The 116403-nt window shown below is 48.1% G+C and overlaps 13 protein-coding genes, 2 long non-coding RNA genes and 1 pseudogene across 20 annotated transcripts; 8 read left to right on the top strand and 8 right to left on the bottom strand.

Moving 5' to 3' along the window:
• The first annotated feature begins 15603 nt into the window (after positions 1 to 15603).
• LOC112899412 (deoxymugineic acid synthase 1-D-like) lies at positions 15604 to 17651 on the top strand. The gene is made up of 3 exons (XM_025967867.1): positions 15604 to 15991; positions 16116 to 16542; positions 17225 to 17651. Exons 1-3 carry the CDS (start codon positions 15669 to 15671, stop codon positions 17453 to 17455), a joined length of 981 nt encoding a protein of 326 aa, XP_025823652.1. The 5' UTR covers positions 15604 to 15668; the 3' UTR covers positions 17456 to 17651.
• A 960-nt stretch (positions 17652 to 18611) lies between these two features.
• Positions 18612 to 21014, bottom strand: LOC112899413. Of its 2 annotated transcripts, none has more exons than XR_003230049.1 (2): positions 20710 to 21014; positions 18612 to 19855 (listed from the first exon to the last, which is right to left on the bottom strand). It is a non-coding gene; the product is annotated as an uncharacterized LOC112899413 (long non-coding RNA). The 2 variants fall into 2 exon arrangements; XR_003230050.1 differs by having other exon boundaries at positions 18612 to 20582.
• A 4156-nt stretch (positions 21015 to 25170) lies between these two features.
• On the top strand, positions 25171 to 27242 carry LOC112898917 (glutamate decarboxylase 2-like). Its single transcript, XM_025967229.1, has 5 exons — positions 25171 to 25301; positions 25414 to 25618; positions 25726 to 26395; positions 26490 to 26542; positions 26628 to 27242. Exons 1-5 carry the CDS (start codon positions 25210 to 25212, stop codon positions 27117 to 27119), a joined length of 1512 nt encoding a protein of 503 aa, XP_025823014.1. The 5' UTR covers positions 25171 to 25209; the 3' UTR covers positions 27120 to 27242.
• Positions 27243 to 32528: 5286 nt separating this feature from the next.
• Positions 32529 to 33589, bottom strand: LOC112901539 (probable transcription repressor OFP9). Its single transcript, XM_025970470.1, has one exon. It carries the CDS (start codon positions 33513 to 33515, stop codon positions 32832 to 32834), a length of 684 nt encoding a protein of 227 aa, XP_025826255.1. The 5' UTR covers positions 33516 to 33589; the 3' UTR covers positions 32529 to 32831.
• A 7876-nt stretch (positions 33590 to 41465) lies between these two features.
• LOC112901238 lies at positions 41466 to 43381 on the top strand. Its single transcript, XM_025970104.1, has 3 exons — positions 41466 to 42647; positions 42733 to 43066; positions 43153 to 43381. Exons 1-3 carry the CDS (start codon positions 41655 to 41657, stop codon positions 43287 to 43289), a joined length of 1464 nt encoding a protein of 487 aa, XP_025825889.1. The 5' UTR covers positions 41466 to 41654; the 3' UTR covers positions 43290 to 43381.
• A 73-nt stretch (positions 43382 to 43454) lies between these two features.
• Positions 43455 to 46970, bottom strand: LOC112900271. 3 transcript variants are annotated; one of them, XR_003230168.1, is made up of 5 exons: positions 46785 to 46970; positions 45614 to 45698; positions 43883 to 44970; positions 43715 to 43802; positions 43455 to 43591 (listed from the first exon to the last, which is right to left on the bottom strand). XR_003230168.1 is itself a non-coding variant. In XM_025969073.1 (3 exons), exons 1-3 carry the CDS (start codon positions 46907 to 46909, stop codon positions 44146 to 44148), a joined length of 1035 nt encoding a protein of 344 aa, XP_025824858.1. In that variant the 5' UTR covers positions 46910 to 46970; the 3' UTR covers positions 43640 to 44145. The 3 variants fall into 3 exon arrangements, 1 of the variants encoding a protein (XP_025824858.1); XR_003230167.1 differs by having other exon boundaries at positions 43715 to 44970; XM_025969073.1 differs by lacking the exon at positions 43455 to 43591 and having other exon boundaries at positions 43640 to 44970.
• Positions 46971 to 49013: 2043 nt separating this feature from the next.
• Positions 49014 to 55798, top strand: LOC112899874. The gene is made up of 6 exons (XM_025968521.1): positions 49014 to 49618; positions 49743 to 49999; positions 51728 to 52422; positions 52516 to 52602; positions 54167 to 55174; positions 55304 to 55798. The coding sequence occupies exons 2-6, from the start codon at positions 49903 to 49905 to the stop codon at positions 55352 to 55354; spliced, it is 1938 nt and encodes a 645-aa protein (XP_025824306.1). The 5' UTR covers positions 49014 to 49618; positions 49743 to 49902; the 3' UTR covers positions 55355 to 55798.
• A 1365-nt stretch (positions 55799 to 57163) lies between these two features.
• On the top strand, positions 57164 to 59161 carry LOC112899876 (aspartic proteinase nepenthesin-1-like). Its single transcript, XM_025968523.1, has one exon. The coding sequence runs from the start codon at positions 57426 to 57428 to the stop codon at positions 58761 to 58763; it is 1338 nt and encodes a 445-aa protein (XP_025824308.1). The 5' UTR covers positions 57164 to 57425; the 3' UTR covers positions 58764 to 59161.
• A 787-nt stretch (positions 59162 to 59948) lies between these two features.
• On the top strand, positions 59949 to 61665 carry LOC112899875 (aspartyl protease 37-like). The gene is made up of 2 exons (XM_025968522.1): positions 59949 to 60512; positions 60606 to 61665. The coding sequence occupies exons 1-2, from the start codon at positions 60043 to 60045 to the stop codon at positions 61483 to 61485; spliced, it is 1350 nt and encodes a 449-aa protein (XP_025824307.1). The 5' UTR covers positions 59949 to 60042; the 3' UTR covers positions 61486 to 61665.
• A 242-nt stretch (positions 61666 to 61907) lies between these two features.
• LOC112899877 (gamma-glutamylcyclotransferase 2-3) lies at positions 61908 to 63846 on the bottom strand. Its single transcript, XM_025968524.1, has 8 exons — positions 63632 to 63846; positions 63459 to 63535; positions 63137 to 63187; positions 62735 to 62791; positions 62614 to 62654; positions 62462 to 62533; positions 62274 to 62353; positions 61908 to 62187 (listed from the first exon to the last, which is right to left on the bottom strand). Exons 1-8 carry the CDS (start codon positions 63750 to 63752, stop codon positions 62114 to 62116), a joined length of 573 nt encoding a protein of 190 aa, XP_025824309.1. The 5' UTR covers positions 63753 to 63846; the 3' UTR covers positions 61908 to 62113.
• Positions 63847 to 66375: 2529 nt separating this feature from the next.
• On the bottom strand, positions 66376 to 72327 carry LOC112900718. The gene is made up of 4 exons (XM_025969537.1): positions 72291 to 72327; positions 71888 to 72180; positions 71546 to 71597; positions 66376 to 66956 (listed from the first exon to the last, which is right to left on the bottom strand). The coding sequence occupies exons 1-4, from the start codon at positions 72325 to 72327 to the stop codon at positions 66376 to 66378; spliced, it is 963 nt and encodes a 320-aa protein (XP_025825322.1).
• Positions 72328 to 73794: 1467 nt separating this feature from the next.
• Positions 73795 to 87404, top strand: LOC112900191 (putative endo-1,3(4)-beta-glucanase 2). The gene is given in 9 exon segments (XM_025968968.1): positions 73795 to 75982; positions 75985 to 76121; positions 77161 to 77210; positions 78921 to 79011; positions 79127 to 79176; positions 79438 to 79921; positions 80221 to 80771; positions 86812 to 86919; positions 87105 to 87404. Coding segments are annotated over 2 exon segments (2142 nt in total). The 5' UTR covers positions 73795 to 73915; the 3' UTR covers positions 76060 to 76121; positions 77161 to 77210; positions 78921 to 79011; positions 79127 to 79176; positions 79438 to 79921; positions 80221 to 80771; positions 86812 to 86919; positions 87105 to 87404.
• LOC112900192 lies at positions 81382 to 84333 on the bottom strand. 3 transcript variants are annotated; one of them, XR_003230162.1, is made up of 4 exons: positions 83620 to 84333; positions 82584 to 82702; positions 82230 to 82497; positions 81382 to 82158 (listed from the first exon to the last, which is right to left on the bottom strand). It is a non-coding gene; the product is annotated as an uncharacterized LOC112900192 (long non-coding RNA). The 3 variants fall into 3 exon arrangements; XR_003230161.1 differs by lacking the exon at positions 83620 to 84333 and having other exon boundaries at positions 82327 to 82497; positions 82584 to 83611; XR_003230160.1 differs by lacking the exon at positions 83620 to 84333 and having other exon boundaries at positions 82584 to 83611.
• Positions 87405 to 91199: 3795 nt separating the features above from the next.
• LOC112901385 (aspartyl protease family protein 1-like) lies at positions 91200 to 95118 on the bottom strand. The gene is made up of 7 exons (XM_025970294.1): positions 94754 to 95118; positions 94036 to 94641; positions 93819 to 93957; positions 92285 to 92361; positions 91952 to 92142; positions 91725 to 91796; positions 91200 to 91568 (listed from the first exon to the last, which is right to left on the bottom strand). The coding sequence occupies exons 1-7, from the start codon at positions 95077 to 95079 to the stop codon at positions 91285 to 91287; spliced, it is 1695 nt and encodes a 564-aa protein (XP_025826079.1). The 5' UTR covers positions 95080 to 95118; the 3' UTR covers positions 91200 to 91284.
• A 5166-nt stretch (positions 95119 to 100284) lies between these two features.
• LOC112898884 (F-box protein FBW2-like) lies at positions 100285 to 102935 on the bottom strand. The gene is made up of 2 exons (XM_025967188.1): positions 102162 to 102935; positions 100285 to 101309 (listed from the first exon to the last, which is right to left on the bottom strand). Exons 1-2 carry the CDS (start codon positions 102554 to 102556, stop codon positions 100793 to 100795), a joined length of 912 nt encoding a protein of 303 aa, XP_025822973.1. The 5' UTR covers positions 102557 to 102935; the 3' UTR covers positions 100285 to 100792.
• A 5403-nt stretch (positions 102936 to 108338) lies between these two features.
• LOC112899249 lies at positions 108339 to 109286 on the top strand (annotated as a pseudogene).
• Positions 109287 to 116403: the final 7117 nt, after the last annotated feature.

Below are 116403 nucleotides of genomic sequence, written 5' to 3' on the forward strand. Positions count from 1 at the left end.
CTAAAGAAGGAGTTTCCCCATCTATTTAGGAGCCAGCCGAATCTCGAGGACGAGATTCATTTAAGTGGGGTAGGTTTGTGACGCCCTGAAAATTCACTTAATAAAATCGTGCGCTAGAGTGATTCGTAAAAACGGTTCAACATCAAAACCCTAAACCGAACCGAAGTACTGATCCGTTCCGCATCGCCCACCCACGCGCGACCGTCCGCCGAGATTTACGCAGACGCGACTCCCCTCTTTTTCTTCCTCTCCTCGCGCGAATACCGCGCGCATGGCCGACGGCCGCGACCGCTACCGCAATTAGCGCCGGCGCTTCTCGTGTCGCGCACGAATCCCCGCACGCGCGTGGCCGCGGTCGCCGCCGCGGCCCGGCGCCGACGCATCTCTCCCCTCTCTCTCTCCTTTCTTTTCCCCCTTCCATTTCTTTTCTCCCTTTTCTCTTTCTTTTCTCCCTTTTTCTTTTCTTTTTTTCCTTTTTCTCCCTTTCTTCCCTTCTCTCTTTTCCCTCTCCCTCTTCCCTTCCCGGTCTCCTCTGCCGCTCGCCCGCGCACCGCCCAGGCCGAGCGCCGCGCTGGCCCGGGCCGTGCTGCCGCGTGCCCACCCCGCGTGCTCCGCGTGCCCGCGTACCGCGCTGACCGCCTCACCGCGCCACCCGTCGCCGCACGCCCGCCCGGGCCCGCGCTCGCCGCGCCGCCCGCGCGCGCAAGGGCGCGTGCCGCGCCGCCCGTCGCTGGCGCCCTGCCCGACCGCGCGCACGCCGTCCCCTCCTGGCCGCTGTGGCCGCACAGCGCCCCGCCCTCGGTGCCCTCGCCGTTCGACGACGAACACAAGCCGCCGGGGCACCATTAATGGCGCCCCGTGCAGCCGCCGGCCGCCACCCTCCCCCGGGGGCCCCCTTCTCCGCCGCCTCTCCCTATAAAACCCCCACCACCGCGCAGCCGCCTCCCACGGCCTCCACCGCCACCTGCAGCTCCTCCCCAAGCCCACAGAGCCGCCGCCACCATAGCCTCCCCTGCCGCCCGCCGCCCACCGTGGGGGCATCCCCTCGCTCCACCTCGGCCCGAGGTAAGGCCGGGGATGGGTTCCCCGCGCCCCCTCCCGCTTTTCCCTCACTCCCGGGCCGCCGCCGTGCCCCGGCCGGCCGGGTCAGGCCACCGCCGGCCCCCTATCCATCCTCTGTTTCTGTCACGGGGGAGGAGAGGAGGAAGAAACCATTTTGCCCAAAACCCCCTGCTGTTTTCTGTTTTCCAAAGAAACCCCTCCTCTAAGAGTACCCTTATCCGTTCCCGTTTTACAAATGAAACCTCGTCTGTCTTGTATTCCAATTCAAACCCTCCAATGCATACATCTAGATATACTTGACAACCTTTTAGCATGCCTAGAATATTTTTAAGATTCGCAGATAGATCCCTACTCTTTTCCGATATTTACGAACAAGCCCTCGAACCCCCGTTTGAGCCCGGAAACCACCGTTAGCGCGTCATTTTATGTGCGAAACGACCTCCGATTGACCCGAAACTTTACCACACCCTTTCTAGTATAGTTTTAGCCATGCCATTAAGATACCACCTAGAGATACCACCCCTAACTCCGTAACTAAATTATTTCCGATTCAAGCCTATCGGTAAAAGCTTTTAATTCTTTCGCTTGATTGGGTGTCTGTTTGTTTGCGTCATAGGACACGGAGTGAACGACGAGGTTCCCGACGCGACCAAGCAACTGAGGACCAGTACTGCGACCCCGAACCCGAAGGACAGTACGTCGATCAGGACTTCCCGCAAGGGTTTGACGATGGCAAGTTCAATTCCGCCCTTTGATGCATATTTTGTCCTAGTTTTTATAAACACAACCCAATGGCCTGTTTTATAAAATTGCATTGTTTTGTGTGCTGGAAACCCGGTAGGATAGCCACCCTTGCTTGAAATAACCATACCTTGGCTGCCTGATTTATAAAGGAAATGCGTGTGTGTGGGAAGGGATACAATGTGGTTTTGAAAAGCGAGTTAGATGAGATGGATGGCATTTCTGTGTGAATTGCCGCTGGTGTGCTCGTACCTGTGTGGTTGAGCGTGGATGGGAGATATCCATCTTGTCACCCCTAAGGACCGAGTTGATGTGACATCTCACCTAGCTTCTCGTAGTGCGAACCACTTGACCGTTGTATGGGCAACGGCTTGGCCTAACCCCACTAGTTAGTCTGATAGCCATCAGGAGAGCTGGGAGCAACGGGTGATCAAGGAGACGGGATAAGCTCTGTGTGACTTATGCCCCGGTTAAACCTCAGTGTTAGGTCGAATGACCCCTTGATAGATCCCGTGGTGGCTAATCAGGTCTAGTTAAGGGGTAATGGCTTTGATGGGATCTGCACCGGCACTAAGGTGTTCGTGCTGTGGTACCCCACCTGTGGGTAAAGTTGCACACCTCTGCAGAGTTAAAAATCTATTCGAATAGCCGTGCCCACGGTACTGGGCAAGTTACGGTGTGGTCACATAACTAGTGTTTATCTTGGGAATGGATGGCTAGTGTGAGTTGTTTGGAAAAGTGTCCGGCAGTTGTGCCGTGTGCTACGGCGGACGGGGAGTCCGGTAGCAGTTTAAAACTGGGATCCTGTGTGGATCAACATCGTGTGCTTCTTGGTATTGGAAAAACTTGTTTTGAAAAGTGTTTTCAAAATGAACCCTTGCATATAACTGAGTTTTCCGCAAATAAACCCTAACCGTATCCTTGGATTGCCCTTTGCATTAATTCCTGTATTACCCCCCCTCCGTGGGTGTGATTGGACTTGCTGAGTACGTTTGTACTCACTCCATTCCTATTTTTACAGTGGAAGACCCAGACTACGTCCCCGAAGACAACGAGTAGGGTTTCGTCCTGCACCCAGTCTTGCCTATGGTTGAGGCCACCGTTGGATTCCGCATGGCGCAAGACTCTGATGATCCTTTGTTCGTAGCTAGTGTAGTTGTGTGGGTTCTGGTTGTAATCCTCGCGATAGTGGCGCTTCACTGCCCATTACCGCGTAGAGTTGTACGGTGATGTACCATCTGATGTAATAAAAGTGTTATCAGCCTCCTGGGACTGATAAAGTGACACTTTTAAGTCTTCCCTGATGGGGGGGGACGCTTCACTTCATCTCCCATTTCACCAAGGTACGAGGAACCATTCCACGTATCTCCGATGCATCTATTATCATGGCTTTCCATCAGGGGGTCCGTGACGAGAAGATGCTGGAGAAGCTGGCGACACACCAGGTTGAGACCGTCACCACCCTGTTCGCCTTGGCGGACAAATGCGCTAGGGCTGCAGAGGGCCATGCATGGCACTCTGCCCCTCATGGAGGGCCTGCTTAGACGAGCGGGCACAATGTCGCTGCCCCTGGCAGCGGTAAGAAAAAGAATAAGAAGAACTGTGGCTTCGACAAGTCACGAGTCGGGGGTCCGGTCGCCGCCGCGGCAGCGGCCGGGGGGTCAGAACTCCCATGGCAAGCGCCCACGTCAACAGCGCACCGACCCCGGGTCGTGCCCTGGGGCTCGCCACAGCGCCACCGAGTGCCGCGAGATCCAGAAGCTCGCGGAGCGCCTTAGCAAGAGGCGCGACCAAGCCTCCAGGGAAGGCTCCTCCCCACCGCGGCGGTCCGGCAAGGAGAAGGCCTCCGATGCCGATGCAGCTGCGATGGAGAGGGAGTTGGGGTACCAGACCACAAACAAGGACCTCAAGGGCCTCTTCCACCAGTCTGACTCCGAGTCCGGGGGTGACGAGCGCTGCAAAAAGCTGTATGTCATGTACGGCGGCAGTTCGAAGCTCGTCTCCTGGGGGGATGTAAAAGCACTTCGCCGAGAGGTTCTCTCGGTGAAGCCGGGGACGCGAAAGGCGGCGCCCCACCAGAGGTGGAAGAGCACCACCATCACTTTTGGGCCATCCGACTGCCCTGAGAATATGGCGGGGGCTGAGGTGCTACCGTTCGTCACCGCCCCCACCATTGCCAACGTTCGGCTCCACCATGTGCTAATCGATGGAGGCGCTGGCCTCAGCGTCATCAGCTATGCAGCGTTCAAACACCTGCAGATCCCGGAGTCCAAGTTGGCCCCGTCACACCCATTCTCCGGAGTGGGCCCAAATCCCGTTTACCCGGTGGGGACCATCTCCCTGCCGGTCACGTTCGGGACGGAGGTGAACTTCCGCACGGAGAATGTGCAATTTGAAGTCGCGGAAGCGAACCTCCCCTTCAATGCCATCATTGGCAGACCGGTTCATTGCCGTTGCCCATTACGGGTACTTGGTCCTGAAGTTGCCGTCCCTGGCAGGCGTCCTCACCGTGCAGAGCGACCGGACCGCTGTCGTGGTGGCGGTTGAAAAGCTCCATGCGCTGGCATCAGGTCTTGCCCCGACAGCTGGCGCCGAGGGGTCTAGGGGTCTGACCCCTCATCCTCTAGAGCCAAGGCGCTGACTAAGGTGCCCAGGGTCCGCCCGTCTGATACGGACGACGTTCCCGTGAAGACCATCCAGGTCGGAGCGGAGGCCACCCAGACCACTCGCATCGGCGGGAACCTGGGAGAGAATTAGGAAAACGCGCTCATCACCTTCCACCGGGCAAATGTGGACGTATTCGCCTAGGAACCGTCACAGATGCCCGGGATCTCCAGGGAGGTGATTGAGCACCATCTGAAGATCCACCCCGATGCTAGGCCGGTGCGACAAAAGCCACGGAAACAGTCCATTGAGCGGCAGAACCTCATCCGTGAAGAGGTCCGCAAGCTGCTGTAGGCTGGCTTCATCGAAGAGGTTTACCATCCAGTGTGGTTGGCCAGTCCGGTCGTCGTCCTGAAGACTAATGGAAAGCTTCGGATGTGTATCGACTACACCAATCTTAATAAGGCATGTCCAAAAGACCCCTATCCACTTCCGCCAATAGATCAGATTGTAGACTCCACCTCGGGGTGTGACTTGCTCTCCTTCATAGATGCCTATTCTGGTTCTCATCAGATCAAAATGGTTAAAGATGATAGGAAGTATACTGCTTTTGTAACAGTAGATGGTCTTTATTGTTATATAGTAATACCATATGGACTGCTTAATGCTCTACCCACCTTTGCTCGTGCAATGAACGTCACTTTAGGTGATTTGGTTAGAGACATAGTCGAGGTATATGTCGATGACATCGTTGTCAAGACTAGAGAGTCGCATTCCTTTTTAGAAAATTTAGCTCAAGTCTTCGATAAGCTACGTGCGACCTCTACAAAGCTTAACCCCGAGAAATGCGTCTTTGGCGTTTCGACGGGAAAGCTCCTCGGATTCCTGGTGTCACACTGGGGGATCGAGGCGAACCCGGATAAAATATGGACGATCGAGGCAATGAGATCCCCGGCGCGTCTCAAGGACGTGCAGAGGTTGACGGGGTCTCTTGCAGCCCTCAGCCGCTTCATCTCGAGGCTGGTGGAGAGGGTCATTCCCTTCTTCAAGCTGATGAGGGGGTCCAGTCCATTCACATGGACTGGAGAGGCAGAACAAGCCTTCCAGGAGATGAAGCAGTATCTCACCTCCCTGCCGGTTCTGGTCGCACCGAACCAAGGTGAGACGCTGTTTCTTTACCTCGCAGTGACGACTGAAGTGATCAGCATGGTGCTGGTCGCTGAGAGGTCCGATTAACTCCTGCAGGGGGCCTCCGTGGAACCTGTTGATGTTTAACCGGCTGCCCACCGAGGGATATACCCAAGGTGGTAAGTTTTGGTTGAGGAGACGCCGAGATCAGGAACTTGAAGGTGCAAGGAACACAAAATATAGACAGGTTTGGGCCGCAAGATGCGTAATACCCTACGTGCTGTATGGTGGTTTGTATTGCCTTTGGTGTAGAATGATCTGGAGATCGTGTTTTTAGAGGGGTCCCTGTCCTCCCTTATATATCCGAGAGGCCAGAGTTACAAAGATACTAACCAACACCGGCTAAGGAATCATACCAGAACATATCTCGAGTAGATTCCCCCTGTATCGGTTAGCCTTATCTCCTATTTAAATGGAATAAATAAGAGATAAACGAGGTGAGTAAGAGATAAGACGGACTTAATCTCTTAAACCTCTTTAAACTACGTTATGTACCCAGTCCCGTGGCCCGTTGGTAAACTTGGTAAACTTGTCGATAGCCACCAGAACATGGGTGAAACCGTCTGGCGCCGTTGTGAAGGGCCCAATCATGTCGAGGCTCCAACAAGCAAAAGGCCAGGATGGCGGTATGGTGATGAGGCTGTGGGCTAGAACATGAGTCTGTTTGCCGAAGAATTGACAATTTTGTCACCTGCGCACAAGATCCTCCGCGTCGGATACTGCAGTGGGCCACTAGAAACCGGCCGTGTATGCCTTCCCCACCAGCGTTCTTGAAGCTGCGTGGTTACCGCAGACACCCTCGTGGATCTCCCGCAGTATGTCGTAACCTTCTTCCTTTGTGACGCACTTCATGAGAACACCTGACCGAGCGCCGCGCCGATAGAGCTTGCTGTTGACCAGGACAAAACACTTGCTTCTGCGCATGACGCGTGCCGCCTCTGCGCTCCTGGCATCGATTCCTGCTGGTCACTTTTGATCTCGGATGAAGTCGATAAAAGCCTCTCGCCAGTCCTCTCGCAACACCATAACCTCTCGATCGGGTTGTTGGGGACCCGCATCAATGGTTACCTGCGAACAAGACTTGATTGATGGCTATTTGAGTTCCTGGACGAAAACTCCTAGTGGGACCTGAGCACGTGTCGACCCCAGTTTGGACAAAGTATCTGCGCCAACATTGTGCTCTCGTAGCACGTGATGAACCTCCAAGCCGAAAAATTTATTTTCCAGCTTGCGCACTTCCTGCACATAGGCGTTCATCGTCTCCTTGCTGCAGTCCGACTCTTTGTTGACTTGCTGCACAACAAGAAGAGAATCGCCATGCACAAGTAGTCGCTTGATCCCTAGTGATATTGCCAAACAAAGCCCCTGAAGCAAGGCTTCATACTCGGCTTCATTGTTGGATACTGCCCACAGGATCTGAAGGATATACTTCAATTGTTCTCCTCGTGGAGAAATAAGCAGAACTCCAGCACCGCCGCCATCGAGCTTGAGGGACCCATCAAAGTACATGATCCAGTGCTCTGGCTTATTGACCGGAGTTGGGACTTGATTCTCCCTCCATTCAGCCATGAAATCGACTAGAGCGTGAGACTTGATCGCAGTGCGTGGCTTGAAGTCGATTGACAAAGCCCCCAGTTCCACTGCCCACTTTGATATACGCCCCGTGGCATCTTGATTATGAAGAATATCAGCCAGCGGGAATATCAGCCAGCGGGAAATCCGTAACCACCGTGATCTTGTACTCGTCGAAATAATGGCGCAGCTTTCTTGATGCGATTAGAATTGCATATAAAAGCTTTTGAACGGCGGGGTATCGTACCTTGGATTCGGAGAGTACCTCGCTGACGAAGTAGACAGGCCTCTGCACTCCAAATGCATGGCCTTCCTCGCCTCGCTCGACTATAATAGCACTGCTGACAACATGAGTTGTTGCCGCGATATAGAGTAGTAGATACTCCCCCGGCAATGGTGCTGTAAGGATCGGAGGTGACTAAAGGTGATGTTTCAGATCCTGCAGGGCCCGCTCGGCCTCCTCCATCCATTGGAACATATTTTGGCGTCTCAGGAGCATGAAGAAGGTTAGTCCTACCTCCCCGAGTCGGGAGATGAACCTGTTCAGGACCGCCATACAACCTGTTAACTTCTGCTCATCCTTGATTGTGGCCGGAGCCCCCATATCAGTGATGGCCGTGATCTTTACAGGGTTGGCTTCGATGCCCCGGTTGCTAACGATGGACCCGAGCAATTTTCCTGAAGGTACTCCAAAAACGCACTTGGTAGGATTGAGTTTCCACCGAAATCTGCGCAGATTGCTAAATATTTCCTCCAAATCTGCAATCAAGTCGTCGGAATCCCTGGTCTTGATGACCACCTCATCCACATAGGCCTCGACATTCCGGTGCAGCTGATCCGCGAAGCACATCTAGATCGCGCGCTGATAGGTTGCTCCTGCATTCTTCAACCTGAAGGATATGGTTTTGTAGGCATATGTCCCGTACGGGGTGATGAATGCTGTCTTGATTGGGTCCTCCTCCTTGAGCGCAATCTGATGATATCCTGAATAACAATCAAGAAAATAAAGAAGGACACAACCAGCCGTCGAATCAACAACTTAGTCAATGCGCGGGAGCCCGAAGTGATCCTTTGGTTAGTGCCTGTTAAGATCAGTGTAGTCGACACACATTCTTCATTCATTGTTCTTTTTCCTTACAAGAACGGGATTAGCTACCCACTCTGGATGGATTACTTCTTTAATGAATCCAGCCGCGAGAAGTTTAGCTATCTCCCGTTTGATGGCCTCACGCTTATCGTGAGAAAACCTTCGCAGGCGTTGCTTCTTAGGCACAGCCTTTGGGTGTACATTCAAAGCATGCTCGATCAACTCCCTGGGCACCCTTGGCATATCCACTGGTTTCCACGCGAATATATCTCGGTTAGCCCGAAGGAAGCTGACGAGCGCGAGTTCCTATTTATCACCTAAGCCCGCGCCGATGACAGCGGTTTTAGATGAATCTCCCTCCTGGAGCTGGATCGTCTTAAGGGCCACGTCGTCAGTCGATTGGATGCTCGACTTGCAGGCCTTCTTGGAGGGAATCTCCAGCCCGGACTGGGATAGCTGCTGCGCGGCCGCGAGTACTTCTCCAGAAGCATCTGGCACACGAGTAGTCGAGGCGTACTGAATTGCCTCCTGATTGCAGTCATACGACTTCTTCAGGTCGCCCCGAAGAGTAAGAACTCCACTTAACCCTGTCATCTTGAGAAGTAGATAAATGTAATGTGGCACTGCCATAAACTTGGCAAGTGCCGGATGGCCCAAATTTGCATGGTAAGAAGATTCGAAGTTTGCTACTTTGAACTTGATAAACTCAGTGCGGTAGTTCTCCCTAGTGCCGAAGGTGACTGGGAGGACGATCGTACCAAGTGGGTGTGCCACATTACCTGGGATGATGCCGTAAAAAGGGGACTTGCTGGGAACCAGCATATCCTTGAAATCCAGACCCATCTTCCTCAAAGTGCTGACGAAGATGAGGTTGAGCCTACTTCCGCCATCGATGAGGACCTTGGTGAGCTTGACCTCCGCCACCACAGTATCGAGGACCAAGGGGAACTTTTCAAGTTTCGAAAAGCTCGTCCATTGGTCATCGCGGGAGAACGAGATGGGGACCTCCGACCAACGGAGTGGTTGTGGTACCGCCGGCTCGACGGACATGATCTCCGGGAGAAGCAGCTTCTGGTCCCGCCTGGAGCTAAAATGCTCATCTCCCCCGAAGATAACGTTGACGACCTTCGAAGCGTCCTGGAACTTCGGGTTGCGCCCTTGGTCGTCGTGGTCGTCATCCTCGGGTTCTTTGTCCGCAGGCTTCTTGTTCTTCTTACCACCACCGGAGTTGCTGAACGTCCTCCGAAGATGGTAACAGTCAATGGTAGCGTGGTTGGCACCTGGGTGCCATGGGCACTTTTTCTGTAGGAGCTTCTCGAACTCCTCCTGCGTTGTCGACTTCTTGCCCCGTGAAGGACGATCCATAGCCGCGATGATATCATCTGGCTTTCGTTTCCGGGGTGGACCCAAAAAGTCCTGCTGGCCTTTGTCATTGCGGTTGTCGTTTGGGCATCTCAGGTTGCTATCATGACGCCGTGGGAACCGCTCCCGCATCTTCTCCTCCTGTTCGGACCAATCGTGCGTCATATCACGAAGGCCCGCAATGGTCTTCGGCCTGTTCCGCCCAAAATCTCTGTAGATGCCTGGGTTGGTGATGCCGTTGTAGAAGCAGTCGATGATATCGTCCTTCGAAATGTTCGCGATGGTGGCGTGGACGTCGAAGAAGCGACGTGTGTAGGACCGCAGAAGCTCGTTACGTTCCTGTTTACACTGGGCAAGATCGTGATGAGTACCTGCACGAGCGATCGCTCCCTGGAAGTTGTCGATGAAGACCTTCTTGAGTCGCACTCAGGAGTCGATGCAGTTGCTGCTAAGGCTCTCCAGCCAGGTGAGCGGCATAGGGTCCAAAGCCATCGGAAAGTAGATGACTTTGGTGATGTTTGAGCCCCCTACGACCTCAATGGCCGTGGAGTAACAATGGAGCCACTGCTGAGGGGCCTGCTTGCCGTCGTACTTGGTGATGCCGATCGGCTTGAAGCCCTCAGGGTACTTATAGCTGCTGAATCGCGCAGAGAAAGCTGGAAAACGATCACTGCAATCAGTCCCTTCAGTCTCGACTTCTTCACGTACCTTACGCCTGGCGAAGATCACAGTCTGCGCATCGCGGCCTTGATTAATGTGCTGGCGCAAGTCTTCTGTAGGAGGCCGATGATTGGCCTGTCACGGGTTACCCCCTGAAGGTGGCTGTTGCCTCCCGCCAGGGGCCTGGCTCCAGCGAGCGTTGTTGTTGTTGTGGCTGGGCTGAAGTCGAGGGCGACCGCCTGCCGTTCGGCTGTGAGCCTGGCTCCGACTCTCACCCACGTGCTCCTCCCTGATGGTGGAAGCTGGATTTTGTTGATCCAACTGGATCCAGGCCCTCTGCGCATAACGGAGTGCTTGGCACACGTTCGGATCGTGGCTGCGCTCGAGGATGGCCGTAACCTTGGCAATGTTGGCCACCGGGGTCCTAAAACCCTGTTTGCTTACGGCGACAAACTCAGGGTCAAGCTCGCGATACATAGATCGCATGCGCTCGTTGGCCCTCCTTCGCCGGATTGCGCGAGCCCTATTCCTGGCCCTCTGTGCCTCGCGATCGGCGTCGTTCTCTTCGCCGGCGATGGCAGTGGCCTCATCTTCAGGGACCGCTTTGAAGTCGACGATGGGAAAACCACCATCATCCTCGCCTCCTTCCGCCATTAGCGCCTGGCAGGAGGTGAGCTCATCAGAGCTCGCGTCGGCTAGTTGAGTCGACCTCTCCGCTATGGTAGCCAACGGCCTGCCTTCTTGAAAGGGCAGGGGCTCGAGGTGAGCCACAAGTCGACCCTCTGCCTCGAGTAGATCGGAGGGCGCCATGCCCCTCCAATGCACAATGCCCCCCCCCCCCCCGGGCATGGGGGTGATCATCAGATCACCGGCGCCAAAACAACCCGAAGCCCCCGACACGCGGTGGCTTCAGGCCTTCCGCCCTGGAGCAGAAAGTCCAGGTCCTTCTCTAGCATGGAGAGGGACCCAGAGACGTTGGCCTCTTGGAGATCAGTGGCCGGTTTGCATGAACTGAGTTGGGATCGGTTGTGCGGGTTCCTAGATTGGAACGAGTCCAACCCAGGAGAAGTTGCTGCAGCGCTGGAAGAAGTCGAGCTTGGAACAGACTCCATCTCGATCTTTGTTACAGAAGCACAGGTCGACAAGTTGTCGAGATCGTCGACGAACTTATCGAGGTTGCTACGGAGATCCACAACGGAAGTCTTTGGCTTCATGTCGACGAGGAATCGCCAAAAATCGCCCACACCATCTGCGATGCAGACCCACGAGCCAAAAACAAATATCGTGCCCTGAGAGAGAACTGACCTGGTGAATTTGAAAGACGCCATCGAGCTCGCCGATGGATCTTCGACGCGTCCCCCTACCTGGCGCGCCAGCTGTCGGTGTTTAACCGGCTGCCCACCGAGGGATATACCCAAGGTGGTAAGTTTTGGGTGAGGAGACGCCGAGATCAGAAACTCGAAGGTGCAAGGAACACAAAACTTAGACAGGTTCGGGCCGCAAGATGCGTAATACCCTACGTCCTATATGGTGGTTTGTATTGCCTTTGGTGTAGAATGATCTGGAGATCGAGTTTTTAGAGGGGTCCCTGTCCTCCCTTATATATCCGAGAGGCCAGAGTTACAAAGATACTAACCAACACTGGCTAAGGAATCGTACCAGAATATATCTCGAGTAGATTCCCCCTGTATCGGTTAGCCTTATCTCCTATTTAAACGGAATAAATAAGAGATAAACGAGATGAGTAAGAGATAAGACGGACTTAATCTCTTAAACCTTTTTAAACTATGTTATGTACCCAGTCCTGTGGCCCCGGGTCTGACGGTCCCCCTGTAGGAGGTGGAGATCCGGCCTCCACCAGTGTTACAACCGACCCTGCTTCGGAGGGCTCGGCCGGGTCCCGACCCGGAGAAGAATCACGTGACCTGGGGTCCGGTGTGTCCCCAGCTCAAACTGAAGGATCCAGTCTAGCTGGTAAAGTTAAGACTGTCCACAAGCTGGTCTACTACATCAGCGAGGTCCTTCATGAAGCAAAGGCCAGATATCCTGAGACGCACAGGCTCCTTTATGCTATACTCGTTGCGTCCCGGAAGCTCCGTCATTATTTCCAGGCACACAAGATTGTGGTGGTGACCTCCTATCCTTTGAGGGCCATACTCCACAATTTCAACGCCACAGGCAATATCGCCAAGTGGGCAGCAGAGCTTGCTGGATTTCAACTCGACTTCCAGCCACGCCACGCCATCAAGAGCCAGGTCCTTACCGACTTCGTTGCAGAGTGGACATCAGTACCAAGCGTCCTAGGGGGTCTGGGCCATGGGTCAGAGCCCCCACCTCCAGAAGCCAGGGCTCCGGTGCTCACTGGACCCACTGGACGCTCTTCTTCGACAGGTCTGCTCTCAACAAGAAGGCAAGGGCTGGTGTGGTCCTCATCGACCCACATGGCGAGCAAGTGAAGTACATGGTGCACCTCGACTTTGAGACCACCAAAAACATGGCGGAGTACGAGGTCTTAATCTTCGGACTCACGGTGGCCCTATCCCTGGGGTCCGAGAGCTCCTGTTCAAAGGGGACTCCCAACTCGTCATCAGGCAGGTCTGGGCGGAGTGTTGCTACCACAATCCCCAGCTCGCAGCTTACCTCATCCATGTGAGGAAGCTGGAGAAGGACTTTGATGTGCTGGAACTGCAACACGTTCCACGCGAGGGCAACTCAACGGCGGATGCACTTTCCGTGAAGGCATCGACTTAGGCACCTGTGCCGGAGGGCGTCTTCAAAAGACAGCTGCTGAAACCTTCCGCCCAGCCTGCCGGACTGGGCGAAGAGGGTCGGACTAGCACCTCGAAGCTAGCGGTCCCGGTGGCGCTCCATCCGTGGAGCTCGCCAAGGGTTATGTGCACCCTCGACGGTCCCGAAGACCTCGGGGAGCCACACCCAGTTTCTCAGGAAGGTCCCGATGCATGGATCTCTAAGGTTCGGGACTACCTGAAAGATAATTTTCTTCCTGAAGACCAAGCATCTGCTGAGCGCATAGTACTGTTGACTAATCGATACACGGTGGTAAAAGGGGATCTCTACCGCCGGGGCGCCAACGGCATCCTCATGCGGTGCGTCACCCGGGAAGAGGGCTGCGACTTGCTCGTAGAGATCCATGGAGGCGAGTGCGGAAGTCATTCGTCATCCCGCACGCTGGTCGGTAAGGCCTTCCGGCATGGTTTTTACTGGCCGACAGCGCTCCAGAATGCAGCTGAACTGGTAAGGTCCTGCAAAGCATGCCAGTTCCATGCAAGGCAGATACACGCTCCAGCTCAGGCACTGTAGATGATTCCACCCTCTTGGCCCTTCGCTGTATGGAGGTTGGATATCTTGGGATCTTTCCGTAGGGCCGTCGGCGGGTATCGGTACCTCTACGTCGCCATCGACAAGTCAATTGTGTGTCCGGCTCCGGCGTGTGCGCCAAGCGCATCGTGGTGAACGCGCGCCACCACATGCTCGGCCGCCTTTCCTCGATCATCGCCAAGGAGCTGCTCAACGACCAGAAGGTCGTGGTAGTCCGCTGTGAGGAGATCTGCCTCTCCGCGGGCCTCGTCTGTCAGTAAGTCATCTAACAGAGTGCCTAACCTAATGGCGTAAGGTTATCCGTGACCACGTCCTTGCCCTTTGGGAGACGAGGCGTACGGTCCGGGCCTGACAGCTGGGATCATATTTTCCGGACCTCTCCCCGTGCTCTTATAGGTCCGGCGTCTCCACGTACCCACAAGGGCATGGTGCTCGGGTCTGACCTCCACTGGCCCGGACCACCCCCCTTGCGGGGTCCGGCGCCGCCACACGTGGGAGCTAGACCCCCATAGGCCTGTCCATCCGGACTGGCCTCGGGGGCCTGGACTTCCCTTTCCCCCGAGAAAAGGGTCCGGTGCCGCCACGTGCCGCCTCGAGCCGCTAAGGAGGCGATTGTGGGGCCAACCCTGCCACGTGCCTATGGCAGAAGGCCCTCCGTGGGACACCAGCCAAGCTACCGCATTAAATACGGGTAGGTGGGCTGCGCGCGCCCAAGACAGGGCATGGCCTGTCCACTGCCACATTGGACAGGTGTGCTGATACCACGGTAAGCCCGTCTGTTTCCAAGGCGACGCGTACAGTCAACTCACGGCGTCGCGCGCGTGAGCAAGGAGTGATGATCATCTGCTACAGAAGAGCCGAGGCGTGCGCTGCCACAATGTGCGCGAGCCGACGGCACGGCGGGTCAGCGCAGCCCCTTCACCTGTCAAAGGGTACTGACCCAACAGTGACAGCACGTCTCCCACTGTGCGTACACTTGCAGCAGGTACTGTGCCGGTAAGGCGGCACATGACCATATCCTAGCTGTAGATACGCACGTCAACTTCCCTATTGAGAGGACTACGGGAAGGAGCTGGAGAAGAAGATCACATATCTCTCATATTACAGGCTCCAGTCGCCGGACCCACCTGTCGGGATCCCGCTCAGTGTATGCACCTCCATTAGTCTATAAAAGGGAGAGTGCGCTCGTTAGAACACAAGTCAACAACAAGTCCATAGGTTCACAAGGCCCAACAATTTCACAAGTTTTCTAAAGCAATACAACACTCAAGTAGACGTAGGGTATTACGCTCCGGCGGCCCGAACCACTTAAAATCCTAGTGCCTTTTCCGTATTCATCCACTCTTTGATCAAGCATTTATAGATCTCCTCCAAACTCATCCTAAACTAGGATTAGACGGGTGCACTCCGCCATCCGGCTAGAGATTTCCTCCGATAATAATATGCAAATTTTTCTTCATTCCTACGTGTCGATGATATCTAACGCCCAGAGAGGGCCTGAGCTCCCAAACAGCTGGTGCGCCATCGCCATCGTCGTCAAATGATGTCATTGTCAGAGTCACTTATTGTGGAGTAGTGGTTGATTGTTTCTTCTCCTCTTTCTTCAAGTAGCCTCAGGAGACCGGTCCTAACAAAACTTTTCCTAGGCACTACTAAACAAAACACTAAACAACCCTGCCCTAATCAACGCCCGCGGTTGTTCGTGAGCGGTTGACGTCACCTGTACGCATCCACCTGTAATAAGGCTGCAAAAGTTTTAATTTCTTTGTAACGGGAAAACGAAAGTTTTACCACGTGCAGGCGCAACGCGCAACGCGTGACGCCAAACGCTCGAGACTCCGGTGGAGTCAGGCATGCGTCATCGCACCCGCAAGAACTCTCCCGTGCCAACACGACATGTCCCGACGCGAACGCCCACGTCACCCGCCCACCGCCCTCAATTCGCAGCGTGATTGCTACATAAAGCGGCCGGCACGGGGTCGATCGCTACGCGCGCGCTCCTGTTCCCTCTGCACCTAGAGGCATCTCACCTGCACCAGGCGCATCGATCAGGATGGCGTCCACGGCGGCGGTGCCGGAGGTGGCCCTGCGGTCGGGCAGCGCGCGGCCGATGCCGGCGGTCGGCATGGGCACGGCGTCGTTCCCGCCGGCGCCCGGGGCCACCAAGGACGCCGTGCTGGCGGCCATCGAGGTGGGCTACCGCCACTTCGACACGGCCGCCATGTACCGCACGGAGCGGCCGCTCGGCGACGCCGTGGCCGAGGCGGCGCGGTGCGGGCTCCTCCGGTCCCGGGAGGAGCTGTTCGTCACGTCCAAGCTGTGGTGCACGCAGTGCCACCCGGACCTCGTCCTCCCCTCCCTCCGGGAGACCCTCAAGTAAGAGCCCCGCCCGGATCGACCACGCCGCCCGTTCTTCCTCTTCCGATCCAGCTAGTCGTCATGAATAAAATCTCTCAAAAAAATAATCTTTTTTTTTCTCGCGCGTGGCGTGTGGGAGCAGGAACCTGCAGATGGAGTACCTGGACCTGTACCTGATCCACTGGCCGGTGGCCCTCAAGCCCGGGCCGCTAACCTTCCCCAAGAGGAAGGAGGACGCCGTGCCGTTCGACTTCGAGGGCGTGTGGCGCGCGATGGAGGAGTGCCAGCGCCTGGGGCTCGCCAGGGCAATCGGCGTCAGCAACTTCACCACCAGGCACCTCGACAGGGTCCTCGCCGCTGCCACCATCCCCCCCGCGGTGAACCAGGTGGAGCTCAACCCGGCGTGGCAGCAGCGGACGCTGCGGGCGTACTGCGCCGACAGGGGCGTCCACGTCGCGGCGTACTCGCCGCTGGGGGGGCAGAACTGGGACGGCACGGGCAGCAACGCCGTGCTGGAGTCGGAGGTGCTCACCGGGATCGCCAAGGCGAGGGGGAAATCCGTCGCGCAGGTACGCCGCTGGTGGCCGGCTGGGTTTTTCTTCTGACGCGTAGCTTGCGCTTCTGTCATTTTCTGACGTGCGGAGTGCGGTAGTGGCTTGGACAATTGCCCGTGCGTAGATGAGAATTCTATGGCGCGCCACTGTGTGCTTTGGTCGATCACGTATTCGGTCATACGTGTTTGACTTTTGGTTTCAGTTGCTGTTGCTGTTGCTGTCGAGGAGTTAGGAAGAACTCTGCAGAAGCGTGTTCGAGCCACCGCTAGAGTCTCTTTTTCAGGGGATATTTCACTCGTCGGCTCGATTGTTTTGATCTCGGTTTAGGTTTATTAAAGTATATATACGGATGATGTCTAGTGTCTGCGACTGAAAACTAAAACAGTTTTTAATAATAGTAAAACGAAAAATATTCTACCTAGCCTGCATTAGTACAAGTACTCCTCCGTTCCAAATTATAGTTTCAATTGTTTTGAATTTTTCTAGATTCATGCTATTTGCTATCCATCTAAATATGGAACATACAAAACACTGTCTATGTAGAAAAATTAAAACAACTACAATTTGGATGGAATGGGAGTAGCAGTAATCTGTTGCTCTCCATGTCTGTTCGTACGTTTAGCCTACCTTAACAAAAGCTCTGTTCTAGCTCCAAACTCCTTTTGATGCTTACGCATCCATTCTTCCCTTTCTTCAGGTGGCGTTGAGATGGATATACGAGCAGGGCGTGACGTCCATCGTCAAGAGCTACAACAAGGAGAGGCTCAGGCAGAACCTCGACATCTTCGGCTGGGAGCTGACCGACGAAGACCGGCTCAAGATCAGCCAGATCCCACAGAAGAAGACGGTCACAGCTGGGGGTTTGTTCTCGCAAGAGGGTGAATTCACGTCCGTTGATCCGGCGGACCTGGACATCGTAGAGCGGTAGAGGAATAGGGAGGGAATAACGCGGAATATGCCCGCGCGGCTCCGTAGGCATGATGAACATTTGAATAAGCAGGCTTTTCCGATCTTGCTCGCGTTGATGCAGTAATTTTCTTTTTTTTTATCTTATTGTAATGTTGCGATACGAACGTTTCGTCTCAGTAAAGATTGCATTTGGTAACCTTTCACAGAGGTTGTGATGCAGAAAATTTGATTGGTTCTCTTTTTGTCCCCCCACTTCTACTTGCAGCAGAATCGTTGGTGTTGGAGAACAACACAGAAAGTGGATGGTCGTAATGGATCGATGGACAATAATAATTTCTCAAATTTCGTTCTCATTTCTTTACATGGTTTTTGCTGTACTGGTTCTTATTTTCCATCGTATAAATCATGTATAAGAGGCCCTCGGACGTATTTTTTTCGAGGAAACTAAATATATTCATGTTTGTTGCTCTCTGATAACCTCTTTTCACATTTTTGGCTCAACATTTTAGGAACGGACTGAGATCAAAGTAACAACCCATCCACGTCAAACAAAGAGGTACACAATGACAGAAGCTATTACAGAATATGAGAACTATAACCAGAAAGCAATACTGAAGCACCAAGTAAAACTACATTGGGAATATTTACCAAGATAAGTAACCTGAACTGCAAACAATTACCTGTCAAACTCATTCTTTTTCCAATAAGGTTGTCAAACCCAGCTATTCTCACGGCAAGCGATTTCTGCATATAAGTATTAGGGGTTTTGTGTTGGTGCCCCTGTTTGGACGGCTAACGGTGATTTTGCCCTTATTTTTCTAACTTGACGAATTTGCCCATGTTTTTTCAAAACGAAGAAACAGCTTGCCCTGTTCTGTCAAGAGCACTTAACGGTGGCAAAATTGCTATGAAAAGACAAGATTGTCCGTGCAGTTTTGCCCCTACTATTCAAAGTACTTTTGTGACTTTACCCCTGTTTCAGCCAAAAACTGGGCAGCACTTTGAAATGTTTAAAAAGAATTTTGTCAGTCAAACTTGACCAATTTTTTGCACTTTCCAAATCTGAAACGAAAATTAACAAAATTTGTCAAAATGTTGACAGCAACATGGTGCTTTTTGCATTCATATTCAAGCATGAAGCATATGTAAGTCAAAATGTCACCATATCACGTATATATCCAACAAAACCACCAGGTCATATATATATTGGAAAGCAACAGCACACACACGTATGTCCAATAAAAGCACCATATCATATCCTATCATGTCCAGATATCATCACATCTTGTCCAGATCACATATTAGCATACATATCCAACAAAAGCACCAAATAGTACAGCCGAGCACCAACAAAATGACAGACATCAGTTTCAATCATCTATGCCCAACAATGCAGCCAAGCTCCTTGAGCTTCCTCTTCCTCTAGCTCCCCCGCCCCCCCCCCCCCCCCCCCCCCCCCCTTCCCCGTCCTCTTCTCCCCCTGTTCCACTTGCCCTTCCTCCTCCCCTTCCCCTTCCCCTTCCTGTTCCACTTGCACTTGCACTTCTCCTTCATATGATAGGAATAGAAGTGTGTCTCAACTTGGGCTTCATGTCTTCATACCTTGATCCTAGATTTTCTTGGTCTCCCAGATTTCCTTCTCAACTTGGGCTTCTTAATTTTGTAGCCTAAATCAGCACGTGGCCAGCTATCCTTAGATGTCATTGGATTGAAAATAGAGGCATAAGCCTTTCTAAACCTGTGAACAGAAAAGTATTCATGGACAAAGTCATCCATTTGTACATCCCTACTTAGCTTTGCAATGAAAGCTAAAGCATGGCTGCAGGGCTTTCCAGTCACTTGCCAAACCTACAACTACATATCTTTTGCTGCAAGTTGACTGCATGCCTAAATCCGTTCACGGTTACTTCAGCTGTTCCAGCCTCACATATTAGCACATCATGATCTTTGATAGTCTTGGATTTAGCATTTAGAGCCTTGATAATAAAAGGGATGAGTACTCCAGACATTTTACTACCAATCTTGGCTCTCAAAATAAATTTCTCAATGATCATTTGTCTTATCCTATCATGCATATCTACAATTTGATAATCCTTGCATTTCGACACCCAACTATTAAAGCATTCAGAGAGGTTGTTGTTGATGTAATCTACCTTGCAATCTTCATTGAATTTGCTTCTACTCTACACATATGGATGAGTGTCATCCAACTAGGCAAGTGCACCAGGATCCTTTTCCTCTATCTTTCCCATAAAATAGTTGAACTTGTCAGTTGTAAAGCTCTTAGCAGCACACCACGTATTCTTACCATAAAGCTCACCACATATTCTTCTTCATGTTCTTCCACAAGTGCCTCATGCACTCTCTGTGTTGCACTCCAGGGCATGATGGGTAATCGCTGATTTGCATTGATCCACATCTAGGAACACCACATTGACATTAATACATGGATCATCAACATTATATGAAAAGGGGAGGATCAAACTCATCAACGTCATCAACTATTTCACTATCAGGATCAAACTCTGGGTTAGAGCAATCATCACCAGAGTTCAGAGTCTGAAGATGCAGCCAAATCAGTGTCATAGCTGCTATCTCTTGGTGCCATAAGTGAATCTTTGTCAGAGTAAATGCCCTCCTCATCAACTCCCTACACTCACGTATGTGGTTCTCTTCTTGTTAGATGTGGATTTGGCTCTCACATTTGTGGCTGACTCACTGTGGCTCTCACATTTACGGTTCTCTCACTTGTGGCTCCCTCATTTGTGGGTCCTCTATTCCTTAAAGAAGGGTGACACCTACGTTTCGTTGGTGAAAACTGTAATAGGCCCTCGAAATCATTTATCTGGCAATGATTTGGACTACTCCCTTCTCTAGATTTACTTGAAACCACTCAAGCCGCTGCTCATCAGATGTTATCTCAGTAGACTCAATGTCCAAATCATGCCACAATATTATACGCTGCTTTGAACCCCACATGTAATGTTCAGCAATGAAATCAACTAATTGCATCAGTTCATAGTTATGTGCGTGAACAATTTGAGTTCGCAATGTTCTACCCTGCAGCCATGTCTTCGGCCCCCCATCAGGCAAGCTGAAAAAATAACCTCACTCTAACAATAAGTTGCAAATCTCTGTGGTTTGGTCTACAAATCACAGTATCACAAAATAAAAAGTTAGCTAAATCGCCCTAAAGACAAAGGCTAACTCGTGCTTCAGACCAATTTCTATCCCAATCTATGGCACACAAGAGCAGTCCAGATAAGTAATTACCTAGCCTCTTCCATGTTGAGCTCAGTACTGTAGTGACCGGAGTTGGCCGCGCAGGGGGTGCTGCCGCCTGGCCACGCAGGCCGCAGGGGGCGCCTCACGCCGGCCGCTGCCTGGCTGCGCGCTGGGGCGCCTCGCGCCGGCGCCAATGCCCGCGCGAGCCCGCGCCTAGGTCGCCCTTTACCCTGCCGCTGGTGCTGTTCCGCCCCTAGCCCGATCTAGGTTTTGCGAGAGTAGAGCAAATGGATAAGGCGTGTGCGGCAGGAACCAGGAAGGAGGAGGAAGGAAGAAGTGAGGGTAGTTCGGTCTTTTCCAAGGAGGTTTACCTCTCCCAGGGGCAACGGAGACTTCATTTTAAAAAAGGAAGGCTAAAATCGCAAAGTCTAATGGGCTGTGTTTGGAGGGCTGTCTTGGACGCTGCGCCACACGCGCTGGCGCGGTGTGGCGACGTCGGCGGGCTAAGCAAACAACTGAGGGCAAAATCACCAGTAGCATTCACAATAAGGGTAAGATCACTAATCTCGCTAAGTATTATATTTGAAACTCTCAGAGGATACAAGATCTCCTTGTACATTAAATAAATACTAATGCTAACATGTAGTTATATAAGTGTCTGAAATTCTCAAAGGATACAAAATCTCCTCCGCAAACAATTGAACGGAAGCCCGCCCAACAATCAGCCAAACAAGTATAAAATTTATCCCAGTGAGGTCAATTTCCCACTGAGCTCCTTATTCGGTATGAGTTATTATTCTAGTCAAAGTCTCAAAGGGCCCTCACACAAGAAGACTCCAAACTGAAAATATATATAGGCACAATTATACAGATAAAAAAGTGTTGCCGCCAAAAAATCAGCCGGATGATTGATTCCTCGCTCACAAAATTTGGCCTAGAAGATCTGCTTAGCTCCAGTGCAGGTCCTAGATGTGAAGTTTGTGGTATGTCAGTCGGTTCAATTCTACAACCGACAAGATAAATAATCTGATGATCAAAGAGCCGATAAGTCAAAAGACCGTGTAACGATACCAGCTGATGTCAATATGATTTTAAACGAGCGGCTATATGTTTGATATAGATCTTGACAGATAAATAATTATATAAACCAATCAGATCATATTAATACAAAATATTAAACCTAGGCTCGATATTTACAGCAGCTGAGAATCCGATGTAAAAATAACTTATCGGCTGATTCTCGATAAAAGCCATCGCCTAGCAATCCGATGAGGATGGAGTGATTACTGAACATCTACCTTATCGCAAAAGAACCACCAAACCAATAACAATTAATCTACCGTCACCACCAATCGGATCGGACCTAACCGAGACAACGTTGGCAGCAGGACGATAAACTAAACGCTACGAACCGATGAATCTAATTACGACAAGATATATGCACAATAAAAGTTTAAATAAGACCAAGGCAAGGAATTATCAGCTAATGAGAACTAATATGATGCTTTTATTAATGAAATCAATCTTTTGCTAGCAGCTAAGCAACGTATTTAATAGATATAAGCTGATATATCTAAATAAGGCCAAGATAACTATGATTCTATCGGAGAGGTCGAACGATGCATCTTTACAAGACTTTATAGAAATCGATAACCGGTAGGCAAATATACCAACCGAACCAAAGAAATCCAAGAGATTGAGGCGATGCAGCCTTGAATAACACCAATAACATCACGATTACTTCTTTAACTTGATCTCTTTTGAATAAACTTCCATTGGCCGGTTGATTTCTTTCCTTAACCGAATTCTGTAAGAATCTTACCAAATTTTGATGTTAATAGAAAGCAATCCTACTGAAACAGATGCTGATGTACGGCCAGATGCTAATGTACAGCTACTGAACTCAACCAACAAGGACATCTGATGTACAGCTACTGAACTCACCCAACAAGGAAATTGGTAAGACCTGTCTAACATTCATCCTATGGACCGGTTGGGCCACGGTTGGAGTACCACGCATGAGGCATGTTAGCTCAAGAATAGTCCTAGATGGAAAGTTGAGAGTGTGGCGAAATAACTTAAATAGCTAACTCTAGGAAGCATTGCAATATTGGGTTAACCCTTTTACGTGAAACGAGGATGAAAGTGTAAGCAGGTTGCAGTGTAGGTGTGGTCCACTCAGCGTGCATAGTGGCCATGAGCTGTTTTTTTGGATTGGATCATTATATTTGTATTCAGAGCCAACTCTCGCTGTGTCACGGGCGTGTTACAGGTTAGTTGCGCGGGTATGGTGTGAATGGCGCATGGGCCCTAGGAGGACATAGCATGGCACATATGGCGTCATTGGATGTACCAAGATGATCAGGAGAGCAGGTCCTGGGCATTTGTCCCATGTGGTGAGTTAGGTCAGCTCTCGACAAGGACATCGAGTCCTTAAGGGTGGGCAGATGTAACACCCAGCCCATGGGCCGGTTGAGTTACAATTGGAGTCACATGCATGAAGCATGGTAGATCAAGAATAGTCCTAAATGGGAAGTTAAGAATGAGATCATCTTAATTAAATAGCCAACTCTAGAAAGCATTGCAACCTTGGGTCAACCATTTTACACGAAGCGAGGATGAAAGCATGAGCAGATTGCAGCGTAGGTGTGGTCCGCTCAGCGTATAGAGTAGGCTCTGAGTTGGGTCATTACAACCTGCGAGATGAAATGCTTCAAAGTTCTCCCGGATGCCCGAAACTAAACTTGCCTCTAGAAGAATTTTGAGTCGAAACAGAGAAATGCAGTTGGAGATGGGAAGAGGAACTTTGCAGCTTTGCCTCCGCCCAAACAAGGAAATATGCTACATACTAGATTTCTTTTTTTTATGAAAGGATGGGGATTTCATTAATTTTGGATAACAGTACATCCCCCACTTACATCAACACCCTGGAAATAAAAGAGAAAAGCAAAAAGTAGATGGTGGACTTCTTTGCAAAACTACATTGCTTCTAAGATATTCTCCAGTTGCCGCGACGACACACCTAAGCCGAAGCCACCGCTCACCGCCGGCCACCGCTTTTTCCCGCCGCCATCGCCGAAGAGGACCACCGGCCACCCTTTTTCCTGCCACCATCGCCGAAGAGGACCAACGCATGTTGAGCCCCAAAAGCCAGCGGCATGAAACCACCACCGGGCCGCATCTATCCCGCTGAATGACCATCGGCATCCTCTTCAGTAAGAACAGCCAGACTTTTTTCCGCCGCCACCAGCACAGCAACTTACGGTCGAAATTTTTCCCACAGATGGGAAGGCTAGAAGCTCCCACCCGTTCATAGAGATGAAGCAAAGCAAAAGCCGCATCCGATTTGTTGTCTCCCTCTTTAGTCGACAAAAATTGAACGAAGAAGCCAACATACAAACCATCGGCAGTTCCATAAAAGAGGCAAACTAACCTCCCAAACTCCGTCCCGGGGAAGACAAGAGGAGCATCTTCAAAGCCAGAAGCAGTGCTTATTCGCCGCTAGAGCCGCTCCACAGCCGCCACTCCCGGCAGCACAAGCTCCATCATCTAAGCGATGGCGAGCACCCTAACTACCCTAGATCTACAAGCTACCTAGAAAAGTATAAACAGCCGGCAGTCAATCCCCCACCCCCCCCCCCACCTCTCCTCCGGCAATGGAAAGGACACCGGAGAAGAAGGGGGGCTACCGGAATCGGCTGCGCCCTTCCTGTCGCCTCTCTCTATTGTAGCGCTCTTCTCTAGTTCCTATTGAGACTAGATTCTACACATGCTTTTCAGATTTTGTTCAGTTTTGCTTCCTGAAAAAGACCGGGCAGAAATGCTCAGTGTTCATCCACACACATGTTGTAAAGCTTCAGTTTTTCTGGTGTTGCAGCTAGGAATGGTTAGCTCATAAGAACAACTAGTATTAGTACTACTAACATTTTCCAGTAATTTTCGCTGGATGAACAAGCTGGTTTACGTTTGGTTTGCTACGAAATTTTTATGGAAGCAACATCTTACTCTGTGACTCTGTCCACAAATATAAGCACTTGTTTGTTATAACTCAAATTTCTAATTTTGACCAATAATATATATAAATATGTTTTAAATAAAAAAGTTTGTTGGTTTCATGGTTAAGCTGGTAACATCATTTCTACGTTGTCTAATCTTCATGGTTTTCTACTGCATTTAAAGTTAAAACAAATGGTTTAGAACGAGCCTAAAAACACTTAAATCTGTGGGAACGCTTGAGATCCTAGGATTGGTCCATGGGTGATGCACTGGTGCAATAATCGAATGGTTAAGCAGCTCCGGGAAGCAATTGAAGCTAGCAAGTAAAGCAGCAGCAGCAAGCAAGGCAAGGGTTCGAGTTCGACGTGGGAGCGAAGCAGAGTTGCGTGGCGGCAACAGCATGGGACAAGCAACGCACAGTGGATACGGCATCGCTCAAGTCTCCCTCCTCCCCCCTTCCAGTATATATGGACAGTTGGGCATAGATCACAGGACTAATTTAATCGAACAGCAGCAGCAATCTCTTGTAACCGGGAAGACAACCGGAGAGAGATGGTTCTGACACATGTTCAGGAGCTCGACGACGCCGCCGCCGCCTCGGCCGTCGTCTTCGCCTCGAGATACGTCCAGGAGCCGCTCCCGAGGTCGAACGCCGCCGTCTTCTGAATTCTGATCGATCTGTCACTTGTTGCGAGCAACAGGGATTTTCTTCGTGTGTTGATGGCATGCGTGCGTGCATGGTGGCGTTGCGTGCAGGTACGAGCTGGGGGAGAAGTCCATCTCCAAGGACGCGGCGTACCAGATCATCCACGACGAGCTGCTGCTGGACAGCAGCCCGCGGCTGAACCTGGCGTCGTTCGTCACCACGTGGATGGAGCCCGAGTGCGACAGGCTCATCCTCGAGGGCATCAACAAGAACTACGCCGACATGGACGAGTACCCCGTCACCACCGAGCTCCAGGCACGCATCCATGCATCTCTTCTCTTGCAAGTTCAATTAGTTTCCTTGTAACGAATTGAAGCGTGATCGAAGCTAGCCTGCTATGTCGTGCACTCGTGCGTACGCAGAACCGGTGCGTGAACATCATCGCGCGGCTGTTCAACGCGCCGGTGGGCGCCGGCGAGAAGGCCGTCGGGGTCGGCACGGTGGGGTCGTCGGAGGCGATCATGCTCGCCGGGCTGGCGTTCAAGCGGCGCTGGCAGCACCGGCGGAAGGCGGCGGGGAAGACCTACGACAGGCCCAACATCGTCACCGGCGCCAACGTGCAGGTGTGCTGGGAGAAGTTCGCGCGCTACTTCGAGGTGGAGCTCAAGGAGGTGAAGCTGCGGGAAGGGTGCTACGTGATGGACCCCGACGAGGCCGTGGCGATGGTCGACGAGAACACCATCTGCGTCGCCGCCATCCTCGGCTCCACGCTCACCGGCGAGTTCGAGGACGTCAAGCGCCTCAACGACCTGCTCGCCGCCAGGAACAGGCGCACCGGGTGGGACACCCCGATCCACGTGGACGCGGCCAGCGGCGGCTTCATCGCGCCGTTCCTGTACCCGGAGCTGGAGTGGGACTTCCGGCTGCCGCTGGTGAAGAGCATCAACGTTAGCGGCCACAAGTACGGCCTCGTCTACGCCGGCGTCGGGTGGGTGATCTGGCGCAACAAGGAGGACCTGCCCGAGGACCTCATCTTCCACATCAACTACCTCGGCGCCGATCAGCCCACCTTCACGCTCAACTTCTCCAAAGGCACGACACAAGATCATCGCGATGCCAGCCACAGTACATTAGCATCTCGTTGCCGATTAAGATGCTCAACTCTGACATGTCCAACTTTGTGCAGGGTCTAGCCAGATCATCGCGCAGTATTACCAGTTCCTCCGATTAGGCTTCGAGGTAACCTCTGCACGAACATTAACAATTTGGTAGCACAAATTTGCATCTGACCCTGTTGTTTGCATTCTTGTTGTGTTCATCGCAGGGGTACCGAAACGTGATGGAGAACTGCATGGAGAGCGCGCGGATACTGCGTGAGGGTCTGGAGCGCACGGGCCGGTTCACCATCATCTCCAAGGAGCGGGGCGTGCCGCTGGTGGCCTTCACGCTCAAGGGCGAGGACACCTCGCTGGCGTTCAGGCTGTCGTCGGAGCTGCGGCGGTTCGGGTGGATCGTGCCGGCGTACACGATGCCGGCGGACCTGGAGCACATGGCGGTGCTCCGCGTCGTGGTGCGGGAGGACTTCGGCCGCCCGCTGGCGGAGCGGTTCCTGTCCCACGTGCGGATGGCGCTGGTCGCGCTGGACGACGAGGCCAGGGGCGGGCCCGTGCCGAGGATGCGGGTCACCATCGAGCTCGGCCCCGCCGCCAAGGGCTCCGGCGAGGAGGCGTCCGCCAGGGTCGTGAAGCGGGAGTCCGTCGTGGCGGTGCAGCGGAGCGTGTCGCTCGCCGGCGGGAAGACCAAGGGCGTCTGCTAGAGCGCGCGCGCGGCCGCGAGATCTCGGCAGCCCGGAACTCCCAGGAGTTGTACGCGTGCTGAATAAAAACACCTGTGTCGACGAAGGCTACTGCAACTTCGATGGATGGAAATGGGATCGTCACCCGTGGCGTCGTGACACGATTGGGATGAATTGTGCACGCGCACATGCCGAGACCACCAGGCCGAACGCCGAGGGGGAATCCCTGGCCCATTTACGTAGATGGGCCGACGATTCGGGCCACCCGAGCAAGGAAAACGCCACCGATCCATCCGGTGGCCAATTGTGGATTTTTTTTGAAAAGGGATTAAAAAATTAAATTCGAAAAAAAAGGTGCCGTTTAGAAAATTTTTGAAAATTTTTGAAAATTGAGTACCTCCCGCCCGATCAACGGGCGGGAGGCGTGGGGCCGGGCACCTCCCGCCCATCCAAAGGGCGGGAGGTGCCAAATCTTTTCCCGAGGCCCTCGGGAGGGCCTCTTCGCGAATAAGAAACTTTTCTTATTCGCGAAGAGGCCCCTAATGCGGGCGCGGGGGCATCCCGCCCGCCCAACGAGCGGGAGGTCCGGGGCCCATAGACTACGGAGGGGCATCCCGCCCGTTGGGCGGGCGGGAGGTTCCGCAACCCCTATATAATCCCCCACCTGCCTCCAAATTGCCATTTTATTCAGCAAAAATCAGCAAAAAAAAGAAAGGGAGGAGAGGAAGCGGCGAAGCCCTGTTCACACGTCGGTTTGGAGGTATATTCTGTTCTAGTCGTATAATTACTTGAAAATAACTATAATCTAGGAAATATTTTTTAGATAGTTATATTTTGAATAGTTTGTAGTATTTTCAATTGTTTTTAGAAATATTTCTTAGATTAGTTATATTTTGAATAGTTTTTATTATTTTTAATTATTTTTAGAAATATTTCTTAGGGTAGTTATATTTTAAATAGTTTTTAGTATTTTCAATTATTTTTAGAAATATTTCTTAGGATAGTTATATTTTGAATAATTTTTAGTATTTTCAATTGTTTTTAGAAATATTTCTTAAGGCAGTTATATTTTGAATAGTTTTTACTATTTTCAATTATTTTTAGTATAATTTATATTCTGAATAGTTTAGAATTTGGAAAATATAATCTGGAAATCGCTGAAACTTAGGGTCGTTGTGTATTAATATATAGTATAACTAGTTTATTAATGATTGACAGATATGTCTTCCGAGAAGGATACTTTCAGTATATATTACGGAGAAGGAAATGTGATTTATGGTCCGAACAGGGTAGATTTAAGTGAATTCAACTGTGCGATCAGAGGAATTACCAGACCGCACGAGAGGACATTTGAATCCCTATGCAACTGGTTAATGAGTGGATTAAGGATTAATCATGAAACACACACTGTGAGTGTTTAGTGCGCCATAAATCGTACCACTCACGCTTTGATCTGGGAGCTGATGCCACTTGCAAGCAACGAAGACTGATTAACTTATCTGCAAAATGCAAGCCATTGACAATGGCAACTGGTACTCCTTGTCAATGTGCACCAAAAGCCTTTGATAAACATTGAAGCTGCTCCGGGGGATGAAAATGTTGATGAAGAAGTTGAGGAGCCAAACATTGAGGCAGGTGGCACCGCAGCACCTCAATGTTTGGCTGATGAGGGGAAGAACATACCCCGTATTGTTGAACAGCTGCGAGACGAAGAACGTGAATTGGATGAAGCAATGAATGCTAATTCGTCTGATGATGACGAGGATGTGCCTGAAGAATGGGTAAGCAGCGATTTCAGTCATCTTGTCGTAGATGAGGGACCCAGCGTGCCTTGAAATTGCAGAGAGAACGAAGTTGTCCAGGGTGCGAGGTACCACTCAATTGATGAGGTGAAGAAAGCTGTTAAGTGTTGGTCTCTCTCTTTTATGCGAGAGTTCAAAACAGTCGAGTGCAAGTCTCGTAAGTACGATATGGTATGCGTGAAGGAGGGCTGTCCGTGGCGGGTGCATACCTATAAAGGCAAATGGAAAGATTATTGGGAATGCTCAATTGTCACTCGGCACACTTGTCATTTGCCGGACGTGCAGAAGTCCCATCGCAATCTTACATCGCAATACATTGTAAATGAGATGTACTGGATGATAGTAGACAACTTGTAATTTGAACCAAAGTCTATTATCAGGCATATTCAGGAGAAGTACAAGTATACCATCTCGTACGGGAAGACGTGGAGTGCAAAACAGAAGGTGTTAGAGATGAGGTTTGGGACGTTCGAGGCTGCATATGATAATATTTCTCAATTGTTGGCCGTCATTTGTCAGAGAAATCCTAGAAGATATTATGATCTGAAAAGTCTAGACAGAGCACAAGTTCCGCCCTTCATATTGCAGTGGGCCTTTTTCAGCTTGGGTCTATGCATTAATGCATTCCAACACTGCCCCTATCCTATGCATCGATGGCACTTTTCTCACACGAAAGTATAGATTGCAAATGCTGACAGCTATTGCAGTGGATGGAAATATTCAATTGCTTCCGGTTGCTTTTGCTTTTGTTGAGAGCGAGAACACATACAGTTGGTACCCGTTCCTGCAACGGTTTAAGCTTGCAGTCGTTCGGGATAGGGAAGATGCGTGCCTGCTACATGATCGTCACGCCGGCATACTAAGGGCAATACTAGATTTACAGGAGGGGTGTGTGGAGACCGAAGAGCCGTTGAAGTGGCGTGATGTTCGCAGTAGGTGGTGCATGAGATATATCGGTGCAAACTTTTTCGGGCAATTCAAGAACAAGCACCTTATGGATATGTTCAAGATGCTATGCAAGAAAACAAATCAACGAAAATCTAACAAGCAGTGACAGAAACTTGATGAACTGACCGGGAAGAAAAGAAGCGAGGATGCAACAAAAACCAGAACTGCACAGGACGAAACAGAGTCTTTGTGTCCTTTGCCAACAGATACTGCACGTACTCGAAGAAGGTCTGGGTCAGCGGTGAAAACCTTTTCTGAATGGATTGAGAATGAACCGAAGAAGAAGTGGGCGTTGCTTTACGATACCGATGGTGCACGGTACGGCACAATGACCACCAACTTCACCGAGGTTTACAATTAGGTGATGCGAGGTGTTCGTGGGCTTCCATTGTTTGCAATTGTGGAATTCATCGTCCATAAGTGTACCGATTACTTTAGGGATCAGTTCACTAAAAATCAGGCATACATGCAAGATCCTGACAGACATTTTGGAAGCATGATGACATATTATATGATCAAGAAGGCTGCTAGCGCCCAGCTACTCCACGTACGGCAATGTGGTACACAGGAGCTCAAGTTTGAGGTAGCTCACAGAGACATAGCACGACGTGGCATGAGACGTCAGACTCCTGAAAAGGAGTGCATCTTCAAGGTTGATGGTACTTGTTGTTGCTCATGCATGAGGCTAAAGTTGCTGCACATATCTTGTTCTCATATAATGGCTGCTTGTGCGAATATTGGACATCCTGTCGATATATATATTTCCCATTACTTCAAAAAAGAGACAATTGTCAGCACCTGGCAGTATGAGATCTATGGGTTCCGTATGGTTGGAGCATTCACTGAGACAGCGAATCCTGTGATCTATATTCCAGACCCGAGAACAACTCGGGTTAAGAGAGGGCGTCGTCAGACACGGCGTATTCGTAATAACATGGATGAGTCAGAGCTCCGTACGAGGATACAGCGCTGCAGTGCATGTAACCAGAGTGGATACACGTATAAATATTGTCCGAACAATGATGCTGGGCTTAGTTCTGCTGAAGCTGGCCCTACAGGTGATGCTACGGATGGAAGACCTCCGGTTGCATCAAGGAGTGGGAGACGTCGCCGATCGAGTGCTACTACGATATCAGGCATCATTTAGTGTAATTTTATTTAAACATTGTTTGCTCATGTGTAATATTTGCTGCGTTGAGTTTGTATCAGATCTGAATGTGTATTTGTAATATTTACCGCAATGACTTTTAACAGATCATTATGTGTGTTTATAATTGTAACTGTGACTTGGTATTTGTATATTTAAACTGTTTTGTATCATACTATTTTATTTTTAATGGCTTGATGTATCGTTTCTATCGTAATATTTGGATTCTACGTTGCAAAACGTTATCGCTTAACCATCTTCATACGAGTTTTAGATACCGTAATTTTCTTCGTAAAATTGAACTAAAATGTATACAAAAGAGTATGACGAATAAATCTTGTATTTGAAAAAGTATGAATTTTAAATAGTTTGTAAAATATAAATTCCAACAAAAAATAGTTTGTAAAATATAAATTCTAATAAAAAATAAGAAAGGGCACCTCGTGCCTGTCAGGCGGGCGGGATGCCTCAGGAGCCTCTTCGCGAATAAAAAAAATTCCTTATTCGCGAAGAGGCCCTGGGGGGGGGCCTGGAAAAAGTTTTGGGACCTCCCGCCCGTTGGATGAGAGGGAGGTCCCCGACCCCACGCCTCCTGCCCGTTGATCGGGCGGGAGGTACCCATTTTTCAAAAATTTGCGAATCGGCACCCTTTTCGAATTTAATTTTTTATCTCTTTTTCAAAAACACTCGCCAATTGCGTGCGCGGGGAGAGGGAAATGAGGAGTGGGTGGTGCTCGAGCTTGATCCAAAGGTGGGGATCAGTGACAGCACAGCTGTGAGTTTAATTACGGTATGATGGCCGCAAAGCACCCCTAGATAGCTTCACGAGGCCGACAACCTTGAGCGCGCAGCAAACTGTCCTTTGTACACAGCAACTAGCTGAACAAAAGCAAGGATTAAAGCTTGTCGCAATGACGAGCACTCTGGTCCTTCGTCTTCCAATACGATCAGAAAATGTGCGTCTTAGACATAAAAATATATCATGAAAACGATGTGTGTCAAGCTCTAGTGAGCTCCTTCCCTAACTGTAAGTGTTCAAAAGTTTTTTCCTTCTCCAAAGTGATTCTGTGCTTAATATGTGATCTGTTTGCCGGACCAGTTTATCCTTCGAAAGGAAACTAGTTCGTGAATTAAAGAAAGGTATAAATGGTTTTTTTCTTTCCCCGCAATAACATACTTCCTCCGTTCCAAAATATAGATCGTTTTACCAAATCTAGATATATAATTTTTACTATGCATCTAGATAATTATTGTATCTAGATATATAGAAAAAATTATGCATCTAGATTTGCCAAAATAACCTATAATTTAGAACGGCAGGAGTAACGATTTGCGCGGTAGATTTAGGGAGTTTCTCCTAGGTGTTGTATTGCGTTCTAGTAGCACGGTTGGTGCGCTAGCTAATATTGGTTCAAATATATCCTGATTTCTTAAATTACCAAATGAAACTAACTATGCTCAACCATGTAAGAATAACACTGATGTAGAATCTCATATGATTGTATGATCAATAAAGATCAATACTGAACCCGCATTTTATTATGAGCTACTGGATTCTACATTCGAACCCAGAGAATGATCCTGACGAACACAATTACACAACCCAATATGTACTAGCAAATCGCCCGAGACGTGTATGCACATCATACTTGTTGTTCGGAGCAACATTCTTTGAACAAAGCACAGGGGAGAGGACACACTTATTACACTCTACAACTTTTCAATACAGTCACACATCCCCGTTTGGACGTTTGGTACGGTAGTCATAGGACGACTGGCCAATTGCACTCGTGCATTTGCAGCCAAATCACCACGCACCAAGGCGGCCGAGCTCGTTCAGCCCAGCTGCTTGCAGGAGAAGAGGGCCGAGCAGACCTCGTGGAAGGCCTGCAGGATGGCGGCGCGGTGCTCGCGCGCGTTCACCGAGACGTAGCAGTTGAGCAGCGCCCGCAGCTCCGCGGGCTCGGCCATCCGCTTTGCCGCGATCACCTCCGCGATGGACCGCCGGAACTCCTCCCGCGGATCGTGCGTCCGCCGGTCCTCCGCCAGCAGCACCACGCACGCACGCCCGCCCGCCGCCCGCTCCCGGCCGCCGCCGCTCTTCTCGTAGCGGCCGCCGCGGGCCCACGCGCGCGGGAGGCCGCAGCGGGGCCGCTCCGCGACGAGCTCGTCCGGCGTGCGGCGCGGCGCCGGGGCCGGGGCCGGCGGCCGAGCGGCCTCGGAGGCGGCGTCGATCATGGACTGCAGCCGCGCCTGGACCATCCCGTGCGCGAGCTTGGACAGGCTGCGGGGCTGCTGCGGATGCGGATGCGGATGCGGCGGCGGCAGGGGGAGCGGCTCCGGCGCCGCGTCCGCGGACGAGCACGACGCCGACGAGGACACGCTCAGCCGCGACGCGCCGCAGCACAGCGCGCGGCACCTGCCACTCCTGTGCCGAGCCGCCGTCGCCGCCGCGGCCTGGCACTTGCCCCCGCCTCCGCCGTTCCTGTGCTCCTTGCTCCGGCCCGAGAAGAGCTGCATGGCTGATCTCCTCGTCGCCGCCCCTTGCTGCTCCGGCACGCGAGTAGTGGGAGAGAGGGCAGTGGCAGCAAGCAACTGGCAAGCAGCCAGCAGGTTATGCGGAGCAGCTCGCGCGGCGTGCTGTAGAAGAGGACAGTGCGCCATTGTAAAGCGATCAAAGGCGGGCGGGCGCCGCCTTTTGCTTCTCTGATTGAGCAAATTTTCAAGTCTCGGGAAAGGGATGCATGGTAAGCTACCTAGCTCGCTTTAGGGATGTAGCCGGATCATGCTGTCCCCTTGCTAGCAGCAACTTGGCATCTCGCCTTCCTTTGATGCCGAATTCTCAACTCGGATCAGCTAGCTTATCAAATTGAAAACGTGATTAGCTGCATATTAAAAACCCTAGGCGGCAATCATGTTTCGTAGTCGCCACTGCGCAGTGCCAGCGCATCATAATTACAGCGACACGCGGTCGAGTACTATTGGATCGGATGAACCGAGATCTGAACTTTTTGAGTGAGCAGAGTATTTAGTACTAAATCTCCAACTTATGATCAGCTGTTCTTAGATGGTTCTTACTCTGTTTGAGCTGTTCTTTCTTCTTTGTCAGGGTACTTACCCCTGCTTCAGTAATAATCCAGCTCCATGAGATCAGCACATGCGTCTGCATCTCTGTCAAATTCAGCTAACACTAAATGCTGGTGCTGCTGAGCATTTGTGCTAGTTAGCTCAAATTTGCTTGTAATGTTCATCACAAAATCTCCAGAGTTCTTGAGAGATGAGGTGTATTCACCAAATCAACAATCTCCCAAAAGGAGAGACAAAGAAACCTAAAGAATCAAAAAGCAGGGGCAGGATTCCAGCTGGTGTAGTGGCCGTCATGTGGCTATCATCAAGCTCGGCGATGGTCAACAGCTTTAGCAAGCGCTGATCTTCCCTTTCTTATCGTCTTCTTTACATTTCTTTTCCTGTTTCCTTTTTCGGCAAGCTGGTTAGTTGCGTGTCGCCAACCATGCCAAATCAAAATTTACTTTATGTACAACAAGTATTGGCTTTTTGATCATTTATTCAATATGAAGAAAATTATATTTGCCAAAAATCATCACTGAGTTTCGTGTTAGAAAATATTTACTTCATAAGCAAATTTTGTAAGTTTATGATCATATATTTATTGTGTAAAAGAAAATACTATGGAACAACAAAAAACATATGTACATTTTTCAATTAGCGTTTTATGTTTAGGACCTAAAACCTTATATGCATTCAATATAAAGTAAAGCGCTACCTATGCAATGCGGGATTTGAGGACTAATTTTTAGTCCTTAAATTTGGCACAAACTAATTTGGATTAAATATGAACTAATTGCTAATCTAATTACATTGATCATGACTAATTAGTAGTTAGAACTTATTAGACTTGATTAGTTCAGAATTAGTTCATATTTATTCTATTATCAAACATCGAACTAAACTTTAGTCCTCTATTTTAGTCCATCCAAACAGGACTTAAATAGTAGTATCTGTATTTGGTACATCATGGCATCTATTAGAATAGATCTTGTCTTCCAAATCTTCTATGTACTTCAAGTCCGCTTGATCCTCTTGGTTGATCTCCAAGTGTCATACAATGTTAAACGATAACTTAGATAAGCAATAACATGATAGATGCAAGGGATAAATAAGTTCTAAATAATTCCAAATAGATTACCAATAGATAGGTAGAATTTCCCCCCCAAAAAATGGTAGGTCTCATATTTTCTGATTTAAAATAAATTAATTATGAATTTTTAGATATTAGACCTTCTCTCTGTTTTTATTTACATGTCGTATTAGGTTTGTGCTAAGTTAAATTTGGCCAACTTTGACTAAATTTATAGAGAAAACTAATGATATTTATAGTATCAAATTTATTTCGTTGAATCCACCATGAAATATATGTTGATGTTGCATATGCTGGGTAGTATAGTTATTCCTATATTTTTCTATAGATTTGGTCAAAATTAACTAAGTTTGATTTAAGACAAACCAAATACCATATGTAAATAAAAATAGAGGGAGTAATTTTTATTATTTTTAGAAAATATAAAACCACCTATGAAACAAGCTGGAGGATAATTTTGCTTGGTTTCAACAATTGTATGTTGTTTGGTGTCTAGTTTTGTCGCAAATCTAATTCTACGCGCGAGTGTTGGCAGGCATCCTGGCGCTCGATTTCCGACCATGCCGTCCGCGCGGCTCGCGCGCCACATACGGGGGCATACTGCTTTTTTATTTTCCATTTTCTTTCTTCACGTGAACCAAGCAAGCGAAAGTGGCAGCGGCCGGCGCGCCTGGTGCTCAGCTCCTGTGCGAGAAGCAATGTCGTGCGGTGACCTCCATTACACAGGGCGTGGGTTCCGGTGGGTTCCCGGCCACCGGCATGCCTTTTTTTGCTTTGATTCATTGAATTTTTTTTGTGCGTGATATTCTGTAAATAGTTATGCACAACTTATGAACAGAATTTTGTTGTTATACAATGTGTGCATACAATTTATGTACTTTTTTACCTTTTTTGCATAACTTATGAACACAAATCCGTGCACAATTTCTGTAGTATGATTTATGCACATAAGTTTTGTGCCATACAATTTAAGCAAATACTTCTTTGTTTTTCATGCATAACTTATGAACATAATTTTTTATACATAAACTAAGACGTCTCGGCGCCATGAATCACGGCGCCGAGGTATCTGGCTCAGCTGCCACGTGCCCACCCACTTGGCGCCGACGTGGCGCCAAGCTCGGCGCCAGAAATCGTGGCGCCGAGCTCGGCGCCGCAGATGGTGGCGCCGAGCTAGCTGCCATAACGTCCCCTTCCCCTATTCGAGCCTTCATTCTATATTTCGTATCCCGTCTCGGTTTTTCTGTCTCCCCCCACCCGCCCAACCTCATCAATCGACTTATTCGACCTTAAAAACTTTGATTTGATCCATAGATCTTCAAGAGCAAGGTATCCTCTCTCCCCTCCTCAATTCTTACGTATTGATTTGATCTATATTATATGTATTATTCAATGTAATTGCTTTAGGGTTTAATTATTAATATGTGTAATATGCAATCTTAGATGCGTAGGCGTGGTAAATCTAGTAAACCAAAGGTGATGACTGGAACAGCCTTCACCCGTTTGCCGCTACCTAGTGGTGTTCCTGTGCCGATGTGCTTCTACGGTGATCCTTGCGAGGTAGCCAAATCAGATGAAGAGGAATCATGTAACCAGAGGTATTGGTGTGTGAAAATTATGCATTCGATCCTACTCCTCGTCAGATTCACATTGCGTTGCTAGTAAGAATATTTATTTTTTTATAATATTTTCACTCTCATATAGAATCATGTATGCCTCATGAGTAATAGCAGGTGTGTATCAATTGAATATTTTGCAGACTTCTCCCCCGCTTTATGACTTTGACCAATGGATCGACACTGAGATCAAAGAGGAGGATAAAGAGTATTGGTGTAGAATGAAGGAGTGGAATACGGAGCGGAAGGAGTTGTTGGAGCAAAGACGGCAAAAGGTGGCAGCAGAAAAAGAGCGGAAAGAAGAGCTGGAAAGAAGGCATGCTGCTTAGCACAAGGAGGAGAGGGAACACAAGCTGGAGCGTGTTCGCCGTGCGAAGGCAGCAATGAAGGAGAATCCAGATGCATTGTGCAAAGAAAAGTGACCTTGTTGCACTCAGTAGTATGCAAGATTTGCTAGTAGTATGCAAGATTTGCTAGTTGTATGGTTTATTCAAGTAATAATCTTGCCATTGTGTTCTCTTCTACTTAGCTTTTTTTGTGTTGTCATTTATCGCATCTTCTATGACCTCACTTGGTAACATAATGGAATCAAGACTAACAAATTAGTGCATTACATTATTGAACACGCACAACACATGTAGTGGCATGTGAGGACCGGTACCAAATAACATATGTAGCGGCATGTGACGACCGGTACGAAACACAGTAAAGAGGTCCTAGACCAAACCTAACATGTCTTAGGTAATTAAACATATGGATGTAGCATGTTAATAAGATAGGTTATTCCTAATACTCTCCCCATATAGCAAATTGTGTTGCCTCTTCTCCATTTTATCCTTCCATTGCAAGCGGTGGTGACGGAGGCCCCTTGTTCCTGTGACAAGGGCAGTTGCAATATTGATCAGTGCACGATACCTCCTGTGAAATGGAACCATTGTTGTTGTCATCCTCTTCGTCGACCTTGTTACCGCTGCTTACTTCCCTTTCTAGATCGAAAATACAATTCTGCAGGTAGTAGATGTACTCCTACCGTCCTTCCATTCATTCGGTTTTGGAATGTACTCATAGTGCATGCCTGGATTAGCTGCTTTCATTGCATTGAATAGTGCAGGTAGCTTTTCATACCCCTCCTCCCAGTCTCCATATCTCATCTTCTAGGCCCGTTGCCTTGCCCGCCATGCTTTCCCATACTTGATCTTGTAACCAAATATTTTCTCAGCCATATCGATAATTGTCTTCACCTTCAAATTGGGCTGACACTTCAATGTTGAGTACAACTTTCTGACAATGAGGGTAGAGATCAATTGTCCATACCTCTGCTGTAGATCTATATCGGCACAAGTGTGTGGACCTATAATTTTTGTGATTTTGAACTTTCCCGTGGCCTTCTGTTTCCGAGCAAGACCCTCCAATTGCAATCATCCTTCTCACACACCACTGTATAGCGCCGCTCCACATAGAAGTGCCTAACCTTGAATGGTGTTCTACGTTTCACAGAATACTCTTGTAACCATCTTTTCAACGTAGGCAAGTCCTTGAATAGAAGATCCTTCTTAATTTCCATACTATGCCCAGCCTCAGGTGTCTCTAGCAGCTCGCCATCTCTTCCTTCTGCATAATCACTACGAGAACCGCTGAGATCGCTGAATTCATGAACTAGTAGATCACGATCAGGACAAAAAAGTCCGATGCGCTCCATATCTTCTTCACTCAATGTTGCAATTGGACGATCATCATCTCAATCAACGGCTCTTGCATTTCCATAAGGCTCCTCGTCATCATCTATCTGAACAACCACACTATTAGAAGCCCGTCTTGTATTGGAAGACGGAGGCACAGGGGGAACACCAATATTTCCTGAAATATCTCCTACATGTAAATAACAATTAAAGATGGCATTAGAATAAATGAATGGAATTAAGGGCGAATAACAAAACAAAAGGTGTTACTATGACACTTACTTGGATGGTTCTGGGTCAAAGAAATCTCCTGGACGGGCATACGACATCATCAATCCGACAATGTACAAGATCATCAGGATAAATGCCAACGGATTGAGTATCAGGACCGCAACCGCATCTTCCTGATCCACCTCAAGGTTGGGTAACAGAGGGTTAGCAGGTGGCACATTAGGGGTTGAATGCACATGAGAGCTGGGAGCATTTGAGAACTTCCGCACAACCAAATGTAAACATTGATACTCATTCTTCATGACAGTCTTCACATAGTTCTCCCATTCAACCTCACATTCAGCAGCGACCAGCCATCTGAAAATCTAGCCCGATTTACCAAAGTGGACGACCCCTTGCACTGAGATGGCATCCTCACTTGACATGCATTGAAGCTCGTCAAGAGCTCTACCAAACATCTCACTAAAAAACGGCCGATCATTGAATATCAGGGAGACCCCGTGCATTCCATCAAAAGTGACATTTCCAAACACATCTTTCTCGACACCGCCTCCATGATACAAGATGACTAAATTATCCATCTAGTTCATATGCACAACACGAAGGTTATGATGGGTATAATATACAAAAATAACTAGTAATATTTTCTAACTATCTAAATTACCTAACTAAATACCTAGAATTACTTAAAAATACCTAACTGAACTACCTAACTAAATACCTACATCTACTGTCTAACTACATTTTCTAAATACTACTGCCTAACTATATTTTCTAAATATGGTTTCTAACTATCTACAAGAAATTACTAACTACGTTACCTAACTAAACTACTTAAACTAATTAAATAAATTATTTAAAATTACCTAAATCACTAACTACTACAATACCTAACTAAATTTAAAAAATAATTAAAAAATAAAACTTACGGTAGGGCCGGACGGATGAGGCCGCGTGGCGGCTTGTGGCCGTGCCGAATGCGCGTAGAGGAGGAGGCGGGTGGAGGTGGGGGCGGCGAGCGCCGGCCGGACGGTGCCCGGAGGAGAAGGCGGGGTGGTGAGCGCCGGGCGGGTGGCGTGCACGGAGGAGAAGGTAGGGCAGCGAGCGGTGGCCTGCTTGCACGGCCAGCTAGCGGCACCCTGGTTGCGCGCGTGGAGGAGGAGGAGGAAGCGGGGGCGGCGAGAGCCGGCCCGATGCGCGGCCGCCGAGCGGCGGCTGGGCTGTGCGCGAGAGAGAGAGGAGGACAGCGAGGGGAGAGAAGGCGCCGCAGAATACATGGCAGCTACCTCGGCGCCATGATCTATGACGCCGAGCTCGGCCCCGTGGATCTTAGCGCCAAGGCAGTTGCCACGTATCCGCCACCTCAACAGCTGAGTCAGGTGCCTCGGCGTTGTGACTCACGGCGCCAACGCCTTGGCGCCGTGAGTCACGGCGCCGAGCTCTAGAGTTCAAATTTGGAAATACGTTCTACAGGGGTTCAAATATAAATTTTTTTAAAAAAGAAGGTTAAATTGCAAAAAGTACGGGACTAAAATGGGTGGAAATGGAAAACGATAAAACAGACTAGAAGAGGATAGATAACAAGTTTGTCCGATCGATTGCAGGAGCTGTCCTGGCGTGCGCTCGTGAATTAGAAAGCTCCAGCTGTGTTGGAAAAATAATACTACCATACTAATTGGAGGGTGTAGATTGTACTTTTTCCTAATTAGAAACATCCTAGGTTGGAACTCATTCTTTTTTTCTACTTGTACTCTGAGCTTACTTCTTTTTATCTTCGTTGTTCTTCACATTTTTTTCTCAATTTTTTCATAGCTATGCATCTAATATTTTCTAGATTTTTTAAGTGTGCAACAGTGCAAATGCACAAATTCAGAAACATATGCTGATACGCACCTAGTTTTTTTTTAGAGGGATACGCACTAGTTGCCAACAAGGAAAAGGGGGGAAAAAAGGAATCGCTGCTAAAGAAAACAAGGAAAAGAAAACCGCTTCCCGCCAACTGCCTGTACTGCAACAACTTGAGGCTTTAAGCAACTTGACGGATCATGTTGCCAACTCTTTTCAGTGCTTACTTGCTTGTTAGAACGGATCTCACTGTCACTCTTCCAACTAGACAACCGAATTCCCATTTTTATTTTTGAACAGTCACGGCGAACGTGGCAAGTGACAACGCAGAGCACAGGTGAACGTGGCTGTAAGTATCTCAGTGCTCAATATACACCTGCGTCATGTGTACACCAGGTGAATGGCTTTTGGAAGCATTTCACTTGTAACTTGTAAGTGGGCATCAGCCACGGGCTTTGTCCTGCATGCCACTGTGCAAAAGCTACGTGCCGTTTGAACGTGACATAAAACGTTAGTTACGTATGACGCACATCATGGTGTACAGCATTTTTACATACTGGAAACGGAAATCAGAGAAAAGAGACGATCGGACTAGTACAATCATCAGATGATTTCGTGGTTAGTATTAACAAGAAATGTTCAGGCTAAACTCGCGATGGATAGTGAATAATGGATTCAGTAAAATTTGCTCAAAAAGAAAAAGAATTCAGTAAAGAAACCGTTGGTACGAAACGAAGGGATGCTTCTTAAAGCCTGCCGGTTTCGCAGGAAAAAAAGTTCGATTCAGTTCTCCTAGAACACGTAAGGAATCCCTAGACTCCAACCAAAGAGCTCAGCAGTTTACGCGCACAGCCATGAAACCTGTTGGTTGAAAGCTGTGCCGTCCGGCATTAATGGAAGTTTGAGCCTGGAAAAAGAGAGCAAAGACATCACAGCCGGCAATTAGGCATGCCAGGCACGGCAAATTCACAGCTAACCTTCCAAGATTTTGAGATCCGAGACAGGTCGTCAGCTACTCAGCTCGTCGATCGCAGCTAACAACAGCCAACACAACAGGCAGCAAGATTCATCGCGCACGAAATCTATCTCTCGTCCTCCATAAACCACCCCACCCCAGCTCACCACGCGCATGCATCGGCATCCATCGACCTCCCGAAACACCAGGGCGGCCATCGAAACGGAAGCAGCCACTCGGGAGGATAGGAGAAGGGAGCCGGCCAGAAGGAACAAGGAACACGAGGGCAAGAGAGATCGAGAAACCGCGCGGCCAGTAGCGATGGCGGACACGCCGTCGCCGACGGCGGCCGCCGAGGCGGGGTCCGTGTCGACGCCGCTGCTGCGGCGGCGGGGCTCGTACACGCGGTCCATGTCGCACGCGCGTGACGAGCTCCGCAGCTTCCGGTCCTGCCTGCGGTGGATGTGCGTCGACCACTCGGAGGCCTCCAGCCCCGCGGCGTCCTGGCTCGTCTTCGCCGCGCTCGCCGTGGCCGTCCCGGGCGTCGCGCGCGCCGCGCTGCCCCGGCGCGCCTACGACACGCAGGTGCAGGCATCGCTCACGCTCTCCGCCGCGCTCGCCTACGCCACCATCTACTCCCTCGTCCGCCGCCGGGGCCTGCGCCGGCTGCTCTACCTCGACCGCCTCCGCCACGACTCCCAGGACGTGCGCGCCGGGTACATCGTCCAGCTCGCCGGCTCCTTCCGCCTCCTCGCCTGCTTCGTGCTCCCCTGCTTCCTCGCCGACGCCGCCTACAAGGTGTTCTGGTACTGCGCCAACCGGCCCTTCCCGCTCTGGTGGTCCGCCGCCGCGTGCGCGCTGGAGATGGCGTCGTGGATCTACCGCACCGCCATGTTCTTCATGGCGTGCGTGCTGTTCCAGACCATCTGCTACCTGCAGATCCTGCGCATGACGGGGTTCGCGCGGGACTTCGGCCAGTGCGCCGACGTCGCCGCCGTGCTGAGGCAGCACCGCCGCATCCGCGTCCAGCTCCGCCGGATCAGCCACCGCTACCGGAGGTTCATACTCTACTGCCTCATCCTCGTCACGGTCAGCCAGTTCACGGCCCTTCTCGCCGCCACGAGGCCGCGCGCGCAGGTCAACTTGGCCACCGCCGGCGAGCTCGCGGTGAGTACCACGCGCCCCGGCCCCGGGTGCTGCTACGCAGCTGATCTTGTTCTATCCTAACATATGCTTGCGATTGCTGCTGCAGCTGTGCTCCATGAGCCTCGTCACCGGGCTGCTCATCTGCCTCCACAGCGCGGCCAAGATCACGCACAAGACGCAGGCGATCACCAGCGTCGCCGCGGCGTGGCACGCGGACGCCACCATCAACAGCCTGGACCGGGACCAGGAGAACCCCAGGACGCCCAGCAAGGCGGCGTACCTGCAGCCGCACACCCCCACGAGCCCCTTCCCGGTGGCGAGCGCCTCCTCCGGCGAGGAGTCCGACGACGACGAGTCCCGGAGCGAGGACAGCGTGGACACCTCGAGGTTCGCGTCCTTCCACGTCACCAACATCTCCTTCCAGAAGAGGCAGGCGCTAGGTAAGCACCCGCACCTGCTGTCCTCACGTGTTTCGTCGGTGTTGCAATCGTGGCTCACTGCATCTGACCGACCATGGCGCTCGCAGTGACCTACCTGGAGAACAACCCGGCGGGGATCACGGTGTTCGGCTTCGTCGTCGACCGGACATGGCTGCACGCGCTGTTCATGATCGAGTTCTCGCTGGTGATGTGGCTGCTGGGGAAGACGATCGGCATATCTTGAAGAAGGGCTGTATACCTATGCCACCGTGTATGATACAATCAAGAATTCATCGCCTCTTGTGCTGGCCATATACTGTAAAGTTCCATGTAGATCCTGTCGTTCTTGAATGTACAAAATTGAGCTGAGATAGTAGAGTAATTTTCTACGAATGTCGATTATATTTGAGCAGGAACGTAAGTAAGAAATGCGGCAAACAATTGCTCACCCAGGAGCTCGTAGCTTCTGGCAATCTGCTTCATCCTTCATGGTAGCAACCAGTTAGCAAATAGCACAGGTCGTCAGTCATCAGTTCACATATAACCCTGAACATTTCACCAAAAAATAAAAAACTTGCAGTATATGGTGACCGATTAACTTTAAACAACATAAGTGAGACTAAGATTTATATGGTGGTTTTGATCTCTAACATAACGACGACGACTTACCCTCAAAAAAATAAACTATTCTTTTGCTCTAATGGAAAAAGAGAAATGCCGATCAGATGGTCATCGCACATCCAGTGTTGCCTTCGTCCTAATACGCATATGGGCACATCTCAGAGAGCAAGATGGCCAACCCAAAAAGAAAAAAAAAAAGAAAAAAACTCTTTAAACCTCAACTGTGTTGCCAGAACAGCAAAACGAAATAGAACAACTCCATATCACCATTATCAGCTGCATAATAGTATCACTAGTATCTGCCTCCTCGCAACAATATCATAAAACCCAGATTGATCCCATCTTTCAACTGCCATGCCCTGATATTAACTGTCGCTTGGCTGACTCACAGATCTTATGACAAAATCAACTCGAAATGACCTTCCATAGCTGGTTGAAACACCACGGCGAATGCCAGAAACCCTAACACGAGGGAGATTTCAACTTGCCCTTTCCCCATTTCTCCTATGAGATCCATATCTGTGCACAAAACCTCTATGATAAGATCCTTCGTCGCCATCTAAGGATGTGTCACGGTCAGAGACATCATCGAAATAAGGGTCATCGATGTAAGAATCGCTGTCGCTATCTGGATCAATGATGTAGTCCCCCATGATCATCGATCCTGGATTTAAGGCACTGACAATGCTGATTGCATCTTGCCTCTCCTTTTCATTTTCAAACTTCTTCCACTTAGCCAAACGCACAGGGTCAACATCACGTGGTTTTGATAAACGATGCTTCGACCTCACATGCCTTTTGAGTCCCTTATATGTCCCGACAAATGAGCAATCCTCATGCATACAAGCTCTCCTTTTGCGGTTCAGAAACCGCCTCGCAGGTTTGACTACTGTCCACCCTTTAACTTCCCCGCGGCAGATGGGGCATGCAAGCAGCTGTGTCTTTGGCTTCTGGTTAGTTGGTGCCACCACGGTTGAGACTTTGCATGCTGGTTTCTCCCTCGAATAAGCATTTTTGAACAGCTCTAGGCAGTTGGAATGTTTATAATTGGTACCACACATGTATGGCCGGCAACCTTTGCTATGAGAAGAACAAAGGATAAGGACAGCATCATGTGGACGCTCCAAGCATATTGAGCAGGTAGCATTTTTCCAGTCATTTTCCTCTGAGGTTGATTGCAATTCATTTTTCTTGTCTAACTTTTTTGTTTTCTTGTAGTCATAAGGTACAGCATGGGAGGCTGACCTAAGATGCTGAGCTGCCAGCTTACGGTTTCTCGGACTGCTTGTCATGTCTTTGGAACACTGGGGAAACAGACAGGGTAGAATGGCACAAAAATACAGTTACATTAAGCTAGAAATCCGAAGGACAGAAATTTTCATTACATTCTCATAAAAAAATGTAGGATTGATCCATACTTTTATGCAAATCACGTCATATACAAATAGAGCAATACTCTTTTGGTTCACTGGTTGTTCTATGATGTATCATAGTTTTGTAGATGTGCTTGTAACGAACAAATGCAAACAATTGTTTTGCAAGATTCTGTTTGTATGCGACAAAGGTGAAGGCAGGCTTTGAAATCATGTGATGCCAAAGATGATTTACAGCAACCTTACTGTTTGCTGTAAGAGCCTGATGATTTAGATTGTTTACCATAGCATATTCCAAGCACGAGCTAATATTTACATAGCATGACAAATATGAAGTGAAAACTTGAAGTGGCCTGATCTTATCTACTATAAGTTCTCCACTTCCATTTACTGAGTGTTGGCATAGTCAAACTTGTAAAATACTGAGAATTCAAAATGTTGCACATATTTTATTTTTTTTGAAACAAATGTTGCACATATTCAAGATAAGGCTTTGTTTGCATCATGATGGTCTTTCAAAAGCATTATTTCCCTAGGCTGAATGTTTGGTTAAAGCGGCCCTTTAGATTCTTACAGGCAAAATCCTGCTGGAATTAATGACTACTCCGTAGCATAGCACAGCAACTGCAAGCAGGCCCTTAATAAGGAGAGAATGGAACCTGTGAAGTAACAGTAACAGGGTAAAGCATCAGAACCACAAATTTAAACAAGAAATTAAAAGCATACATATCACAATAATTATGAAATCACTGTAGAACATGCAGTTTCAGCACAAATTATATACAGCATCAAAAGCATGATATGTTGAGTAAGCAAGTACTAACAGATTGGCTTATTTGTCAGTAAAGCAGACAGTATAAGACAACCAAAGACGCTAGATATGATTCAGAACATGTCAGCAAGAACAAGCTAATACTCCCTCCACTCCAAAATGGATTGCATAGTTTTGTCCTAAGTCAAACTTCTCAAATTTTGACCAAGTTTATAGAAAAATGCAGCAACATTTCCAATATCAAATTAGTTTCATTAAATCCACTATGAAATATGCCTTGAGAGTGTATTTATTTGGTATGGATGATATTAATATGTTTTGCTGATCAAAGTTAGAGAAGTTTGATTTAGGAAAAAACTAAAGCAACCTACATTCTTAACATTCGTTTAAAAATAAAAATAAAAAACTGCATCAGGCACTGACAGGTTTCCAATTTGGTGCCACACAAACAAAATGTCTCAATCATAAACACAATTCAGAATTCCTTATCAAAATTCAACTCATCAACTATAGATGTGCGGGACTTATTGAGCGAATTTCTGAATCCTTTACAAAGAAAAGGACACGGCAGCCAATTTCACAAGCATCCATAAACACAGAAACCAACATGCAAGCAGGAAGCTACTGGAAGTGATTTAGTTTGCTGTTGATATGTTAGGAGAATTTTGCTAGGAGTAGCAGCTCCTCAACAAATTCATGATTCATGATTTTAATAGCATCCAACAAGGTAGAATGTAATTCGACCAAGTAAGGAGAAGTATTTTGTGCGTAATCCTACAAAGGAAGCTAAGAACAATAGCAGTAAATATGAAGAACGTGGTTTACTCCAAAACCTAACATCAAAAAATTTGCATTCTCCTGTCCATCAGGGGCGGACCCAGTGTAGGACATGGGTGTACACCCGACAGTGTTCGCAAAAAAATCGAAGTTAGTAGGTAAAATGCATGGTCAGATCTGAATACAAATAGCATACATTAAGGTTTTGGGTGTTCGAATTCGCACGGAAGGAAGGGAAGGGAATGGGCGAGCATAGCTGCCGGATGCTCGACGCCGGCGAAGAGCCCGACGAAGAACTGGCCAAGGGCGGCGCCGCCCCATCGTCGCCGCTAGTAAAGGAAGAACAGGGGTAGGCGTGGGGAGGAAAAAAGGAAAACGGAAAGTCTAACCGTGCGACCCTGCTGATCCGCTTGGCGGCGAGGAGGGAGGCGCGGCTGCGATGGGGATATCGCCGGCGAGGAGTTCATGATAATCTCCGGTGGCGGCGAGCGAGTAGAATTTAGAAAGGTTCAGGGTATATAGTTGGGCACTTGGGCTACCCCTTGCCCTCGCCTCGTAGGCCTGGGCTTGTGTTTTAGCTGGGCTTGGGTTTGGCGGGCCACTTCCAAATGGCTGAGAACAAAAGTTAGATGTACTGATCTTCATTTATTTCTATAGAATTTTCTATAATTCTTCTTATTATTAGAAATGTCTTTGACGACAATACTGTACGCAAATGTAGTATCGATGATTTGGGTCGGCAGATATTTATTTCTGTAAAAACCTTCCTCCTGGTGAGAAAAATATAAAGCAATCTATATTGGTCCAGACCTGCTAGATTTGGTAATAACCCTATAATTAGCTGGATCTTTTAGTACCTCCAAATAGAGGTGTAAGTTTACATGTGTCTGTGGGCTAAGTATTTAGCACCTCACACCCCGAGTGTTATATCTCAACTAAGATCAAACTTGCCTCGCTAAACAACGCTAAACAAGGCATCAAAGACCACGCCAAAGGGACTAATGAATATGTGCATCAGATCAATGCTCCACAATGTAATTAAAAATGCCACTAGCATCCTATGATATTCCATCACAAAAATCATCTATACTTAGAAAAATATATCCTATAAAGTTAGAGTTCGTCATCAATCAATCACAAGTCCGGATGGATCCCCGCCGCATCCGGTACCATCGGATAAAGTAGGAGGAGGAAGAGGTAGGCGCGAGCTTGTAGATCTTCTCGGTGTGCCTGCCGTGCACTGTGCTTAGGTGGAAGGAGGTTGGAGGTGAGTTTAGCGACGTTGATGTGCTCACCGGCGGAGAACACAAATGTACAATGTGACTGGTGCCATGTATGAGCAGCCCTTCAAGTTTAAAGCTGGTGGCTAGGGTTGGTTAGATCAAAACAGGCATGATTTTAGCTCCAGGTAAATCTTGTCTAGCCTGAAATAACTACTTCATTTATATATATATATATATTATTTATTTATTACGCTAAAATAATCTAATAATATTCTCCTCGAACAAAACATCATTTTCTATTCTTTTACCTCGTAAATTAATCATGAAAACTATCTACACATTTTAAGTGAATTTAGTTATCATTTTTCTTCTTAGTGAAAAAGAGCTCGATGCTTAGTTAAAAACATAGAGAGATCGGAATCCATTTAACCATTGTATGTAAGTAAAGTGGCGCGCTTAATCGAGCAAACACTTTTAATTCATACATTTTATTTGTTTTGATATTAGAATCCTTTTATATACTCATATATTTTCAGGAATTTTCTGTTCAAATAAATTATTTTATTAAAATGCTTAGAGGTATCGAAAGCTCACCTGGTGATGAAGCTAACATTTAATCTTTTCGTCTATTTTTTCGCGCTTGTACATACAATCCAAATGTCTTCATAGTTTGCTGTCGTATTTCTCACTAGATATATTACCTGTTTGCTAACTAGAAAATAATAAATTGTTGCTATCTATAACTTGCCAAATATTGCAAATCATTAGATTACTTATTGCTCGACAATATGTCCAAAGATCACACGAGTCTCAAAAACTACCATCTTAAAGTGTCGGCTGCAACACGACAAGCTCGTTATACGTTACGAGTGAGCCTATACAAAATATAATTTTATCTTACTCTAAATATATATTTATGTTCGTGTGTTATTTACACGTAAGTGATGTTTGTCGGTACTTTCAACAATCTTCTTTTTTAAGAAAAAAGACAGGTAGCACTTTTTTAAAATCCTTTTATCACCTCTCCAGATCTAGGCATATACTCTATACTTTAGAAAACTATGAAGTACTAGAATTTCAACCAAACAAAAATCTAATGAGAAAATTCTAATTACTAAAAATATGCTCCGTGTCTACAAACTAGACGAATAGATAAACCCAAATGGAATGGACCACCAGAGAAACCTGCAACCGTCATCGAACTCGGGGGGAGAGAGAGAGAGAGAGAGAGAGAGGTGAGGAGAGGAGAGGAGAGGAGAAAGAAGCGAGGGGCGCTGAAAGCCACAGTTTGCTTAGGGTTTCTCTCCCCCTGCCGAGGCAGACAAGTACACCACCACACGCGCCCCCCACGAAATTCACAAACCCACCGGAGGCACAGAAATTCCCGTGGGAGGAAAAATCCCGTCCGAAATCCGGCGCTCCAAATCCCTCCGACCCCGAAGCGCTCCCCCGAGCCCGTCCCGAATCACGCAAATCCCTGCTCAAATTCCCCAATCCTCCGTGGGCCGCCGCCGCCGCCGCCTCCCTGCGACCGACCCGCCTTCCCGTCGCAGCCGCAGCCGCGGATTTCCACCCGAGGTGTTTCGTCTCTCTCCCTCTCTGCTACTGCCGCCACGAATTGTCGCGACCGGCCCGTCATCGGGGACCTTCTCGGGCCCGCGAGGCCAGGGGCTCCCTTCCGCGGAAATCCCCTCTCGTCGAGAGGAGGCACCCCCTCTTTCTCGCCGCCCCCGCGCTCTGCTGGTACTTGAGTGGCGTGGGGGGTGGAGATCCACCCGGGCGTGGATCGATTCCTCTCGATTCGGTGGTGAGTAACCCTAGCTTGCTCGGGCGGATTGTCAAAGGACTTCGTTTTGTTCTCGTGGACCTGAGGATTTGTTAGCGACGTGATACCCTGCTAATCCAATCCAATCCGTGCATGGCCCGATTAGGTTTTCATCATCCAGTGCGGAAGATCAATCCACAAAGGTGCACGAGCAGTTTGTTTCCCCAAGAATTCGGGGGGTTCAACTGAACCCCCATGCCCGACGTTAAGTCCGCCCCTGGTGGTGGTGGACTGGATTGGCGGACACTGCTGATTTCGTCACGGGCATGGAGCGAGCTGAGCCCTCGTTGAAGCCGGAATGGCTGCTGCGGCCTGCTGCGGTAGCTGTCACTGCCCTCCGGCCTGCAACTTCGCCCCGCGCTGGTGAGCTCGCACACGTTACTTATCTGTTTGTGCTGCTATAGTGGCTAGCGCTATGGATAAAATTGCCGTGCAATTTATGTCAGTAATGATGAGAAGTCGTAACAAGTCGTAACGGATAGATTTATTGTGACATCGGATTCGGCAGTTACCCTGCAAGCGCCTAGATTTATACATGCCAAGTGGTGACTTTTGTTTGTGCATGTGGAAGCTAGTTCAGTTTTATGGTGAGAATTTGCTGCCTCATTACAATTTCATGCTACTAAAAAGAATCCTTCCACGGTTGCACTGTTTTGTTCCATCATTGTGGTATATTGAGCAATGTTTACATGCTGAGGTGTTCTATTTAATATGTTGCATGTAACTAATCGCCTCATTGGTTCCCGGTTGCATGCTTAAGTTAGAAGTTTGGCTAACTATGGTAACTATTAAAGGGAAGCTGTTAGGGGGGCATTGCTTTGGATATGTGCTTTGCCTTGTATATTGTGGAACTGATGTTTCTCAGTTTGTTGTGTAACAATGTAACTGCAGTGATTATTGTGAAGTTTGGGATTCACGTGTAAGGAAATTTTGTTGTTGGAGTATTGGGGTCTTTGTTGGAACCTTGGAGGTTGATTAAAGTATTTGTTCTTTTCCTTGTCTGTTAGCCCAGTTTTGGTGATGCTTTTACTGTCTGTCTAGCAGCAATCCATCAACCTTTTCCTCAGAGCAACTAAGGATTAGGAACAGGGGACACATGCGACTCTGTATATGCAAGGATGCACTTAAACGCCAACCATCAGTGACGTAATCACATCCGTAAATGCTGAAACATAATCCTCTCATGTGCCTTTTCTATTTGGATCGCCCCCAACATTTTCTTGCCTATTTTATCATGTAGAGAATACTAGGGATTTCTAAAGCCTGATTTTCCACCTGCTACTAATATACACAAACAAGGCAAATGGTAAGCTAAGAGTAATGATTAAATATAAATTTATAACTAAGTGGTCCAATTCAACACCAGGCTATGCTTTCCACAAACGGAGGTAAAAAACCAGGAATTCAATACAAAGGAAAATTGTCGCTTACTCGGCATTACTGGCTTGAGCCTTGATGCATGGGTACAAGGTCAAATAATGGGTTCTAGGGCAGATCATTGCATGTCTCTTCAGCTATGACTAGCGTGTTGGAGATTGTCTGTGTTTCCTCATAGTGTGGTTGTACATAAACTTGTTGCTTGTCGCTTCTTGGCTGCTTATGGGGGACAATAGCATGAGGATTGTATTTATATATTTCTGTGCTGATTAGAAAGCAATGTTTTAAATAGCGGGTTATAGTGGTGCTATGGCGGTTTTGCGGAGCTGCCACGATGATCACTGCAGTAGAAAATAGCGCGTTATAGCGGGCAATAGCGGGCTATAGCAGCGCTAATAGTGGTTTGAGGACCCTGCCGCTTAATTCTATAGCCCGCTATTTAAAACATTGTTAGAAACTAATATTGCTTCTATGCTTATGGGATCTTTTGTTCTTGCACACAATGGAATCTCTTGTGTAGTTTACAGATATGTCTTTCTTTTCCCATCAAGTATTGTTGTTTTAATGCCTTCTTACAATGCATACTGTTGATGTTTAATACTCGGTTTACATGCATATGCATGAATTGTTCATTATTTGCTAGTGACACTGATTTACATCTTGGTGCTTTTTCTGGCATTATGTATTGAGATGCTCTTGCTTGGATGACTTTAGATGATCAAGGCAGGGGTGCTTCATCAAGAAACCGTTCATCAGGGCGTGATCGTGATCGGAGCTCTCAACAGTCCTCCTCCCGGAGGAGTTCAGGCTCTGGTGGGTCAAGGCGGAATGATCGGGATGGTACAGGGAAATCAAGAGGCTATTCTAGTTTTGGAAGGCACAACAGGGAAAGGGTGCAGGAAAAGGACCCGGACTTTCGTGACCGGGATAGTAAGTTGGTTCAGCCAGAGGACCCTTTACGTGATGGTTTCGAGTCGTTTAGCTCATGCAGGTCTGAAAAGGACAGGCTTAACCGTACTCGTTCAAAGGTGTCCGTGTCAAACCGGGCAGTAGGAGTAAGTTTAGACAATGGTAATATATCTAAAAAGGATACTGGTGGCATCTCCTTTGAGCGAGAATTCCCACACCTTGGTTCTGAGGACAAAAATGGAAAACAAGACATAGGTAGAGTTCCATCTCCTGGAATTAGCACCCCAATTCAGAACATACCATTGATCACTGCGTCTGAAGGCTGGAACTCTGTGCTAGCAGAAGTACCGACACTTAGCGATCCAAGCATTAACTCCATTTCCTCTTCTTTATCACCTGCTGGTTCAAGTAAGCAGACTGAAGTGTCCAATTCTGGCAGTGTGCTGAGCATGGCTGAAACAGTGATGCAGTCACCGTTAAAGATTTCCACCACACCCCAGGTAGTTAATCGATATGATGTTTATGTTTTCCCCCTTCGCATCTCATTCCCTTCTCTTGATCTAAATCTTATGTTTATGGTTCTTTTGTTTCAGCTATCAATTGATGCTCAGAAAATTGAAGAAAGGACTTTGAGGCAGTGCATTTTGAGGCCTCTTACACCATCAACAAATAAAATTTCTGTAAGTACCCAATCTGTTGCCTTTGCACCACTGCCAACGCATGCTTAAGCTTCTATGTCACTTAATGGATATGTTCATAATATGAGTTCCTTACTCACTTTCCATCTTGTTTGGTAGTTATTATGGCCTTTTGAGGACAACACAATTGGTACAAATTTATTTTCAGCTCTTCTTGTAGTATTTTATAATCAAGTAGTACAGTTACGTGCAAATAATTCTTCAACTTCAACGCTTTATTTTAGTTCTTTTTAAATAGTGAATCAACCTTGTCTGCTAACTTCATTAGCATGTGATAATATTTTGTTCTATGTTATTAGTTAGCAATTGTAATAAATGTATTTGAACTAAGATTTCCCATTGTATTATTTAATCTTCATTTTACCCATGACCTAGTAGTTGTTGGCAATTACCTTTTGAGCGCTAAGAGCTGTCTTTATATCAGTCAATTATGCAAGCAAAATTACTGGAGAACTGATTGCTTTGTTGTTTGAACATACATGTTTGGAATTGGATTTAGTTCAAAAAAATGTTTGGAATTGGATATATCATCTGTGCATTTTTCCTGTTTTCAAATTATAGAATCCTGAATATTGTCCTACATCAGTTATTCAAAGTTGTAAAATCACATATGAACTAGTAGTTTGCAAGGGACATGCTTCATAAATGACTTATATTGGAAAGCAACTTTTTCCCTTCATCTGTACCTTGCTTATCAAATTGTTGGCAGTGCTTTACCAATTTTCTTTGGACAAATAAAAGGTCCCCAAAATAGGTATACATGGCACCAGAAATATGCTTTGCGTAACATGTGTGTTCCTGATTAATCACAACTTCCTTACAATGTGATTTACTTTGTCAGAGTCCATCCAGATATGGACTTTGTGGCTGTAATATTGTTGTTGACACCAATTAGCTAACATTTAAAAAGTTCTATGAGTGGTGAAATTATATATGCTTTGTCGCAACAAATACAATAAACATAACTAGCACTTAGTTTTCAGTGGTAGCTGGTACTCTTGATTGAAGCAATGCTGTTGTACTTTCGATGGTAATATTACTATTGTCAGTAATTGTGATCCATTTATACCCCATCCGATCTCTTGTAGCTATTTATTATGGTTAGTATTCCTTATGTGAACTCGTATTGTCCATCCAACTCTTGTGAAAGGAGCTATAGAGCAGCAGCATGTTTCCATCTTTTTTGTGCTATCAGTAGTCTGGTTGTGGAGTGTAAATTACCGCGCATAGCATAAAAATTAGTGGGGAATTGAAGTACTGAGGCTAAATTATGATACCTGATAGCTGACAAGTGACAAGAGTTCATATGTTCTGTTAAGTCTAAATCAGTTAGTCAGTATTATTGCTTATCCGAAAACCATCTGTTTATTACTGTATTTCTTCATCATCATAATGTATTTCCTATAGTCACTCAATTGCAATAGATAATAACTTCATTGAGGTGAATGTTCTTGTGACTGCATTTCCCTGTTTGTTTCACATATTTGCTGAGTAATGTTCTCATCTGCTGAATTGGTGACATGGTTGTTTGAACTAATTCGTTCAGAATACTGTACATGCTTCAAATTCCTTGGATAAATTAAAATCCAAAGGTTCAAGAGCTGGAGAGTCTAATGGTCCTATCAAGGTTGCTCCACAACTGTCGCTACAGCCATCTAGCTGCTCTATTCGCACTCCAGTCAAAACTGAGCTCGTAAAGCCATCTCAATCAGGCAGCTTTCAAGTCCTTAGCCGTGAACAGAATGGTACTGTAAATACTGCTGCCAAAGACAGCACCAGCAATCCTGTGAGCCCTGTTCTAGGTCGATCTTCTTCAATGGAACCTATGCGAAAGTCTGTTGTCAACCCTAAGCCTAAGGTTGGCACTAACGGACGTTCTTTGCATCCGCTGCAAGTGCAAGTGCAAGGTTCATTTGGTGACAGAAAAACAAGTGCAAAAGACAAGCTCAAATTTTTTGAGTTTTTGCGGAGCAAGTCTGTAAATGGTTCAAGCACTGCTATCGAGTCCTCACCTAGCCTGATTGATGACCAGCAGAACTCTTGTCTTGATTTGTCCTTCAAGTTTATTGAAAATGGAAGCAGTTCATGTGAAGAAGCAAATTCTTGCGAGGGATCTCAGCAACACTTGTCTGACAACGAGGAAATCATTCCGACTTCAGAATCTCATGATGTTTTAGACGAGGGATCTCTGGGGATTGAAGTTGATGACAGGGATGCCAACTCTTCACCAGTACTTGCTGACACAGAAGATGTAGCTTCTAAGAAGCCCCAGGCAGACAAAGCTGAAGATGTTCTGCCCGTCAAACCTGCATATATAAATGATAGTTCCATGATTTCAAACTCTGTTGACAGTGAAGCCAATTTGCTGCTGGAGGAAGCCCATCCTGCTCATGAGTACGAACACATTGGAGCAGGGGAGGAGAAACCCTGTCCTGCTCAAGAGTTTGAGCCCATTGGAGCCGGTGGGGAGGAAGAGTTGAACCTCCTGAGATCTATGGGCTGGGATGAGAACGAAGTAGTTCAACCTCTTCAGCAGGAGGAGATTGCTGATTGTGTAAGCACTTTTTACATTCTATAATCTAGCTGATTGAAATTACTTCAATGTACTTGTGTGTTTTGCTGAAGCTACTAAATGAATGGGGTGCTAAACTTTTCCTATGTTTCCAACGTTTTTGTTTTGTAGCTAAGGCAGAACGTGAGGCTGCAGCAGAAGCTTCAGGAGTGCAGGGGCTGATCTCTGAATCTGTGGAGCAACGTAACTGTGTGGTCACCATGCTGAGGACATGTGGACTTGGAGCCATGGCCTGACGAGTTTTGGTAACTACCTCGGTCAACCGATCAGGGAATGATTGTCTAGCTTAGCAAATGGAGAGTTTTGTTTTTGTCAATGCTTGTTCAGCATTGTGGGGGGAGGTTTCATGAGTAGAGCTGTTAATTCCCCCCGCTTAAAAGAGGTTTTAGGGTTTTTCTTCCTCATTTTCCCAGAAGGAATACACCAAATGGAAGTCTTGTCTGGTGTTGGGGGCACATAGGTGTGCGTTGCTCTGAAAGAAGAATAGGTTGTCTTTCTTTTTTACTTTTCATCGCTTATCTTTTTTTCAGAAAAAAAGAAGGGAAAAAAGAATGGTCGAGCTTAACATGAAAAAGGTGCACAGGAATTATCTTGGTCTTGAATTTTGCTTGCCTTGCCTTTTTTTTTTTTGATGTTTGATATTGCTTTATCGTGGCTTCTTTTGCTCCGGTCCGGCGACTCTCTCCTTAGGTCCCTGTTATAGCGACCCGTAGGTTTTATGCCAAATTTCCACGTGGAACAAATTTTGTGAAGGCTAGCTCTCTCCTGATGCCTTAACATCAGTGTCTGTTTCTGTGCCTAGCACGTGATTGGTCTAGATGGTCCGGCTTCTTTCCGAGCGCTCGTATACCCCACAAACCACCGCACCTTCTCAATGACAATTCCCGTTATCCAGTAGTGTGTCATAAGATTCTTCGATGACACTGAATCTTACATCAGACGGTTGGGCTCGGGCACCTGCCCCCGCTACAGATGAAGGGGGACCCAGCAAGGTGGACGGCGCTGATCTACGTAACGGGTCCGTAGGACCAGTCGTCACGAAACAATCCCTATGATATAATGTGCTTTGCAGGTAAAACGTTGCTTTCTCACCTACACCCATCGACGACTCGCAAAAGCAGCAGCCAGCCAGCCGTCCGGAACTGCTCACCGAATCACCACACCCTCGTCACAAGAAGCTCCCACACGCTGGCCACTCCTGTTCACCTTTCTTGCAAAATTTGGTTTTGAAGATGCACTGCCGGCTTGTACGTGTGGCCGCAGTCTTGGCTGCTGCCTTTCTGGCCATATCTTAGCATCGTCATGCAAACTAGCACAAACTGCAGGACTCCGTTTGAATGCTTTGAAATTTGGATGATGGGGTAGACAAGACCGGCATCGTATGATCAATTTGGTCATTGATCGATGCACCAAATCGCCCACAAACAAGTGCAATCGCAATCATGGCTTACTTGCAAGGGACACAAACCGAGGCAGGCAGCCCAAGGCCACTCCTGGTGGACGAACATGGTCAGGGGCCAAGCAACAATCTAAAAGCCCCAATTGGACCGGCCGGTCGCTCACCAACTTGGGCATCATACCTGTGTTGGCTACCTAGCCTAGCCCCCTCTCCCTTCTGAAAGGAGTCACACAACTTTAGTATGCAATTCCACATCCGTATGAATTTAAACATGAAGAAAATGCATTGCTTCTAGACAACACACGCAGAAGCAAAAATTCTCGCCAGCTGCGAACGTTCTAGAGTGAAACGCCGCGATCAAGTTCGTAACCATCTGGACCTAAAAGGCCATCAAGTGGTACAAATTAAACTAAACCAAACAAGCGCCAAGGAGAAAGCGGCCACGGGCCACCTCCAGTTAGGTCCAAATCCACACCTCGGTCTTCCCTCACCGCCCTGGCTTCCTGTCCACCGGCTGCTTCTGCTTTCCCACCTCCTCGCCTGGCCTCTCTCTCTCTCTCTCTCTCTCTCTCTCTCTCTCTCTCTCTCTCTCTCTCTCCACTCCCCCCTGTCGTGTACTCGATCTTGTTCGAGCTTTGTATTGTACAAACTTTGTGTACAACCAGATGATCGCCACCATTTATTTGCATAAAATGGTCATGCAGAGCAAACCTAACTTAACTACCAAATGCCATTTGAATATTCGTGATCACACAAGTATAAGTCCGGCCTCCGTCCAATGGAAGAAGAACCCAGCCCACACTGGCTTTCCCTCTTGCCCTTCCAGGCGAAAAGATGGAGTCGCTAGCACGGTTGCTTCTGCTGGTGGCCGCGGCCGGTTGCGCCGCGGGCGCCCTGGCCACGACGCCCCACCCGGCCAAGGGCCTGCGCGTGCGCCTGACGCACGTCGACGCGCACGGCAACTACTCGCGGCTGCAGCTGCTGCAGCGGGCGGCGCGCCGGAGCCACCACCGCATGTCGAGGCTCGTCGCGCGGGCCACCGGCGTGCCGATGTCGAGCAAGGCCGTCGCGTCGGGCTCGGGCGGCGACCTGCAGGTGCCGGTGCACGCGGGGAACGGCGAGTTCCTGATGGACCTGGCCATCGGCACGCCGGCGCTGCCGTACGCGGCCATCGTGGACACCGGGAGCGACCTGGTATGGACGCAGTGCAAGCCGTGCGTGGAGTGCTTCAACCAGAGCACGCCGGTGTTCGACCCCTCCTCGTCCTCCACCTACGCCCCCGTGCCGTGCGCCAGCGACCTGTGCGGCGACCTGCCCACCTCCAGCTGCACGTCGGCGTCCCGGTGCGGGTACGCCTACACCTACGGCGACGCCTCGTCGACGCGCGGGGTGCTGGCCACCGAGACCTTCACGCTGGCCAAGTCCGAGCTCCCGGGCGTGGCGTTCGGCTGCGGCGACACCAACGAGGGCGACGGGTTCTCGCAGGGCGCGGGGCTCGTGGGGCTCGGGCGCGGCCCGCTCTCCCTCGTCTCCCAGCTCGGCCTCGACAAGTTCTCCTACTGCCTCACCTCCCTGGACGACACCGGCAAGAGCCCGCTGCTTCTGGGCTCCGCCGCCGGCATCGCCGAGAGCGCGGCCACGGCGCCCGCGCAGAGCACCCCGCTGGTGAAGAACCCCAGCCAGCCGTCCTTCTACTACGTGACCCTGACGGGCCTCACCGTGGGGTCCGCCCGCATCACGCTCCCGAGCTCGGCGTTCGCGATCCAGGACGACGGCACGGGCGGCGTCATCGTCGACTCCGGCACCTCCATCACGTACCTGGAGGCGCCGGGCTACCGCGCGCTGAGGAAGGCGTTCGTGGCGCAGATGTCCCTGCCGGTCGCCGACGGGTCCGAGGTCGGGCTGGACCTGTGCTTCCAGGCCCCCGCCGGGGGCGTGGACCAGGTGCGGGTGCCGAAGCTGGTGCTCCACTTCGACGGCGGCGCGGACCTGGACCTCCCCGCCGAGAACTACATGGTGCTCGACTCCGCGTCCGGCGCGCTGTGCCTGACGGTGATGCCGTCGAGGGGCCTCTCCATCATCGGCAACTTCCAGCAGCAGAACTTCCAGTTCGTGTACGACGTCGCCAAGGACACGCTCTCGTTCGCGCCCGTGCAGTGCGGCAAGCTGTGAGCCGCCGAGCCGCCGGGTTCGCCGCCGTACGCGCGTGCCTGTACGTGTGTGGTTGTATTGGATGGGCGATTGGTTTTCGCTTGAGCTTGACGATGGGGTGGTTAGGTTACCGGTCAGTGAATCGATGCCGACCTGTAGATAACATCATGTTCGTGACACGCTGATTTGTTGTCTGCTGGAACAAAGAGAAGGTGAGATTTGATTTAGGACGGGGACGGAGACCCATTTCAAATTGACTCGCGACGCCCCTGCGTTTTCAAACAGGTTTCCAGCAGCGTTTAGACGTCACGAAAGCTCTAGCAGTGTTCTCTGTAGGCTTTGGTTTCTATTATCTGGTTATCACTCGCGGAGCTTTCGCGCTTTATTTGAAAAAAATAAAAGCTTTACCGCTTCTAAAATCGATCTTATGGAGACTCAGACCCTGAAGTTTTTTTTTTATTTATTGAAGACTAGGTAGGGGCACTGCCGATGCATTTAAAGAGAGAGCAGAGTTTACAGTTAGTGCAAGATGTTGTGATTACATGAAACAAAGAAAGTTCCTCTACTCATGAACATAAAACTAAGACACAACCGGAGTGCTACAAGCTACTCTTCTAAGGCTGACTTCTTCCTTGATCAGCTCAAAAACTTGTAGTGGCTGCAACAGCTTCTGATCAAACACCCTTCGGTTCCTTCCTTTCCACAAGTTCCAAGCAGTATGAATTTGGATAGCAGCAACTGAACGCTTCTGGACTTGCGGTAGCAGCTCCAGGCTTCTCTTCCACCAATCTTCAATTCCTTCGTCTGGGTCCCTGAAGTTTCTCAGTTACTTTAAGATAACTGATTCAGAATGTAGTTGAAACGAGGACATTATTCGTCTGAAGTAGTCCAGTGCCTCCGGCATTTAGGGCCACTCAGGGGCGCCTTCACCAGCCGGCCCGTTAGCCCAGAATCGTGATGGTGCAGCCCAGGCCCATCACTGCTCGCCATCGTGACTCGACTCGGGGAGTCGAGCGTTCTTTGAAAAATACTGTAGCAGCACACGCGCGCAAGAGAAAAAAAAGAAGAAGAAGGAACACAAGGATGTCATGCCTCATGCCATGCCGAGCGGTGCGATGCTAACACTAACCAGCTCGCCTTTGCCACCACCACCTCCTTTGTATGGCCGAGGCCGAGGAAACCAAGCCGCCGCCGCCGCTTATCTACTCGACCCATTTCGCCATCGACCAAGCACGGGACACATGCCGCACACGAGCACCAGCCGCCGCGCTCACGCACGCGCAGCGTAGCCTCGCCCGCCATGGAGCTGCTGCTGGTGCTCCTGCTCCTGCTCTTCCTCGCCCTCCCCGTGCTCCCGGCGCCGGTCCGCCTCGAGCTGGCCCGCGTGGACGCCAACCTCACGGGCCACGACCTCATCCGCCGCGCCGTGCAGCGCAGCCTCGACAGGCCGGGTGTCGTCGTGGCGCGCCCCAGCGGCGGCGGAGGGTCCGGGGCGGCGACCGCCGCGGACGGGGGCCGCAGGTCCGCCGCCGCCGCCGAGGCCCCGGTGGTGGCCGGAGGCGGGGAGTACCTGGTCAAGCTCGGCATCGGCACGCCGCAGCACTTCTTCTCGGCGGCCATCGACACTGCCACCGACCTCGTCTGGATGCAGTGCCAGCCCTGCGTCAGCTGCTACCGCCAGCTCGACCCCGTCTTCAACCCCAGGCTCTCCTCCTCCTACGCCGTCGTGCCCTGCCGCAGCGACACGTGCGGCCAGTTAGACGAGCACAGGCACGTGCCGCAATGCGTATTCATGGACTGACGAACTCACGAACCGCGGCTTACTCACTGACAAGCACCTTCCTCTGGCTGTGTGCGCTGCAGGTGCCGCTCCGAGGACGACGACGCGTGTCAGTACACGTACAGGTACAGCGGGAACGGCGTGACTAGGGGCACCCTGGCCATCGACAAGCTGGCCGTCGGCAGCGACGTGTTCCACGGCGTGATCTTCGGCTGCAGCAACTCCAGCGCCGGGGGGCCTCCGGCGCAGGCGTCCGGGCTCGTCGGCCTCGGCCGCGGGCCGCTCTCGCTCGTGTCCCAGCTCTCGGTGCGCCGGTTCATGTACTGCCTGCCGCCGCCCATGTCCAGGGTGCCGGGAAAGCTCGTGCTCGGCGCGGCCGTGGACGCCGTCCAGAATGTGTCGGACCGGGTGACCATCACCATGTCGTCCAGCACGCGCTACCCGTCCTACTACTACCTCAACCTCGACGGTCTCGCCGTGGGCGACCAGACCCCGCGCACGGTCAGGACCGCGGCGCCACCGCCCACGGCTAGAAGAGGAGCCGCCACCGGCGGCGGCAGCGCGAACGCGTACGGGATGATCGTGGACATCGCGTCGACGATCTCGTTTCTGGAGGCGTCGCTGTACGACGAACTGGCGGACGACCTGGAGGAGGAGCTCCGGCTGCCCCGCGCCACCCCGTCGCGCCGCCTGGGGCTGGACCTCTGCTTCATCCTGCCGGAGGGGGTGGGGATGGACCGGGTGTACGTGCCGACGGTGTCGCTGTCGTTCGACGGGCGGTGGCTGGAGCTGGAGAGGGACCAGCTGTTCGTGGAGGACGGCCGGACGATGTGCCTGATGGTCGGCAAGACCAGCGGGGTGTCCATCCTGGGCAACTTCCAGCAGCAGAACATGCAGGTCCTCTACAACCTGCGCCGGGGAAAGATCACCTTCGCCAAGGCCAGCTGCGAATCCATGCCGTAGATAGGTTCGTTCCACATGGACTGGGAGTTGATCCTGTACTCCGTGCGGAGAATTTTAACCAAATTGCACATTGGGAGATTAGATACTGATGATGGTCTGCATTAGCCTTTGCCTGAAATTTCTGAAGTGCGTAGAAAAGTGTAACATTTCAATTTTCATCAACCAGAGTCGAAAAAAGGAGAAAACAATCATCGGGGAAGAGTTCTAACATTTCCAAATTCTGGTCAATTTACGAAACCCATTTTTTTCCTAACGCTGGTCAGACCTAGAAAAAATTACAAGAACGTTAGCATTTTATAACATAATAATAGCGCATCATTTCTTTGGTGCATTCTGCTTTTTTGCCTTCTCTTTGTTATTGCTTCTTGAAAGTAGATAGCTAGAAAATGTAGTTTTCGTTCCAGCTTAGAAACAACGAAGGGTAGGGAAGACCCAAGGTTACTTCTGTAAATCTCTAAAGTAAGTTTTCAAACACCATTCATGGACGGGCAGGATGTCACAGGAATATAGTCACAAGATAGCCATATAACAAGCAGCTTACAAGAATATAGCGATGTTTGAGCATGAATGAATTTTGACTTTCTTCTGAAATCTTTACCTTCAAAAGAAGGGGGAAATGTGATTTTTTTTATTTGGACAACTTGGCATCTGAATACTCACGCACAGCATTCGCCAGTTCCTGGACATGTGGGTCTACAACTCCTGTCAACAAATATTTGAACTTTGAAACCCACGCTTCAAATTGTTCTTACAAATTCTATAAAAGGGTAAACACTTGTTATACTCACCTAGTTTGTTTAAGGCATCCTCAAGTTTGAACACATACTCTTTGTTAGGTCCAGATGGGCCTTCAGCAAGGTAAATTTGCCTAAACACGGCAAAAGTTTTCTTAGAGAAAGGGCACAAGTTATTCCATAAGTTAACAACAGGTTCAGTTGCACAATCTAGTAACGCGAAAGCTAATCGGATGTCATACCTGGCCATTTCTTCCAGGGGTGCAGGACCAAGATAGTTTTTGTTGCTCTCCTTATTCGTTGTGGCCAAGTATCTGTTATCCATGTATTCAGTTCCATCAGTGAAAATTTTTGGTACATACGAAATGCTTATTCAAAATTCGGGACCACTTACACCGTCACATTTTCTACTGCTGGTACTTTGGGTGATGAATCCTGAAAGTTATTACAACTTATGAGTAGTTACATGTGGAACATTGTCGGAAAGGGAAATAGTTCCAGCTACAATATCTTACCGTATACAAATCAAGGTGAATCTTCTCATCATACTGCTTCTCTCTGACTTCTAGATACTGCAATTCAAATCTGAAGGTAAATGCCAATAGAAGCAAGGTAAGCAACACACAATCAGTTTCTGTAGAGGCTTACTGCTACAAATATGAAATACCATCAAGATAAACACATCAAATTTCATATAATAAGGCAATTTCATACTCATTCATGACTCAAATCATAATATCTGGAGAGACTGTAGAAAACAACATATGAGTTGTGGGCATCGACCAATCTGTTTATTTCCATTATTACAGGTAAGTAACACCATCAGCAAACAAATGAGTGTCATCATGAAACAACTGATTATGTGTAATCAGTATCAGCAATCAGAACATATCAAGGCTGACTTGCAATAAACTTACCTCCAAAGCTGTCTGCTTATCCTCCTCCCTTATTTTGTAGGCAATTCCCCACTACAGATGTTAAATAGAGAGATTCAGTCTGCCAAATGAATGCATGAACTGTGAACAGGACTGCCAGGCTACCCAAAATGAATGCATGAAAAAGCTTTTGCAGGTAGCTATGAATTGAATAATTCATTTGGTTGTACTCCGAAATATTATCGCATCCTAGTGTATGAATGCTCATCCTAATCAGATTGTTCCGAGCAAGTACAGTAGCAGAATGGCAGGTTAGTGCCCCACGAGACGAAGTCAGAGAAGGTAGAGATGAAGAGGGGCGTACGCAAGTAGCCCCGGGCTGGTGCTCCAGCGTGACGGTCCTCCCGGGGAACTGCGGCGTGCCCCTGTGGTCCGTGCTCCCTGTCCGGCGGCCAAAGGAAACGGAGAAAAACTGAGGGCGGGCACGAAGAGGCCGGCGATTGCGCGGCACCGGCGCGGGTGGGTAGGAGGGGTTACCCTGGTAGAAGACGCGGCGGTGGTCCCGGACGAAGCCGACGACGCGGGCATCGTAGGCGAAGCCGGGGTTCCAGATCAGCGAGCCGTACCCGAACACCCACGTCGGCGACGTCGCCGCCATGCGTGATGTCTCCCTCCCTCTCCCGGTTTCTCCTCTCCCTCCGGTGGAATCGAGAGTGGTTCGGTAGATGGTGGCGGGGCCCACCCAGTGGTGTCGCTGCTGCAGTGTTGCGGTGGTTGGTGCGTGCGCGAGCAGCACGCGCAGGCGAATCGCGCAGCCAATCGAGAGGCCGACGACAGCTTGCTGGTCATTTTCTTTCTTTTTCTTTTTCCTTTTCATTCTTGTTGCTATATTTGTGAGCTGAATTTTTTTGTGTCTTGCTAGATGCGACGCATCCTATGCATGCGCGTCAGGCTTGCGCTGGTCCTTCCGCGACAGATCGACAGCCACCCACGCGTGACCTGTAATATTTCCGGCTTAAGACCTTATTCGGTTATATGGGATTTAATCTGGATATGGAATAATAGGTATAATAAGAAACTTATGACAGGTGAGATCAGAATTTATTCTGAGTCGGAAACTAATTGCGATAAAATAGACTCATAATAGATACAACAAGAGACCGGAATTGATTCCACACCTCTCGACTTATGGATTGATTCCCAATCTTTTGTTCACCTATCATGAGTCTATTTTGTTGCAATTAATTCTTGATCTTTTCTTATACCTATCATAAGTTTTTTATTATATCTATTATTTCTAGCCCGAAAAATCCAATATAACCGAAGCCAAAACGTCTGAAGCCGACAAGGACTTCCTCATAGGACACTCGGTGTAGGTCGTCGCTTGACGATGACCGAACGCAGCTCCGCCGCCTTATCCCTCCTTTGCCCTGCTCCGCCTTATCACTCATCCGGGATTCGCTCCCCTCCAAGTGCCCGGCTGTCTTCAATGCTTTGCCCGCCGGACCATCCTTCGCCTCATAGCTCGAGCAATAGTGGAGGTCTAGCGCCTCGTCCTCGTTCTGCAGGCGCGGGTCGTCGTTAGCGCCCACCCCTACATGGAAGCAGTGACGCGCCGCTGGTTGGTCATCGAACAACTGGGTTTGTGTGGTAGTGGTTGCCGGTGGTTGGTCACTAGCCGGCGGTGGTGGTGAGGTGGAGGCGTGGAGCGCGAGCTTGGGGAGCCCGGCATAGCGAGAGCTCGCCACATTGGAATACACTAGTGCTGCCTATTATGGGTCATTCCCGGGAGGATAAGTATCTTTTTGGCTGTGACACTAGTGCTGCCTATTATGGGTCATTCTTGGGAGGATAAGTACCTTTTTGGCTGTGAATTTGAATTGAACCTCGTGTTGCCGCTCACCACTAGATATCTTTGCAACTGCCGGTACATGAATTGATTCAGTCTACTATGAAGATGTTCTGAATGCGAAAATTACGAAAGCGTTGGCGGATTTAGTTTGTGTTGAAGCAAGTGGGAATCGGTGTAGACCATTGATCATGTATCAGACGGCGACCACAGTTACTTTGTATTGTATGGTGAATGTAAAAACGAATTGACTCTACGACTTACTTAAAGTAGCGGATTGGTCATGATCACAACCCAGCGCAGGAATAAGCCTGAAAGGAAGGCCTTTATATATCCTAAAATCTAAATTGAGAGGGTTCTCGATTTAAGATTCTCTCGAGAGACCTCCCGATTTGGAGCGGACGAGGAAGAGGGAGAGGTGTCGGAAGCCAAAAACAGAAAAAATGGAGAAGTAACAAATCAAGGTAAGAAAGTAACGAATCCAACTCTGGTGACTTCTTCTCGGTGATGGATCCAAATCTGACGAGGCTGCTCTGGTTAGGGTTCGAATTTGGGTTAGGGTTTTGGAGTTTCGGGTTTAGGGAGGGGATTGATGGTTGCCAGGCCTAAAAGGATAGCTGGGGAGGCTGCCGATCGGCGGTGGCTCCGAGTTGTGGGCGGCAAGGCCGGCGGCAATGGCGTTGTCGGATGGGTGGTGGAGGATGGCGGTTAGGCGGTGCCGACGGCTGGGGTATCTGGTGGATGGGTGGAGGAGATGAGGGCGGTCCTCGCTAGCGTCGGAAGCGACACCAGCAAGGCGAGGGTTGGCGGCTGGATAGGGGCGCTCGTGCAGATTTGGATTGGGGGAGGGGGAGAGAGAGGGCGGTTCTCACCAGCGTCGGAGGCTATGCCGATGAGAGGGAGGTCGGCGGAGGGTGGGGCAGCGCCGACAGCGGGAGGTGGTTGCGGGTTGGCACTTGACGTGCGCAGAAAAAAAAAAGCTTGTGACTTTTCTCGCCCGCCACCTAGAAGCCCAAGCAGCACGCGTTTTGGAGGGTATTTGCCCGCTTCGACTTCACCTTTTACAAATTACAAAGACCGAGGCAATAAAGTACAAAGTTGTTTTTGCAAACTGACACAAACTAAATTGAAGGCTGAGTGCTAAAATAAATTGAAAGCTGTTTCACTTTTTATAATGTAATTTTTTTTCATAAGTGAAACCGTCTTGGAAGAAGGCCTCTATATTTTTAGCTCAACCCTTAGGACTAAAATAATGGAGAGAAGAAACAAAATTTGAAACAACTGCAGTCACGATTGTGCAGCATCCATGGGCGCTGCCCACTATACCGAACAAGTAGAAAGTAAGACTAATTTATTACAGTAGTTCATAATCCAAGTTTGCTACATCTAAGTTTAGAAAGCAATAATGTTGCTGGTCTCTTGGACCCACTCATTACAGAATCAGAAGAGTTATCAGCCCTAGTTCAGAAGGCAAGGTCGACCAAGTCACCTTCACTAAGATTAAAGCAAGATCAGTCTTTATTTCCCGAGTTTTATCTCCATGGCTTTTCGCCTTGAAGGAACAACATTGGTCGGAACTGGATGGCAAGACACCTATTTTGAACTTCAGATGTATCAAAGAATCCATTAGAACAGCAACCACAGACCTCTTTAAGCTACATGCCTCCACGATGGCACCATCAAACAGCCAGATTCCTTTATTCAGCCCACTAGTTAAACAACTGAGTGACAAATCAAAACTGCTTTGCACTTCAGATATGAGAACCTCGACAGTCGCCTCAACTGCATAATGAAGACGTGATAGTGTTATGTCAACTGCGCCATAATCACCAGGGATGCGTATTGTATATGGTTCATTCCATTTGCCTGAAGAGCCTATGATTGATGCACCATCGATCAGCTGTAGATCATCCTTTCCTTCTTGGCCTGTCTTGACCCTCATGTCATATTCGATCAGAGTAAGGTCCAACATTTCTATCCCTCGCTTAGGGCCAGCCATTGAGATGAGAGAACCTTACAAAAATATCATATTTAGTTGCTCATTGTCATGTAAGAAATATCTAAAGCTAGATGCTTCCCATGTAACAACATTTTACTTAAAAGGACTATTTTACAGCTGATAACCAAGATCTTCATCATGCATCAAACGAAATGGTTACAAAGTGCATAATGGTCATAGAGAAGGGAAATTGGAACCCCCCAATATTCTTTTGATTATGTTTCAAATCCCAAATTAACATAACCCTGTGCAAGAAGACTTATGTAGTGATGGGATCATCAATGCCATCTTCATATATGCCTATAAACAAAAGAAAATCGTTTTGTGTAGTGTACTACGCAGCAACCTTAAAATAATTCTTCAAAGTTGATTCTTTTTTTGGATACATGTTACTCCCTTAGTTTAAGGTGTGTCTGGAAGGAGCAGCAATTCTTCAAAGAGCAATTCTTAAAAGTTGGATTTTGACCTTTGATTTATCTAACAATATATTGCCAATCGCTAGAAAATTAACAGCATCCTTAAAATAATTCGAGTATCAATCTATTGATGCAACTTTTTACACTAAACATTGATATAATTTGACTAATTTTTGCCAAAACTTATAAAGATTGTCTTTTCCAAAATCAAGATACACCTTGGATGAAGGTAGTAGTGGCTTATACAATCCAAAGTATTGTACTATTATTTTGCTCTTTTTGATAGATTAATCACGGAAGAATTTTTTGAGCAGCTAAGACAAAATATTACATGGGAGCTATAAAACAATATATAGAGAAAGATGCCTACTTGTAAAATTTGCTTTTGTTTGTTGAGGACTGATGAGTAATAGTCCGCAGCACTAATCTTAACACATGAATGGGACTGTGAAAATTTACCAAGTGACAGTGATGATTCCGGTCATATAAGAACTTGTGCATTCAGTATTCAGAAACTTCCATCAAACACCATCCATTTATGTTCTAGCATCTATTGGAATTCAGAAGGTTGCATCGACCATCTTTTAGTCATATTACGCTAGCTTCATGAAGAGAGTTCTAGCATTCCATGAGATGAGATGATATACTTGTGAGGCATTAGTCAGACAAGGTATGATACTTTTGTTCAGACTAACTTATAAGCCAACACATGAAGTAGATTATACATAGAGAAACCTTAAATATCTGCACCAAGTCATACTTTCCAGCACAAGATATAAATGATTTACCATCATATCTTCTAGCTGACGTATCTGCATTCAAGACAATGGGACAACCAACCAAAATTTAATTATATGGTAAAGGGGAAAGTTTAGTGTATCTGAAATTATATATGTAAAAGGATAAAGTGTAGTTGAAAGCTGCAGGATGGGTAAATCAGCCCAGGGGGTTTATGGCGAGGAAGGAAAATCAGCGCAGCTGTCCTAATTCGCCCTTGTTACTTTTTAGTACTGACGATGTGATTGCATTCATAATTCTTCTAACACATCCATGCATTGTTTTGTTCAAATAGGTATGCATATTGCAGATAGTGAGAGTTCATCTACAAGTCATATTGCTTTGTCACACATCCATATAATCAAATAGGGCACCAGCTTTAGCCATGTGCTCATCATCTTTTCAGTGCCTGAACTCTGTGGTGCATCCACTCACCTTGAGACTCTGTAATTCATCCACTTACAGATTAGTTGCATTGCTATTTTGAGTTACTGCTTGTTTCATTCCTCTTGTTTATTTGTTTTCTTTGCAGATGTAGACATTATACAGGATAGAGGCTAATCTAAGCACAGAGCAGAGAGATCGTGCAGAGTGAGCGTAAGGCTATCTAAGGACACAGCAGAGAGATCGAGCAGAGTAGAGGAAGACATTTTTTTTATTGACAAGGTGATTTGTGAAAACTGTTGAGGCCTCTACATTGCAGATGCCTACTTTAGTTTCCTCAAAGGTCGGACAAATTGCAGCTGCACTCACGTAGGATGCTGCTCCAGTATGTCAGGGAGGGAGCTTCTACTTTATGCGTCGCGCAAAGCTGCCGGACACATGTAAATTTTCTTCAATGAACTAATAATTTGTTATACATAATGTATCTTCCGTGCAAAGTTGACATTGACTCTACCAATCATAATTTCAGAATATGATTCATTGAGAAGCAACTATCAACTAATTACAACCATGATTTTTAGCGGAATGTTAAGAGACAATACATGTGTTTAGGTTCAGAATTAAATTTTATCGAATTCTTGCAAAGTAAACATACCTGTCTGAGGCTTGAGATGCACTTAGATATTGAGATTTATATCATATATGAATTTTCACCTTTGATACTGTTGTAAACAAATATAATGATTTTATGTTTCAGACTTGGAGCAAAGAGATAAGCAATTGCGCAGCTTGTGATACCATGAGTGGATCAGGAGAAGAAATTGGTAGGTAACACCAATCTTTTATGTTCCTTTTCCCTTTTCATATATAGAGAGAGTATCAAGATGTAGTGCTAAAGTAGTTGCATCGGGCAAACATGGTCTACATTTCCTACTGGTTCACAATAGTGCTTGCAAATATTTGGCTCATGACAACTGCAACATCTAGATGGCAAGCATAAATGTTGATCAAGGTAGTTCTTCAAACCAGAAATAACTACCTTGATGCAGCGTTAATCTGTTATGCTTGATGAAGTCTTATTATGTCCAGTCTCACTCATGGCATTAGTAGTGCAGGGCTATGGACTGGGGACAGAGTGACACCTTCACGGAGAACTGCATGCCGTACCTTATTTCTTCATGTAAGTATGGACGGGTTTGCATAGAACTTGCATAGTACTAGGGAAGACTCAGTTATGCTATGGTCTTTAATATGATCTTCTTGCAATCTTTTCCATGTAATCGATTGTTTTTTGGGTCCGTTCTTTAAAAAAAACACATATGATTGCAGGACCACATGATGCTAAGGAAGGAAATTGCTGGATAATTCTGGGTCCATCAGAAAGGTAAATTTATTAGTTATTGGCATAAGCAGTGGAAGAACAATGCTTGCATCCGATGTCCTATCCGATATTTTCCCCACAGGTGTGCACCACTATACAGATGCAGTGTTGTTTTCATTATCGATATTTTCTTTACTATGGTTGTTATCTTCCATACGGGATAGCTGGGGAAGAAACATAGGTTAATATTGCACAATTGCCTCTTTGCATCTAATAAGAGTAATTGTTGAAATCAGCTTGTGCCATTTTCTGTAGTAGAGGAATGCATCAAAACCGTTCGTAAAATTATCTTAATTTTGTAGATATGATGTGCTCTGTCCTCTCTTTTCTAAACATGTTTTCATTTGTTTTTAATTCTAGGTAAAGTTGTTTCAGTAATTTTTTTGAGATCCAATTGATACGATTGGATGGAACTCACGAGCTACTATCACAACTTAGCGTTGGATAGGTTAATGTTGCAGAAGTTCCATGTTTGCAGTTTTCAAGATTTCCTTGTTTTAGTTTCCATCCATTTGTGTTAGCCAAATTTGTTTCTTCTACCAGTTTTAGAGACATAATGATCGATATATGGTACGTTTAGTGCAAATAAGGGGCACCAAATTTGTGTTGATATCTTTGATTCAAGTGGGTCTGAGGTTGTAATGGTACGCCAGTATGAGGCAATACCATAATTATAAGTTTGCACATAAAGGTGGATTCCATTTTCATTATTCGTTTTTGTTGGACACGAAAATTGTCAATGAGAATATGTATTGTGACAATTGAAAACCGCTTTCCAGTTGCTTGTGTTGTGTAAAGATGGTTTCCGATTGATAAGCCAGCTTCCCGTGGCAAGCATGCATGAAATAGTATGTTGCTATTCCAGAAGCGAGCATAAAGTATAGGTAAAAGTGCACTTAGGCTGCTGAATATAACTTACCTTCAATAATATTGCTTGATTAAACAAAACTATGTTTACAGGAAAGAAGCTAATGCTTCTGAATCTCAATTAGCCTCAAAACAGTATCAGTATGTTACTAGGATGATCACTATATTGCCCATGCTCTGTGAATTTTGTGGAAAAATCTTTTAATGCTTGTAGTGACTCACCGACACAGACCTATTATCTAATATGTCAATTGATATTCTTTCCATGAAGAGCTAAAGATTGAAGTTTCCAGTGTAAGTAAGCTATATATATTATTGGTTGAAAGCGAGTTGTCTGGATTTGATATCATGGTGTACCTTGGTTTGATTAATTTTAAAAGAATTATGTAAAAGTTTGTTTGTGGATATCATTAAATTTGAAAATATCATGTGTTGCCCATACTCTACGTATTGCTATGAAATTTTTATACCACCCGTAGCAACGCACAGGTACGGACCTAGTCAAATGAAAAAGGAGGAGACACTGAGTGTCAGTTACAGAAGCAGGCAAAGCAGCACTGAGAAGACATGAGAAGCCAGCAGAATATGTTACTGTCAGAACGGCCGGTTTATGCAAATTATGAATAGAACAAGCATGAACCCCTGAAAGTTATGAACCCAGTCATTCAGTAAAACATGCACAAATAATCCGAACAATGGTTACAAGAAACCATGATATGCACGCCCGAAGGATGCACCAAGTAGGAAGCGAAGCATGAAATTCAGTAGACAGTATCACCAATTTCCCTCATTTCAATCAGACGAAATTTAAGCATCTGAATAGGTGTTCCCTATGACAAAAACCATCACAGGCATATTCAGAAATCGTCTCATGTCAGCAATCATCTTTATCAATCTCCAATACTACAATGCTTTACTTTTCTACTGTTAACTAAAGCTTATTTGCTTCTCTGCATAAGCAGCAGCACTCTAATGCAAGCCTTGTAGGGTATGGAATAATGGTCACCAAGGGTAGATGCACGGGCTGGCATCAGACTGCAATACCCAAACTACCTCATAGTCATCGTCTGAGACCTCAAATAATCACAGCTGCAGCCATTTGAACCTCTAAATCGCCAACCAACTCCTGCTCCTCCGGCGTGGAGTCGTCCGGGAAGCCGGGCTCCAGACGACGAAGATCGCGGCCGGAGCGCAGTTGCGCCGCAGCCAAAGCAGCGCCGGCTCCTTGGTGGATTTCATGGGTTACCACCTCTCTAACACGGGCCGGTATAGCCTGCAGACGATCTTCAAGCACTGCTCTAACTGTGCCAAGCGCTGCCCTCTGAAGGCTTTCATGGCTATTCTCCAGGTTGTTCTTCCGACGACGGGCCTCTTCCGTCTCATGGCGTGAAGCAGCAAGTTGTGCTTCCAGAGCTAGAAACGCAAAAACAGTCCGGTAAAAGGTCATAAATATGAAGATGGACTCTTTCGGCAAAAGAGATGCTGCCGACTATTCTCCCTTATCAATTACATATTAAATTAACTTAACTGGTACGCTCGTGATTCCAAAATCGGCAGCATCTGTGCTGGGGCTAAGCAGATCTCCTAGACCTATTGTGTGTGCCTTGACGTAGAGATCCAAATTTTACGTCAACAAATATGAGATCTTCCCCAAAGCTGAGAAGTTGGGCGTTGACCTTCAGCTCGTGGCACGGGCCGTTGGGGGTGGTGCAGCCTTGGTGGCAATGAGTGTAGACGTGCTTCCAGGAAGTCCCCTCTCCGGCGATGGTGCGGCCATGGAAGCGGCTGCAGACGGCGGTCAACATGCCCAGCACGCCCAGCGAGCCAACATGGCCGGCATTGCCAGGCGGTGGCCAACCAGCCCAGCGAGCCAAACTGAAACCAGTACCTGTTAAAAAATTAGGCAATTTCCAGATTAAAACCAGAATATAAATCATGACAATCTCATATACTAGTATTGTCTCTGCAATAATAAAACCACCTGAGGAAGTAAATTTTGCCCCTAAGGGCACATGCCATAGTATAGGGAGTAGTATGGAGTTACAGTGACCTCAGTCAGCGTCGCAGGTACAGCAATCACCCTCCGTAGCAATAACTGAACAAAGGCAATCGCCTGTCTTTTTGCTAGTACTGCATTTCCTTGCGATGACGGTATTAAATAAATAAACAAGCAGACGGGCAACGTGGCTTGCTCCGTGACGGGTTGTTTCTTTCTTGCGGCCGCGTCCAACCAAAGACAAAACGTCGTGGACTCGTGAGTGGCGCCCCGGAACCAAGGAAGCAACGAGCACCGACGGCCACCTTGCCGTTGCCGGCCGTCTTCGCTTCGCTCTAGCTAGCTCGCTTCGCGGGCAAAGCATTCGCCGCCACGGCAAAGCCTTTTTCCCGATCCGTGCTCTGTTCATTGTCGCACGTCTCACTCCCGGCCTCTTTATTTGCTTCTACTCAACTAATTATAATTGCCAGCACTACAATCATCATCGTGCTATGAAAAATATAGCACAACAACGCTAGCCGCTAATTAACCATCTCTATCCATCGATAAGTAAACTTACACTCCACCTGTTTTATTTTTTCATATACTAGGCAAATATGCCCGTACATTGCTAGGATAAAGTTAGTATAAGTATCGGATACGTATAGCTGTCCGTATGTTATTTATAAGGATCCGCGTGATTGAATTATGGACGGAGGGCTGATCCGACTCGCATATGGGATGGACTAAGATCCACCTTTCAATAATACAAAGCGGACTAACTAAAAAATTAGATGGAAACTTTACCTGCTTTAGGAAATAGAAAATATAGATATAGATATCGTGATGCTTGCAGCTTCAATGTTGTCGGCGCTCTCAGTCTCGTGGTCGTCGTGGTTCCAGTGCAGATGCAGATGCAGATCTCACCGTGCTGGACCAATCAAAAGCCCAGCCCAGCCAAGATCTCTCTCTCACACACACACACAGAGTACTACTAGTATAAAAGCAGCTGCAGGCAAGATGCGGTAGTGGCCGCGGCCGAAGATTCGAAGAAGCTGGGCCAGCCACCCGTTCGCGCGCTATCTCCCGGCCCAGGCCTCCGCTCCCGGCTCCCGGCTCCTCCCGACTCGATCGTCGATCCCGCCCCCACCAGGCCACCAACCAGCAACCACCATGCCGCACCACGGCAGTCACCGCCCGGGCGCCGGGGTCCAGGGAGACCCCGTGTTCCCGCGCGCCACGTCCAGGGTGGTGCCCGACCCGTCCCGCTTCTTCGCACCGGGGCTCCTCGCCGCGCCGCTGCCCACCAACGCCTTCTTCCAGAACTTCGTGCTCAAGGACGGGGACATGCCGGAGTACATCCACCCGTACTCCATCCGCTCCCCCGGCGGCGGCGCGCTCGACGTCTGCTACCCGTCGCGGAGCCACTCGCCGTCTTCCGTAACCCAGACGTTCGTCGCCGACCTCACCGTCTCTGACGCCGCCGCAGCCGCCGGGACCGGGAGCGCGCAGCGCCACGTCGTGTCGGCCTTCGACGACCTCTCCGTCACACTCGACGTGTCCCAGTCCCTCCGTGCGCACCTCGTCCGCGGTTGCCCCTACGTCACCGTCACCGTCACCGCCAATGCCACCGGCCCAATCGACATCTCCTTCGCGTCCGTCCACGCCTTCGTCGAGCTCAGCTCCTGCCAGTGCCACCACGGCTCCTCCGGCACCAAGTGGCGCCTCCGGATGGACAGTGGCCAGACCTTCCTGCTCTACGCCTCGGCCCCGATCCGCCTCGCGCAGGCAACCCCCACGCAGCTCTCAGCGCCCGCCTTCGCCGGCGCCATCCGGGTGGCCTACCTCCCGGACGCGTCCATGGAGCCGGTCCTCGACCGCTACAGCCGCTGCTTCCCGACCGCGGGGCACGCCACGATGAACCCGAACGACCGGCCATTCTGCGTCGACTACGCCTGGCATAAGGAGGGGCACGGGGAGCTGCTGATGCTGGCGCACCCGCTCCACCTCCGCCTACTCGCACTCGCCGCCGCCGCCGACGAGAACCGTGCCGTCCGGGTGCTCGACGGCTTCCGGTACCGGAGCATCGACGGCGACATGGTTGGCGTCGTCGGCTGCTCCTGGGCGCTGCGCGCCGACCCGGTGCCCCCGACGTGGCACTCCACCCGCGGCGTCCGCGCGGACGGCGTGGCCGAGGTGGTGGCCGCGCTGCGCGCCGACGTGGGCGCGCTCGCGCCCGCCGCGGTCACCACCACCTCGTCCTACTTCTACGGGAAGGCGGTCGCGCGCGCGGCGCGGCTTGCGGTGATCGCGGAGGAGGTCGGGTGCGCCGACGTGGTCCCGGCGGTGCGGGAGTTCCTGGCGGCCACCGTCACGCCCTGGCTGGACGGCAGCTTCCAGGGGAACGGCTTCCTGTACGACGCCACGTGGGGCGGGCTGGTGACGATGCAGGGGCTCACCGACTCCGGCGCCGACTTCGGGTTCGGCATCTACAACGACCACCACTACCACCTGGGCTACTTCCTGTACGCTATCGCTGTGCTGGCGAGGTTGGACCCGAGCTGGGGCCGCCAGTACGCGCCGCAGGCCTACGCCATGGTGGCCGACTTCATGACGGTGTCGTGCGACAAGTCCGGCGGCAGCTTCTTCACACGGCTGCGGATGTTCGACCTCTGGACGCTGCACTCGTGGGCGGGGGGTCTGGCGGCGATCCCCGACGGGCGCAACCAGGAGAGCACCAGCGAGGCCGTGAACGCCTACTACTCGGCGGCGCTGGTGGGGCTCACCTACGGGGACGCGCGGCTCGCCTCCCTGGGTGCGACGCTGGCGGCACTGGAGATGCTGGCGGCGCAGACGTGGTGGCACGTACGGGACGGGGAGGGCATGTACGAGGAGGACTTCAGCGGGAGCAACCGCGTCGTCGGGGTGCTGTGGGCGAACAAGCGCGACAGCGCGCTGTGGTTCGCGCCGGCCGAGTGGAAGGAGTGCCGGCTCGGGATCCAGCTGCTGCCCCTGCTGCCCATCAGCGAGGCGCTGTTCCCGGACGTGGCGTTCGTCAGGGACCTGGTGGAGTGGACGCTCCCGGCGCTGGCGAGGGACGGCGTCGGCGAGTGGTGGAAGGGGTTCGTGTACGCGCTGCAGGGGCTTTACGACACGGAGGCGGCGCTGGCCAAGATCCGAGCGCTCACCGCGCATGATAATGGCAACTCGCTGACCAACCTGCTGTGGTGGCTGCACAGCCGTGGGCCCGCGGCAGCGTCGTCGGGGACGGGGACGGGTTCGGGTTCGCCGCTAGCTGCTGCTGGTACCGCCACTGACAGTGACAGTGGTGGCCAGCACGAGTGACCAACCGTTCGTGTCAGCTTGTGGAGCAGAGCAGGTGATCGGCTTTCAATGGAGAAAGTGTGGAGTTCATATAAGTTGAAAAGTTACGAGAAAACCCTTGTATGCCATCAAAATCTATGGACATTTCTTACGTCATATGCCATCAAATCCTATAGACATTTCTTACATGTCATTCAAAAATATAGATTCCCTTTATTGTCATTTTTTTTGCGGACCAAGAAGGAGTTTTATTAACTAGACAATTAGACAGACTTAGAGCATCTCCAAGAGATATTTTATAGATTTTGGTTAAAAAATTACCCTCCAACAGTCTCTTCAATTAGTAATTATATATAGGTTAGCATCTTTATCTTCCTCTAGTTGTTTAATTATGCTTAGCTTTTACCTTATGTTTGGATCTAGCTAAATATATGATACATCTTACATGTGCAATTGTAATTCTAGCTAAACATATGATACATATTACATGTGCAATTATAAGTTACAACTAGATCCCATACTAAAATATTTATTTGCTTCAGTTCTGCTGTTTTGGATTTGATATCCAGTATTCGGCAGTCACTTGAATTTCAATGTAAATGACCCTTAACTTCAACTCCTAGTATTTGGTTTCCATTACTTGAGTAACCTTGGCTAGGACATGTTAGGAATTTTGCTTTGTATTTTTGCTTCTTGGGGTGTCAATTCTGTGCTCCGTCATTTCTGAAACAGTTTTCAGCCTTATAGGGCAGGAGCTGTCATCACTATATTAGTCTAATTAACATTTCACTTTTACCTTCTCAGCTTTTAGTGACCACATTTTCTCATGATTACTTTTTTAGTAAAGAAAAAGGAGCCTGGAAACTAATTATTGTTCTTTGCATTACCAAAATATGACCTTTATTTTTGTCATCTTTATATAGCGGAATAGAAGACAACTCTAGATTAGCTGTGTGCACTATGTATATGGATCCTATTTGACATGACATTATCTGTATACAGGATTGCAGGTGTGTTTTTTTTTTATTTTTTAATGCTGAATTATCTTTTCTTGTGTTATGTATATATTTTGCTGATGCCAATTCTCTGTCCAGGGGCTACTAATAAACCTCAAGAGTTGGATGACGCTGTTCTTCGAAGACTGGTAAGATCTATTCTAACATATACGTGGTGTGGTACTGTTTTTGTTGGGTTCAGAGTTTGTGCAGCATGGAAGCTTTACACCTGATTCCTGAGATACTTATGCCTCAATCTCTATTGCATTAGCGGATTAGCTTGTGAGAGAAAATTTCTGGAATTGAGAATGGAAAAATGACAGTTTAATTTGAACTAGTTACAGTTAGAGTTACACTTAGAGCAACTCTAGCACGGTCTCTATTTTGATCTCTACTTTTAAAGTAGGGACCGAGGATGAAAAAATTCATTCCTGCAGAGTTCCTATTTGGATCCCTAATGTAAGAGGCCCGCAGATTTCCTCTCCCAGCCCCTTCTCCCATGGGTGAGAAGGGAGGCCCCTACTCGGTGCGTGCATGCGTGGAGTCCCAGCTGCCCCGCTAGAGCTCGGCCATAGAGCATCACGGCGCTTCCCGAGCGTTTCCCGAGCACACTCGAGATTGCTTGTCTTCGTTGTCCTCAGGCCTACCGCCTGCATCGCCATACTCTAGCTTGCCTATGAGCGGAGAGATGTCGCTTGTCGCCCATGGAGGTGCCAACCGGGGAGGAGGAAGCAAGTAGAGGATCTTCCAGGTCTGCTCGACCACCTCGTTCTCCAGTGCCAATCTGGTAATATCCAAATCCATCGCTCATTCTTGCTTGCGTTACCATTGAAATGGAGGAAAAAAACTGAGTCTTTTTGCAGTGCGGGGTCGGGCACACGGCCTGCGGCAGCGCCATGGCCAGCTCTCCACCAACCAATGCCACTCCTGTGACGGCGGCGGCGGCCCCTACGCTCCCTGCCCGGTCATGATACCTTTGTCGCCAGGGCCATGGTGCCATGCCCGCACCAGGCATGTACGGCTGCCTGGCCTCCGGCACCTACTACCAGACCGTCGACCACAGGAGCGCGTGCCTACCCCTTGCGGCCCGCAAATCTACTCCGAGCGCCGCCCGATCTTGGCCATGGAGCCAGGCCTCCCGAAGCGCTGCTCAAGCTCGGCCATGGAGCCACCGGCCACGTGAGAAATGCGTCGGGGGAGGGAGAAGAAGAGAGAGATACGTGGGGGAGAGTGAGAGAGATGAGACAGAGATGCGTTTGGGGAGAGGGAGAGAGACTTGAGACGAGAGAGATGCGTTGGGAGAGGGAGAGATGCATCGGGAGGAAAAAATAAAGGGAAAAGGTAAAAAAATACGGATGAGACTCTAATAGATGTTCCCACCTGTCACATGCGAGTAGAGGCTGAAATATAGAAACTGTTGTTGGAGTTGAAGCTAAAAATTATAGCCCTGGAAAGTAGGAGGAGACGCTCTTAGAGATGGTAAAAGACCTCAAATTCTAGCTTAGATAATTTAAGGGCTGGGTCCTATAAAGATCGGGCTCTAATGTAATATAATTTTAAGCTAAAATTTATAAGGGTCAGTGGATTTTGAAAAGAGCATTAGAGTCATAATCCGTTACAACCCTTAGTTACAATAGAGGGCTACTATAAAGCATGATTGATGACGCGATATGTATTGATACTGTAGTATTGTTATTCTGTTCTGTTAACGTGTTACTGTAATAGTCAGTGAGTGAGTTAGAAATTGGGCCTTTGGATCATTGTTGAAGTGCTGTGCACTTATTTTCTCATTAATACCATACTATGCTGTCTTGTTTTCTAGATATTGAATGCCACGGTTTTTGTTATCCGATAAACAGGTAAAAAGAATATATGTGCCACTACCTGATCCAAATGTACGGATGCTACTTCTAAAAATTCAGCTCAAAGGACAAGCATTCAAATTGTCGAGTAAGTGCTCCATGGTTTCTCCCGATAACTACTTGATCGTAGTTGTATATGTAGCACTGTTTTCTTTTTAAACTGGCTTTGGCACAGTAGCTAACCTGGAACTGGTTCCTGACAGACTATGATTTCGAAAGGCTTGCTGTGGAGACTGAAGGTATTTTTTTTCAGGTAAAGGAGAGCTTTATTGATTAGATCAAAGGACTGCAATCCTAAAGACTGAAAGTACTGTCTATTCTACCACCTCCGTTTCAAAATATAGATTGTTTTGATATTTTCACGTTTATAGTATTTACTATATATCTATATATAATGTATATCTCTAGAAAAATCAAAATAATCTATATTTTGGAACGGGTGGAGGGTGGAGCAGTTAGTATATGGTTGTTTTAAAAACTTGGGCTATGTGGTTTCTGACAGTCCTGTTTGTAGGATATTATATTCAGGAAGTGATCTGAGAGCCTTGTGCGAGGAAGCTGCAATGATGCCAATAAGAGAGCTCGGTCCACAGAATATTCTTACTATTAAAGCAAATCAGGTATGTTTCTAAAACAGTCTGAACTTAGATTCATTTGTTCTGAATTTTGTCACTGTTAACATACCAGCTCAAACAGTCTTGTAGGTATCTTTACAGGTAACATAGCCTAAGCAGTTATTGCCCAGTAAAACTTAGGAATGTCTGGCATACAGAGCAGTTATAGCTTCAGCTGCGACCTTTGAGGTACGAGGACTTCAAGAACGCGATGGCGGTGATCAGGCCAAGCTTGCAGAAGAGCAAATGGGACGAACTGGACAGATGGAGCGAGGAATTCGGTTCGAGCTGAGGGCGACGCGCGCTGCCTGATGATGATGATCAAGCGGCCCCATCTGTACATGATTTACGCAGTGTACCGTGTACGTAGTGTATCCGTGAAAGGTACGGTATTCGCAGTGTGGCATGTGGGTCCCCGAATGTTCTTTTCTTCCTGCGGCCTGCTGCTGCCTGCTGCTGCTACACGCATGCCGTGCCGGCCCTGGTTGCATTGGTGTGGAGTGCCCGAGTGGTGTGGTGGCAGGACAGGCTCGCCGCAAATCGGACTGTGATTGTTCATCAGAGTTTACATCTGAAGCCTTTCGCAAATCGGACTCCAAGTTTCATTTTCATTTCTTCTACGGCACTACCGTGACGAGTTGAAAAGACTAAATTGCCCCTCTAATTCTCAGCTGTCCATTCAGGCATGACGTCCTTGGCGCCGCCGGTACATGGCGCCGTTCGGGTCGCCGGCCATGGCGTTCGCGGCCGGAAGCCCGACCCCGCCTCCTCGCTGTCGACCATCGGGATTAGATTGGTGGGAAAAGATAACCATATTTCCCTGTCCCAATCCCTATCTATTTCTCTATCGAACTACCCAAACATAAAATAAAGTATGTTCCATCCCTCATTTCCCACAATCCAAACGCCACCTTGAGGCCGCCCACACCGGTGCTTCCCCGTTCTTCCAGTCACCCGTTCAGAGAGAGAAAAGGGGACAAGCAGGAGGCTCTCTGCTAGGGTTTGAAGACTCCCAGTACATTTGCCTTCCGTGAGTGAAGCCGGCACTCCGAGGACAACAAAGCGGATACAAGGAGCCTCCCTCAGCTTTTTCCCCATCGGCGGAGGGCGGTCTTAGGAGGCGAGGCGACGGCGACGGCTCCTGTACGCACCTCCGCCTCCGGCCTCCGCCCACTCGAGAACGGCGGAAGCGCTGCCCAAGGCCACAGACTCCTTTCCTGAGAAGTGGAATCTGGTGAGTATGCCTTCAGCATGATCTGCACTGATGTGTGCTTCGATTTGTTACATGTCTCTGTTATGGAGTGGAAATAGGCAGCTTATGTGCTTCGATCTGTATTGCTTGAGTGCTTAGATTTGCCCATCGTAGGTGCTGCTTCAGTACACATTAGCTTGCAAAATCTTGATTCATTGCTGCAGTACTCTTTGTGACTACACTGGATTTAATATCTCCAGAATCTCAGAATGAGCTGCTACTTTTTTTCTGAGTTTAGATTAACAGAATTGTTAATGTAGACTAGATTCATGCCCATGCGTTGCTATGGGTGGCAAAAAAATGTACATACAATACAAAGTGTATGGCGAACATGGGATTGATCTTAGCAGACATGTTGTTTTTGACTAATTATAGCTGAATGCCTGTGCATTGCTACGGGCGATAAAAAGATCAATTCATTTATACAATAAGTATACATTTTGAAATAAAATAAAAATAACTCATTAGATGTCATAGTCATTCGGCAAGCAAAGAAAGAACAATGTGCAGCTTTGTATGCATTTTTAAGATCTGTTTAAAATAATGCTATGTATTTATTCCAGATGAGTTGAAAAAATGAAGTTATAAAATATACGAAGAGGGCACACTTTATTATCACACAGTTCTGAGATGACTGCAAAGGTATACAGAGGCTGCTTTCACAGCTACACACAAATTGAAACAAGTAATAATACTGTCCATTGAGGTAATAGTAGAAAACTGAGTTCTTACAACTAACCAGAAATGGTGTTATGTGATGGATCAAAGTATTTGCGACAAGTATTTGAGGTAGTAGATTAATTGAGCAGCATTCGATCAGTTAATCATATCGGAGGCATCATTTTGCTGATCCTCGTCCATGCCGGTATTGAACCAAAAAAACTCACATTGCATGCATTGATGTCAATCAGGTCAGTGGAGGCACTTGAAATCTCCTGCACCAAGAAATACAGAATATGAAATGTATTTAGCTTTAAGATATTTAAAAGATGCTGCATCAAAAAAGGTATTTAAAAGATGAATATATTTATCCTTGAGAAGAAGAGATTGGAGAGTGTCCCCTGCTATTGTCATCCAAGTAAGAAACACATAAAAAGTTTCAGGGCAATTTACATGACTAAAAAATAAAACTAACTCTGAAAAGTTGAAATGAACAGCACTTGCCTCAAGGTCATGCTGCACTAACCATTGTCACTGCGTCAATCTAGCTCACCACTGATCATAGCAGAACCTATTTTATCCACCCAATTGTACAAATTTGTATTGCAGACCAAACAAACATGAGCACTCACTAACCAGATCTTAACACATATCATTAATACTGAATAATGATCTTAGCAAATAATATTTATCCACTTGGTTGATCCTCCTGCATGAAAAAGAAACAATAAACCAGTAAATATCGTAATGAATCAATGGATTGTTAAATACAGTACTTACGGGTCTAGAATAGCCAGTCAAACGGCTCCATGCTCTCAAGTTTCAAAATATTTCTCCTGCCATTAGTCTAGCAACAAAATTAAAAGTTTGAACATACATGCTGAACATAGTAATGCACTCCTTAGACCACGCACGGTTGGATTTGCGTGAGCTAGTAGTGGGCTGTGGGTGACCCGCGAGGCCATGTCCTCCTACGTGTTGAACTCCAGCTCCCACACCCTACAGCTTGCCCTCTAGGGTGGCAACAACTAAGACCTTTGCCCAACCCCTTGAAACGAAGAAAATGTGCACACAAATTATTATATATAATTTAATGTTCAAGCCTTACATAATTTGTAACTTGTTCAAGCTTACATTTTTGGAGAAGTAGATCAGCCGAGTGGTCAAGTGAATCACCTCATGGCTGCCTGCTTGGACTTGCTCTACTGGTTGTTAATCAATGCAAGAATGTTTTGAATCTGTAAGAATTCAGACTGAAAGAATAATTCCAAGCAAACAATCAATGCTCTGATTCTGCGAGAAATAAGACTGAAAGAATAGCCTCGATCGTACATATGCTCCTGGACTATATATAAAATAATGTAAATTGATCAAGATCATGTTGAATCATAGCAAACTGAATGGAGGTTGCTTTAGGATAACAACCAAGATCACCAACAGATGGACTACTAACAAGCATGATGATGCAAAAAGGAATAATTTCAAATGCCTCCAGTAGTTCTGACTTTTATTCTCAGAGTTTATCTACAATTTAAGTCAGCTCTGTTTATTTAAGAACTTCCTGTAAGAGTAGATCAGCTTTTAACTGAAATTTGGACCAAATTCTAACTTATGATAGTTTGTTCTAATTCTTTCTCATTTCAAGTTAAAGACAGAGGTCCTATGTAGAGTTCAATATTTGCCTACACTGGCTTCCATGAACAGACATGCTGAAGCAAGGCTAAACTCTTACAAACTGAAAAATCTCAATATTTGTTCATTGATGATAAGCTCTGTTCAAGAGACACCCTATGTTCTGCCAAGTTTGCAAGAAAAGTTTGCAAGATTAATGCTGCTATATTGATCTGCACACAGGTTCAGGGTGCACATGCGAGCCTCACCTTCACCTCATTTAACTCTTGGGGCTCACTACTTCATATCATAGCAAGTTGCATTGCATTGATATTTCATCATATGGTTTAACCAGAAGGAAGACTTTTATATTGAACAAGTTATATGCAAGTGTAGGATATTGTCCAACGGAATTGAGAAGTGCTGCTGCTCATTAGATGCTAATGATTGATCAGAAACACACAACCCAAAGTGTGCGTGCATCCAATTCAGACCCTATGCCCAAACTGCATAGATGCGAATTAGTTGAATGAAGTGTAGTAGTTATTTAGGAGCTCACGTGATTCTTCGGAGCCGTGGCCGTGATTATTTGGAGCCGTGGCCATCAACGCTCGATCCCAGACTCCCAGCCTTGTCATTGATGTGGTGGCAGAACAGGACAGCGGGGGAATTGAAGGCATGGGACGAAAACAGAGAAGAGTTGGGCTCTCCCGTGCATACCACAACGAAGATTTGTTTTGCCGTCTCCACCCTCTGCCGCGGCGACTGGGGCGGGAACAGCAGCGGCGACGATGCCAGGGAGCTCGGAGCCGGCCGCAGGTTGGGGGAGATGCGCCTCGCGAGGGCTGGCTGCAGGTTGGGGGAGATGCGCCTCGTGAGGCCGAAGAGTGAGGGACGGCTGCAGGTTGGGCTAGAGGCACCTTGCGAGGCCGGAGAGCGAGGGACGACCGTGCATTGGGGGAAGAGGCGGCTCGCGGCTGCGACGACGCCGGGGAGCCCGGAGCCGCCCGCGGGTTGGGGGAGAGGGGCGCGTCCCCCTGCTCGTCGGCGGCTCGTGAGGCCGGAATGAGGCGCAGCGGGCCGTGGACGAGCAGGCTGGAAAGCGGCGCGGTGGGGGTGGATCGATGCCTCAATGGATGGGTGCTGCGCCGCTCGTGGCTCTGCCGGCAGGCAGTGGGCGAGCAGGTACGGCGGGGCAGCGAGGCTGGGTCCAGGGCGGCGTCCGAGGCAGGCACGGCGGCGGCGGCGGTGAGGGCGGGGGAGGGTGATGGCGGCGGCGGGGGGGGGGGGGGGGGGAGGGCGACGATGGCGTGCGGGGGAGAGAGGGCGCCGCGGGTTGGGCCTCGGTCCCCGGAGGCAAGCGCGGGGGAGGGCGAGAGCGGAGAGCGTGGGGGAGGTGTGCGGTTTTTTTTACGCGGTAGGGGCGGTGGGGAGGCAGAACCACGCGGAGGTAGAGCCATGGGGGTGCGACGTGGACACTACAACCTTATTAGTAGTAGAGATAGCCATGTGTGTTCTGTCCTAGTTATTGGATCCAGAGAGATAGATATTAAAATAATAATTTTAGTTGCCACAGACCACAGTTAGAATTCGTGCTTGTTGACTACTCCATTTTACTAGCGCACCATAACACATAGGGAATCATTGATATATGCACAACTATCAATTTGCATAATCAGGGTGGTTTGGGGATGTTCAGTACACTTTGTGCCTTATGTGCACATTGTTATAAATGTCATAGGACAGATCAACATAATGACCAGACACGGAATTGGTTAGCGGCTACCGCCAATGATAATATTGATAGAGTTCATGATTGGATTGCAGCCGAACTTTATGGTTTGGCATGATTTGTATGCAGTGAAAAAGTATGTGTTATTAGGAATGTAACCCAGCAACTTATGGCTAATTTGTTTCGAAAGTGACATTAGTTATTAGCATTACAAATCTGCTATTTGTACAGACTGTATGACCTGAGCGGGATTTGCATTTCTAAGCATTTAGTGTATTTCTGTAGCTTGTTTGTTCATTTGAGGTGGCGTTTGGCGCCATTTTACTCACTGATAATTGCCGCCATTTTTTAAACAGATTGGCTGCAGCAGCGGCAGCTGGGCTGCTGCAGCTGTGGGGTGGCTGCTGCAAGTCGCCCGGCCCGCCCAGTTCTGCGCTTGCCCTAGTGAAACCGACACGAGCCCCACCTGCACGGCCGCACCCCAACATGCGCACACCGATGGTGGCCGCAGGGAACGGTGAGACCGCGCTGCCGCAGCAGCAGGAACAGGCGCCCGCGGAGGGAGCGGCCTCTGGAGGTGGTGTGATCACGAAGCTGGAGGAGCAGTGGCGGAAGACAAAGGAGCACGCCGAGACGTACCCCTACGTCTGGGGCTCCTACATCCTCGTCTACATCGGCCTCGGCGCCTACCTCGCCTTGCGCTGGCGCAAGCTCCGCCGCACCGAGGACCGCGTCCGCGTCCTGCAGGACCGCCTCCGCAAGCTCGCCGCAGCCGAGGAGTCGCAGGCCGCCTCCGGCTCCGCTTCCACTGCCCTGACCCCTCCCCCGCCACAGCAGCTGGCTGCTGGGCCTGCCAAGCCCGTCCCCGGCCCGTGACCGGGTAAGAGCCCCATTTCCAACTCCTCGGCGTGACGCATTACAGCTTACAGAGTGATTTTTCGAATTTTGTCAGCTTGCGTTTGCCCTTCTTATTTGTTTTAGGTGATCCTATATCAGAAGTAGAAGTGAGACATTGGTGAGTCTCTGTTTGTAATCGAGTCATTTGGGAGAAGCTTAAATTTTTTTGGATCATGTATGATCATTCCCACAAAGGATTCAAATTTACTGTTAATATCACCAAAAAACCCCCCTTAGTGACTCTGTATCTTTTTGGCTCCATGGTGCTGGTTTGCAGTTTTTTCCATCCACATCCATTTCTTTGCTCCCTGTAATAATTCCACTGGTACTTAATATTTATACTGTGATCTCACTGAATCTTCTTGAATTATCATCATTGGAGTATATTATGTGGTGTTATGGATAAATGGATAGAGAAAGCTTAACCACATTCTGGCAGCCTAATTTTTGCGTTTAACATAACTTCCGGTTGCAGGAGACTAGCAGTGCACTGCATGGTCCTCTGGATAAGTTGACAGAAAGAGCTCAACCAACACACCTAATGTTCCTGCTAATTTCTCGAACCCGCAACCTAACATTATCTGTTGCGAACTATCAACTAGGTTGGTATGAAGTTCAGTTGTGGAAATCAAACTGCTCAGCCTCAATTTTGTGCCTTAAAATATTGCACTTCCCTAGAGTTGGCATCCATAGCTTCATTGTTTTACAAATTTCAGGATCAAGTCGTGTGAAACCATCTTGACATTTATCTTGTGCTATCTTGAATAGTTTGCTTGTTGCACTATTGGTTATCACCGCTGTTGTTCTGAATCTTGGAAGAGTTGCATTTGACTGTGCAATGGGATTATTGTACGTTGAGATCTACTAGTCCTCCATTTTCCTTTGACATGCTCATACTCTTCTTTTTTTAATCACAATACTCTGCTATAGGTTTTACATGGGTTCTCCAATTCAGAAATCCTGTCTTGGATGCTTGTTACTGTTAGCTGTGCTCATATCATTAGCCTACTAAGATTCAAAGAGCATTCAGAATTGTAGAAATTAATTCCATTTGGATTCTCATAAGAAGATATTAACTTCTACAAAGGTTTTTTTTTTGCCAAAATGCCTACTCCAAAAAAGAAAAGAGGAATGAAGAGAGGAGGATCAGAAAGCCCAAAGAGGAAGAGAGGACCAGCGAGAGAAAGGCTCGAGACAAGCCAGTAAGGGAGCTTCTAATCACTAAACAAGGTACATGGCAGTTTCTTGTTTCATACTGGATGGTTGTCAACTTGATACATGGCAAGCCCAATGTAATGATATGTCGTTTGCTCCTATATATGTATAGGATCTGCGACTGCAGTTTGTTTAACTTATGACTTCAGTTTCTTGTTTGAACTAGTAAGAGGCTGACCTGTTGTGTCTTGTTTCTGAAGGAGAAACTGGATTCAGGCTATGACCAAGTTGTAATGGAAGTCACTGAGGCTACATCTGCAATGTTGTGAGAACAATTCCAGGACTACATTGTTCGAGAATCAGGCAACTCACAGTCCAATCTTAGTGTAGTAGTATGTAACATGACCCTGTTAGCTTCCCCTAATTGTGTGAACTGTGAACCGCACCAGTACGTATTATGGTCTTATTATGTGAACTGTGAACCGCACCAGTATGTATTATGGTCTTATGGACTACCCTTGTTGGGCGTACTATTATGTTAATGCCTATCTTGGTGGTAATATCTTTTCTTGCATATTAATGGAACTGTTGAAGAAACTTGCAGAAAAGCCAGGGATTGCACTTTTTTTGCCATTGGTGAGGTCCATTGTGTTTCTAAATGTGGCCACGATTTTCGACCTGACTATAGGTCTGCTCTTGTGTTTGATATCCTTGTTAAAGGTGCAAGTTATTGTTTACCATTGTTTTTTCGGGTTGGAACATGTAAACAGTAGGAGTTGATTACTCCATTTTCATGCAGGAAGTGACATCAAGCCCTGGTCTAGAGGTTGTGGACAATGATGAGTCCAGTGAATCTGGTCGTGACGTTTATCCTGATGGCTGTATCATATCCTGATTCAGTTTAATGAATGATACAAGAGCTTATCTTTTATTATTATTGAAAATAGAGTTCCTGATGAGACCGAACTAATTCAGAAACTATATATTATGGAGCACTTGTTACTATTTATGCTGCAATCATTAATTCATTATGGTTCGTTGTTAAATTAATTTGGAATGAAACATTCCTTACTATCTGATCATGTATATGTAAATTCTAGCACTGATAGGCATATGATCGTGTCTGTGCTTGGCTATCTATTTTGGACACGTCAGATAACTGGAAATAGGCAGGTGGCTATGGTCCCAAGTTTGGGATTGTAGCTGTTGTTCGTGCTAACAATCTAGCATGGAAACCCAGGCCTTCATACTATTTATTCTCCAAGGTGATCTCTGATTTTAGAAAATTATACAGTACCGTGTGTATCCATTGGCCACAAAAGTATAAAACAAATTATAATGTTTGTGCGGCTTATTTCATAGGTCTCTTGTTTTGCATCAACAAATTGTCTAGACCTGTGATAACTTAATTTTTCACTCCTTTTCTTTTACATATTAGCATTTGGTATCTCTATAGTCTTAACAAAGTGCACTTGAACTGTAGGTTGTTACTGCTGAGAAAATTATAGGACAAGCTGGGTGCTTGGAGGGAACTGCAAAAAGCAGCATTTCAAAAGAAAAGTATCCATTTTTCAGGGCAGTAGATAACATGATCAGATGTATGCAGGTATATGTGATTCTTTCGGAAACATTCTGAATTTCTAATAGAGTACTCCCTCCGTATCAAATTATTTGTCGCCATTGACTTTTTTTATAACTTTGACCATTTGCCTTATTCAAAAAATTATGTAAATACCATCTACTTTGTTTGTGATATGCTTATTTTAAGCATGATTTAACTTTTTGTTTGTTTGCAATAAATTTTGAATAAGATGAATGGTTAAAGTTGTAAGAAAAAATCAACGGCGACAAATATTTTGATACGTATGGAGTATTAAATTGACATTATTCATGGGTAATGGCTTGTTTCACTTAAAACAACTCGATAAGTAGGATAAATAACAACTATTAACTTATTTTAAAATAGCACACTTGCCGCCTCCTTTCCTGGACACTCCTTGACATGTCCCCAATCCCCGCACTTAAAAAACACTGCACCTTCTTCCTCTTGCTCTTGGCCTCCACCTTCTCCCTGCTAGGCTCTCCATTGACCAACAAACCTGCTGCTTGAGGTCCTTCCACTACATAAGCTGCAGTAATATCCTCAATCTTGATAGTTTCCTTGCCATATGTCAGTGTAGTAACCACATGCTCATAGGATGGTGGTAAAGAGCACAAAAGAATTATTGTCTTATCTTCATCATCAACAGTTACCTCTCTACGTGCCAGATCAGCAACCATCTGACTGAAGACGTTCAAGTGCTCCACGAGATCTGACCCCTCCTGCATCTTCAGCCCATATAGCTTCTGCTTCAGATACAACTTGGTGGTCAACATCCTGGACATGTACTGAGTATGTCCCAGATTTCCTTTGGTGAGGTTAAATTCATGACATGGAAAATGACCTGATCTGAGAGACGCAGTCGTAGGGTTGCAGCTGCTTGCAACTGCATTTCCTCCCAGTCTTCATCTTCCATCTTGTCCGGCTTCTTCTCCTGCAAACCCTTTAGGACCCCTTGCTGAGCCAGCAAATCCTTGACCCTTGTTTGCCACAAACCGAAGTTGTCACTACCATTACAGGTACCTTCCTTGGTTTGGCCTCTAAACTATTCAAAAATGGCTCTGAATATTGCTGTTTGCACCGAGTTAAACTGAATATTCCTGAACCTGAACACTGCAGTGCATTTTTCTCCAAATTCTTTCACTGAACCTCAAAATCTCCAAAAATTAAAGTTTTAGGTTTCAAAATTATCTAAAACTTTTGTTTCAGGAACCCTTGCTGATTTGTCCTCTAACCTTTCCAAATTTTGCTCTGAACAGATAGGGTTCATGCTGTTTTTCTGAATATTCAGCTAAACCCTTTCAGGCTACCTCTGTTTGAATTCAAATTTGAATAACTTGGAAAACTTTTTCATGGGAAAAAATGACATATTTGCATAGCTGATCCAACTATATTTGAAATGGGGTACTTTTCATCCAAAGTTATCCCATGCAAAGATACTTTATTTGGCCTCAAAGTTGACCCCTTTTCACATTTCAGACTTATAAATATTTTAAGTGCTGAGCTGTTTCAGCATTTTCTTCAAATTTTGAGCCCTTCAAATAAATTTTTAGCATCTCCAAATCATCCCAGTTTTGGTTCTATTGCTTAGTTCATGCCTTGTACTGTACTTTCATGCTGACCAAGTGCTCTTTATTCGTGTTGTTTTTCCATGCTAGATATACGTATTACTAGTATCTGCCGGTCTGTTCTTGAATGACTCATTAAATTTCAGAGATAAGACATGTAAAATAGTAGAGAGTCAGATAGTCATCATGCCTATAAAATATATTTTCGTGAACTATACCATTTTGCTTTTTCCAAAATTACGGTTGCCACCCATTGCAACGCATGGGCGCGCATCTAGTAACAATATAATTGTAGAAGGGTCATTCTTATTTAAAATTATAGATAATATTGTTCAACTTTTTAATCATATTATTGTCGTAAAATAGACAGACACGTACAACATATTCTTCATGCAAAGAGAGAATAAACAACCTAATTAACAAACTAATTTACCACTAAACAAGTATTTCTTTTACTTTTCTTAATTGAAATAAACAATTTTAAAGGAATAATTAGCACTTTAATATTTTACCCAATTATTGAACAACTAACTGTGATAGACTAAATATTTTTACTAATAATGTTGACAATAAAAAATTCTAGATTTAGATATAGATGCAAACCAATCCCTCCGTAAAAACTAATAAACTGACCACTAAAATCAAGACATGGTTACTAAATAAGGGTAGAATCTTATTCCCCTACTAAATTTACCCTAAAACCTTCAAAGATTGATATAATGCATCCATAAATATCTCAAGCACCATAAAAGAGAGAGAGAGAGAGAGAGAGAGAGAGAGAAATTAAAACCCTAATTATGCACTAATCTACCACTAAGACTTCAAAAGGAGACTTGAAATAGCATTTACTTACCTTCAAAAGCCTCCTCCACCAAAGGAATCAAAATCAAAACTTTCCATCTTAGATTTGCAATTTTTTAGTAGGTAGCCCAATGCCTCCTTCCTTCCACCACGGGTTACAGTAAATTTGCTGAGGTGAAAGACAGGGACGGGGTTGCTACTTATACACTGAGGTGTTTGCAGAGGCAACTTTATATACAGCTGTCTCTACAAATGCATCTTCAAAAACGGTTTGGTTCGCCGACCACTACAGAGGTGACTGCCACCTCTACCGAAAATAGGCCCCGTTGCTTAAAATCATATTGTACTAGTGAAACATTTTGAAATTAATAATATATAACATGGATTAGATGGTTTGCATAATTGACATGAAAGACATCATGTTTCATGATTTGATTGAAAATACACATGCATATATTGCGGGACATATTGTCACCAAGCCACAGATATAACCACCAGCACATGAAGCAGTATCAAGGAGAGGAGGACTCCAAACGACGCCCGGCTGCTGCTGCTGCCTGAACCTGACCTCGCTGGCCACGTCAGGGGCACCCCGCCGGGGTAGTACGGTCCATCGGTTGCGTTGTTTTCCCATGGCAGTGGCACGTAGGGAACATAGTCGCCGATGGGGCTCCCCGGAGTAGAGTCGTCACCGGCAGGGCTCCCAAGGGAAGTGTCCGGGCTCCCGCCGTCTTGCATCTTAGCATCCTTGTAACCTACAACAACAATACAGTTTGTGGTACTACTAATAAGCTATTTTTTCATGTTTCTTTCCTCACATTTATATATAATTATTCAGCATCAAGTCAAGTATATATATATATATATGAAAAATTCTTTCTACGCTCGCTTATATAAATATAAACACTCACAGTCGAACTTCTCCCATCCTAGGACAGATCTCCTACGGTCAAAGACGACCTTGAGCCCAGTCATGAAGTTTTCTGCATGCCAAATGATTCAGAAGATGGTGGATACAAACATATATTCCTAGATTTTGCAATGAGAAATGAAAGCTGGAATACGTGAAACAATACAGCTAACTGTATTTTTTTTTTTGGCAACGAGACAAGATATAGCTAGAGAGAGAACAACGTACGGCCAATGGTGGCGTCGTCGGTGCTGGAGATGCGGTTCTTGATGACCCCCAAGCAGTAGCCAATGGGGTGGTACGGCCCGCCGTTGGTGCTGGCAAGAACGGGGATGATGGGCCACGTCATGGGGAACACGGCGCCTCCCTTGGTCGTCAGGCTCATCGCCGGCAGCCGTCTCATACTTGTTTGGCCTGAGCTGCATGATGCGTTTTTGATCAATGGTTAGTAGTGCAAGTAGGAACAATAATATATCTTTTGCTGTTGTTGGTTGTTGCAATTGCAACTGTAGTAGGCTTGGTTTACTCTTCATTAACTTCAAACCAAGTGATTCCATTTACCTCAATCTGTAGCAATACTCGAACTTTTCATAGCCGCTCCCGTAAGTGTCTCTGGCCTCGGAAACCCTCGAATTGAACTGCATAACAGAAAAATATAACGACTAGTTAAACAAACAAAAATATATATATATATACACACTCGGATGTAACTATAAGATTGTGCAATTCAAACTAGTTCAAATTTGACTAAGTTTATAGTAAATAATATTAACATTTATGTCTGCAACTAGGTTTACTATAAAAATATATTTTATAATTAATTTAATGGTACTTATCGTGTATCAAGTATTTTATTATTTAATTTTGGTCAAACATTTAATTGTTTGATTGACGACTCAAAAAATAAGAATTTTATCCTTCTATGGACGGCGGGATTGACTCCTCAAAAAATGAAAATTGTATCCTTTTGTGGATAGAGAGGGTACAAAATAATGTCAAAAAAATAGTGGTGTGGTGTACCATGGGTTATCATATAAAATTTGGTGGAGTGATAACTCTAGCTCAAGCTTATGGCAAAATTATTAGCTTGTGAGGGATGAGTACACTATGTAATGTTGATGCTAAAAAAAATGATAAAAAGTGATAGGATCGGAGTTTGGCTCCAAGAACCATGGAGGCATGGACCCATCCTACGTGAGGTGGTGACATGGCGCAGGCACATCATGAGTTCATAGTATGAAATTTGGTAGAGTAACTCACTGCTAGAAAAATGAGCTTTTGTCGCGCATATTAGTACCGATTGACTTTTGATCTAGTACTAAAATTGTCATGGAGCTACTTTAGTACCGGGTCTAAATTTGAAAGCTTGGGAGCCACTTTAGTATCGGGTTATAACACCTTCCGGTACTAAATGTCATATGTTATATTTTAGTACCAGTTGGTGTCTTGATCTGGTACTAAAATGGTTGAGCCATTTAGTACCGGTTAATAACACCAGCCGGTACTAAATATGACATTTAGTACCGGTTCTCCACGGGTTACTTCAAAAGGCAAGTATCTCTCACTTAGTCACATACGATGTGTAGGTGGGATGGTAACGAAGTTACACAAGGCTGAAGGTTGTGGTATCAAATACTCGTGGCCGCGATGCACATTTACATGTGAAAAATTCGCGTGACTTGTGACTTGGGACGATGCGCGTGTGCGGGCTTTCCGACGGTCCGTAATATTTCTTTATAGCGTATTTAGTACCGGGAGCGCGGTACCTGTCAGCTCAACACGTACTAAACACGGTATATGCTCGGTACTAATACTAAGTTTTCTAGCCGTGACTCTATTCCTCGAGCTAATGACAATGCAATCATTAGTACCTGAGGGATGAAATGGTGATGAATAGATCAACTTATTTCATTCCATACATCATACAAAAATAAATAACACCCTTGCAGGTTATTAATTAGTTACAAGATGATGGACTACCACGAAGTCTCAAATTAGTCAAACACCCTGTAATATGTCTCGATACTAAAGAATGATACGCGAGAGAGAGAGAGAGAGAGAGAGAGAGAGAGAGAGAGACGAGAGGGAGACTTACATTGGTCGTGAGCAATGTGTAAGCCGGGTCGTTGAGGTATGTAAACGACGTGCCGGAGTCCACGATGGCTGTGAACTCCACCGCCATAGCCTTGCTGTCCACGGTGATCGCTCCGACACTGATGTTGTAATAAGGATGCCTGCAAAGAAAACGAAAACGTCGTCGACGACGACATCGATCAGTAACATGTAGGCCCCCGTCTGTCTCGGCTAGTCACAGGCGACCTAACTGTAAGCTCCCGGCGGCGATGAACGGCGTCTCCGCCTGGTCCGGGCTGCCGGCGTCGCCGAAGTTGATCCGACCGACCCCGTCGCGGCTGAAGCACATGGAGAAGCTGTCGGACTCGACGAGGCCGCTGCTGGCCAGCGCGCTGGGCACGGAGACCTTGTCCATGCCGAGTCCCATCAGGCCGCCGTCGGCAGCGCCGCGCAGGAAGTGGCCCGTCTGCACCTGGCCGCACCCGAACACGATCGGCGCCTGCACCGCCTTGCCACCGCCGTCAACGAGGTGCAGCACGTCCTGCACGAGCACACCGGACGAGCCGGTGTTGACGGAGACGTACTTCACCTCGTAGGGGCAGCTGCTGCTGTTGCCCGTGCCCACGGCGCCGCAGGCGTCCGGACGCTCGCAGAGCGGGTGGCCGCACGGCACCGTCTTGCTCGTGGACGACTGGCTCGGGCTGTACGGCAGGCCCGTGGTGGTGTTGCCGGTCTTCGCACACAGCTTGCATTCGCAGGGCAGCCAGAAGAGGTCGCTGCCGGTGTCCAGCGCCACCAGGAACTTGGAGCTCGGCGTGCCCACCTCCACCTCCGCGTAATGCAGGCTGCGAACGAGATCGAATATTTACATGTATGAACGAGAGGCTCGATCAATCAACCAATGGCGGCGGTGGCGGCAGGCTACTATGTGAAAACGAACGAGGGATCAGCGCGTACTATTCATAGGTATCGAGGCGAGTGGCATTGCCGTCGGCGAAGGTGAGGGTGCTCTGGCCGTCGGCGTTGGCGAGGCCACGGCGGCGGGCGAAGACGGCACGGTCGTGGCGGAGAAGTGCGGAGTAGTACTCTCGCGAGCCTTTCGGAGCGTCGTCTGGCAACAACCAGCTGGAGCCGGGGGCATGGCCTCGCGCCTCCATCCACTGCCGGACCACCGGCGAGAACCGATGGTGGAGGTTGAACCCGATGCCGCCGGACGCCTCGGTTCCGACTGCAAGAAACAACACGACGGCGGCAATGGCGACGAGAAGATTGCAGTGAGCCATGGGGAGAAGAAGCGTGTGCAGAGGCCTGCAGGTACAACAAGAAGCTTGGTGTCGATCGATGGCGCGGGCAGAAGAGAACACAGATATTTATAGTTGCATGGCGTTGAGAAGCCAAGAGTTCCTTGTTATGTGGTTTTGGTCAACGGTAGGTTTAGAGGCTGAGCTGGCTGGAGAAGGGGAGGGGCGGAGGGCAGTGGTAAAACGACGTGCCAGAGTTATCTAAGTTCCTGATGATTGTGGTTGCCTATATTCTAGCCATAATCATGGGATGATTGGTCGTCGCCTATACGACATTCAGGGTCTGACTCAAACTCATGTAAAAAGCTATTCTAAGATTGGGTTCACTCAAGTTTCTTATGCAAGTTTCTGGTGATTTTGAGCGTCTTTCTACGGCCATGATCGTGAGATGCGGACAATTGTCTAGATAATGACATTGTTAATACATAATTAGCGTATATTAATTTATTTTAGATAATATTAAAGATCAATAAGATAAATTAGAGTAATAAAAATAGTTAGTTGCATATAATAATAATACCTTGATTATATTTATTTACCTAATTTTATATCATGCAATATGATCTTTTACGAGCAACTAAACACAATCTCAACTCTGTCAGGCTAGATAGGCGTAAGTAACAAAACATTGTGTTCGAGAAAAAAAAAACATTGCAGTGTTGCATGGGTCTAGCCTTTCCCTGTTGAGTTTGAGTTTTTTTTTTATAAAAAAAAGCAACTTGAAGTTTAAGGGGGCAAAACGGATTGAGTTCAGTTTTCAGAGGTACTAGCGTTCTGCACGACTCTATGAGTTGTTCGTTGTGTACTCATGTGGCAGGCGTTCGAGTGTCAAAACTTTTGCTTGTCTTTACACAAAACTATACTTATATATATCATTGGTCATGATATTATTTTATTCTTTGAGGTTACTAGCAAATGTGCCCTTTTTTTGTGTGTGTGTGTAGATATGGAATAGGTGACATTTCTTTTTTTATTTAATATAAATGGCAGGTCCTGTCAGTTTACTTTCCAAAAAGAATAGCTGGCATTACCAATTTACAATCCATATGTGCATTGCTGCTCTGTACTATCAGGTACGGTTACACCATGTAAAATTGTCTTGCTCATCTAGAGACGGTTGCACATGCCCATGTGTGTCTAGGGTACGGTACGGGCACATGCGTGTCGCACTAACAAATATGGGTCGATGTCAACTCGACAACTTTGCGCTAATTAAGGGCCGGGTCTGCTTAATTTGCCGTGAAAAAGATCGCCCTGCTATTACTAACAATCAGAGGCCATGGCACAGTAGAAAATTATAATCGCCAAAGCAGCTGGAAAGCAAGCTAATTTTAATTAATAACCTGAACTGCAGAAACATGCATGTCTATGTTGTCAAAGTCAAACTACATGGTGGTCAGTGCCGTCCAAGGGAATGAAAAACAATAGTGCAGCTAGCCTGGCCAACAGACCAGACGTGCACACATGATACATAGCCTTTCGTGTCAAACCCAGAATTTACTCCTATTTATTTACGCGTATATTCTGCGTATTTGTGTGCAACCATATCCGTAGTTTAATTTATTTTAAAACATACCTGCTGGCTGCTAATAAGCTAACGGCTAATAACTAAAAAAAATATGGTTCCATGTGATTCCATCATGGGCGGTTCAGCGACGAACTAAGGTTAGTTAGAGCAAAGATAGTTTTGAAAAAAAAAATGGTCTGTCAATCATTTCTTCTTCCTAGGATCGACGAAAGTCAGATGTGAGCTCTTTTTTTTTATGTGTGCGTTGACACTATGCTGCGTATGTTGCTCAGTCAATGGAATCAATTTGGTTCAGAAGGTGGTTAAGTGACAGTACGTGCAGAAAAATGGTGTGCTCCGGTGAGTGATGTTCAAATTTATTAGAGCTGGATCATATCTGTATAGTGGAGGCCGTTATCAATCACTAATTGCTATAAACCTCAATCAATGCAAATAGCAAGCCGTGTCATCCAAAGTTTGCAGCCATTGAATCACCGTTGATTCCTTTGATCTGAGAGCGTCGCCAATAGTTAGCTCTAGGTTAGCATTAGGTGCCACGTGGAGAAAGAGAGGCCGAGAACGTATTGGTGCTCCTACCCTTCTCATATTGTCACATCCGGTTTTACGCGAATAAAATCAATCGCTAGTGATATGTATATATGTATTTCTAAGATATCTGTACCGATAAAAATGGTTCACAATATTTTATTACATAACGTTAAACTTTACAATGAAACTTATATCTATAACAGAGCTCAACAACAAGGATCATTGAACATTTGAACTTATCCTTGGATATTGGAGCAATGGCAAGCTTGGAGGGATAGTCCGGTGAGATTGAAGAAATACATGCCGTTGTGGTTGCATAAAGGAGTGGAGATGAAGAAGACAAGATGAACCCAATGGCGCGCCAGGTCTTGGAACCAAGACGGGAAGCGGCTCTAACAAGAACAAGGATTTTTTTGAAGAAACCTCAAAGAAGCCGTGGGTCAAGAAGGATGGCAGAAAGCCGGTGGAAAGCTTTGACTCCGAGAATGACGATGACAAGGATGAGCACTATAGCCAAAGAATCACCAAGAGAAGTCGATCTCCGAGAAGGCCGGGCAGGTTCTCGTCATTATATTAGTGCACTACGTGCCCTACTGTCTTAGCGTGAGCTTGGTTCCGCTGTTGTACTAAAAACATTCTATTTTCCTTCTTAATACAAAGATACATGCGTATTCGAGCAAAATAAAAGAGAAATCGATCACCAAAAGCCTACGGTCAATAAATCATTCATAAGATTCTGTTAATTATGATTCTCTTGCAAATGCTCATTCTACTAATCACTTCCGTCTTTTTTGAGAACCTAGCATGGCATTAGCCCGCATTTCATCAAGGAGAGTTTTGTTGCAAAACAAGCACCCCCATGTACAGACCGCATGCAACACTGAGACACATAGGGGAGCTCAGAGCAAGACCTAAGCTGTCGTATCATACACTATCGGGTTTCGCGATGCTGCTCCCGTCTAGGCCGGCAAGCATGCTAATTACCACTTCATCTCACTGTAGTTATGCGGCGGGTATATAAATTACCACCGTACGTTTAATTTGATCTTTTGCTTTGCTCCGCCTACCATAATAGTTAGAGTAAAACTCCGCAAATTCTTTCAGTAATATAAAATGAAAAGTGAACTATCTATTCAGTTTCTTTGAAAGAAGCAAACGGAAAGGTCAAACAAGGAAGGGCAGCCTGTCAGCCCGTTCTATATGGGCTCAGGCTGGCCCGCTGCCGCCGTTGCCTGGGCTCAATAATACTCAGCCCATCTGAGCCTGCCTCTCCCGCTCTTCATTTGTTTCCTGCTCGCACCAAAAAAACAATATTTCGCTGCCTACGTGACGTCATAAATGAACATTGTTTCGCAAATGTTCCGTCATCCCCAGCGAATGCCATCATCGATCTCTGAAAGAAAATCCCTGCCCAAAACACGAGTCAAACTATTCTTTTTCACCCACTTGCATTTGTTCCCTAAAAAAGAACCCACTTGCATTTGACTCGGTTTCCATTCCTAGGTATCAAGATTAGAGAATACTCAGTCCTGTTCTAAAATAAAATCATTCCTATATTTTAGACGGATCGGAGGAAGAGTAGAGCAAGGGTCAACCAAGATCTCAGCAACACATTATTCCTACAGAAAAGCACTGCATCAGCACAAGAACGTGAATAATATAGCTGGCCAAATTACATCATCGTCGTTAGCTCTCCTGTTTCAGTCTTCAACAGGGGAAGCACAAGCAGTAGTAGTAGGTATAGACTACACACACACACACACACACGAGCGAGGCATTGTGCCATTGGTATGGAAGCAAGAGAGATGTCTCGTCGTCAGGTGAAAGGAACGAGAGAGGTCTTGGTTGCGACGTCGAAAATAGCGGCACACAATTCTCCACCTTGACTGACAAGGACACAAGCATAGGCTTCTCTTCTTTCAAGTACTCCAACTTGCACTCTCTCAAGTGGCCGCGAAATTTCGACGGAATCCATTTGGTTTTATTTTTCATAGGGGAAAAAAAGATCCACTTGTGAGCTGAGAGACTGAAATTTATTACCTCAATCTCTGCCGCAATGTTTTCTGTGGCCTGCCTCATGCCTACTGATGAGAGAGAGAGAGAGAGAGAACACGAATGCGCCTGTTTTTCTATTCACTTTGTCCTTCCCACGAATATATATGCAAATGGAGTGCTCTTGTTTGTTAAATAAAAGGAAAGAGATCGAGACGTGTATATAATTGATAAAGAAGCTTGCAGACAGGAGTGATTTTCAAACATGCTGCAAAGGCAGATAGAACAGTCAAATGCAAGAAACCATTTGACTCCCTGTTTATTTGAACATGTCAGAGTCGAGTTCATTTTCGGCTCATCACAGCATCTCTGGTCAGTGGATGTGCATGTGAGACTGAGCTCACACTTTCCACTCTTTCCTTATCTTCGCCTTCTCAGAGTTCTATGGATATAAGCAACACAACATCAGTTTCTGTAGAGACTTGCTGCTACAAATATGAAATACCACCAAGATAAACACATCAAAGTTCATATATAAGGCAATTTCATACTCGTTCATGACTTAAAATCATAATATCTGGAGAGACTGTAGAAAACAACATATGAGTAGTGGGCATCAACCAATCTGTTTATTTCCATTATTACAGGTAAGTAACGCCATCATCAAACAAATGTCATCATGAAACAACTGATTGTGTGTAATCAGTATCAGCAATCAGAACATATCAAGGGTGACTTGCAATAAGCTTACCTCCAAAGCTGTCTGCTTATCCTCCTCCCTTATTTTGTAGGCAATTCCCCACTACAGATGTTAAACAGAGAGATTCAGTCGCAAAATGAATGCCTGAACTGTGAACAGGACTGCCAAGCTATCCAAAATGAATGCATGAAAAAGCTTTTGCAGGTAGCTATGACTTCAATAATTCATTTGGTTGTACTCCCAAATCTTATCGCATCCTAGACTATGAATGCTCATCCTAATCAGGTTGTTCATAGCAAGTCCAGTAGCAGAATAGCAGGTTAGTGCCCCACGAGACAAAGTCAGAGAAGGTAGAGATGAAGAGGGGCGTACGCAAGTCGCGCTGGGCTAGTGCTCGAGCGTGACGGTCCTCCCGGGGAACTGCGGCGTGCCCCTGTGGTCAGTGCAAATTATGAACAGAACAAGCAGGAACCCTTGGAAGTTATGAACCCAGTCATTCAGTAAAACATGCACAACTAATCCGAACAATGGTTACAAGAAACCATGCTATACACGTCCCGAAGGATGCACCAAGTCCAATTAGGAAGTGAAACATGAAATTCAGTAGACAGTATCACCAATTTCCCTCATTTCAATCAGGCGAAACATAAGCATCTGAATAGGTGTTCCCTATGACAAAAGTCATCACAAGCACATTCAGAAATCGTCTCATGTCAGCAATCATCTTTATCAATCTCCAATACTACCATGCTTTACTTTTCTACTGTTAACTAAAGCTTATTTGTTTCTCTGCATAAGCAGCAGCACTCTAATGCAAGCCTTGTAGGGTATGGAATAATGGTCACCAAGGGTAGATGCGCTGGCTGGCATCAGACTACAATACCCAAACTCCTCATTCATAATTATCGGCCAATACCCAACCACTTGAACCTCTAAACAGAACCCCGTCAATCATCACTGTCAGTATTGTTATCATCGTAGTCACCTCCACTGCTTGAGTCAGTGCAGTACTCAGGCTCCCATGGTTCCCTGAATGACTGGAGCGCGCAGCACCTCTCCTCTAAGTGGCCTCCAAGCCTGACATTCCAGCAGCCAAGTATGCCCAGCGCGTGCAGCAGCGGGCACTTGTTAAGAATCGTGTTTAGCGCAAGGTCACTGAACAGGCCATACGCAAGCTCAAGCTGTTGCAGCGTCAGCATGGTGTTTGCGACTGCCAATGCCTCTTCTTCAACCACCCTAGCAGCCCTGTTGTTACCCTGAGGAGGCTCTGGAGGGGGCATGTACCTCTTCAGCTGAACGAGCAACCTGCAGTGCCGGCCTAGTGCCTCAATTCCTCTGAACGTGATATTCAGGCAGTTACTGATGTCCAGCACTTTAAGTGCAGGAAGGAATTCTGCATGCTTCTCCACGGTTTGATCAGTGATCTCACTCATTGGGATCTGGAGGACATTGAGCAGCTTCCCGCTGTCCAACAAAAGCAAACAGTATTAGTTGCAAATATGTTGATTTGGATGTCATATTTACATACAGAATACACCAAAGTGAAAATAACAACTATTAGCTACATAAGCCACTAAATGCACATAAGAAAGCATGGTAGCACAGAACAGACCTTTTTTTCGGTTTGCGTATGACCAATATGTCCTATGCAACCTTTAAGTTACTGATGAAGCAGTAAAAGGAGTACAGCCTTAATAAAACAAATTAGGCCATAGCAAAGATGCATCACACACCATTAGTCAGGGAAGCATTGACATCTTAAGAGACATCATCAAAAGTCAGAGCTTCATTCACTACATGTCTGCAGTGTACCAAGGCAATATATTACCACCCTAACACAGTAACAATTTGACGACCATACACAAAGTGATGAAAACATGCAGAGCAGAGCATCTCATGAGATGTGTGATACAACAGTTGTCTGTCCACGTTTATGAATTGAGTTGACAAAGGTAAATCAATGCATATGAGCTGCAACAAACAGACTCTCTGAGTGATTCAGAAATTTTTACACTGTCATGCACAAAACGGACAGCTTCTGGTAGCAGCATTGTAGCAAGTAGCCACCGGCATTGCTAACTTGTACCCCATTGGCAGTCGAAGTACAATTTTGCAATGTTATATGCAAAGAATCGTGGTTTCAGAAGATATTACCATCTTACGTTTGTGAAATTCCATGCCAAATTGGCAATGTGGTTCATTGGTTCACGCGCGTCAGATAAATAGATCCATAAATTAACACGATTTTTCCCAAGCCAAGAATGATCATTTCAAGATTAAGTCAGACCAAGCGTCAGCAAGGACAGCGTGACTTACGAGGCTGCGACGTAGGTGAGCGAGGCGTCGCCGACGCGGTAGGCGGAGAGCCTCCGGAGCGTGCCCTGCGCGCGGGCGACGAGTCGGCGCACGGCGGCGTCGGCCTTGGCGCGGCAGTTGACGCGGCGGCACCACGCCTCGATGTCCACGTCGCCCCACATGTCCGGCGACGCCACGGCTTGCCTCCACGCCCTGCACACCAGCGCCGGGCCCCGCGCCACCTCGTCCGCCGTGAGCCGCCCGCGAAGCACCAGAGCCAGAATCTCCGGGCTCACCGCCTCCGTCCACCTCCACTCGTAGACCACCTCCTCCTCATCGCCTCCCGCCTCTCTTCCCCCGGCGTCGCACGGCCTCGCCTTCTCCGCGTCCGGCTCTGTCCAGTCCCACTCCAACATCTGCACCCACTTCCCCCTGCAGGTGGTCGTACCGGCCTCCTTCGCCGGCGCCGCCGCCTCCGACCAGCTCGTCCAAGACCCTCCGCTCCCGCAGCTCGGGCCATCAAGTCCCGCCTTTCCCGGACCAAGAACACCCCTCGTCCACCCTCCTCCACCTCCAGCGACGGCCGCGTGCGACCACCTCACCACAGGCCCTCCCCCGCCGCGCCAGCCGCCGTCAGGCCTCGCCCTCTTCGCCTTCCACCCCTGTCCTCCTCATCCTACGCTTCATCTCCGGCGATCGCCGCCAGCCGGGCACCCCTATGGCTATGGGGTTTTCCTTTTGTGAATTTTGGGGGAGAGGAAGGGACGGGGGTTTCTTGTCTCAGGCGCGCACACTGGAGACATTTTTGCTATTATTACGAGAGTACGGCGACGCGGCTTCACTGCAACGGCAACCTGAAATCGGGCTTCGGTGGTAGGGGACGGACGTTTGGCACCCGAAGAGATCGACCCCGTTAAGTCTTTTTTTCTCCCACACGGTCACACATTTCTACCCCTCCCTTCTTTCACCATGGTGAGAGACGCTCGCAGGCTCGGTCGCTCGGTCACTCCCTCTCTCTCCAGCTGCGCCGCGCCATGGGAGAACCGCCGCAGCCTCCATTGCCGCCGTCCGGCGGTGACGGCGTTCCGGCGGGAGGGGATCTGCTCTCGGTAGCTCCACCTCAGTCGGTCCATCCCCGCTGCGGCCTGGGAGATTCGGCGCCCCCCGCAGAACCAAGGATGCAAGATCCGGCGCCGCCCCTATTGCCGACGGCCGGCAGCGACGGCATTCCGACGGGCGGCTTCATCCCTCTGGACTTCGAGTTCTGGCAGGCATTGGCAGTGGTGCCACCGGACGGCGCCGCCCCCATTGTGGACCCAGTCCCACCGCACCCCCTGGACGGGAGCACAGACCCGGCACCGCCGGTTCCCATCGTCGTGGCAGCTGAGCCGCCGGGCTACACTGCGTGCGACGAAGCGGGCGTTCATAGCAGCAGCTCAAGTACTGTCCAACAGGGAGAGGTGAGAATGGGTTTTGTTTGGTGTCCATAGCAGAATGTTGGTTCCATTTGATTGTCAATTGATAGAGAAAGCTTTTCAATTTCATTGTAGGATGAGGCATTGCCTTTAGCACTTGTTGAACCATCACAAATTGATTGGGATGCACTGGAAATTGAACCTAGATGGGATGAAGAAGGAACACGTGGAGTTTTTAGTGAAAAATCAATGTATGCTAAACTAGGGTTGCAGAAAGAGGATGAAATTGAAAAAAAGGCAAGGGCTAGAGTTGAAAACAGAGATGGAGGAAGTGCTGAAAATGAAAATATTGATGACCATGATGCCATGGGGTATCGTGAGTACATACCGGAGGAGAGGGCGGGCATGTATAGCATGTTGAATCCAGTGATGAGAGTTGGCAGTTTGTATCCAAATATGAAAGTGTTTAGGCTTGCTATGCGACACTATGCGATTCAAAGAGAATTTGAGTTAGGCATAGAATGTACTAGTACGAGTCGATAAAGAGGCTTCTGTCGGGGTGAGAATAGTCAGGGAGAGGAGTGCCCTTGGAGAATTCATGCTGTATTAGAAGCAAAGGGGTCACCCACTATCATTGTATGTATATTCTTCCTATCATCGCATATTTTTCATATGTCCTTTGTTGTGTTGGGTGACTGACTTGAGTCATTTATTTCCTCAGGTTACGACGATGACAGATCGCCACAATTGTACTTCCAGTGCTAGGAGAAGGACAACCACTCCTACCAGTGCATGGGTTGCTGCTCTTTCTCTTCCAATCCTACTGAAGAAACCCAACATAGGAGCCAAGGAATTATAGAAAGAGTTGCAGGACACGTATAAATGCACCATTGGCTGCAACACCGTTTGGAAGGGAAGAGAGAAAGCTTTGCTTGAGTTGCATGGTACTTGGGAGGACAGCTTTCGACTTCTTTTTAGTTGGAAGGAAGCGGTGTTGGAAAAAATGCCGGACAATGTGATTGAGATTGATGTTCGTCGAGACGGTGATAAGGTTGTCTTCAATAGATTTTTCTGTGCATTTGGACCTTGCATAAAAGGGTTTCTTAAAGGTTGCAGGCCATATCTTAGTGTGGACTCGACAGCTTTGAATGGCAGATGGAATGGACACCTACCATCTGCTTGCGGTGTGGACGGTCACAACTGGATGTTTCCGGTTGCATTGATTTCTTTGACTCCGAAACCGATGAGAATTGGACTTGGTTCATGACCCAGCTTCATAAAGCTATCGGAGACTTGCCAGTGCTTGCAGTTTGTTCTAATGCTGCCAAGGGCCTACTCAAAGCTGTGAAGTCAGTTTTTCCCAATATGGAGCAGCGGGAATGTTCCAGGCACCTAGTACAGAACTATATCAAGTACCATCATGGTGCACAACACTTGTTTCCAGCTGCACACGCATACATGCCTAAAGTGTTTGAGAAGTACTATGAAAATGTCACATGTATTCCTGGTGTTAAGCTGTGGTTCGAGAAACACCATAGGATGCTTTGGTACAGAAGCGGATTCAACCCAGACATAAAGTGTGACTACATCACCAATAACATCGCCGGAGGTATTCAACAATTGGATCAAAGACCAGAAGGACTTGCCTGTTTGTGACCTGGCCGACAAGATTAGAGAGAAATTAATGGATCTTTACCACAGAAGGAGGAAGATTGGAGAGAAGCTTAAAGGGAAGGTTCTACCCTCTGTCCTCAATGTTCTGAGTGCAAGAACTACAGGGTTGGGTCACCTGTCTGTTACACAAGGTGACCATTTTGATGCTGAGGTCATAGACCATAACGATTGCATTACTAGGCACATTGTGAAGGACAAAGACATGTATTGTTCTTGTGAAGAGTGGATGCACACTGGCCAGCCATGCCAGCATGGATTGGCTGTAATCATAGGGCAGCAACATAGGAATGTCAAGATGGAAGACTTTGTGCATGATTACTGCTCAGTGGAGAAGTTTCAGAAAGCTTACGAGGGGAAAGTGGAACAGCTAAGAGACAAGTTCTACTGGCCAAAAGTGTTGTTTGCAAAAGAAGTGTGTTCACCAATTGGGAAAAGAGGTGTCGGCCGCCAAAGGAAGAATAGGATAAAAGGATGCCTTTGAAGGTGGTAGCGGGAAGAAAAGAGTTGCAAATGAGACAGAGAAAGATAAAAAGTTGCTTCGAGGAAAGGTCAAGTGCCCAAATTGTGGAGAATTAGGGCATCGCAAAAACAGCCCCAAGTATCCCTTAAATGGAAAAAAGAAAAGTTAAGTGTATTAAGTTCATGTTTTCTGTTTGTATACAATTTACTAATACTTTTAAATACACAGGAAAAGGAGACCTAGGAAGAATACTACGAAAGTTTGGTTCCCTCAACCTGAAGCCGCCACTACGTCTTAGAGAAGCAAGTGGAGTTGTTGTGTAATTGAGCTACTATCCGTGTAATTGACACTATCTGTTAGTTTGGTTCTATATTGAATTCATATCCATATTCAACTGATTATCTATATCTTCTGCTACTAGCTGTTATCTATATCTATCTATATAAACGCAGAGACAAATATCAGTTGCTCAGCATACATAGTGAAAAATTATTTGTTCAGCATACATAGTGACACACATCCAGTTCAGCCCAAACACACATAAGCTAAAACAACTGATACACAATTGCATAGCTGCATCTGCATCGGCCACATCTTCAAACTACGACAACTTCTAATTACATCTTCATACCAGCACACAAGAACACAAGAACAGCAAATATTGCCACGGTGAAGCCACAACAATTATGCTTCAACTTCCATTGACGCTCAAGCCTCAACATAAGCTCCTCCTTGTCGGCAACAGCTGCATCACGCTCCTTCTTGCATTGTGCAACCATTACCGCCTGTTCCTGCATCTTCATGGCCGCATCGCCCATTGCCATGTTCAGTGCCTCCTTTTGTCGCTTCAATGTCCACACGGTATTCCGCAAATCAACCAACAAAGAAGCAACAAATGGATCCACCGGCCCTTCGTACCATCCATGGAAATCACATCCTCCTTCCTGCAAAAATCACATGCATGCCAAGGCATTCAAATCCACAACTAAATCAATAAAAAACTAAACTATGGACAGTAGCAGTGCACATACACGAGCACGGTAGCACTTGAAGTATCGACGACCAGGGTTGTCATCGCTCCATGAAATCCACATTGCTGCCTTTTGCCCGCAATGGCAATTCACGGGAGGATGGTATTCTAGTGGACCAACGTGGTAGGGAATAGGAGAATGGCGTCTGCCGGTTGAACCTATGCTGTGGGACATCTCGGAGCCTGCAGGCATGGCGACGACCGATGGGCGGGCTGGGGGCGTGGGCAAGCGCCGGCAGTCGGCCGGTAGCCACGGGCGGGCTAGAGGCGGGGCCAAGCGACGGGCGGGCCGGGCGCTAGCGACGGGTGGGGGGGCCAAGCACCGGGCGACCGGGCGGCCGAGCGCTAGCGATGGGCGGGCGCCAAGCACCGGGTGGCCGGGCAGCCGGGCGCTATCGATGGGCGGGGCCAAGCACCAGGCGGCTGGGCGCTCGCGACGGGCGGGGGCGGGCCCGAGCGCCGGGCAGCCAGGTCTGGGTCGAGCGCCGGGCAACCGGCCGCTAACGACGGGCGGGGGCGGGGCCAAGCGCTGGGCAGCAGCACGCGACCGGTGGCGGGCGCTGTGGATTCTCCATAGATCGATCTCAAAGGTCATGGGAGCACAGTGTCTCCCTCATGTGTACGAGGGACGAGATAAGGTGAACGAAGGGAGGGGTAGAAATGTCTGACCGTGTGGGAGAAAAAAGGCTTACCGGGGTCAATCTCTTCTGATGCCAAACGAGCAAGTCGATGCCTGTCTCGGTCCCCTACCACCGAAGCCCGATTTCGGGTTCCCGTTGCAGTGAAGCCGCGTCGCCATAGTCTCATAATAGCAAAAATCTCCACATTGGATGACTGGAAGGACAGGACCGGAGGAGTGGAGTAGTAGCCTTTAGGGCGTGTTTGGCATGACTCTGGAGCCCAACTCCAAAGGGGAGCCGGCCAGAGCCAGCCAAACGTCGCAACTTCAGAGCAAAATGCTCCCGGAGACGTAGTTCATTTTCGATCGGAGTTTCGGAGCACCTGGTTTCCAGCTCCGAATGCCCCTCTTACGAACCTCGTCGTGGAGTTCAGATGAAATTACCCGCCACTGCCACTCGTTACGAGAAAACATTTCGATTCTCTCTCTTTTCTTCTCTCCCGAACTCGTCTCTCCTGTAGCTCCCACACAACGACGTGCAGCCCCGCCCCGCGCTCGTGCCTCGCGTCCATCTGACCAGGAGCCGCCGCCCTTCCGGCCACCCGCCACCCCTCCTCCGGCCACAAGCTGACCCTCCGCCGCTCCCCACAGCTCTCCACCATCCCTTCTCCCCTAACCCTAGCCGCCCGTCCGGCCACCCGCCGCCACCCATCCGGCCATCCGCCGCCCCTCCTCCGGCCTCCAACCGGTCCCTCCGCCGGTCCCCACAGCCTCTCCACCGTCCCTTCTCCCCTAACCCTAGCCGTGCCCGATACTGCCGCCCCTGCCACAGACCGGCAGCCTGCTGCCTCTGCGTCGCCCCTCTCTCCCTCCGCCGCCCCTGCCCAAGGTGAGATTGATTTGTTTCCCTCTTTTATTGATCTGTACACTGTGATGCATGGGTTGAATGAATTGGGGATGTTTTAGAGGATAGAAATTGATGATTTCTGAGTTGTTTTAGATGGTTGAAATCGATTGGAATGCTGTGAACACTCGGGAACTTTGCAAATTGTTTGCTGAACAAGTTCGTAGAGGGAATCGTCCCAACACGTATTTGAATTCGGTTGGGTATGCTGAAGTTGAGAAAGGGATGAAAGATAGACTTGGTATTGAGGTGAGCAAGGCTTAAATAAAAAACAAATGGGACAAGCTGAAAGAAGATTTCAGGGCATGGAAAAAATTGTTGTTGAGGCAAACAGGAACAGGTTGGTGTCCTATAAAGGGCACCATCGTTATGGACGATGAATGGTGGAAGAAAGCTAGAGTGGTAAGTGTTGAGCTGTTGCTTACATGTTGCATCTTTGTGTACATTTCATGTTGTATTTATGTGGTTTTATGTTGCATCTTTCAGGACATTCCAGGTTGTGAAAAATTCAGGAAACAAGGACTCCAAAATGAGGAGGAACTCCAAGTGTGTTTTGGTAGCATCATTAGTATTGGTATAGATCATTGGTCTCCGCATATGGCGAGTGCTGAGGAAGGACAAAATGGCATCAATGAAGAAGACACACAAGAGGATGCAGTTGATGTTGGGCAAAATAGCACCAATGAAGAAGACACACAAGAGGATGCATCTCTTGTCAATGTAAATGGCAAAAGAGCACCAAGGTTTATCCAAGATAAAGGCAAGAAGCCGAAAATAGGGACTGCACTACTCATTCAAGAGGCAGTGACATCCATGGCTACTTTAGCTAGCTCTTATTCTTCCAAGAAAGAAGGAAAATATTCTATTGATGAAGTGATGGGCCACGTTCTTGCTTGTGGTGCCGATTATGAGACCAATGAATATTTCATTGCATCTGAATTATTTGTGAAAAAGGAACAGAGAGAAATGTTCATGAGGTTTCCTACTAATGAGCTTAGGTTCAGTTGGCTTACTAGGAAGTATATGGGCAAGTATGGAAAGTAGTGATGGTCATGGTCATACTATGACTTGTATCATATGTTTTTTCCAGACTGTGGGGCTCTTATGTTTTTTTCCCATTTCATGCTATGACTTGTATCATGAGTTTTTTCTAGATTGTGGGGCTTCTATGTATTTTTTCAGATTGTTAAACATGTATCATGTTTTTTTTTCAGATTGTTAAACATGTATCATGTTCTTTTTCCAGATTGTTGCCTATGTGTTCCCTTATCCATTAATTCAGCTTGTGTCACTCAATAATTTCTTATATTTTCAGATGTCAGAAAGTGAGAGTGATAGTTCTAGTGATGATGGTGACCAGTTTTTTGACATAATCACCAAAGGTGCTAAACTTGCTGAGATCTATTGTGATTTGTATTTGCACAAGGCTCCACCAAGAGTATCAATTCAAACTGGAATTGGATGGTTACAAGATACCATGAATACACCAGGAGAGTGTCACAAAATGCTTCGGATGAACAAAGAAATATTCATTGATCTTCATGATGTATTGGTTGAGAGGTACGGGCTGTCGGTGTTTAACCGGCTGCCCACCGAGGGATATACCCAAGGTGGTAAGTTTTGGGTGAGGAGACGCCGAGATCAGTAACTCGAAGGTGCAAGGAACACAAGACTTTTAGACAGGTTTGGGCCGCACGGAGCGTAACACCCTGCGTCCTGTATGGTGGTTTGTATTCCCTTTGGTGTAGAATGACCTAATCATCTTCTGTTTTGAGGGGGGTCCCTGACCTCCCTTATATATCCGAGAGGTCAGAATTACAAAGATGCTAACCAACCTCCGTCGAGGGATCATACCAGAGCATATCTCGAGTAGATCCTCTCCGTGTTGGTTAGCTCTATCTCCTATTTAAACGGGATAAACAAGAGATAAACAAAATGAATAAGAGATAAGACGGGCTTAATCTCTTAGACTACGTAACGTGCCCAGCCCGGTGGCCCCGGGTCTGACAAGCCCCCGATCTCTTCGTAGCTGAGTACTGCAGGCTCATCGAGTACTTTCGAAGCAGTCTTCGACTTCTTCTGAAGCTTCGTCTTGAAGTCCTTCTTCGAGTACTTGTTTGGCTGCATCGAAACTATGAGGTGCTCATGCCCCGAATTTTTATTATGGCGTGCGATTTAAAAATCGCACTCCATATGGAGTAGCCCCCGAGCCTTAGGTTGAATCGAAGAATCAGGCTGAGGGTCCCATTTGTCTGTATCCCTACTTAACCTTCAAAAGATTTGAAAAAATAAGTAGTCGATGCCACGTATCCCACAGCCCCCGAGCCTTGAATCCAAATCCCATAAAATTTGAAGATAAGGATCCAACAACCGTGGCATGCAAGCTAAAAATGACAATTTGCAAAATTACCAAAACGATGGTACAGATGATGGGTATTAGATTATTAATTCGAAAAATCGCTTTTTTCGGGCGAACAAATCCTGAAAAAATGATTAAACGAATATCCAATCCAAATAATCCATCAAACGACCCCTCAGATTCGGAATATTCGCGAAAGTGACTCCTGAACTTCAGAACAGTAACTTTTCCCCACCCCGCTGGTTATTTAACCCCGTGGTAACAGTAGGAAAAAACCACGCTTTCAATCTGCATTCCATCAAAAGCCACCGAAATCCCCAATCCGAGCCAAGCACCGCCGCCATCCCCCCAAGGAGATTCTCCCGCACGGACCTCCCCGCCGCTCTCCCCGCAGCCCCCGAGCATCTCGTGGCTAGCGCATCGGAGATGGTGTCCAAGAAGTCAGAGATCGAGGAAAGGAAGAAGGATGCGGAGCCATCGACCGCGGAGTGGACACACAGTAAGTGCTCCCTCAACAATCTGAACAAACTAGTCTCCGAGGGGTTGCTGCAAGACAAGAACCTTGTCAACTGGCGCCCCTCTTATCGTGAACCTTTCCCCATGGAGAATGTCAACGAAATTGTCACATTCTTCCATTTTGCCGAACGGGGATTGGCCCTCCCCACTTGTTCCTTCTTTCGTGGCCTTCTTTATTATTACGGGCTTAAGCTCCATCACCTCAACCCTAATTCCATTTGCCATATTTCTATTTTCATCCACCTCTATGAAGCATTTCTCGGAATCGGACCCCACTGGGATCTATTCCGCTTCCTCTTCCGCGTCAAACCCCAGCCTACCACAAAGAAACTTTCTGTAGTAGGGGGCGCCGGCATCCAACTGCGACAGCAGGCCGTCGAGAAATACCTTTCGTACAAATTCCCCTCAAACCTTCCTGGGTGGAAGAACCAGTGGTTTTACATCGAAAACCATGCTCCCCATCTTCCGACGAAGTCGAATAGACCGCCAGTGGTGAGTGGAGAATGGAACCTTGAACCCTCCGGCATGGAGATGATTCAAGTCAGAGAACTGCTGGAGGCCATCGAGGCACAGAAGAAGAAGGGGGTAACCGGCGCCTCCGTCATGTTCTCATTTTACAAACGCCGCATCCAACCCATCCAGCAGCGCCATTGCCTGGGCTTCGACTACACAGGCCCCGCTGATCCTTCTCGCATGTGCGCAGAGGAGTTGCCAGATGAAATCGCGCTCCAGCGAGTTCAGCGGGTGCTGCTAGACGTGGACGTCGTGCCGTACGTGCCCACATTGTTCTCCGCACAAAATCCACCCAAACCGGTAAGTATTCGACTTCTTTTCACTGAGGATACCTGCTATTGCGCCGTTACTTAACTGAAGAACTTTATGCAGGGACACACGGAGCTGTACTGCAGCTACCCGCCGCAACCTGACCTCCCCCGACCATATCATCTCCTCCCTTCTGCTGCCACTGCGGCCAAGAAGGCTCGCCTTGCTGCAGCTCAAGGCAGCAGCGAGTCCGCCGAATGCGTGGACTCGCAGGCGGGAGGGGGAGCCGAAGGAGAACCGCGCCCTTCTGCTGCCACTGCAACCAAGAAGGCTCGCCTTGCTGCAGCTCAAGGCAGCAGCGAGTCCACCGAATGCGTGGACTCGCAGGCGGGAGAAGGAGCCGAAGGGGAACCACGCCGGGACAACTCCTCCGACCAGAGCGTGGAGTTGGCCGGCGCTCTACCTCTGGTGCCAAAGGGCCAACGACAAGTGCGCAAACGCAAGGCGCAAGAAATCGAGTCCTCCAGGTACTGCGTTACTGTTTTGGCGAGTTGCTAAGTATCAATGGTGCTGAACACTGACAGTATCCACTTGTAGTCTCCCTGCTCTGCCACCCGGGACCGAGCCCGAAAGGGTGGAAACAGGCCCGTCCGCCGTCGCTGCAGTGACTATTGCCGTGGCGGGGACCCCTCAATCGGTCGACCAAGCCTCGCCGCCAGCAACAGGTATTCCTCGACGGGCCTGGCGGGTGAAGAAGGCCGCCAAAAAGAAGTCGACACTGTGAGTTTTCCTCCTGTCGCTTGAAGATCTTGCTCTTGCCCGCTTGAATAATAATGTCTTCGATATCATCAGGGCTGCAAGTGCCGTACAACTTCAGATGGACCCAGGCACGGCTACTGCGGCCCCAGAGCCATCGACCCGGGCTGATCCCTCCAGTGCGGAGCCTGCCCCGGCTGCTGCAGCCTCCGAGCCCCCGGCGCCTGGAGGGCCAGTACCCACGGAGGTGGCCCCTGAGGCAGGTGCGGCGCTTCCCGACTTGCCGCCCCCCGAGCCCCGACAAGAAGGAGCCGGACCTGGTGGCGGAGAACAAGTCGTGACCCCTGATGCCGCTCCAACCGATGGCATAGGTACGCGCTTGCCTGCCCGCGACTGGTTACCGAGGTCTAGGTACAATGCTTTGACTACGTTGTATGCTTGCAGGTGTCCAGCAGCCGCCGTCCGGAGATATCGCCGGGTCCTCGGGGAATCCCCGTGAGATGCTGAGGGCCGGGCCGGGGTACCAGAACGTCATCACCACCGACCTGGTGGACGACCTCCTGCGGACGGCAGAAAATCTGAAGACCTTCAAGAGCACCTTCAAGAAGTTATACGATTTTTCCATGGTAGTACTTGGGTAATGTTCCAGCTGTGCACATTGGTGAGTTGTTTATGACTCAATCTCTGCCTTTTGCGCAGCATGTAATCACCAAGTCCCAGAAGAAGTCGGAGAAACTCCACGCGGTTGTGAGTGATGCGCGAGAGTTAGCTGCCCTGGACAAGCGCGTCTCCGAGGAAATTACAAAGAATTGCTATCTGCAGCGAGAACTGGACATACTGAAGCAAGAAAGAACTCGAGAGACTTGGCTGCTCAAGAATGACCTGAAGAACCTTGAGAAGGCCAACTCCGAGCTCCAACAACAGCTCAAGGAGCAACAAGCAGAATACCAGGAGCAGCTCAAGGCAGAGAAGAAAGCGCACCAAGGTAGGCCCTCGCTTCCCTCGAGTACTTTTTCTTAGTAACTCCCCTTAGATGCTGAAGTACCCTTACCACAGAGCTTAGGAAAATAACGAAACACAAAGAGGAGCTGCTTACTGACGTGAAGAATATGCTGTATCGTCGTACAGATGATGTCGAAAGGCTGCAGAAGGTGATTGGCGATAGTGAACGTCAGTTCGTCGACTGCCTTCAGCAAGTTAAGACGCTGGGCGAGAAGGACGAGCAGCTGCGCAAGGAGCTGGAGGACCTCCGGGGGGCCGCCCAGGAGCTGGTGGACATGGTGGATCCCCCAGAAGAAGGCAAAACGGGCCCGCGGCCCCTGCTGGGGTGACTCCGCGAAGCCCCGAAGAAAGTGCTCAAGTTCTTATCTGAGGCTCCAATCGCATGCGTGAGCAATGCCCTTGCGTATGTAAAGTCCTTCGTGCCAAACGCGCAGCTGGGCATTTTTGCACAGGGGATGGCGGCGGATTGCACGGACGAGCGATTCGAAGAGTACCTGCGAGAGGCCCAACCTGTAGCAGAACAAATTGTACACAGTGTACTGCAGGATTAGGGTACGAGAAACAAGTAATCATTCTTTTATGTAAATACTTCACTCGATATCTCTACTTGTTGGCGTGCCGTAGCTGAATTGGGATCCAGGCTTACAAGGCTCAAGTAGTAGACGCTTCCCTGGGTGCAACGACCCGATGGGTAGCTAACACTTGTTTAACAGATTAACCACAACTCGATCGAGCGGGTCTAAACTTGTTAGGAAAGAACGCGAGCATCATCGCGGGATTGCTGTGCGTAGGGCAGAAAGGGGACTACCCCGAGTGCGGCAACTCGGAGTGTAGTCGAAGGTCGCTCCTGCTGTGAGCGTGCTCCGTAAGCTAGGTAAGACCTGGACGGACGGATCAAGCTTGCAAGGAGCGGGTGCGGGCGGTGCCGCGATTTTGCCATTCTTTTTGGCAGAAACAAGACTTTTCTGAGTGCAGCCACTCAGGATGTAGTTGAGATAGCTCTTTATGCGAGCCTTTCCAGCGTACTGCTGTTAAGCTAGTCGAGCGGATCGACTGCGTTGGAAAAAATGCGACTGCTATCGCGTGCAAGCATCCGAAGTCGCGGCGGAACTCGATATGTAGAGGAGTTAGACGGAGCCGAGAGTTCCGTCAGGAACTGAAGTCGAAAGGGGATGGACGCGGCCGTAGCCCCCGCATCATTCATGTACAACCCGAGTCATGTGGCTCGTAGCCTCCAAATTGATTCAGGGAAAAGAGATCTTCTAAGCCCCCGGGGATTCAGCTATCACCGAGCCTCGTCTTAAGGGTAGAACTTGCGCAGGTTCTGAATGTTTCAGGAGTTCGGGACATCCGGACCCTCAGGATATTGTAGTCGATAAGACTCGGACCTTATAACCTGCTTGACGACGAACGGGCCCTCCCACCTTGAATTGAGCTTGTGTAGGCCAGATTCGTCCTGAATACGATGCAAGACCAAATCACCAACACTGAGTGACCGCTCCCTGACGTTGCGATCATGATATCGCCGGATCCCCTGCAGGTACCGAGCTGACTGAACAAGAGCGGTGCAGCGAGCTTCTTCCACAGAATCGAGCTCTAACTGCCGCGCCTCGTCCGCCTCGCCTTCATTGTACATTTCGACCCTTGGAGACTTCCACATGATATCGGCTGGTAGAATAGCTTCAGATCCATATACAAGAAAGAAAGGTGTTTGTCCTGTGGCTTTGGACGGCTGAGTCCGAAGCCCCCAGACGACATGTGGCAGCTCATGCACCCATTTGCCTCCCTTCTTGCTATTTTCATCATAAAGTCTCTTCTTGAGGCCGTCAATGATCAAGCCGTTCGCCCGTTCGACTTGTCCATTGGCCCTTGGGTGTGCAACCGAGACATATTTAACTTCGATGCAAGCATTCTCGCAGAACTCCCAGAACTGGTTTGCCGTGAAGTTTGATCCCAAGTCTGTGATGATGGAGTTGGGGAAGCCGAAACGATGCAAAATATCTGAAATGAAGTCGACGACCCGATCTGGCGTGAGCTTGGCTATCGGCTTGTACTCGATCCACTTAGTAAACTTGTCGATAGCCACCAGAACATGGGTGAAACCGCCTGGCGCCGTCGTGAAGGGCCCGATCATGTCAAGACTCCAACAGGCAAAAGGCTAGGATGGCGGTATAGTGATGAGGTTGTGAGCTGGAACGTGCGTCTGTTTGCCGAAGAATTGACAATTTTGGCACCTGCGCACGAGATCCTCCGCGTCGGTTACTGCGGTGGGCCACCAGAAACCGGCCCTGTATGCTTTCCCCATCAGCGTTCTTGAAGCCGCGTGGTTGCCGCAGACGCCTTCGTGGATCTCCCGCAGTATGTCGTAACCATCTTACTTTGTGACGCACTTCATGAGAACTCCTGACCGAGCGCCCCGCCGATAGAGCTTGCCGTCGACCAAGACGAAACCCTTGCTTCTTCGTAAGACGCGAGCTGCTTCTGCGCTCCTGGCGTCGATTCCCGCTGGTAAGCCCCGGGTCTGACACGGGCTACAACCATCCAAACATATGAATACTTATAAGATGCTTGCAATTTTCCTCTTCATTTGTTCCGGTTGTGAGTCCAATAGGAAGGGCCAAAATAGGTTCAAACACTCAGGTGAAACTATTAGTAGAAAATTCCATGAGGTGCTAGATTGTGTGGTGACGATGGCTGAACACTACTTGAGACCAACCAATCCTAATTTTCCCACCGTCCACAAGAGGATTCAGAATGATAAAAGAG

Source organism: Panicum hallii, chromosome 7, assembly GCF_002211085.1.
Source record: "Panicum hallii strain FIL2 chromosome 7, PHallii_v3.1, whole genome shotgun sequence".
In the NCBI taxonomy this organism is placed as follows: Eukaryota; Viridiplantae; Streptophyta; class Magnoliopsida; order Poales; family Poaceae; genus Panicum; species Panicum hallii.

What these genes read in the sequence shown, in the direction of transcription:
- LOC112899412 (XM_025967867.1), top strand. Translation starts at nt 15,669, where the DNA reads ATGGCGTCCACGGCGGCGGTGCCGGAGGTGGCCCTGCGGTCGGGCAGC. An exon ending in TCCCTCCGGGAGACCCTCAA is followed by an intron (nt 15,992 to 16,115) that starts GTAAGAGCCCCG and finishes GTGTGGGAGCAG; the next exon opens with GAACCTGCAGATGGAGTACC. An exon ending in GGGGGAAATCCGTCGCGCAG is followed by an intron (nt 16,543 to 17,224) that starts GTACGCCGCTGG and finishes CCCTTTCTTCAG; the next exon opens with GTGGCGTTGAGATGGATATA.
- LOC112898917 (XM_025967229.1), top strand. Translation starts at nt 25,210, where the DNA reads ATGGTTCTGACACATGTTCAGGAGCTCGACGACGCCGCCGCCGCCTCG. An exon ending in GTCCAGGAGCCGCTCCCGAG is followed by an intron (nt 25,302 to 25,413) that starts GTCGAACGCCGC and finishes CGTTGCGTGCAG; the next exon opens with GTACGAGCTGGGGGAGAAGT. An exon ending in CCGTCACCACCGAGCTCCAG is followed by an intron (nt 25,619 to 25,725) that starts GCACGCATCCAT and finishes GTGCGTACGCAG; the next exon opens with AACCGGTGCGTGAACATCAT.
- LOC112901539 (XM_025970470.1), bottom strand. Translation starts at nt 33,515, where the DNA reads ATGCAGCTCTTCTCGGGCCGGAGCAAGGAGCACAGGAACGGCGGAGGC.
- LOC112901238 (XM_025970104.1), top strand. Translation starts at nt 41,655, where the DNA reads ATGCATCGGCATCCATCGACCTCCCGAAACACCAGGGCGGCCATCGAA. An exon ending in CCACCGCCGGCGAGCTCGCG is followed by an intron (nt 42,648 to 42,732) that starts GTGAGTACCACG and finishes TTGCTGCTGCAG; the next exon opens with CTGTGCTCCATGAGCCTCGT. An exon ending in CCAGAAGAGGCAGGCGCTAG is followed by an intron (nt 43,067 to 43,152) that starts GTAAGCACCCGC and finishes TGGCGCTCGCAG; the next exon opens with TGACCTACCTGGAGAACAAC.
- LOC112900271 (XM_025969073.1), bottom strand. Translation starts at nt 46,909, where the DNA reads ATGGGGCGGCGCCGCCCTTGGCCAGTTCTTCGTCGGGCTCTTCGCCGG. An exon ending in CGAACACCCAAAACCTTAAT is followed by an intron (nt 45,699 to 46,784) that starts GTATGCTATTTG and finishes GTTACTTCACAG; the next exon opens with GTTCCATTCTCTCCTTATTA. An exon ending in ATTCCAGCAGGATTTTGCCT is followed by an intron (nt 44,971 to 45,613) that starts GTAAGAATCTAA and finishes CTGTTTCCCCAG; the next exon opens with TGTTCCAAAGACATGACAAG.
- LOC112899874 (XM_025968521.1), top strand. Translation starts at nt 49,903, where the DNA reads ATGGAGCGAGCTGAGCCCTCGTTGAAGCCGGAATGGCTGCTGCGGCCT. An exon ending in TGCAACTTCGCCCCGCGCTG is followed by an intron (nt 50,000 to 51,727) that starts GTGAGCTCGCAC and finishes GGATGACTTTAG; the next exon opens with ATGATCAAGGCAGGGGTGCT. An exon ending in AGATTTCCACCACACCCCAG is followed by an intron (nt 52,423 to 52,515) that starts GTAGTTAATCGA and finishes CTTTTGTTTCAG; the next exon opens with CTATCAATTGATGCTCAGAA.
- LOC112899876 (XM_025968523.1), top strand. Translation starts at nt 57,426, where the DNA reads ATGGAGTCGCTAGCACGGTTGCTTCTGCTGGTGGCCGCGGCCGGTTGC.
- LOC112899875 (XM_025968522.1), top strand. Translation starts at nt 60,043, where the DNA reads ATGGAGCTGCTGCTGGTGCTCCTGCTCCTGCTCTTCCTCGCCCTCCCC. An exon ending in GGCCAGTTAGACGAGCACAG is followed by an intron (nt 60,513 to 60,605) that starts GCACGTGCCGCA and finishes TGTGCGCTGCAG; the next exon opens with GTGCCGCTCCGAGGACGACG.
- LOC112899877 (XM_025968524.1), bottom strand. Translation starts at nt 63,752, where the DNA reads ATGGCGGCGACGTCGCCGACGTGGGTGTTCGGGTACGGCTCGCTGATC. An exon ending in ATAAGCAGACAGCTTTGGAG is followed by an intron (nt 62,792 to 63,136) that starts GTAAGTTTATTG and finishes TTTGAATTGCAG; the next exon opens with TATCTAGAAGTCAGAGAGAA. An exon ending in GGATGCCTTAAACAAACTAG is followed by an intron (nt 62,188 to 62,273) that starts GTGAGTATAACA and finishes ATTTGTTGACAG; the next exon opens with GAGTTGTAGACCCACATGTC.
- LOC112900718 (XM_025969537.1), bottom strand. Translation starts at nt 72,327, where the DNA reads ATGCTGCCGATTTTGGAATCACGAGCGTACCAGTTAA. An exon ending in ATCACGAGCGTACCAGTTAA is followed by an intron (nt 72,181 to 72,290) that starts GTTAATTTAATA and finishes TTGCGTTTCTAG; the next exon opens with CTCTGGAAGCACAACTTGCT. An exon ending in GATTGAAATGAGGGAAATTG is followed by an intron (nt 66,957 to 71,545) that starts GTGATACTGTCT and finishes TATTTTTGTAAG; the next exon opens with GTTCTCTCATCTCAATGGCT.
- LOC112901385 (XM_025970294.1), bottom strand. Translation starts at nt 95,079, where the DNA reads ATGGCTCACTGCAATCTTCTCGTCGCCATTGCCGCCGTCGTGTTGTTT. An exon ending in GAGTATTGCTACAGATTGAG is followed by an intron (nt 92,143 to 92,284) that starts GTAAATGGAATC and finishes CGCATCATGCAG; the next exon opens with CTCAGGCCAAACAAGTATGA. An exon ending in CGACGACGCCACCATTGGCC is followed by an intron (nt 91,797 to 91,951) that starts GTACGTTGTTCT and finishes TTTGGCATGCAG; the next exon opens with AAAACTTCATGACTGGGCTC.
- LOC112898884 (XM_025967188.1), bottom strand. Translation starts at nt 102,556, where the DNA reads ATGTTGGAGTGGGACTGGACAGAGCCGGACGCGGAGAAGGCGAGGCCG. An exon ending in CTCACCTACGTCGCAGCCTC is followed by an intron (nt 101,310 to 102,161) that starts GTAAGTCACGCT and finishes TTTGTTGGACAG; the next exon opens with CGGGAAGCTGCTCAATGTCC.